At 37.0% G+C, this 144,179-nt stretch overlaps 3 protein-coding genes across 8 annotated transcripts; 1 reads left to right on the top strand and 2 right to left on the bottom strand.

The window, feature by feature from the left end:
• Positions 1–34,504: 34,504 nt before the first annotated feature.
• On the bottom strand, positions 34,505–35,038 carry LOC122011240 (uncharacterized mitochondrial protein AtMg00860-like). Its single transcript, XM_042567636.1, has one exon. It carries the CDS (start codon positions 35,036–35,038, stop codon positions 34,505–34,507), a length of 534 nt encoding a protein of 177 aa, XP_042423570.1.
• A 52-nt stretch (positions 35,039–35,090) lies between these two features.
• On the bottom strand, positions 35,091–40,039 carry LOC122010202. Of its 2 annotated transcripts, XM_042566656.1 has the most exons (3): positions 39,690–40,039; positions 37,396–37,760; positions 35,091–37,276 (listed from the first exon to the last, which is right to left on the bottom strand). In XM_042566656.1, the coding sequence occupies exon 3, from the start codon at positions 37,272–37,274 to the stop codon at positions 36,186–36,188; it is 1,089 nt and encodes a 362-aa protein (XP_042422590.1). In that variant the 5' UTR covers positions 37,275–37,276; positions 37,396–37,760; positions 39,690–40,039; the 3' UTR covers positions 35,091–36,185. The 2 variants fall into 2 exon arrangements, with proteins under 2 accessions (XP_042422590.1, XP_042422591.1); XM_042566657.1 differs by lacking the exon at positions 37,396–37,760.
• An 8,471-nt stretch (positions 40,040–48,510) lies between these two features.
• On the top strand, positions 48,511–112,818 carry LOC122010200 (insulin-degrading enzyme-like 1, peroxisomal). 5 transcript variants are annotated; one of them, XM_042566647.1, is made up of 26 exons: positions 48,511–48,832; positions 54,881–54,948; positions 56,651–56,742; positions 58,929–59,002; positions 59,089–59,132; positions 62,900–62,951; positions 70,184–70,306; positions 70,372–70,484; positions 70,618–70,780; positions 72,834–72,926; positions 73,070–73,155; positions 74,013–74,099; positions 75,969–76,072; positions 77,131–77,233; positions 77,344–77,439; positions 77,514–77,706; positions 82,562–82,623; positions 85,322–85,399; positions 91,206–91,310; positions 93,529–93,730; positions 93,811–94,019; positions 109,754–109,878; positions 109,955–110,006; positions 110,083–110,169; positions 111,877–111,999; positions 112,080–112,818. In XM_042566647.1, exons 1-26 carry the CDS (start codon positions 48,586–48,588, stop codon positions 112,329–112,331), a joined length of 3,033 nt encoding a protein of 1,010 aa, XP_042422581.1. In that variant the 5' UTR covers positions 48,511–48,585; the 3' UTR covers positions 112,332–112,818. The 5 variants fall into 5 exon arrangements, with proteins under 5 accessions (XP_042422581.1, XP_042422582.1, XP_042422583.1 ...); XM_042566648.1 differs by having other exon boundaries at positions 48,512–48,832; positions 77,517–77,706; XM_042566649.1 differs by lacking the exon at positions 85,322–85,399 and having other exon boundaries at positions 48,513–48,832.
• The last annotated feature ends 31,361 nt before the right edge of the window (positions 112,819–144,179 follow it).

Here is a 144,179-nt window from a genome sequence, read left to right as displayed (position 1 = left end):
GGCAGTTCACAGGGAAGATGTTAGAGGATTGGTGCAAAAGCTACGGCATTGAGCAACATTTCACGTCCGTGGCCTATCCTCAGAGCAACGGTCAAGCTGAAGTCGCCAACCGGGAAATTCTCCGTATTCTGCGCGCTCGGCTCGACCATTTGGGAGGGAGTTGGCCGAATGAAGTGCCGAGCGTCTTGTGGGCCATCCGAACGACGCCAAAAGAAGGGACGGGAGTCACACCGTTCCATTTGGTATATGGCGGTGAGGCTGTCATACCGGTCGAAGTCTGCGTTGAGTCAGCCAGGATCCAGAGCTATGATGATGACAACGCCGAACGAAGAAACATGGAGCTGGACTTGGTAGAAGAGGAGAGGGGCAAAGGCGTCCGTTCGGCTGATGGCATACCGTCAGCGGATGAAGCAAAACTACAACCGGCGCGTAATTCCCAGATCGTTCCAAGTCGGCGATCTTGTCTGGAAGAAAGTCAAGCCGGTCGGCGACGTCGGCAAGCTTGAAGCTCCATGGGCAGGCCCTTTCAAAATCATCAGCTCGCTCAGCGTATTATCCGGAGGATGAGGACGGACGGCTAGATAGGCCGTGGGCGCGAACCACCTCCGACCTTCAAGGCGGGGTGAAAGGTGTATCATTGTAAATCACCCGTGTATTTCATTTTTCGACTAAATACTTGAAATGCAGAGATGAAAAGTCAAAAGGCGAATATAAGGCATTATCATCATAACTTGAAGACCCGGGCCATTCGGAAATGCGTATAGAATATAGCGTTGAAATCGAAGACCCGGCGGTTCGGTAATGCATACTAGTGTGGCGGGAAGGAAACCAAAGTCTGCATTCGGGATGATAGAGGGAGGTTATTGCCTGGAGCGAAGGCCTGAGCCGGTCGGCCAGGTATATGGTTTTCCGAGCTAAGTGCTCGACAACGAAGGACCCGAACCGCTCGGCCGGAGGTATACGGATCCAATTGGCGCCAAACGCTCTAAAAACGGAAGCCCCGTACCATTCGGACGGATATAAATTATCCGAGCCAAAATGCTCGAAGCAGACCCTGAGCCGTTCGGCCAGGAGTACGTTCTTGGGTAAAAGGGGCATATGGATTATCCGAGCCAAGCACCCGAATAGTGAATGCCTCCCTGCCGATCAGGTTCGCAAGCGAATGACCCGTGCTGTTCGGTCGGGCATAAATATTGTTCAAGCGCGGGATATGAAGGCCAAGGTCGCTCGACCTGGTAAGGAGTCAGCCTCGAAGGCCGACGAGCACCGTCGTTAAAGATCGAGAGTCGCGCCGATCGGCTATAAATATCCGCGCCGTCTAGCCCAGACGTTAAACCGTAGAGACGAGCACCGTCGTTAAAGATCGAGAGACGAGCCGGCGTCTATAAACCCTCCGAGCGGAAGACCGACGAGCACCGTCGTTAAAGATCGAGAGCCGCGCCGATCGGCTATAAATATCCGCGCCGTCTAGCCCAGACGTTAAACCGTAGAGACGAGCCGGCGTCTATAAACCCTCCGAGCGGAAGACCGACGAGCACCGTCGTTAAAGATCGAGAGACAAGCCGGCGTCTATAAACCCTCCGAGCGGAAGACCGACGAGCACCGTCGTTAAAGATCAAGAGACGAGCCGGCGTCTATAAACCCTCCTAGCGGAAGACCGACGAGCACTGTCGTTAAAGATCGAGAGCCGCGCCGATCGGCTATAAATAACCGCGTCGTCGACCACCGACGATAAATATCAAGAGACGAGCAAAGGATGGTTGATCGGAATTAAAGAGGCAAACAAGTTTGCGCGCTGAGCGGCTGATCAAGCGCGTAATGAGACATTAAAGATAATTCGCTTGTCTGGCATAGCGAGGTGCCGAGCGGAATGGTTATAAAGAATACTTAGTAAGTTCTTGCCACAATAAAAGGTGAAAGGAACAGAAGATCATCTACTACGCAAGCTAAAAAAGTCATTACAGAGATTGTCCGGGCCGAACGGCTGGAATACAAAAAAGTTTATAAAAACGCTCCTCAGACATCAAAATCAAAGAGAGCGTCGGGGATGGTGTCCATCACGCTCGCTATATCTTCGGGGGGATGGTCAACTCGGCAGACAGGTGACCTTTGTTCTTCAGATATCCCACCGCCGCCTTGATCGCCTCCTCGAACGTGAGGGATATCTTGTCAGTGAACTTCTCTCCGAAGTCCTCCGAACAAAGGAACGCTTTCCTCACCTCGTCAGAGCGGGCCGACTCCCCCTCCTGGTATTCCTTGAGCGCGGCATGGGCGGCATCGCTGGTGGCTTGGAGCGCGGCCAAATCTCCGTCGAATCTTTGGAGATCCGCCGAGCGGCCCTCCTTCTCGGCGGCCAACAGGGCGTCCAAGTCTTTGATGCGTTGTTCCAACCCCCTGATCTCCACCTTCATACGGTCCATATCATTGATGGCCTGTTGCTTCCGAGTGGTCGCCGTTTTGAGCTCCTTCTCTCGTTGCTTGATCATCGTTTCGAGCCGAACGACTTTGCTCACCAAATCGTTAGCCCTTTTCTGTTCGGCGTCCAGCGATTTTTTGGCCTGCGCCAGAGCGGCAGCCGACTGCCCGTTACCCCCCAACGGTTTTTTGTTTTTTCAACTCGTCCTCCAGCTCGGCCAATCGATTGCTAATAGCGATCTGCTCCACCCAGTTCTACCAACAAATGTCCACAGGTCAGAAACCTAATTCGAATATGCAAATAAAGAAAAGGAGAGCATACCCCGGTGGCCTGTTGATGGTTGCTATCGCCGAGCTGCCCGGGAGTCATCGTGGCTATGCGACGCTGAGCATCTATCCAAGCTTGGGCAAGAGGGCCCGTCAGAGTAATCTGCTGCTCGAGGACCACTGGCCGATCAGCGGCAGCCATGTACGCCTCTGAGGGGAGGCGCAGAACGGTCTTTATCAAGTTTTGGCCGCTCGGCTCGCTCTGAGAAGCAGCGGCCTTATCGGACGGCCCACCGGCAGAAGAGGAGGGAAGCTCACCCATACGCCTGATACGGCGCAAAGTTCTGGAAGGGCTGGACGGCGGCACCTCCGAGCTGGCCCTCGGAGAGCCCTGAGGAGTTGGGGTACTCTCGAGCGAAACCGTCCCGGATATCACCGGTGCGCCCGCGCTCCGCTCGGGCAGTGGCTCATCAAGGTTAGCGCTCCGCTCGGGCAGTGGCTCATCAAGGTTAGAGGCAGGGGCAGATTCTGGTCTTCGGCGCTTCCGAGTGCGTAGCGGCACATCATCGGCCGAACGGCCCCCTACCTCAGCCTCGGTAGGAGGTTCCAGGTCACCCGCGGCCTCATTGTGAAAGGCAGGGACATCTGAGGCTTCGGGGACAGTTGGTGCCCCCTCACTTTCTCCACCGGTCGGATCGGATGGAGCAAGGCCCCGCTCGGCGGCCTCCTTGTTCGTCACCTCCTCAATCTGAGCAGCTTTCAGTTTGAGCTTCTCGGTAGCCTTGGCACGCCACATGACTTCCGCTGCAGAAACAAAAAATAAATCAGTTAGAACAAAACAAATGAGAAGACAAGGAAACTTACTCATGCTGTAGGGCAGATCGGCGGGGATAGAAGACAAGCCGAATATATGCATTACTCCCGGAAGGAGCATCTCGTCAATATGATAGCGCTGACCGACTAGCCGCTCGGCTGCATGGAGATAGTCCGCGTCACCTCTAAACTTGCCGAGCTCCGGTTGCGCGGGCATAGCCGTCTGCCACTTGGTGCGGAAAGTCGGCCGCTCGGGAAAACGTATATAGAAAAAATGCTCCTTCCAATGTTTGTTGGAGCTCGGCATATGATCAAAAAGCACGAAGCCTATCCTAGACTGGAAAACAAAGGTACCCCACTCGGCTTGCTTGGGATAGTAAAAGTAGTGGAATATTTTTGGGTCCAAGGGGATGTTGTTCAGCTTAAACAAAACTACCACTCCGCTCAGCAGCCTAATAGAGTTGGGAACTACCTGGCCGAGCGGAATGCGGAAATAGTTGCAGACTTCTAAGAAAAATTTGTGAGGTGGAAAACGCAATCCGGCCAAAAATTGGTCTCGGAAGAAAAGCACTGTGCCTGACGGCGGTTCATGAGGCCGAGTGGTTGGTGTGGCTAACACTATTTGGTGGTCGGTCGGCAGGTCATAAGTCCGGACGAGGCACAATGCGTCTTCCTCATCAAAACGGCTCTCCATGGTCGTGTACCACAGACCTGGAGCGCCGCCAGTCGACTGTGAAGTGCTTGGTTCATTTCTGAAGGTTCTTTTCTCTTATTAGAATTAGAAGATGAGTTATAAATTTCCATGTTTTGCTTTGTGGAAGAAATTGGATTTAAAATATACAAATTGCCAACTAATGCACCAGAACAGATAATCACTTTATTTCTTTTAATAACTACATCGTTACTAAAGGAAACTGAATATCCATCTAAAAACAGTTTAGAAACTGAAATTAAATTCTTTCTAAAACTGGGTACATAAAGACAATTTCTTAAAACCAAATTCCTATTTCTACTAAAAGATAAGTAGACGTCTCCCACTGCAACAGCTGCCACCTTAGTAGCATTGCCCATGTAGACGGTAATTTCTCCTTCAGATAGTCGTCGGGTTTCTTGGAACCCCTGCAAGGAATTGCAGATATGATCAGTGGCTCCCGTATCTACACACCAGGTGCTGGTAGATAACACCGCTAAACATGTTTCAACAACTAGAGTATGAGATATACCTTTGTTTTGGTTCCTACGAGAACAGTCCGCCATGTCCTGACTGCTTACAAATGAAGCACTTGCCCTTGGCTTCTTCATTCCACTTTAAATCCTGTACTCGAGATTTATTCACTTTCTTTCTTGAACCGACTTGTTTCTTCTTCTTCTTTCCTTCGGTTTAGAAGTAGAACCATTTTCAAAGATAATGAATTTGAGCATTGTGACGAAATAATCCTTCTGTTCAAAAGTTCCGCTAATGAATAAACCCTCTTATTCATATTATAGTTCGGGAAACCGCTCAAAACTTAGGTAGCGTTTGGAGGATCATATCGATCCGGGTTTCCCATCAATTTCTCCTCCAAGGATCAGTATCTCGTTCAGATAAGCCATCATCTTTAGGATATGATCCCTTACAGAGTACCCTCTTGCATGGTGGTGTCATTATCTTTCTCATGGCTTCTTGCCTAGAAGCCCTATCCCGATGACCAAAGAGTTCCTTGAGATTGTTCATGATATCATAGGTTGGTAAATCTTGATGTTGATGTTGCAATACATTTGACATTGAAGCCAAATGTAACACCGCACCTCTGCTCTTACCCATTTCCTATGATATTCAATCTCCTCTTGGGTAGATTCACCGATGGGTGCATCAGGACACCTTCAGTCAGTACATATTTATAGCTTTCAGCAGTAAGAACAATGTCTAGGTTTCTTTTCAATCTATGTAGTTTGGTTCAATTAGTCTATTCTTTTGAAGTATGATGGACAGTGGGTTGAAAGACATCCTAAGAATCACAAATAACTTATGGTCGAACTCTAAATTTAGAATAATATTGATTCCTCAAACAATACTATTTTAAATTAACCAACACCTCATCACACCGTGAATTTTGTATGCCACGTTAGTGTGGACGTATACAAATTCAACATTTGTAAAGGAGGGTTTTAACCCATTAATTTTATTATCTTGTCAACCTAACTTTTGACAAATAAAATTAATAGTTGGTATTATTTGGTCACACAAATAATAATAGTGACTCCGTTGGGAGGATACTATTAGATGTGTCTAAGTGTATACCATTACTTGACACTAAGTCCATTAATAAGATTATGCCCTTCCGTTGGGGAAGATCACACGCTCTTAATTAATTTCCTATAGTCATCCAAAATGGAAGTCCATTCTAGTGATCCACAAACAAGCTCATCCGTTATGGAGGAAGGCACTCAGAGCCAACGGCAAGCTTGTTTGCATCACTTAAAACCAATAATGGAGACCATGGGATTTATTTAAAATCCCTCTCCCACTTAGTTATTTATAAATGAGGAATTTTAACTATGCTAGCCTACTAAACTTGTAAACTAACATGCACACACGGCAATATAAAAGCAATAAATAGAAAATCTAATTTTCAACTATTATGGCTTTTATCTTTAATTATCCTCCGTGTGTTGTCATCCAAAGCTGCTGCCATATTTGGCCACCGCCACCGGGTCTAACTGTCGCATCCATCTTGCTCCAGTTGCGCCTCTGGTCCTTAGAAGGTTCCACGCTTTGCAAGATTCGATCCGCGACATAAATAGAATTTTACATTTTGATCCTATATTCCATAAAAGGAATGTACATGTATCTAGATCAAAAATAAAATCCTAATAAAACTAAATACATCTCCTGCTGTATTTTAATACAATCATGCACACACATATAAATTGCCCTTGACATGTCCAAGGGTCCAATCACACACATAATTAACTAAAAGCCATAATAGTTGGATCCTGCATCCACAAAGTTAGCACATCCTACTATTATCCTGCCTAAATTATATATGACATGTGCATAATTAAACTAAATACCAAATACACAGAGGCAAAACCCTAGCTCTGATACCAATTGTTGGTTGCTACTCGGAAAACCTATAGGTTCCACTGTACAAAAATTTTGTACAAAGGTCTGAACCTTTTCCTAGCTACCATGTGTTCTTTTAAATTAAATTTTGGATCGCCTGCGGAACTTAACACGTTTGATCCAAAACTTAATCTATCTCCTGCGGAACTTAACACGTTCGACCCAAGTCTCCTTAAGTTATTAATTCCATTAAATATTAATTTCCATAAAAGGTTCCCAGTACTGACGTGGCGAGGCACATGGCCTTCTTGGATATGGGAGCAACCACCACCGACTAGACAAAACCTTTAATAGAAAGCTAATATTTAATTTCCTAAAATAACTTTAGGTTAACCAAAGAGAACAATCAAATCACAATGAAAAGAAAGAAACAAAAGAACACAACTTCGAAAAAACATATTCGAAATACTAGAACGTAAGCCTCTTGTATTTGGTATTATTTCCATAAATAACTAGCATGATGCGGAAATAGAAATTACTAGTTATACCTTGTAGAAAAAACCTCTTGATCTTCTACCGTATTCCTCTTCTAACCTCGGACGTTGTGTGGGCAACGATCTTCCAAGATGAGAAACCACCAACCACCTTCTTCTCCTCCAAGCAAGGTTCGGCCACAAAAGAAAAGCTTCACCAAGGAGAAAAACCAAAATACTAACCAAGCTCCAAGAGATGCTAGCTTTCTCTCCTTCTTCTTCTTCTTCTCCGAGTAGTATCCGGCCACCACAAGAACTCCAAGGGAGAGGAAGAGGTTCGGCCACCACAAGAGGAAGAGAAGGAGATGATGGCCGGCCACACCAAGGAACAAAAGAGGGAGAGGAATAATAGATGTTGTATCTTGTGAAGGCACCCTCACCCCTTCTTTTATATTCCTTGGCCTAGGTAAATTAGGAAATTTAATTACAATAAATTTTCCTTAATTTCCTTGACATGATTTAATTGAGAAAAATAAAATAATATTTCCCCAATTAAACAATGATGGCGGCCAAATCAATAGGAAGCAAATTGGACAAGTTTCAATCAACAATTAAAACTTTCCTTATTTGTTTCCGGAAATTTTAAAAAATAAAATTTCTCTTTAAAATCTCTTCATGGTTAATAAAAGGAAATATCTATAATTTTAATTTTATTAACATGTGAATAATTTTAAAGAGAAAATAAAACATCTCTCCAATCTACAAATAAGGAAAGAGATCTAATCTCTTTCTTTAATCTTTGTAAATCTTTTACAAGAGAGATATTTTAATTTTAATTCTCTTTAAATTAAATCTTCCACATAATAATAAACATTAAAATTAAATTTTCTTTTAATTAATTATGGCGGCCCTACTAGCTTGGGTTCAAGCTAGGGCCGCCACCTTAACATGCTTAGGCCGGCCCTAGCTTGGTTCCCAAGCTAGCTTGGCCGGCCCCTTTAGGTGGGTATAGAAGGTGGGTATATGTGGGTATAGTACTCTATAAATAAGAGGCTACGATAGGGACCGAGAGGAGGAATTGGTTTTGGTCTCCGATAAAATTAAGCATCCCATGTTCGCCTAACACACAACTTAATTTTATCAATGATAATTCATTCCACTAGAGAACTATCATTGAACTACCGCACCAATCCCAAATTACATTTTGGGCTCCTTCTTATTATGAGTGTGTTAGTCTCCTGTGTTTAAAATATCGAATGTCCACTAATTAAGTGAGTTACCGACAACTCATTTAATTAATATCTAAGTCCAAGAGTAGTACCACTCAACCTTATTGTCATGTCGGACTAAGTCCACCGCAGGTTTAACATGACAATCTTTATGAGCTCCTCTTGAGGACATTATCAACCTAGTATCTCTAGGACACTGTTTCCTTCTATAATCAACAACACACACTATAAGTAATACCATTTCCCAACTTATCGGGTTTATTGATTCAACGAACTAAATCTCACCCATTGATAAATTAAAGAAATAAATATCAAATATATGTGCTTGTTATTATATTAGGATTAAGAGCACACACTTCCATAATAACTGAGGTCTTTGTTCCTTTATAAAGTCAGTATAAAAGAAACGACCTCAAATGGTCCTACTCAATACACTCTGAGTGTACTAGTGTAATTATATAGTCAAGATAAACTAATATCTAATTACACTACGACCTTCTAATGGTTTGTTCCTTTTCCATTTTGGTCGTGAGCTACTGTTTATAATTTATAAGGTACTGATAACATCATCTTCTGTATGTGACACCACATACTATGTTATCTACAATATAAATTAAATGAACAACTACAAACAAATGTAGAAAATTAGACCAAATGTGATTCTTTATTCATAATAAATGTTTACAAAGCTTAGGCTTTCAGTATACATTCCAACAGTAGTCCCAACCAGCGAGCTCCACGTGTCAACGCCACGTCCTGGATAATTTTTGCCTCCGGGTGCCCGGATCCCTTCCGGGCGCCTGGACCACCTTTCTCCAGAAAAAGTTCTTCTCCTACAAGACAAAGTTAGTCCGAGGCAAATATAATGAATTTCCTGCAAAACAAAGTGTTAGCACAGTTTATAAGTTTAACATAAAGAGTATGACTTAGATTCCGTCTTTCCGAGACCGGAATCTAGTCACGATCTCGACTTAGATATCCGAAATGGATCTAAGCCAGATCGACGCCTAATGTTCCCTTCCCGGGAACACGTCCTCACAGTCACTCCCTTACAGTGACTTACCTTTATTTACTCGCCAGACGTCCGGTCAGCCCTTCGACCCATCTGGACTTCTCGCCAGCTATCCGGTCAGCCCGTCAACCTAGCTGGACTTCATGCCAAACGTCCGGTCAGCCCGTCGACCCGCTTGGACTTCATGCCAAGCGTCTGGTCAGCCCGTCGACCCACTTGGACTTCGTGCCAAATGTCTGGTCAGCCCGTCGACCCATTTGGACTTCGTGCTAAGCGTCTGGTCAGTCCGTCGCCCCGCTTGGACTTCGTACCAGACATCCGGTCAGCCCGTCGACTTGTCTGAACTTCACCTGCACACTCGGTCAGAGTGTTAGATAACGACAAACCTAACTTAACCTAATTTGTTATTCATCAAAACCTGAGTTAGACCGTTAGTGCTAACCGCACCAACAATCTCTCCCTTTTTGATGGAATGACAACCTGGTTAAGTTAGTGAAAAGATATGCAAAAACCAAACATGATTTTTAAGGTTTAGGTTAGTTTTTAATTTTTTAAATTTGGCATTTTGTTGCTCTAACTTAACCACCTATCCCTCCCCCTTTGGCATTCATCAAATAAGGACATAAGCGACAATACAGAGTACAGACAAAGTAAAAATTGTAAGAAATGATGTCAAGTCAATATGGGGGAGTTTTAAATTTCACCATATAGTAACTTAACTTTTGTAACATAACTAAGTTTTGAAAAGTAACTAATTGTAGCAAAATAACTTAGTAATGAGTTAGTACATTTTGAGATAATTTTGACAAAATTAATTTTCAAAATGAATTTGCAAATTTAGAAAGAATTTTCCAATCAAAATTTTGAAAAGCTAATTTTCAAGTATTAGTTTAGGAACGTTAAGTTTAGATAGTCTAATTTTCAAACATAAGTGTATAAGTTCCAAATTTTAAGATCAAGTTTTAAATTTTCAAAATAAGTTTCAACTTTGAAACACTTTTCAAACATAAGTTTTCAAAATCAAAATTTCAAAGCTAAGTTTGAAAAATCTACTTTTCAAAACTGATTAAGATTTTTCAGCACTAAGTTTGTAAAAACTTCAAATTTCAAAACCTTAGTTTATGAAATTCAATCTCAAAATTGAAAAAAAAATTAGAAAAGACATTATTTTTAAGGTGGAGAAAATAATTCTGGTGCTAAGTGTGAAAGTAGGTTGATTTAATCCTCCCCCTAAATCTGACATTTAAAATAGTTGTCTAACCAATTAGGTACTTACTGACTATCAGAAGATAGCAGCTTTCACTTGGTTAGTCAAGTTAAGTGCATTGTAATCAGTTAGTGTTTGACTAAACTGAATAACTTAACTTGATTAATATATGTTTGGTATTTAACGCCCAGACTTATATCGATGCACTGACATAAGCATCTTAAGTCCAGGCAACTGACCTATGCATCTCACCCCTTTCTATGTTCGTCAATCACAAGCAATATAAAACTAGGGTGTTGATGAGATACTCAAGTACTAGTCCTAGGGGAACATGATTTCTAAGGGATTGACCTAGTCTAAGGCTAGAAATCTTTTTGAACTTCTAAAAAATAGGAAAGTTTTGAAAAATAAACAGTTTTAACTTAGGATTTAAAACACTCATTTTGAAAGCAGTTTAAATTTTAATGATCCTAATATATTAAATTAAAGCAGAACCAATCAAATCTAAAATGATATTTAATAGATCAAGATGTACTACAAGAGTTGTAATAGAGTCATAACAGAACTATATAACAAACACAACTATTGAGATGATGAAGGAGGTGGTCCAGAACCCAGAGAACGAAGTAGTGCCAACAGCTCAGTATGTCGGGTCTGGTCATCCTCTCGTAGATCTCGTCGCAGGTCGGAGATCTCCTGCCGCACATCTCGTCGTAGATCAGAGACCTCTTGTCGCACCTCTCGTCATAGGTCGGAGACCTCTCGCCGTATGTCTCGGTGAAACTCAGAGGACTCCTGCTGGAGGCTCGACATAGCTCTCTCTAGTCCGGATACTCGATCGGCTAGAGTGCGAGGAGCGGGACGTGGGACTCGAGCTGGTGCTGGGGCAGGAGCGGCCTCATCAGGAAACAGTGCGAGAAAAAACTCATCCTGCTCTGCCTCCTCCTGCTGAGCATCTGGGTCGGGCTGGTGCTGTGCCCCCCTCTGCCAAGACATGATTGTTAGGACCAAAATGTAGCTAGAGGGGGGGTGAATAGCTCGGTGTGATCTTCGTGCTTGACGTTGCTTGTTTCTTCAAAGATGTGCAGCGGAAATACAAGAAACACTACAACAATGCTAACAAATGGATTTTACTTGGTATCCACCTCACAAGAGGTGACTAATCCAAGGATCCACACACTCATGCACCCTCCACTATGAAAACACTCCTTCTCGGTAACTACCGAAGGCGGAGAAGCCTTACAAACTCACAATACAACAATGAGAAAAAAAAGAAGCAAAATACAAATGAATCTTACAAGATTACAATGAAAACCCTAGCTTCTTCTTCTTCTTGTTGCAAATCGCCTCTTGACTTGGATGAGCCTCCAAGAACCTTCAAGAACTGGCGGTGAGGAAGTAAAGATCGCTATGGAGAAGTTCTATGTTCGTCTGTTGAGAAGAGAGGGAGTCGTGTAGAAGAAAATGCTCGCCAACGTCTATATTTGCGTCAACGGTCGAATCCCAATCGATTGGATTGCTCCCAATCGATTGGGGAGGCTTTGGATCGATCGACCGATCGATCCAGAGCGCCTCTGTGCTCTCTAGAATCGCCTTGAATCGATTACCCGATCGATTCAAGGCTTCTCGAGCGATTTCCAGCGCTCCAATCGATCGCCCGATCGATTGGAGGCTTCAATCGATCAATTGATCGATTCAGAAGTTTACTGTTCGCTTAGAAACTCTCCCAATCGATCGACCGATCGATTGGGGAAGTTTCAATCGATTACCTAATCGATTCATCCCATTTCTGCATGAATTCGCGTCAACCAATCGATCCACTGATCGATTCAACCCCCCAATCGATTAGCCAATCGATTGGGAAGTAGAAATCTGTACAGAGCTTGAAATTAGCTTCGTTTCGCATCCGAGATCACCTCATTCCGATATCCGAGTCAAAAGTTATGGTCTTCGGAAGTTTACTACGTCCGAACTTCCTAGTTCCATGCCAACTCCCTATTGGACTTACGACTGTCAAGACTTCGGTCAACTTTTGACTCATCTGGACTTTCTCTTTGTGCCAAGTGTTCGGTCCTCCATTACCCACTTGGACTTTCCCAACACCAGATGTCCGATCAACCTTGATCCATATGGATTTCCTCGTGCCTGGTTTCACTCACCAGGACTTCTCTTCTGCCTAGCTTCACTCACTAGGTCTTTCACCTGGCTTCACTCACCAGGATTTTCCTTCTGCCTATCTTCACTCACTAGGTCTTTCACCTGGCTTCACTCACCAGGATTTCCTTCTGCCTGGCTTCACTCACCAGGACTTCCAGTCAAGTATCCAGTCAACCTTAACCTACTTGACTCTCCTTTACATCTCAACTGGTCAACCTTGACCAAACGGGAATTGTATCAATAATCTCCCCAAATGAACAACTGCACCTGCATTGTCCATATAATCTAAACCCAATATATTGTCAAACATCAAAACTCAAACCAAGACTCAAGCTTGGTCAACCAGGTCAACCTTGACCTAAAGGATATTGCACCAACAATGATACCCTCACCATCTATATGAACACCAGCTAGGGAAAAGTTCCTAGCTCCTATAACATCAAACTCGATCATATAGCGGATGTCACCTCTGGTGACATCAATGTCCAAAGAGGACATATATGCTGTCAGAATGTGACAGTAGGGCATATGAACTCGCCCACTAGTCACGTATCCGGCCGAGTAGATAATGGTGGAAAAGATATGTTGGTTGATGTCAATATCTAACCTATGACACAGGGCATAAAGAAGAAAAGAGTGGAATGGACGCATCACCGCGATGTCGCGAGTGCTCAATGGTAGAATGCAAAAGACTAAGACCCTATAAAGGGTGTAGTCCTGGACTCAAAGGGCAACTGACCTAAACTGGGTCACAGTGGGTACTCGCTCGCCCCCAAAAAAATACGAATAAATTGTATCAAGAGTAATATGCGAGTAGAGATCTCCAAATGGTAGATTCCTGGGAGGATAGCACTGAAAGGGACAGGTAGATGGCTGTAACTCCAAAAAGTCCCGGATGGTAGTAAGGGATAGCGTGATGTCAGTGCCAGCTGCCCTAGTAGTATAGGTAAGATCGTCTACTTTCACTAGGTTGTTATAAAATTTGGCACACAAATTTATGTTTACTGGACTAGTACATTTAACAAGGTTCCGCAAGTTATAGTGATTTATAGCCTCTAAAACTGGAACGCAAGAGCGTAAAAAGAACGCTCTATCTACACATTTAGTCCTAATGACCATATAAATGGTCGACTCAAACTTAATCCTAAGCTCGTCAGTGGGAAACCTAGGGTCAATGCTAGCAGTGAAGAGTCCAGCACCAAATTTAGAACGTTTCCTAAATTATGAAGCAACAGTATACTAATTAAAAGAACAAACATGCAACAACTTTAAAAAAATTTAAACAGAGAACAAGAATTTTACCGTGGAGCCATCGCAGAAAATATTTAGAACTGACGACCCCGGTTGATTCGCACAGCGTTTTAACAGCAGAACGAAGTAAAATTTAATTTTAATCACTCTCGTAATAAAGGTCGGAAGGAGCCTTGACGAAAGTGAGAGATTTGTGGTGCGAGAGTAGGGGGCGCACATGCCCTCCTATATATAGGGGGTTCCGGGCGCCCGGGGTCAAGTGGGACGGGGCACCCGGAGACCCTTCCGGGCGCCCCGGGTCAGTATACCAGGGGCGCCCACCCCTGGTTTTTGACTCCGATTTTTTTTTTAATAAGTTTAATTTTCAAAAAAAAAAAAATTAAGTCAAAAATTAGGTTTAATTTTAAAATAATTTCTGAGTAAAATAAATTCAATTTAATTTTGAAAATAAATTTTTAAAAAAATTAAGTTTAAAATAAATTTTTAAGTTAAAAAAAATTTAAGTTTAATTTTTAAGATAGTTTTTAAGCTAAAAATTTAAGTTTAATAATTTTTAAGTTAAAAAGAATTTAAATTTAATAATTTTTTATTTAAAAAAAAATTAAGTTTAATTTTTAAAATAAATTTTTAAGTTAAAAAAAAAATTAAGTTTAATTTTTAAAATAAATTTTTAAGTTTAAAAAAATTTAAATTTAATTTTTAGAATAAATTTTTAAGTTAAAAAAGTTTAAATTAAAATTTTAAGTTAAAAAAAAATTTAAGTTTAATTTTTAAATTTAAAAACAATTTTAATTTAATTTTTAGAATAAATTTTTAAGTTAAAGAAAGTTTAAGTTTAATTTTTAAAATAAAATTTTTAAGTTAAAAAAATTTAAGTTTAATTTTTAAAATAAATTTTTAAGTTAAAATAAATTTAATTTAATTTTTAAAATAAATTTTTAAGTTAAAAAAATTTAAGTTAATTTTTAAAATAAATTTTAAGTTAAAATAAATTTAATTTAATTTTTAAAATAAATTTTTAAGTTAACAAAGTTTAAGTTTAATTTTTTTAAAATAAAATTTTAAGTTAAAAAAAAATTAATTTTAATTTTAAAAATATATTTTTAAGTTAAAATAAATTAAATTTAATTTTTAAAATAAATTAAACTTAAAATTTAAGTTTAATTTTTAAAATATATTTTTAAGTTAAAACAAATTAAGTTTAATTTTTAAAATAAATTAAAGTTTAAATAAATTTTTAAGTTAATTTTACATGTTAATTTAATTAATTTAATTTAACTTAATTTAATTTATTTTAATTCAATTAATTTAATTTCATTTAGGTCCTTAGCTATCTCACCTGATCTATGTTTTCAATCAGGGAATCCTATAATTTTGTGAGATGAATTAGGTTCAATTTTAAAGGTTGTTTTTAACTTGTGTTAGATTCAAGTTTAGTTTTGGGTTCAACAAATAGGCGTTCTTTGGATAAACTTCTGGGCTATGGTGAGTCACTTGGACATCATTAGAGTAACCATACCTTCGAGGTTTTCCAAATAGTCCTATCCACTGAACTTAGTACAAAACCTTGGTCTAACTGGTTAGGATCGATAAAGGGTAGCTTCGGTTAGTTCCACTTAGCCAAATGCACCAGGTCGAAGTCATATCTTCCTAGACATGCATAGACTAAGCTTCCCTAACGTACTATTATCCAAAACTTCACCAGTACCATTTTTCAAGTTAAACTTGAACCCTTTTTAACTAGTCCTAATTACCCTGTCGGGTAGGTTGGTTAGGGTTATCCTGCCGGGTAGATTAGTTTTGGAGGTGTCGGGTAGATTAGTTTTGGAGGTGCCAGCTATTCTGGAGCCTCCCCCTGAATTAATGGCCGTTAATTTAATTTTTAGTTCTAGGTTTATGTCTATTTCTTTTATAATTATATTTTACTTGGTGATAGTTTAAATTTTGGTGAGTTCTAGTATATTTAGATTTTAAATTTTTTTGTTTAGGTTTGTATTCTGGTTTTTTATTTGGTTTATTTGACTTTACGAAATATATTTTATCTTTAGGGATATAATATTGGTTAGGTCCTATTTGCGTGGTCAAACACGCTTTCGGAACCCATACTTTATTTGTTGGTTTGTATTGGGTTATTAATGATTTAAACGTTTTATTTGAGTTTGACTTATATCCGAGTCCGGTTTTATTATAACATGGTTTTTGATTATTTAGGATTAAGTCTAAATTTTTTGATCTGATAGTAAATTTTTCTAACAAATTTTTTAAATTATTAATTTCTAATTTTAATGATGAATTCTCCTCCTCAAGTGTTAGATCTTGAGTTGGTTTATTATTTACAACTTGTTCCTTGAAGATTTGATTTTCCTTGATGAACAATTTGTTTTCATTTTCTAATTTAACTAACTTATTATTTAAGAAAGAAATAATTTTAAAAAACTTTCGGTTCAAGATTAGGAATACCTCTTCGGAACCTTCGGAAACGAGTACGGACTCGTGGCTCGATTCGGGTTCGGGCTCGTCTTCCGACTCAGCTTCGCGGGCCATCAGCGCGAGGTGGTTTTGGTGCTTCTGATCTTCTGCCTCCGATTCGTCCGAGGAGGAGTCGTCCCACGTCGCTTTGAGGGCCTTCTTTTTTGTCGGCTTCGGTTTGTCGATCTTCAGTCTTGGACACTCGTTCTTGTAGTGCCCCTTTTTGTTGCATCCGAAGCATGTCACGTTCCTTGTATCGGCTGGCGAACTGATCCTTTGTAGATCCTTCTTGCTGAAGCTTCTCTTCCTCCTAGTGAACATCTTCCTTACCAGGTTCACCAGGTGTTCTTCATCTTCAGAGCTCTGGTCAGAGTCTTCTTCAGGTTTAGGCTTGTTCTTCTTGGAGGAACCTGCATATAAAGTAATACCTTTCTCGGCTCCAGCGTTAATCTGCTCATGTAACTCCAATTCACAAAACAGTTCATCTAATTTAAGCTTAGTTAAATTCTTAGAAATTTTGTAGGCATCCACTATGGATGCCCACAAACTATTACGTGGAAATGCGTTTAACGCATACCTAATTAGGTCTCTATTGTCCATCTGGTGGCCTATTGCGTGGAGCCCGTTGAGGATTTCCTTGATCCTCGCATGCAGCTGACTCGCTGTTTCTCCTTCCTATATTTTTATATTAAATATTTTATTTAATAATAAATCCCTTTTTGTTACCTTAGCATCGCTAGTTCCTTCGTACAGCTCGATCAGTTTGTCTCACAGTTCTTTAGCGTTCTGGTGCGGTCCTACCTGGTTCAGTTCTTCTCTTGTTAGTCCGTATTTCAAAGTGTTGATTGTTTTGTTCTCCGTCGATGCCTTTTTCTTCATGTCCGGAGTCCACTGTTCCGGATCTAGTGGATTCCCGGAGTTGTCGACTAGAGGTCTGTAGGTTTTTGTGACGGTTAACCATTGGTCGAAGTCTGTCTTGAGGTATACCTCCATTCACTTCTTACAGTACGAGAAATCATCCCCGTTGAAAAGGGGAGGTCGCGCTGTGCTGAAGCCCTTGATCTGCGACATTTTAATCTGCACAAAAAAAATAAATAGAGAGGTTCCAAGACTTGGTCTTGGATTAATAGTGCGGGAAGAATTAAATAAAAATGACTAAATTGGTGTTGCACCAATTTAGATTTAATTACGACGGAAGGAGATTTCCAAAAAGGTAATAATACCAATTTGGAATTTTACGAAAAATCAAAATATGAAAATAGAAAAAAAAAATTTAAAAACAAATCACTCCCTTGTCTGATTGGTGGTTGCACCAAATCAGAGCGGTACCTGCTCTGATACCACTTGTTGGATTGTAATCGTTCGATAGAGGGGGTGAATATCGATTATAAAAATTTTGAGAAGAGTAAGTGCAGCAGAAAAGACAAAGTGAGAACAATGCTAACACAAGAACCAATTTTACTTGGTTCGGAGCCTTTGGCGACTCCTACTCCAAGGCCCGTACACAAGAGTGCTTTCGTTGGGCAATCCATTAGCAATTCGAATATTCGATTATAAACAGTTAAGTACAGGAATGCTAGAAAAATAAATACCGACAATGAAAGATATGGAGCAGAGAAAGAAAACTCATCGAAGATCGCGGCGTTGCAGGAGGACAAGAGAGCAGTTCTTCAGTTATGAGTTGTTGTCTTGAGCTCTGTCTTTGACCCTCCTTATATAGGAGGCTCGGGGCGCCCCGGATCCCTTCCGGGCGCCCTGGTGTAACGTGATAGTCCCAACCAGCGAGCTTCACGTGTTAACGTCGCATCCTGGATAATTTTTGCCTCCGGGCGCCCGGACCACCTTTCTCCAGAAAAAGTTCTTCTCCTGCAAAACAAGGTTAGTCCGAGGCAAATATAATGAATTTCCTGCAAAGCAAAGTTTTAGCACAGTTTATAAGTTTAACATAAAAAGTATGACTTAGATTTCGTCTTTCCGAGACCAGAATCTAGTCATGATCTCGACATAGATATCTGAAATGGATCTAAGCCGGATCGACGCTTAATGTTCCCTTCCCGGAAAAGCGTCCTCACAGTCACTCCCCTCCAGTGATTTACCTTTACTTACCCGCCAGACGTCTGATCAGCCCTTCGACCCATCTGAACTTCTCGCCAACTATCCGGTCAGCCCGTCGACCTAACTGGACTTCGTGCCAAGCGTCCGGTCAACCCGTCGACCCGCTTGGACTTCGTGCCAAGCGTCCGTCAGCCCGTCGACCCACTTGGACTTCGTGCCAAATGTCTGGTCAGCCCGTCGACCCATTTGAAATTCGTGCTAAGCGTCTGGTCAGCCCGTCGACCCGCTTGGACTTCGTGCCAGACATCCGGTCAGCCCGTCGACTTGTCTGGACTTCGCCTGCACACTCGGTCAGAGTGTTAGATAACGACAAACCTAACTTAACCTAATTTGTCATTCATCAAAACCTGAGTTAGACCGTTAGTGCTAACCACACCAACACAAAGCACACTCACAACACTAACGCTAGGATTTACTTGGTATCTACCTTAAGAAGAGGTGACTAATCCAAGGATTCGGCCCTCACACACACATCCACTAAGAAAACTCTCCTTTTCGGTAACTACCGGAGGTGGAGAAATTTCGTACAATCTCCTCACAACAAGATACACTCAAACAAGAAGAAAATACACAAGTATATAAATAAAACTCGTTTCTTACTTGCTCTTGTTGATGTAGAACACCTCGACTCTTGGAAGTGCACCAGCACTTATCCTCAAGAAGCTTAAAGAACTGGCGGAAAGATCGTCAGATAGAATCGTGTGTGTCGGGGAACAAGCACTGTGGAGAAGAAGTTCGCCAACGACTATATACTTCGCACTTCTATGGCTCCCAATCGATTGGGCATGCTCCCAATTGATTGTCACGTCAGATCCCCGTCATACCAGCCGTCCATCGCTCACTACCAGTGCAACGGTCGCATCCCAATCGATCAACTGATCGATTGGGGAAGCTTGAATCGATCAGCCGATCAATTCAGCCTCCCTTGCGTCCACGCGCGAGAAACAACCCCCAATCGATCGGCCGATCGATTGGTGGTGCCCAATTGATCGGCTGATCGATTGGGAAGCATTCTGTTTACGTGATATAAGCTCCCAATCAATCGACTGATCGATTGGGCCAGCCTTCATTCGCGCACAAAGCTAATCGATTGACTGATTGATTGGACTATAGTCCAATCGATTGGTTGATCGATTGACCTCCCTTTGACTTGCTTAAATCAAGTCTAGGATCCCCAATTCCAACATCTGGTCAATCGTGATATGTTGGAACTCCTCGTGCCTAGCATCCAGTCAACCTTGACCTGCTGAGACTTCTTCACCAAGTGTCCGATCAATTGACCCATTTGGACTGTTCCCTTCGTGTCAACTGTCCGGTCACCTTGACCCACTTGGACTTACCGTCTCATGCCAAGTGTCCGGTCCTCCATGACCCACTTGGACTTACACCAGATGTTCAGACACTCTTGACCCATCTAGATTTCCTTGTGTCAAGTATCTGTTGGATCAAAAGCGCTAGAAGGGGGGGTGAATAGCGTTCGTGGTTTTCACACGTTTCGTATTCAGAAATTCAAGAAACGCAGCGGAAAATAAAAACACACACAAGAAGACCAAGATTTACTTAGTTCAGAGCCTAAGGCGACTCCTACTCCAAGGCCCGCGATCGTAGATCGCTTTCGGTGGACAATCACTATCAATCCGTAAATCTTTTACAATTTAAGAGTACACGTGCTGAAGAAAGAAATATAATACCGATAATACAAAAGAATTGAAGAACGAAGTCGTCAGTTGTTGGAGTAGCAGAGCATAGTTGAAGCGTTCGGAGCAGTGTACAAGAGCACAAGTTGTTCTGTTCGAGATGTCTTTGAAGCTGCAGCCCAAGGCTCCTTTTATAGCCTTTACAGATCTGATCCAGATCCTCGAAACCTGGGATCAGGTTTGACCCGAGGCGGATCGGTCGACCGATCCCCGCGTTCGGTCGACCGATCAGACGATCACTTCCTTATCCGATCCGCTCTCTCCGCTTCGATCTGGTCAAGTCTTATTCCCGGTTCGGTCGACTGATAACCAAGTTCGGTCGACTGATAACCAAGTTCGGTCGATCGATCCCTTGTCGAGCCCAATCCACTCGCTGGAAATCTGATCTGCGGCTTGGGGGTTCGGTCGACCGATCCCGGTCAATTCTGACCCTGCACAGAAACTGTTAGAACTATTCTCCTGTAAAACAGAGTTAGAATATAGCAGATAATATATGAGTAAATAACTTGACAGTCTTCGGATTGTCCGGTTCTGACTTCGGATTTCCGATCCGAAACCCTAGGTCGAACCGACGCCTACTGTTCCATCTTCTGGGGAACGCGTCCTCACCTACTCTACTCAGGAGAAGTTACATTTTGCCAGTTCGGTCTTCCAGACCGACTGGACTTTTGTTCGGTGCTCGAATCTTCCGGTCTTCATGTTGGACGCCCTCTCCACGACTCGCTCAGACTTCCACCTGGTTCGCGACACCAGGATTTCCACCTAGGGTTACCGCCCCCTAGGATTTTTGCCAAAGACTTCGACCCGCCAAGACTTTCCGCCTAGGGCTACCATCCCCTAGGACCTAGGGTTACCGCCCCCCTAAGGTTTTCCACTTGCCTAACCGCAGCTAGGACTTTCCTGCAAACTTATTGAGTATATCAGATAACAAGTAACCTTAACTTTGTATTCTTTTATCATTATCAAAACTCGGGTTCGATCGTCGGATGCTTCCCGCACCAACAATCTCCCCTTGTTTTATTATAACAATAAAAGTTCAAAGTTAAGTAAAATAATGCTATAAAGAATTTTCAAAGAACAATACAAGCATGATAATATAAATTAAGTATAGTAAGTGAAAAACTCCCCCTCAATAAAAACTTTAAGTACAAAAAGAACTCCCCCTCGATAAAAGCTCCTCTTAAAATTCTTTTGAATTTTCTTAATTTCATTTGAATTTTCTTATACTCTCCCCCTTTGCCATATATCAAAATTTTTTTATACTCTCCCCCTAAGCTTAAGTGACCATTGGCCTTAGCTAATAAAGATATTTGGTTAACTTAGCCTTAGAAAATATTAAAACACCTAGCTTCTAGCTAAGTGAACAAACAAGAATGTTTATCAAAAATAAGAAAATGATTTTAAGATAATTTGATTTTGAGGAAAAATTTAGCTAAATTTCACTTAGCTTTTTAGAATAAATTTCCTTATAACACTTTTTAACTAAGTAAAAAAGTTTTATTATAAAAAAAAATTTGAAAAATACTTAGCCAAAGTTTGAAAAACTTTTGCAAGAATACTTAGCTTTTTAGAGGAAATTTTTGACCAAGTAAACTAAAATTTTCAAAACTTAATTTTAGAAATAAATTTGGCTAAAGGAAAGTTTTGATTTGAAAAAAAAAATAGATGAGAAAACTTTAAGATAAAAGATGTTTAACAGATCTTAAAAAAAATTGATTTTAAAACTCCTTGATTTAACTAATTTTAGCTAAGGCAACTCTCACAAAAAATATTCAAAGAGTCATATAGTCCAAGCATGAGTAACTTCAATTCCTTAGCCACATGTCTAACCATTAGCAACTAGCTGTTCATCTGGAGGACAACAATTTTCACTTGGTTAGTCAAATTAAGTTAGTGATCCAGTTAGATTTGACTAAGACAGGATTACTTAACTTGATTAATGTATTTTTGGTTTTTAACGCACAGACTTATGTCGATGCACTGACATAAGTATTCTTAAATCCAGGCAGTACCCTATGCATCTCACACCGTTCTAAGTATTTTCAAACACAAGCAAGTTAGTCCTAGTGTGCTTGTGTTCTAAGGGGTAAAATCCTAGGCTAAACCAGATTTTTGAAAAACTAACAAAATTTGGAACTTTGAAAAATATTTTTCCTAAGATTTGAAAGCCAATAAGTTGTGAAAAGTAAAAGATAAGTTCTATTCTACCAAGCACATCCCTATTTATCTTCTAAGTGAACTGAACTCAAGTTCAGGTAAGGGCTTTGTGAATATGTCAGCTAGGTTTGATTTTGACTCAATATAGTTAAGTACAATATCACCCTTAGCTACGTGATCCCTTACAAAGTGGTGCTTTACTTTTATATGTTTAGTCCTTGAGTGGTGAATTGGGTTTTTCATTAGATTAATTGAACTTATATTATCAATTGAAATTTTTATTTTCTGATATTCTAGTTGATAGTCTTTAAGGGTATGCATCATCCATAACAATTGAGATGTGCATTCACCTAGGGCTATATATTCAGCTTCAGTGGTAGATAAAGCAACATTATTTTCTGCTTGACCAACTTACTAGGCACTGACCTAGAAATTGATAGCTACCACTTGTGCTTTTTCTATCTAGCTTGCACCCGGCATAGTCTGAGTAGTCGGTTAGGTCAAGGGTGCAAGATCTAGGGTACCATAGTCCTACATTTAGGGTTCCCTTAATATACCTAAGGATTCTTTTGACAAAGGTTAAGTGAGACTCTTTTGTACAAGATTGGTATCTTGCACACATAGCTACTGCGAAAAGAATGTCTGGTAAGCTCACAGTTAGGTACAGTAGACTCCCTATCACACTTCGATAGTATTTCAAGTCTACTGGTTTACATTCTAAGTCTGAGTCAATTTTAATATTAGTAGTCATTGGTGTATTAATATTTTTTGAGTTTTCCATTCCAAATTTTCTAACTAATTCCTTAGCATATTTAGTTTGATAAATATAACTTCCATCTTTGGTTTGTTTGATTTGTAAACCTAAGAAAAAGTTAAGTTCACCTACCAGACTCATTTCAAATTCATTTTCCATTAGTTTAGTGAATTCTTTTAAAAATTTGAAGTTAGTTGGTCCAAAAATTATATCGTTTACATAAATTTAGGCTATAAAAATGTCTTTTTCTAAAGTTTTTACAAAAAAGGTTGGATCTATTTGACCTTAGTTGAACCCCATTTGATATTAGATAATTGGACAGACGTTCATACCAAGCCCTAGGTGCTTGTTTTAGTCCATATAGGGCCTTTTTTAGTCTAAAGACATGATTTGATTGTTCTAAGTCCTCAAATCCTGGGGGTTGACCTACATATACCTCTTCTTTAATAAATCCGTTTAAAAATTCGGATTTTACATCCATTTGATATAGTTTGAATCTCTTGTGTGCTGCATAGGCCAGCAGCATCCTAATGGATTTAAGTCTGGCTACAGGGGCATAGGTCTCATCATAGTCTAACTCTTCTACTTAATTGAACCCTTTAGCTACTAATCTAGCTTTGTTTCTAACTATTTCGCCTTGATCATTTAATTTGTTTCTAAAAACTCATTTAGTATCAATTATGGTCTTGTTAATGGGTTTCGGCACTAATTCCCATACCTGATTTCTTTCAAATTGGGCCAACTCTTCTTGCATTGCTAAGGTCCAGTCTGGGTCTGGTAGGGCTTGATCTATAGTTTTGGGGTCAATTTTGGAGATAAGGCCTATTTGGCTTAAGTTCCTGTAAAATGACCTAGTTCTGACTCCTAGAGTTGGATCATCCAAAATTTGGTCAAATGGGTGATTGGTGCTTGTTCTTGTTGGTCTTATACTTGGGTTAGTAATTGGTTCATCATATTCATTAAGTTCAGGTTGAATTTCGTCATCATCTTTGTATTTCTTAAGTTAACATTTTCTGTATTATTATTTTCATTTATTATCTTGGGTGGTTTATTTTCTTCATCAAATATTACATTTGTTATTTCTTCAACTTTTAGGGTATTTTTGTTGTAAACTCTATATGCCCTACAGGTTGTTGAGTACCCTAAAAATATTCCTGAGATTTTTTTTGACGAAAATTTCCCTAAGTAGTCTTTAGTGTTTAAAATAAATACTTTGCACCCAAATACTTTTAAATAGTTTAAGTTAGGAATTTTATTATAGTATATTTCGTAGGATGTTTTATTCTGAAATTTGTTAATTAAAATCCTATTTTGTATATAACAGGCTGTATTAATTGCTTCAGCCAGAATTGGTCAGATAATTTGGATTCGTTTAACATGGTCCTAGCGGCTTCTTGTAGGGTTCTGTTTTTACGTTCTAATCGACCATTTTGTTGGGGGGTCCTAGAGCAAGAATATTCATGCTTATACCCATTAAGTTCACAAAATTCAATAAAGTTATGATTTTTAAATTATCCCCCATGGTCACTTCTGATTCTTTTTATTTGAGTGTCTTTTTCATTTTCTATTAATTTACAAAGGATTTTAAATACTTCAAAAGTTTCATCCTTAGTTTTTATAAATTTTACCCAAATAAATCTTGAGTAGTCATCGATTATTATTAGACAATATTGATTTTTGCTTAGTGATTTGGCTCTATGTGAATCAAACAAGTCTAGATGAAAGAGCTCAAGTATTGAAGTTGTTCTGTTTAGGTTGGTTAACTTATGGTTTGACTTGGTTTGTTTACCTTGTTGACAAGCATCACAAATTAAATTTTCAATAAATTTTAATTAAGGGAGACTTCTAACTAGACCGTTTTGACTCATTTTTTAAATGAGTCTAGTATGAGTGTGCCCCAGTCTCCTGTGCCACAACTCAGTTTCCTCTTGTTGTGTTAATAAACACACTAGTGAGAAAGTTGGTAGGTCTATAGTATAAATGTTCTTTTTCCTAATTCCCTTAAGTGTGGTTTTAGGATTTTTAATATTCTTAATTATACATTCAGTTTTTGAAAATGTGACTAAATAATCTGAGTCGCATAATTGGCTAACACTAAGTAAATTGAAACTAAACTGTTCAACCAATAACACTTTTCAAATATAAAAATCAAAATTTAATTGGATATTACCTATTCTGATTACCTTAAGCGTTCCGTTGTTGCCGAATGCAATCAACCTTAGGTTCTTGAGTTTCAGCTTACTAAATTTCAATCTATCTCCAGTCATATGTCTGGAGCATCCACTATCTAATATCCATTGATCCAAATCTTTATGTTCCTACATAAGGTATTTGATTTGGGTCAATTGAATGGATTCAGAAGATAGTTTGATTGAAATCAACTTAATGTTTCATCTCACTCATTCTAAATGATCAAAAATATGGTATCCCTATGGGTGATTGTGAGATGGTATATTAGATTAATTGGGGTTAAGTTAATTAAATTAATTAAGCTGAATTAATTATTTGAATTAAGTTGAATTAATTATTGAGTTGAATTAATTATTAAATTCAATTAAGTTGAATTAATTATTAAGTTGAATTAATTCAATTAAGTTGATTAAGTTGAATTAATTATTTGAATTAAATTGAATTAATTATTGCGTTGAATTAATTATTAAGTTGAATTAAGTTGAATTAATTAGAATTAATTATTAAGTTGAATTAAGTTGAATTAATTACATTTGACTAAGTTCATCCTAGATCCATCTCACCCGATTCTAGGTTATCAAACAGGGAATCTTAGGTAGTTTTGTGAGATGGTTATCTTTAATTTAGATTATTTCTAAGGATTAATTTACATTTAAGCTAAACTTAGATTTTCCAATTGGTTAATTAAATATATATTTCGAAGATTACCTCCCAGGCTGTGGCGAGGTACTAGACCTTCTTGGTTATGGGATCATCCACCACTTCTAGACAAAGCCTTTCAAAGAAAATATATATTTAATCTTCCTTTTGAAACCCCTAGGTTTAACTAACCAAGTGTAAATTACGCCTTAGTCCTTACGCTATCCTAATCTAAACATGCATAATACAAAGAAAATAAATAAATAATCATCAATCAATTTTATCTATTTATTAAGATAGTTTTTCTATTGGCTCCCCCTGGATCATAGCCTCGATATGGTCTATCAAGGTAATGTACTTGATCCTTGGGGACTCAATATTGACCAAGTCCAACTTGATTGACCAAGTTGGACTTAGGTACCCATGCTTAGACTATCTTACTGTTTGGTCTATTCACTAACGTTAAATAGGATCGATATTTCTTTTTAGTTTTAAATCCTAATCCGGATCTGTTGTAAATGGCTCTTTGTTTTCCAAGAATTAGGTCAAGATTCTTAGAGCCCAAAGAAAACTGTTCCAACATTTTCTTCAAGTCCTTGACCTGAGTTTTTAGGCTGGAATTTTCTTCCTCAAGCTTTTGGACTTGAGTTAAGTTTCCAGTCTGAACTTGGTCAGGCAAGGATTCGAAGTTAGTCACTTCTTTAAGGGTTGTTACCTCCTTTAGAAGTGACTTGATCATAATATTTGATTTTGCTAATTTTTGCATTAAATAATTTACTAAATTGTGTAAACGCGGGATACTTACAACGGGGTCAGGCCCTTTGGAAACAGATACGGATTCGTGGCTTCTCTCGGACTCAACTTCCGATTCATCCTCGCTTCCGGATTCGTTGATGTAGTCCCGGGCTGTCATCGCGAGAAAACTCGTCTGTTCGAGTTCTTCGTCGTCAGATTCTTCCGAGGATGACTCGTCCCAGGTCGCCTTCATAGTCTTCTTTTTCCGTTGCTGCTTCTTTGCATCCTTTTGATTTGGGCAGTTGGCTTTGATGTGCCCCTTCTTATTGCAACCGTAGCATGTCACTTTGAATTTTACCTTTGACTTTGGTTGAACCTCCTTGGATTGAATTGCCTTTTTGAGATCCTTCTTGTTGAAGCCTTTCTTTTTCTTGTAGAGTTTTCTTACTAAGTTGACGAGTTCAGTCGTAAGTTCGTCGTCTTCATTGTCTGAGTCAGGTTCTTCTTCTGACTCCGGTTCGATTCTACGCTTCGTTCTCGGTTCGCGCGTTCTGCTACTACCTGCAACTAAAGTTATACCCTTCTCAATCGAGCATGCATTAATCTGCTCATGCAATTCAAATTCAGAGAAGAGTTATCTAATTTAATTGAAGATAAGTCCTTGGATATCTTGTACGCATCTACCATGAATGTCCACAAGGTATTCCTAGGGAAGGCGTTGAGTGCATACCATATTACATCCCTGTTCTCCACTTTCTGTCCTATTGTGTGGAGTCCATTCAGCAGGTCTTGAATTCTATCGTGAAGCTGGCTTGCTGTCTCTTCTTCCTGCATTTTGATATTATATAATTTATTGAAAAGCAGATCTCGCTTACTTACCTTGGTTTCTGATGTACCCTCATGTAGTTCGATTAACTTTTCCCATAACTCTTTTGTACTTAAGAACGACCCTACTCTGTTGCGTTCCTCCTTTGTCAGACCACACTGGAGTATGCAAGTTGCCTTTGCGTTTGCTTCTACTTTCTTTATTAGGGATGCGTCATAGTTCTCGTAAGGTATCGGCTTCCCGGCGCCGTCAATTGGAAGTTCGAGTCCTGTCTTGGTGATCATCCAGACGTCGAACTGGGTTTGCAGGTACGACTCCATTCGCCCTTTCCAATAGCCGAAGTCTTCACCGGAGAAGAGAGAGGGACGGACTGTGCTATAGCCTTCTTGTTGGGCCATTTGAAAACTTGCACACAAAAATAAAAAAAAAACAATCTGTTCCAAGACTGTGTCTTAGATTAGTAGTGCGGGATGTATAATAAAAGGAAAACGAACTCGACTGGTGTTGCACAAACTTCAAGCAAAAATTGATTCGAATGAGAAAATAGATTGGAATATAGCAACTATACTAAATTCCGATCGACTCCGAAAAATTGAAAATATCACGAAAAAGTGCTTGATTGGTGGTTGCACCAAATCGAAGCTATCCACTCTAATACCAATTGTTGGATCGAAAGCGCTAGAGGGGGGTGAATAGTGTTCGTGGCTTTCACACGTTTTGTATTCGAAAATTCAAGTAACGCAACGGAAAATAAAAACACACACAAGAATACCAAGATTTACTTGGTTCGAAGTCTAGGACGACTCCTACTCCAAGGCCCGCGATCGTAGATCGCTTTCGATGGGCAATCACTATCAATCCGTAAATCTTTTACAATTTAAGAGTACACGTGCTGAAGAAAGAAAAATAATACCGACAATACAAAAGAATTGAAGAACGAAGTCGTCAGTTGTCGGAGTAGCAGAGCGTAGTTGAAGCGTTCGGAGAGCGTACAAGAGCACAAGTTGTTCTGTTTGAGATGTCTTTGAAGCTGCAGCCAGAGGCTCCTTTTATAGCCTTTACATATCTGATCCAGATCCTCGAAACCTGGGATCAGGTTTGACCCAAGGCGGATCGGTCGACCGATCCTTACGTTCGGTCGACTGATCAGACGACCTCTTCCTCATTTGATCCGCCTATCCGCTTCGATCTGGTCAAGTCTTATCCCCGGTTCGGTCGACTGATCTCTTGGTCGAGCCCAATCCACTCGTTGAAAATCTGATCTGCGGCTTGGGGGTTCGGTCGACCGATCCAAACGTTCAGTCGTCCAATCCCGGTCAATTCTGACCCTGCACAGAAACTGTTAGAATTGTTCTCCTGCAAAACAGAGTTAGAATATAGCAAATAATATATGAGTAAATAACTTGACAGTCTTCGAACTGTCCGCTTCTAACTTCGGATTTCCGACCAGAAACCATAGGTCGAACCGGCGCCTACTGTTCCCTCTTTCGGGGAACGTGTCCTCACTTACTCCACTCAGGAGATTTACCTTTTGCCAGTTCGGTCCTCCAGACCAACTGGACTTTTGCTCTGCGTCCGATGCTTCCGGTCTTCATGCTGGATATCCGATCCTCGACCCACCCAGACTTCTACCTGGTTCGCGACACCAGGATTTTAACCTAGGGTTACCACCCCCAATGATTTTTACCCGAAGCTCCAACCCGCCAAGACTTTCCGCATAGGGTTACCACCCCCTATGACCAAGAGTTACCACCCCCTAGGGTTTTCCATTTGCCTAACCGCAACTAGGACTTTCCTGAAACACTCAAACGTACACATTAGATAAAAATTAAACTTAACTTTGGATTCCTTTGCCATTATGAAAACTTGGATTCGATCGTCGGATGCTTCCCGCACCAACAATCTCCCCCTTTTTGATTATGGCAATCGAAATTCAAAGTTAAGTAAAAAAAATGTAATAAAGATAAGCATAAATGAGCACATGCATAAATAAAACATAAGCACATTAAAGCTCCCCCTTAATAAAACCTCTCCCTTAACAAAAATTTCTTTAATTTCCTTAGAATTTTCTTATACTCTTCCCCTTTGTCATATATAAAAAAAAAAAAGAGAAAAATGAATATAGAAATAAACACTTAGCTTTTTTAAAATTTAGTTAAGTTAGAAAATTTTGCCATAAGTTTGGAATCACAATTTTTTTTAAAATAAATAAAGTTTGAGAAATAATTTTCAAAGTATTTTATTTTTTTATTTTTATTTTTCAACTGATTTCCAAAGTATTTTCAAATGCTTTTAAAAGATTTTTCAAAGCATATTGAAAGATTTAAATGAAATTTTCAAATAATTTTGAAATTGATTTTAAAATTAATTTTCAAAATATAATTTTTCAAATGATTTTGCAATAATTTTTCAAAGTATTTTGAAATGATTTTCAAATATTTTTTAAATAATTTTTCAAAGTATTGAAATAATTTTTAAAGGATTTTAAAAAGATTCTCAAAGAATTTTTAAAGGTTTTTAAAATGATTTTAAATAATTTTTAAAATATTTTTTTAAATGATTTTTTTAAAAAAATTAAAGTGATATTTTATAAGATTTTTAAAATAATTTTTAAAGGATTTTTAAAGTAACTTTTAAAAGAATTTTTAAAGTGATATTTTATAAAATTTTTAAAATAATTTTTAAAAAAAAATTAAAGTAATTTATAAAAGATTTTTTAAAATGATATTTTATAAGATTTTTATAATATTTTTTAAAAGATTTTTAAAGTAATTTTTCAAAAGATTTTTTTTAAAGTGATATTTTATAAGATTTTTAAAATAATTTTTAAAGGATTTTTAAAGTAATTTTTAAAATAATTTTTAAAAGAAGTTTTAAAGTGATATTTTATAAGATTTTTAAAATAATTTTTAAAAGATTTTTGAAGTAAGTTTTAAAATAATTTAAAAGGTTTTTAAAATGATTTTTAAAGGAGTTTTTTAAAAGACTTTTTTTTTTAAAAAACGATTTTTAAAAGATTTTTAAAAGGTTTTTAAAATAATTTTTAAAGGAGTTTTTTAAAAGATTTTTAAATGAATTTTTTTAAAAGATTTTTAAAAGGTTTTAAAATGAATTTTAAAGGAGTTTTTTTAAAAGATTTTTAAAAGGTTTTAAAATGATTTTTTAAAATAAATTTTAAAATATTTTTTAAGTGATTTTTTAAATAATTTTTAAAATAAGTTTTAGTATATTATTTTTTAAAGAATTTTTTAAATATTTTTTAAAAATATTAATTTTAATTAAGTAAGTTGATTCATTTGATTAAATTGAATTTATTTAATTAACTTAAATTTATTTGAAAATTAATACTATTGATTCAACCTAGATTCATCTCACCCAATTCTAAGTTATCAATCAAGTAATATTAAGTAATTTTGTGAGATGGTTATCTTTAATTTAGGTTATGTGTAAGGATTAATTTACATTTGAGTTAAACTTAGGTTTTTAAACTAATCAATTAAATATACATTTCAAAGATTGGTTCCCAGTCAGTGACGAGGCACTTGGTTTTCTTGGATATGGGAACATCCACCACTTTCTAGACAGAATCGCTCAAAGAAATTACATATTTAATTTTCTTTTTAAAACCCCTAGGTTTAGCTAACAAGTGTAAATTACACCTAGGTCCTTGAACTATCTAAACATGCATATAAAAAACAAATAAATAAACAAACATCAATCACTTCTATCTATTGATAAAGATGGTCTTTCTATTGGCTCCCCATGGATCATAACTTCGATATGGTCTATCAAGGTAATGGATCTGATCCTTGGGAACCCAATATTGTCCAAGTCCAACTTGATTAACCAAGTTTGACCTGGGGACTCATGCTTGAATTATGTTTCTATTATTTCTATTAACTAAGGATAGATATGATTGATATATATTTACTTTTGGTTTTGAATCCAAGTCTGGACTTGTTGTAAACGGCTCGCTGTTTTCCAAGAATCAGATCCAAATTCTTGGAACCCATGGTGAACCGTTCCAACGTGTCTTTGAGTTCTTCCTCAAGTTGTTCGACTTGAGTTGAGTTTCCAATTTGAACTGGTTCAGTTAAAGAACTCAAGTCAGACGCTTCCTTAAGGGTTGCTACCTCCTTTTGGAGTGACTTGACCCGAACGTTGGATTTAGCCAACTTTTTTAACAAGTAAGGTACTAATTCTTGCAATTCATCTAAATGAATTTCGACGAGTAGGGCATTTACAGTGGGGTTCGGTCCTTCGGAAACGGATGCGGATCCGTGGCTTCGCTTGGACTCGGTTTCTAACTCACTCTCAGTTTCTGAATCGATTTTGACAATGTTTGCTTGCACTGGTAACGCGAGGAAGCTCGTCGGTTCTTCTTCATCAGTCTCGGATTCATCTGATGACTCGGACCAAGTTGCCTTCAACACCTTCCTTTTTTTCTTCTTGTTTGGACAATCTGGCTTGTAGTGCCCCTTCTGGTTATAGCCGTAGCAGGTGACTCCAGTCTTGTCCTTCGTCTTCGTTTGAGTCACCTTTTTCAGCTTGCATATCTTCTGTACGAGCTTTACCAGTTTGGAAATAGCCTCGTCATCGTCTTCTGCGTCTGATTCGTCTTTGGACTCGGGTTTGGTTTTGCGATTTACTTTAGCTTCTTGGGTTCTGCTTGTACCTGCAATTAAGGCAATACCCTTCTCGACCGAGCGTGCATTAGTCTGCTCATGCAATTCCAATTCAGAAAAAAGTTGATCTAATTTTATTGACGAGAGATCCTTGGATACCTTGTACACATCTACCATGGGTGCCCACAAGGTATTCCTCGGAAAAGCGTTGAGTGCATACCTTATAACGTCCCTGTTCTCCACCCTTTGGTCGATCGCATGAAGCCCGTTGACTAGATCTTGTATCCGGGCGTGGAGTTGGGTAACCGTCTCACCTTCCTGCAATTTAATATTATACAATTTATTCAAAATTAAATCATGTTTACTTACTTTAGCGTCGGAAGTGCCCTCGTGCAGGTCTATCAGCTTCTCCCATAGCTCTTTGGCGCTTGAGAAGGGTCTAACTCTGTTGAGTTCTTCTTTTGTAAGTCCGCATTGTAGTGTGCAGGTTGCTTTGGCATCGGCTTCAACCTTCTTTTTTATACTAGCGTCCCAGTTGATGCATGAGACTAGTTCTCCCGCGCCGTCACGTGGAAGTTCGAGATCGGTCTGGATAATAATCCACATCTCGACTTGCGTCTTGAGGTGGTATTCCATCCGGTTCTTCCAATAGCCAAAGTCGTCTCCAGTGAAAAGCGAGGGTCGGGCTGTACTGAAGCCTTCTTAAAGAGCCATGAAAACAGAATCTTGCACACAAAGAAAAACAATGGAAAAGAATGTCCCAGGACTTAATCCAGAATTAGTAGTGCGGGAAAAGGATAGAAATGAAAATTCACGAATTTTGAGAAAAAATAATAAAATATTATTAAAATAATATTAAAAATATTACCACAAATTTTTGAAAACACAGTATTTTGCTAATACGGACCAGTAGTGAAAAGATAACAGTGAATTTTTCAAAATTAATTTTGGAGGGAAAAAAAATGAAAGGCGTAAGGTTTTATTTTTATCCTAAACGAACGAAAAGCGACGAAAAAATGCTCGAACGGTAGTTGTACCAATTCAGAACAACCCCGCTCTGATACCAATTGTTGGATCGAGAAGCGCTAGAGGAGAGGGTGAATAGCGCTCGTGACTTTCTTGAACGATTTAGAAACAGAGTCTGAATACGCAGCGGAATTAAGTAAAGACAAAGAACACACGCAAACACAGGTTGTTTACTTAGTTCGGAGCCTGTGGTGACTCCAACTCCAAAGCCCGCAATCGTTGATCACTTTCTGTGGGCAACACCTATAAGTTCGAACAATGGTTATAGAATTATTACAATCTATTTAAACTGAAAGAGTATATCGACAGCAAGAATGAGCAATTTCGAAGCTTCGGGTCGTCAGGATCTCGTTGCAGCACTTCGGGATCGTCTCGTTAGCAGCTTGTAGCAGAAAGATCACTTGGAAGAAGATATCTTTAGCTGTTGGTCGAGACTCTCTTATATAGGGTGTTCAAGGCGCCTTCATCAAGCTCCAAGGCGCCTCCAACCCAAAAATTTGATCCTGATTCAGCCATTGTCGATGAGGCCTGGTTGCTGTTCATTATCCATTTGAAGGCGCTTTCAATGCCGCTCCAAGGCGCCTTCATTGCCCATGAAGGCGCCTCCAACTCTCGCACGCAGCCAACTTCAGCCTTGCACCCGAGGCGCCTCCAAGCTCCATGGAGGTGCCTCGGACACTGTTCATCCGAGGTGTGAGTTGCTTCTTTGTTCCTGCGAAATGTGTTAGTCCCAAACACATACCCTGCAAAACAAAGTTAGCACAGAATAGGTATACTAAATGAAATATCGACAGTCAATGGACTGTCCGAGTCTGACTTCGGATCTTCAACCGGAAACCCTAGGCCGACTCGACGTCTACTGTTCCCTCTACGGGAAACGCGTCCTCACCTACTCCACTCAAGAGATTTACCTTTTGCCAGTTCGGTCCTTCAGACCGACTGGACTTTTACTCTGCGTCCGATGCTTCCGGTCTTCATGCTGGATGTCCGGTCCTCGACCCACCCAGACTTCTACCTGGTTTGCGACACCAGGATTTTAACCTAGGGTTACCGCCCCCAATGATTTTTACCCGAAGCTCCAACCCGCCAAGACTTTTCGCATAAGGTTACCATCCCCTATGACCTAGGGTTACCACCCCCTAGGGTTTTCCATTTGCCTAACCGCAGCTAGGACTTTCCTGAAACACTCAAACGTACACATTAGATAACAATTAAACTTAACTTTGGATCCCTTTACCATTATCAAAACTTGGGTTCGATCGTCAGATGCTTCCCGCACCAACAATCTCCCCCTTTTTGATTATGGCAACCGAAATTCAAAGTTAAGTAAAAATAATGCAATAAAGATAAACATAAGTGAGCACAAGCATAAATAAAACATAAGCACATTAAAGCTCCCCCTTAATAAGCACTTTTAATTGTCGTGATGCATATGCAATGACTCGATCGCGCTGCATAAGAACCACTCCCAAACCTAGCTTTTAGCTTTGAAGCATCCGTATATAACACATATTCTCCCTGTCCTGATGGCATGGCTAAAACTGGCAGCGTGGTAAGTGCTTGCTTCAACCGCTCAAAACTATCTTGACAATCAACTCCCCGTGTAAACTTGGCATTCTTCTTCGTCAGAGCAGTCAAGGGCACTGCAATGGAAGAAAAACCCTTAATGAATTTCCGATAGTAGCCCGCCAACCTAAGGAAACTACGTATCTCAGTTGTATTTTTAGGCACTGCTTTAACTGCCTCAACTTTAGCAGGATCTGCTTCCACCCCATCCTTTGAAATAACGTGACTCAGGAATGCCACCTTCTCTAACCAGAACTCGTACTTGCTAAACTTTGCAAATAATTTTCGGTCATGCAATATCTGCAAAGTTGTCCTCAAGTGTTGACTAAGCTCCTCCCTGCTCCTCGAATAGATCAAAATGTCATCCATGAATATAATAATGAACTAATCAAGATATGGTTGAAACACGCGATTCATGAGATCCATGAAGATTGCCGAGGCATTTGTCACTCCGAATGGCATCACCCTAAACTCATAATGTCCATATCGAGTCCTGAAAGCCATCTTATGCACGTCAATTTCTTTTACCCTCAACTGATGGTACCTTGATTGGAGATCTATCTTCGAGAATATCGACGCCCCTTGCAACTGATCAAATAAATCTTCGATCCTGGGCAAAGAATACTTGTTCTTCATTGTCACTCTATTCAATTCTCGATAATCGATACAGAGCCTCATATTTTTATCTTTTTTCTTCACGAATAGTACCGATGCGCCCCATGGCGAAAAGCTTGGGCGAATGAATCCTTTATCTAGTAGTTCTTGAATCTGCTCCTTTAGTTCTTTCATTTCTGCCGGAGCGAGACGATACAATGCCTTAAAGATTAGCACCGTAACCGACATCAGCTCGATGGAAAACTCCACCTCCCTTTCCAGAGGAATGCAGAGACATCCTCAGGAAATACGCTAGGAAATTCTCGCATGACTTCGACGTCCTCCATCTTCTGGTTGACTGCATCTGGCATCGAAACGACATTGGCTAGAAATCCTTGGCAGCCCCTCCTCATAAGCTACCTAAAAAATGAACGACTCGTCGTGGGATGGTCGAACGGATATCGACCTTTGTCGGAAATCGATCGAAGCTCCATTCTGTGATAACCAATCCATTCCCAGAATAATATCGAACTCAGGCATTGGCAACACTATGAGGTCCGCCTGAATCACATGCTCCTGTAGTCTATGCTCCGTGTCTTTTGCCATCTTGGTGGATAACATCTGCTCGCCAGAGGGTCCGGTGACTCTGAATCCATTCCCCATGTCCCTCGGTAAGATCCCTAGTCGCTTTACGAAGGTCTCCGATATTAATGAGTGTGTAGCTCCCGAATCTAGCAAGGCGTATGTAGTTACACCCGCGATAGATATCCTACCTGTGACAACCATACCATTATATCCATTTAAGCTTACAATTCCCGAAAACCCATTACCCCTTTTAAAAGTTTCGAATACTTCCATTTATGTTTGGTACCCTATATCTCTTGTCTTGAGACATGCAATTCTAATCACCCATGCTTAACATTTACACACTAGGCAATAAGTACATGAAATTAGTCGAGTTACCTGTAACAAGCGTAGTGTCTGACTCCGCTTCCTTGGCATGCATCACAAAGACCCGTCCTGCCATAGGTTCTTGCAGTTTTAGACATTCCTTAGCTTTGTGTCCATCCCCTCCGCATTTAAAGCACTTGTAGGTACCCCACAGACATTGACCGTAGTGTTGGCGATTACACTCCCAGCACAATGATTTTTCCTCTGTCTTTGAGGTAGTTGCTCCCTGTGATTGTTGCTTTGTGCTCCCTTGAGGCTTCAATCGTCCCTGTCCTTTCTGAGGTCCAGTGTATAACTTATTATGTTGTTGTTGTTGTTGTGGAGGGGGTCTCTTCCTCTGCACCTCCCATTCGATGCCCTTTAAAGATTGCTCAGCTCTATAAGCTCTAGTGACAACATCTTTATATTCAATTGAATCAGCCAACAGAACGCCCCGACGGATGGTAGGCCTGAGACCATCCAAAAAGTGCCTCAATTTTTCATTAGCATCATTTGCGATTAAGGGCACAAAATGACATCCTCTATCAAACTTCTTGACAAACTCATCAACAACATGCAGGTCTCCCTGCCAGAGACTCATAAACTCCCTCTTCAATCTCGATCTCACGTTAGCGGTGAAGTATTTTTCGTAGAAGATCCTCTTGAACTCCTCCCAGGTCAGGATATCCTGATTAACCCCCTTTTCAGCTCCCTCCCACCATAGAGAAGCATCATCCTTCAGCAGATATATAGCACATCGGACTCTGTCTTTGTCAGCCATATCCATGTATCGGAATATCACCTCTAAGGATCGGATCCACCCCTCAGCTACAAAGGGATCGGTAGTGCCAACGAAATCCTTAGGGTCCATCCTCCTGAATTGCACATACACATCTTCCTGTCGCCCCCTATGGGCATTACCGGTATGCTGCTCCAAGAGTCGAGTCATTCCTTCCAGTATACGAGTAGTAGCATCTGGTAGCGGAGATGGGGGATCGGGCGCCGCATGTCTCTCCTCCTCACGTTCTCCCCCATCACGACCATTCTCCCTACGCCTTTGATAGACTCGTCTTGGCGGCATACCTGTACATATCATCCTATTCATAACCATTGTGCACCTATTTAAAATATTTAACCGCCTAACTTTTATATCATGAAAGCATATAATCCAGCATATATATTTTAAAATGGTAATAACTCACAGACTTGAGGCTCGGCTCGTGAACCTCCCAGAACTGGCAGTACGCATCCCTTACAAGATCCTTACTCTGATACCAACTGAAACGACCCAATTTTTTTTTAAACATATCCAATAAAAATAAGAAATATTGTTTGCAATTAATAAACCATACTCCTACACTTAAATCCATTACAGGTACCATGAAAAAAAAAGTTCCTAAACTTAGACAACCATCTTAGAACAACTATACTCGATACTACTTTATTCTTTCTTCATCATAATCACTGTTTATTCATTCTTAATGCGGAATTATAAGGTCCTTGGGAATGTACTGTCCAGCCCAGTCCGATCAAGAGTCCGAGCCTCCAACATCGTCAGTTCTTTCACCTACCACAAAATCAAACCTCGTGAGTCTAACTCAGCACCTCAAAACCGCAATAGCGTAAATTCCATATACCATCGCATGCATCCCTAAATCTTCCCTTACTTGATATTTCTTGTCGAAGTGCAAGTAAATTAATCAAAGAGAAAGAAGAATAATAAATAAAGGCATCTACTATGGAGCATCAGCTTTTAATACAACAATTCACGTATACTTTAAAAAAAATCATCCTATTATGCAACATTATCTGTTTTTTCATTATATATCCTTCATCCTTTATTCGATTGATCAATCTGTATAATCATGATACCAAGTGGCGGAGCATCAGCAACTCTCGTCAGTGAGTCGTGGCCATATATGAAAATCTGGTATTGGGATCCCTCTGGGTCTTGTCCCGTAAACGAGATCCCTCTGGAGCCTTGGCCCTCACAGAATTACCATTAGTCCTCATCATTATTGTTGTTGTTTTTTTTTCATCATTAAACAAGCATACATACCATTCAATTAATTCAAGCTCACATAGGCATGTATATTGTAACTACATGAGCCCGTTAAGCATGACTATCATTAACTAGATAAAACTAAATGAACATGAATTATCATTTACTACCCAACTTAGCTAAACATTCATTCCATCACTTGCATGAGTTCGGTAAGCATGAATATCATTAATTAAATAAAGCTAAATAAACATGACTATCATTTACTACATAAAAGTAATTAAATATTCATACCAGAGCGTAATCCTAACATATGCATATAAAGATGTGCATATAACTACAATAGTGCAAACACGATCTTTGAATCCTAAGAAATCCCTGGAAGTACATCAACCCAAACCACCCTAAGTTCCATTTTCCTAAAACTCGTTCTCCAAATTCCAGCATCGCAAGGGAAACAAATCCATCACTAAATTAAATCCAAAACATCGTATCCAAAACTGTCCTTAATTCCAGCGTCACAAACAAACCATCACAACTTAAGAATGAACTCAACATTTCCAAAACTATCCTGAAATACCAGCAACACAAGAAACCCAACTCAACTTCGAAATCAGCTCGACATAGCCAAAACCATCCCGAAATTCCAGTAAACACAAGAAAACCAACACAGTCTCAAAATCAATTCGTCATACCCAAAATTGTTCCGAAATTCCAGCAACACAAGAAAACTAGCACAGCCTCAAAATCAATTCGACAAACCCAACACTGTTCCAAAATTCTAGCAACACAAGAAAACCAGCACAGCTTCAAAATCAATTCGACATACCCAACACTGTTCCGAAATTCCAGCAACACAAGAAAAACCATCACAGCTTCACTCACCCACAAAATAACCCAACTTCCAGGTTACATGAAGGAGCAAATAAGAACATCATCTATCCACAATCTGTCCAGGAATATTCGGCAGAAATAAAGAAAAAACACAAAACGCTTCATCAATCAAAACTTGGTCCACCAAAACTCAGTCCAAAATCTCGGAATCAATAATAAGGAGCACTACATCTTCATTTCATAGTCTAATTCCATTAACAATCTATCCATTAATCCAGAAGCAATATGATAGAGCGAAAGCATCTCCCAACAACCTTAATCTATCGACAATCTGTCCTAAACTTCCGGAAGTAGTAGGAAGATGCAAAACATCATAAATCCCTACCTAAATCATCAAATCTCGATCTCTCCAGTAAATAAAAAAACAATAGAAATTTCAATCGCATCAGGAAAATTCTCTTGAAGGACAATGCAAGAAACCCAAAGGAACCGGTTATTCCATGAATCAAAATCTAACAAGGAGGCATAATAAATCACAGAATCCGATCACCATCTCTCGGATCCAAAGCGAAACAAGGAAAACGAGCAGAAATCCCTTGCGCCGAACAGTCAACTTTCGGACCTTGCACCAGTCATCCAAAGGAAACCCTAACCCCATACCTATAAAGGAAGCAGTACTTGCTGCTCTTAACCTGCAAATTCCTCTCCAAAAACCTGCTGTGGATGACCTAGAAATCCCTCAAAATCTGCTGCATCTACAGGCTCCAAAGAGTCGAAAGAAATTCTGAGGAAAAAGAAAAAAAATTGCTGCGAAATAGACCAAAACGAGTGGAAAGGAAAGGGTTTTAAGAGGTGCATTGGTGCTCGGAGACTTGGTGTTGGCTTGTTCTTCCCTCCAAGGTCGAAGTCCCCTCTCCCTTCCTTGCTGCCGCCGAGACTCCTTCCTTCCCTTTCTTGCGACGTTTTTTTTTCCTGCCGCCCCACCTTCTTATAACAACTAAATCCTAAGGTTTTAATCCATGCATTAGGTTGAGTCCATGAGTCCATTAATTGCTAAATAACTATTTACCCTCCTTACTTTCATAATTTTTTCAAGAAAAGTTTATTATCATTCCCCCTTGAATTTCCCCTCTTTTCAAAAAAAAAAAAAAAAAAAAAAACAGACCTTACAAACACACTCCACTTGAGCTTCATAGTAGATACTCAATCCAATATATGAGGCTTTCATTTATGAAATGAGCAATCTCAGGCACTCATGCTTTAGTGAAGTGGTGTCATTTGCACTGAGCATTTACGAGGGAAATCATAGTGGAGTATTCAATCAAGTGGATTTTTTCTTATTTTGAAGTTTAAAGGTTTTTATCCATAGAAATTTATAATTACTTTTCTAATCTATTTTTCCATTTTTAAATTATACAAAATAATTTTATTTTAGATTTATATAATTTTTAAAATTTAAATTGTAGAACTGAGATCTAAAAGTTGAGTGTACAAAATATAAGGGTTATGCAATCCATTTGCTCAGAAAATCTGGAATTTATGGGCATTTAAATTACACAACAAATTTATGTTGCATGCTCAAGTCTTGGGTGTTCTTTTTGCCACCAAGATTTTTTTTTTTAAAGGAGCCTGGTGCAATGGTAAAGTTGCTACCGTGTGATCTGGAGGTCATGTGTTCGAGTCTCGAAAACAACTTTTGCAAGGTAGGATAAGGTTGTGTATAATAAACCCTTCCCCAGACCAGTATTGACGGGAGTTTCGTGTACCAAGCTGTCCTTTTTTAACTAAAATTTTTTTAAAAAATCTTATAAAATAATCTAAATAAACATTTTAACTTTCAAACTATCAAAATATATTTTAAAAAAAGCTTTCCCTTTTTTTGGTTCTATGTAATTTTTATATTCCTAGTTTTTTTAACGGTAAAGTTGCTGACATGCCACCTTGAGGTCATGGGTGCGAATCACGGAAATAACCTCTTGCAAAATGTAAGGTAAGACTACATACAATAGGTCCAATATAGTTCGACCTTTTCTTGGGACCTACATTAGTGGGAGTTTTGTACATCAGACTGTCTTTTTTTTTTTAGTTTTGTCAATATTGAAAATAAAGATTGGGCAGGTCAGGTGTTCCCCCAACTAAAGTCTATGCTCGAGCTGGGTTGTAGTCCTGACTTGCTGGCCAGTAGTACACAACATTGATAAGTTGGGTCAGACTTAATCTGGCATGGTGTTTGGAGTCCTGACTTCTGTTATTATTATTAAAAAACAAACTTCCCATATAAGAGTAACTTTGCTTGGATCCCTCTTCTCGTGTTTTTTTTTTTAAAAACATATGGCACCTAACATTCATTTCAAAATTTCAAAAATAAATAAATAAAAGTAACAATGATAATGCTTTCAGAAGAATAACAACAATAAAAGAAAACCCTAAAAACTTTCTAAGCAATTTTGGGGGCTTGTATTATCTTGTATGGATCAACCTAGTATGTTTTTCTTGCAAAAAGGATGTGTCTGGATATTTAAATTAGTTTCCTTGACTATTCCTTATTGGTCAATTTTTCCTTGATTTTTAAGTGAATGCTTGATGCTTCTCCTTACAGGTAGATAAGGGCATAAGTCCTGAAATTGTGCGTGCTGTGCTCTCAGAGCGTGCTAATTGGCCTTGTCTAGCTGCCAGGTCAGCTATTGAAGTAAGTGATACTTGGTAACCATTTTTTTCCTATTAACATTGTTTTTACATTTTCTTCTTCTTGTCATGCATATTCTTAAGAAATGCTTATGTCTGTTTTCTTTTGGATGTTCTAGAGTTATGATTCTAGGTATTATGCTTTATGAGGTACTTATTTAGGTGTATTTGTTAAAAAGTTGCATACCATAATTGTTATATATAGTCCAAACGATTTCATCTCTTATATAGTTAGTTCTGGATAACTTTCGTTTACCAAGTCCCTAGAGGCTTCGCATGAAAATGGATAGAATGATTTATATATTGAGTTAGTTTTGGATTAGTTTGCTTTACCAAGTTTCATCTCTTATATTTGTTAAATACAGGATGCCATGTGTATTTGGTGAAAGAAACTTTCTTCAGATAAAATTTTTGATTGCTTAAATTTTCACCATTCATAGTTACTACTATTTTAAGCTCTAACTTGTTTATCTTTCTTTATTCTTCTGTTTCAATGCATCATACTTATTTTTTTTCTTTGTTTCTTTTTTGTTGGTTCTATTCACATTTTATCTCCGCATATCACTTCATGAATTTGTTGAAACTGGTTTAAGTTTCATTGTTTTATTATTTTAACATTAAAAGTAATTTATTTTATTTGTATTTTGTAATGCTAAAAATTGTCATGACCTTGGTGCATGCTTCCACATATTAGGAGATAGCCTTCTCGGTGACAATTCTAGATAACCAATGTCCACATATTATCTCCACAAATGCATGTTGTTGACCGCTAATAGTTGATGCCTCTCTGTTTCTTGTTGGGCTATTTTGCTTTGCCCAAATTTTGAGTCTTTTTTTTTTGGGAATTCTTTTAACTTTTAGTGAACCATTCACTAGGCTAACTGTATCCTTAGAAACCAAATCCTACCTAGTTATTGCTTTGGTAAACCAAAGAGCGAACTTTGTCATGCACAAATCTTGATCAGGTAATCATGGTTTAATATATTGTTTCATTTTAGTTGTCATTGCTGAAATTTAGTACTTTCTTTGTACTGTTTATTGTTGTAAATAGTTGTTGTTATTATTATTCTATTTTCCATTATTCAACATAAATCGTATGTTTAGGTAGACCAACACTTCAGTACTTGAGATCATGGTTACAAATGTCATTTCGTGCCACCTGGTACGAATGATTTTTACCATTCCGTCGGGCGGTCGAAACTGACATGGGAGGCGTCCCCATCTCGGCGGTGCCGGAGGAGACGCGGGACGCCTCCGGCGACATCCCGCGACGCGTTCTGCAGCGCCGAAGGCGTCGCGCACGACGGCGTCTGCGGTGCCGGAAGCATCCGGCAGGGTCGTCGGACGCTTCCGGTGCCACCATAAGCCCCTCGCGGGATCGCCCGCGACCATCGTGGCGCGATCTCGCGTACTGCGCGTTTTTTCTGTTTTTAATAATTATTTATTTTATTTTATTAATTTAAAGAATTCCCAAGGAATATGTGTGATATTGAAGAGGCTTTTATAAACTCTAATTAAATTATCCTAATAAAATAAATAAAAAATATATTTAAAATTAAAATAAATTAAATAAATTTTATTAATTAATATTCATAAAAAATAATATTTTAATTTTCATTTAAAAATTTTAAAATATATATAATAATTCTTATTTATATTCTAATATATTTTTTATTATTTTAAATTTCATTTAAATTTTTTAAAAAAAATTTAAAAATTCTAAAATTTTTTTAAAAAAAATCTAATAAATTATATTTATAATCTGATATTTTTTTTTATTTTTTAAATTTTTTTTACTTGATAGTTTTTATTATTTAAAATATATATTATTTAATTAATAATTAATTAAATGAATAAATAGTTAATTTATATAATTATTATTAATATAAAGTAATATCTTGTATTATTATTATTAATATTATTATTATAATAGATACTTCCATTTTAATTTGAATTATTAATATATCAATTCTATTTAAATAAAATTATTTTTAATTATTTTTTCTAACTATATTAAATTATTTAATAATTGAGAACTTATAATAAATCAATATACAACTTATTTTTATATACACAATAAACATATTTATCTTATAATTACTATAGATAAATAAAAAATATCGAAACTGTATCGACACGGCACCGAAATCGTATCGTTACGATCTGAAACCGAAATCTCGACACGAATCAAAATTTTAAATCTTGAGATAGTCAGTACACTGATTCCATCATTCTACACACACTGATTCCATCATTCTTCACACGGGTCAAAATTTTCTTTACTTTTGTGTCTGGTTCCTTAATATGTATCTATTGCATACGGCTGATATTTTTTTAACTTCAATTTCATTGTACTACTACTCATTCCTGACAGGAGGATGAGAAAATAAAGAATAACAGATTAGCAATTCTCAAAAGAATTGCAGAACTACCAAACGGAATTGCAGATCTCTCGGTTTTGCCTGGGTTTTAAATGGCACCATATTTGACCATCGCATAACATGAGATTCCTAGCTCAGAAGAAGCGTTTATTATTTATCTCGGCGTGTTCTTGGTAACTGCCCTCAAATTTTGTCATGCATAGGTCTCAGCAATTAGTCACCATCTAATTGTCATTGTAATGAACATTTTATTAAGTAATGTATAAACTAATAAATGATACTTGTTTTGCTTTATTTTTTTCCCACTTCTCATCAAGATGAATGTTGATTTCAAATCTAGGATTTTTTTAAAGAGAATTTCAAAATTTTGAATATTTATTATATATTAAATATTGTTAAGCTATGAAACAAGATATAAACGCTTGGACGTCTAAAAGGCACACCAAAATGGTTTGTTAAATCAAGGTTTTTTAGTGCTAAAGTTCAAATAAAGTCACGTAAATTGCAAAATAAATTCTCATCCGAATTGGTCTAATTCAAATCGCTGTCATCTCGAGAGCCAATATCTATACTCCGAATTTTTTTAGTGCACGTTGATCATAAATCGTTGACACGGTTAATCTTTTTATCAAATCTGAAAGGTATGCGTTATAGTTGATCTATTATGAAATCCATACACTATTATAAGATTTGGCACCTCCAACAAAAATACACAATATATGTAAGCATATAATGATTAAATCAGATTTACGCAATGATATTAGATAAATGAAGTTATAGTATTCATTTCATTTTTTGGGGGGGATTGTACCAGTCCAAACGATCTAATACCATATGGATTAAATCATTACGAGTTTAAATTCATTTGGGTAATTGGAAGGAAAAAAAAAATCAAAAGGCCGTCTTTATGATTGGAATCGACAAAATGTGTTCCATTTTTTATTTAAAGGACACCCCACTTTTATATATAATTATTTAATTATCCTCAATTATATTATTCTCTCTCTCGTCTGTATTCCCTATTTAAATCTTGAACTTGGGACGCATTGTATTAGCTATGAACATGTAGTTGATACACAATTGTAATAGATATGATGTGTCATAATTTTTGACTCAGATTGAATCACAGGATGTACAAATAAATTAAATCAAAATTTGTTTAGAGATTTATATTTGTTATTAGGTGTAACTTGTAATAATTCAGTTTTAAATCCAAAAAAATCATTTAAAGTCTTTTTAGAGGCTCCCAATAATTTTTAATCTTTTTTATTAAGATTATTTCCTGTGTTGTATCAATCATAGTTACTATAACTACAAGCTATAACTGTTTTACCAGTTACGAAATCGTAATTGTTATAACTACAAGTTACAACTATTGTAGCTATAATAGCTACGAAATCGTAATTGCTACAATGCATCAGATTGATTCAGGATTTAAATTAAAAATATAGGCGGGATACTAATAGGAACAATATTAGATGATAATTATATCATTTTACATAGGATGATGTATCTTTTTTTATAAAAAAAATCAAAGTGACGATGAATTGGAAAAAAGAGAGCGTCTTCTTGATTTTTGTAAAAAAAAAAAATGATAATCAAGGATTAATCAGTTCCAAATGATGGATACATGAATTATCAAAATAAAAAAATAATGAGCTGGTCCATGTGTCAAATTATCTCATCCATTCGGTCATATTATGATATCTAAAACAAATTTAATAAGTAAGTTTTTTAATCCAGATATCTAATACTTCAAATTAGTTAATCATGAAGATGATTGATCCGATCTTATAAAATTTTTTCATCAACTATCAAAATACATTAAGAGTGCTTGCAAAAGACTCATCCACATAACAAATATTTTTAGAATTATTATTTTATTGGAAAAAAATCCCTACAACTACAGTTAAAATTTAACTCTTAAATATTTAATTAATGGCTTAAAAAGGTCTCACAGATACCGCTGCCCCCATTACCCTTATCAAAATATATCTCTACCTACCTTTTTAGATGCCCAATTATCTGGTGACAGAACATTATATATTTATTTATTTATTTTGAAAATGGAGGCCTATCGGAAAAGCCCCAAATGATTTCTTAGTTAAATTTACGAAAGATAATGTGATAAAATTATTTTATAAAATAATATGTCGCAGATGGTTAAACGCTTGCAAATACTCTGATAAACCTACAAATAAAAAAAAAATATGTAGGGTCAAAGTCATTCGTAGTCCTTCAGTTACATCAAAATTATTTCCACGTTGTTTCCTGACCTTTGTTGCTTATTTTATTTTTATTTTTTGTTGCCATAAATTGACGATCACACGTTGTTCTTTAGTAAAGGCGAAAGCACCTTCAGCGTCTGCTTTTTCTACTGTTGCATCAAAGTTACTTTTAGGATTAATCTTTGTTAATTATGTTTTATTATAATTATCGATTTGATATATACTTTAATACTTCTCGATTTAAATTAATTACTCAAGTCAAATATTTATTTTAATACGCTTAGAAATTAACATTCTATATCATGTGGCACTCATTATGAATAGGACATGTCTTTGTCTGGTTTTACAAACCCATCAGTCATGTGGCTCTAGTAGAGTCAAGGTCTCCTTAGATTTAATGCTTTCTTTAGTCAAAGTCTTGGTGCACCGTAATTCCAATCGAAGATTATTTTTAATGTGAATAAGAATATGAACTAAAATATTATAAAATAATAATAAATATAAATGTGAATATTATTTTTAAAAAATAATATTTAATTAGTTGAATATTTTCTATTATAATAAATTAATTTTTTTTATCTTTCGAGAAAAATAAAAGAAAAAAATTAGATGGGAAAGAAAGTTGAATGTGAGAGAAAAATATAATGAGAGAAAATGTGATGGGAATGAATGAAAAATAAAGTGTGATGAGAGAAAATAAGAAAAGAAAATGTGATATTAGAGTAAGGTGAGAGAGGATGAAGAGAGGGAAAGTGTGATGAGGGAGAATGAAGAAAGAGAAAGTGTGATGAAAAAAATGAGGAGAGAATGTGTGATGAGAGAGAAAGCATGATGAGAGATGATGAGGAGAGAAAAAATATAATAAGAGAGAGTGTGATGAGAGAGGTTGAAGAGAGAGAAAGTGCGATGAAAAAAAATTAAAAGAGAATATGTGTGATGGGAGAGATTGAGGAGAGATAAAATATGATGAGAGAGAAAGTATGATGAGAAAAAATTATGAAAAAGAGTAATGTGAGAAAAAGTATGATTGAGAGAGAGTATGATAAAGAGGATGAGGAGAGAAAAAATATAATGAGAAAAAAAAATGTTAATGGAAGAGAATGAAGAGAGAAATGTGATGAGAGAAAATGAAGAGAGAGTGCATGATTGGAGAGATTAAGGAGAGAGAAAATAGGATAATAAAATGTTAGGAGAAAAAATATAATGAAAGAGAACAATGATAGACACAGTGATATGAAAGAAAAATTAAACAAATATATTAAAAGGTATTTTCGTCCCAAACTTAATTCTAATTCTCATTCCCATCAAAATCTAAATTTTAATGGATTTCATCAATACTAGGGATGTAAACGAGTCGAACAGTATTAGGCTCGAGCTCGGCTCATTTAAGTTATATTCGGGCTCGAGCTCGGCTCGAGCTTGAATCGAGCTTTTATCACAAGGCTCGAGCTCGGTTTGTTTTAGAATTATCAAACTCGCAAACAGTTCAATCTCGGCTCGTTATTAGCTCGATTATCAAAGTTAACGAGCCTAATTCGTTAAGCGAACTTGAGCTCGTTTTCAGGCTCGGTTTAGAGCTCATTTTTTGACTTATTTTAAAGCTCATTTTAAGGCTCGTTTTATAGCTCGTTTTTTGGTTCATTTTAGAGCTCAGTTTAAGGCTCGTTTTTTTTGGCTCGCGAGCCTATAAACGAACATGTTCGCGAGCTCACGAGCCGAATATCCTTAAGCTCGAGCTCGGCTCGATAAAACTGTCGAACTCAAAATTAAGCTCGAGCTCGGCTCGATAAGATAAACGAATGAACTCGAACAAGCTTTTTACTGAATCGAGCTCCGAATAGCTCGCGAACCATTTAGTTCATTTACATCCCTAATCAATACCAAAATTTTTAATTTCATTCTAAAATTTTTAATTTCATTATATTAATCAAATATAAAATTTGAGAATGAAACTCTCTCAACTAAAACTACTTAGGGCTAGGTGCCCAATTATCCGATGATAGGATTATTATTATTATTATTATTATATATATATATATATATATATATATATAAAATAATTGCTAAGGCATGACTTAGTCCTTCAGTTACATCAAAGTTATTTACTCGTTGTTTTAACGTCTGCTGTTCAAAGTGACGATCACACAGCTGCGTGTGTCGTTGTTTCCTAACCTTTGCGAGCAGAAAAGGAAAGGCCGGGCGTTTTGATCTCTTCTTATACAACGGCGGAAGGCATGTCTAGTTCACCCAGGAGAGAGGGAGATGGCGAACGCGGGGAGGGAGGGAGGGGGAGCGAGAGAGAGAGCTCGGATGGCTGCAGGAGCATCGGAAGTAGAGATTTTGAAGCCCCGTTGCGACAAACGAGAGTACAGGAGGATCGTTCTCCCAAATTCTCTGGAGGCACTCATAATCAGCGATCCCGAAACTGATAAGGCGGCCGCTTCGATGAACGTCTCAGTTGGCTCGTTTAGCGATCCTGATGGCCTCGAGGGTTTGGCTCATTTTCTCGGTAAGGGTTTGATGAATTTATCTTTCTCTTTGAAAGTATCCTGAAATTTCTTCAGGCACATCAATATGTCGATGTCAAATCCGGCAGGCAGGTTTTGGTTGAAGTCTGCTGCGATTTTAATTTATCAAACTAGTGAAATACTGAATTCAGACTGAGAGACATATAAAATATAAATATAGGAGCCACAATTTACCCAAAAATCATGTGAAAGGTCTTATATACTATAAGTCTATCTAACCTCCATCCAGGTGATATATATGACGAATTATTTCCACCACAGGCTTTTCTTCTTTTGATGCTACTTTTTGAGATCTTATCTTTGTTCCTCTTCCGACAAAAAAATCTTAGTCAAACAAAGTAATTGCTGGGGTATTAGTAGATTCAAACATTGAAAAAGATGAACTAGTTCATTAGTTCTTTCAGATACAAATTAATTTAGAATTAGCATATTCCTCCTTGTATACTATAATGTAAATTGCAGGATTGGAGATCTCTCACAACAGAAGTATGGTGCCGGCCTGCTGGACCAAAAGAGTATTTTGCCGTAAACTTATGAGATTAATTAGGAAATCTTCTTAGGGATTTAGACAAACTTTAATGAAAAAATATTTTGTTGGAATTTATTATATTACCATGCTGTGTGCGTGACTTTACTGCAAAGCTCTAGAGCAGGAGATTTGCACCTAAGGGTTGGTGGGGCGTAGATCCCTGTACCCGTATAACTCACCCCATCCACTTTCCTCCTCAATCACCATGATTTATCTCCTCCGTGTTGGTCCTGTGATAGATTGGCGAGGGCACTAGGGCGAGCGCTTCGCCTTTTGCCACTTTAGAGCAGGAGATTTAGTATGTGATTTCTTTTATAAAAAGTCAACTGTCAGTAGAGTATTTAAGTAAAAAATATTTTATTGTATATGAGATCATTTATAACTTAGTGTAGTAGGCATGTATCATGACTATCTCTATTTGGAGAGTTGTGTTCGACTCAAATAGTCAGTTAAGTGAAACGACCCTAACTCTCACTTTACTTAAATTATATTAGATTTTTTTTATATAATATATATGGCTGAAACAGATACTTATAAAATCAATATTTAAAAACTATTTTACTAACATTTTTAAAATAAAATCTCAACTGCATTAAAACCCAAATTTGCTAGTCACACAAACATAAGTCTAAACAAACTATCTAAAACCATTCAAAACCCAATCTTCAAATAAAAATTCAACATTTTAACTTTCAAGAATATTCAACTCTATCAACTAAAAATCCTCTCATAAAAACTTATTTAACATAGTTTTGCGGAAATGCAAGGACCTCAGGAGTGTACTGCCATGCCCGGCCCAATCAAGAGTCAGAGCCTCCTGCATCCATATTTCCATCACTTGCAACCATTCAACCCTAGTGAGTCTAATGACTCAGTACATTCAAACCCTAATAGCAAATACATAAATATACAATCACATCCATTTAAAAATACTTTTGATAAAAATACTTTTGATAAAGATACATTTAACCTTTAAATCATTTGCATTTACATTCACATAAATATGTAAAATACTTTAAGCATCATATATTTTTTTACTCATCATTAATCCTAGACATTTTAGGTGAGGTTTAATTATTGAAAGTGACTCCTATATCCTCTAATCATTGATCAATCTATAAACCATGGTACCAAGCAACGAAGTTCAGTGACCCCTTCTCGTCGCATCCCTTTGGCCTATATATGAGAATTCGATATTGGGCTTCCTCTGTGACCTTTTCCCATAACCAGGCTCCCTCTGGGGTCTTTTCCCTCGCTGTATTCCCATTAATCATTTTGTAAGTTCACCGAAGTTTAACGACCACTTCTTCGTCGCATTCCTTTGGGCTATATATGAGAATTTGAATTGAGCTCCTTCTGGAGCCTTTTCCCCGTAACTAGGCTCCCTCTGGGGCTTTTTCCCTCGCAGTATTCTCATTAATCATTTTGTAAGTTCATTGGAGTTCAACGACCACTTCTTCATCGCAACCCTTTGGGCTATATATGAAAATCCGATATTGGGCTCCCTCTGGGGCCTTTTCTCGTAACTGGGCTCCCTCTTGGACCTTTTTCCTCGTGGTATTTCCATTAATCATTTTATATGAGAATTTGAAACTGGGCTCTTTCTGGGGCCTTTTCCTCGTAACTAGGCTCCCTCTGGGGCCTTTTCCCTCGCAGTATTCTCATTAATCATTTTGTAAATTCATCGGAGTTCAGCGACCACTTCTTCGTCGCAACCCTTTGGGCTATATATGAAAATCCGATATTGGGCTTCCTTTGGGGCCTTTTCTCGTAATTGGGCTCCCTCTTGGGCCTTTTTCCTCGCGGTATTTCCATTAATCATTTTATAAGTTCATCGCCTGCATTTTTGATGGATTCCTCACACATCTTCTTTGCCACGGTCAATCACATTCCTCAAAAACATTTTCCCTTTCCTTTCTAAAAAGAAATTAACTTTTTCATCATTTTCATAAAATAAGCATGCATCCGTACATTTCATACCGTTAACACATAGTTTCGAAACTTTTAAAACTTTTCATATAACCTTTCAAGCACTTATTATGGTTACTCGGGACATTACCATGACTTCTAACCTTTCCTCGAGACATAACTTTACTTAGTCACATCTAAACTTACCCGTTTTAGACTCTTACCGACTTAAACTTTAATAACTTTTTCCCTGACTCGAACTGAGACACAACCAGACCTTTACTAACATTCTAAGACATGATTCAGACCCTAGGAATCTAGCCCCAAGCTGCTGCAACCCACCTGGATCGAAACAAATCTTAGCCGAGCCCTAGTGTCCATAGCTCATCTTAGTCATGAACCCCTCTAATGGCAGCAATGTACCATGCAATCATAAACTTCATCAAACAATGCCCCCTTGGGACGGTCTAGTGGCTAACCATGAGGTGTTGCTACAATGAGGTTTGGGGTTCGAATCTCGGCAAAGCTGAGGTAAATACCTCCCTTATGTGCTAATCACTATTTCAAAGGCTAGTAGCCGCTCGTGATTTACTTCCTCCGTGTTGGTCCTAGAACTGGTTGGCAGAGGCGCTGGGGGCGGGCGTATTCGCCTTTTGCCACAATAAACTTCATCAAACAATCAAGAAAACTTAAGAACTTAAAGAAACATAATCTTTATTCAAAAAGTGTGATTCCACATATTTTCATGCATAAACACAATAAACATATATACTATGATTTGAATGGTGCAAAAATAAGGGTTTAGAATGTGCCTTTGTGTTTAAAACTCTCGAAATTCGAATATCAGCGCGAGGAGACGAAGTGGATGAACGAGGATCGACTTGGCTTTGCTTTCACCTCTCAAAACACATGATTTTTCCCTATGAAATCTGCAGCAAGGATCACGGTTGTTGTCTCCCTCCAAGAACCCTAGATTCTCTTTTCTATTTTTTTTCTTCCAAAAATATTGTCATCTAGGCTAGGGTTTAAGTCTTTTATGTTTAATGCAAGTCTAGGCCCACTAACCCATGTAAACTTAAGTTAATTAGGCCCTTTTTTAATTTGATATTATGTTTAATATATATAAATTTCGAAGTTATGGGTAATTAAAAAGTTAAAGTCCTCCATTTTATCAAAATTTGGATTCTCGAACTAAAAAACTCTTGGTTTGCAAATATATATAAAATCTATAAATTATATAAAGTTTTAACCTTAATTAAACATATTTCCGAGCTAAAAAATAAATATTTTAAAAATATACATTTTTATCTCAATCGTCCACGATCTTCTTTCCTCGGCCAAGCATCAAATATTCACCTGAAAATACTAAACTTTGAAATCATGCAGAGTTACACAATTAATCATATAATCATTTTCAAATATCATCCTATTGTGGTCCCGAGTGTAGGATCGAGTCACAGGTTGAGGTTCGGATCCGTACTTGGTCATGTAACACATAAGGGGGAAGGGAGGAGGAAAGACTCGTCCTAGACAGAGTCTAAATTATTCAATTTTTCTTCCTTCTTTATTAATAATAACACTCATTATATAAGGAGTCAAACATGACGCGATTCAAGAAGTCAACCCATAAAGGAAACAAGGAATCAAAAATAGAAAAGCTAATTAGGACATTATTTGTTTTTACTATAGCAGTAGTTAAATTAGGCTATTATTTATTTTCTATTAATTAGACAATAGCTAATTTATTTCTACTATAGCAGTAGCTAATTAGGTAATAACTAATTTGCTTCCAACTATAGGGGCGTCTAACAAAAGCGTCCAGCTTGGCGTCCACATCATCACTCCCCTCCTCGATGCTGAGCTTGCCCTCAAGCTTGAAAGTGGGGTATAACACCATTAATAGCATGGAGGGAAATTTCCGAATCCACTTCCCCCTCTTCCTCACCTTCCTTGATCACCAGGCACTTCAATCCAAAACGGACATTTACACTTATGACCCGTAGAGTAGGACTCATCACAGTTAAAACAGAGGCCCTTGGCTCTCCGTTCTGCCATCTTGGCGTGTGTCAGACGTTTGAAGAATGAAGCAGGTGGAGTCTCCTTACTGATGTCCCTCGTGGTCTTGGTCTTCGCCAAAGGAGGAGGGCCTCCACTGCGGGTGTTGAGCTTGGTTCTGGTCCCGCCCCAATTTATGCGCAGCAGCCCCCGCCTTGATGGAAGCACTGCTTCCGTTCTAATGCCTTGACCATATTCATTGCAATGCCTAGGTTTTCAGGCTTTTGTAGTTCGATGTCCGTACGGAAATCTTTGATTAGCCCTGCAGTGAACAAGTCAACTTGTTATTATGGTCGAAGGTCTGAGGTCCGAGCTGGAACTGTGGCTGGTAGTCTTCTACCGAGCTTATCTGCTTCAGATTTGCTAGCTCTCCCAGAGGGTTGTTGCTCATAGGCGGCCTAAAGCGAATATGATAATGGTTTTTGAATTGCTTCCAAGTATATCTAACTCTTCCTGTTCCATTTGATCAAACCTCTTTCTGTTCCATCTGATGAAACCAAAGTTGGGTTTCCTCTACCAAATGAAAGGCAGCAAGGCCAACCTTGTCAGTTTTTGTGGTCCTTTGGTTCACAAAGAATTTTTTTGCGCCTTTTAATCTAGCCCAATGGATCCCATTCTCCAGAATAGGTGAGGAACTCCATCTTCAAGTACAGCGGAACTAGGGTGCCATTAATTGGTAGTTCAGGTTTGACCTCCGAGGCTTTGGAAGGGTCACTCCATGCTAGTAGGGTTGTTTGTGGCGGGTACTGACTATCATCTTGTCTCTTGAACAACACGGGATAACTCGGCCATTTGCTCCTCTAGTCCTCGCTGGAACACTTGTTGCTGCGAAATCAATCTTTCCATGAAGGCATCAAGTTTGGATGTGATAGGATCTGTGTCACTCATGATCGGCTCTGATACCAAGTTGTTATGGTCCCAAGTGTAGGATTGAGTCACAAGTCGAGATCCGGATCCGTACTTGGTCATGCAACATGTAAGGGGAAAGGGAGGGGGAAAGACTCGCCCTAGACAGAGTCCAAATTACTCAAATTTTCTTCCTTTATTAATAATAACACTCCTCATATAAGGAGTCAAACATGACGCGATTCAGGAAAGACCAACCCATAAAGGAAACAAGGAATCAAAAATAGAAAAGCTAATTAAGCCATTATTTGTTTCTACTATAGCAGTAGTTAAATTAGGTCATTATTTATTTTCTGCTAATTAGACAATAGCTAATTTATTTCTAGTTTTCTACTATAGCAGTAGCTAATTAGGCAGTAACTAATTTGCTTCTAACTATAGCGACATCCAACAAAGGCGTCCACCTCAGCGTCCACATCACATCCTTTATTAAAATCATTTAATTAAATCAATTTAGTATATTTAATTTTTTTATGCATGTGGTTTATGGGGACTTTTAAATTTTGGGGTGTTACATTAAGAGTATTCAAGTATTCTTGTTTGTCATTTTTTAACTATAATTGTTCTATTTTTTATTACAATTTTCCCTTGGAGTTCAAAATCATCACTGATTTTGTGTTTTTTTTAATAGAGCACATGCTTTTTTATGCTAGCAAGAAGTATCCCATTGAAGATAGTTATTCAAAATTTATCACAGAGGTAATTGATATTGCCTTTGTTATTTATCATTTACTTCAATATGACTTTTTTATGCTTATATTTTCTCTACTACTCTCTTAGTAGGTTTTATTTTTATAACCCTTGAATATTTTGTTTCAAATTGCAAACTCAATAATTCTCTCTCCTTTTGACTTATAACTAACCTTTGTTTTTTATTTCCATAGTCCTTTGTTTTCTTAAAAGATTTATAAAAGTTTTGTCATTTTGATGAAAAGGATTCCAGCACTAAACTGATTAGAATTATAAATAATGCATGCTTCACGATTTAAGTCTATAGATTTTTGGTCCAATTCTTGCAAGCACATGAAACAAGCCACAAAATTGGAGAGAACTTAGTGAAGAAAGATCTTCTAATAGGATCTTCCTAATGTCTAGGAAGAGAAAATAGAAAACTTTGACTGGGGAAACAGAATACAATACAATTTCATTGTGTATTAGGACAAAACAAAATAAAATTTCTCATTTTATTCATGTTAATTCCATCTCAACATCAACTCCAACTGCCTCTTAGATATAAGATGGTTAACGGGTGTAGTAATCACTAGTGGGGAAATTTCATTTTAGCTGACATATTTTATAAGCTCCTTAGATAGAGGTAATAAAGGGCGAAATAGTTAAAATGTATCATTCCAGTAAATTATTAAAACTCGATATCACTTGGCAAAGACAATGTCTCCTTTCTATATTTCATCTCCTTCCTCCTTTAACCTTGCATCAATCACTGGCACCATGCTTCGAAATGTCATCACGATACCAGTTAAAGTCCAAAACTTCGGTACGGCTCGAGATTTTATACTTTGCATGGAATAAAATTGATAAGTAATAGGATAGATATTATTAAAGGAGCTAGAATAGAATAGGAGCAAGTGTTGCTAAGTTTGGTTCTTGGAATAACTATTCCAACTTATCATGATAAGTATTCCTGGGTTTAAAAGGAATAGCTAACAAGATTTGAGAGGGAGAACAATTCAGTGGGAATTGCTATTCTAGTCTCATTTTGCAACCAAATATAGGAATAATTATTCTGTTAGAATAATCTAGAATGGAATAGCTATTTGTACAAACCAAACATGCAGTTTATGAGGTCTCTGTATAGATGAACAAAATTTGATATATAATGCATTCTTTTACAACTGTGTAAACAAGTAAAATTACAAGCCAGCTTATGAATGGGCATTTAGTTTATAATGTAGCTTGTAAGTTATAACCGAACATATTCATGAGTTTAGGATCAGTCGATTCATTCTATTCATAAACTTTAAATATGCCAAGCTTACATGTCATCAAACTTGATTCACTGATGCTTTGTTTGCTTCATCAAATGGAATTGACATGCCACCTCTGCCTACGACTTTAATATCTCCCATTCTGCATGCTCTGATCGACATGGAACACAACTTTAAATAATGATAAGAATATATATTCCTGAGCTTTGGTACAATTCATTCTCATCTTTTCTGCTTGGGCACCACATTACTGTACTAACACTTTTTGAAAACATACTGAAATTTGTTCAAAGTTTCATGCTTCTAGGTACCCTGTTGCATATTATGTAAGAAACTATTACAGTATTATAAAATTTCTTATTTTGTTGTATGAAAACTTATTAGAGGCATTTCTTTAGTACATATTGTTATTTGTTAGGCCATGTTTGAACTACAAATTTATTGTGTCCATGCAGCATGGTGGTTCCAGAAATGCATATACAGCGTCTGAACACACAAATTACCATTTTGATGTAAATGTTGATTCCTTTGAGGAAGCCTTGGATAGGTAAGTTTATCTTCCGGCATTGGCTTGAATGAAGTCTATTATGGTCAAATGCATTACAGAAATAGATTTTTAAAATGAATTATCTCCATCTTATCAGGCTTTTCTAAAGAACAATAGTGCTAAAGTTATACTAACTTCTCCAAATGACCTTGACTTTCAATTTATAAGATAATTAGTTACACTAATGTTACATGACATATATGGCCAATCTACCAATCGATTGGTATTGCATAGATGTGTTAGTCAGTTAGTCTTAATGAAACAACTACAGACTTTTAGTGCAGCTAATTCCTGAAATTAGGAGGCAATGAACTAGCTCAAAAATAATAACTGACAATAAACCGAGCATCTGACCACAAATATAATCATGTCTATCAAAAATTGCATCAAAATATCAACGATGCACCACACACTACTGATTATTAGGAATGTAACAATAGAATTACCAACAATCAGAACATTATTAGAATTAATTGTCTATCCATTTATAGAGCTCAAGCTATTAGGCAAGAAACCAATTTATATATTTATTTTCTTAATACTCTTCTTTTACGTGTGAGTGAATATACTCATCTGTCTCAAATCCAACAAATAAATTGTTGAGATAATTATTTTTGACATAGGTAGGATTCAAAACTTTGGATATCCATCTGCTCTGTTACTATGTTATAAATGATTGACTAACCACTTACCCCAAAACTGAAGTTGTTAGTAAAGGAATCAATTTATGTATCTACATTCTCAATAAATATAACAAATGAAACCATGCAATTAGCAACTAATGTCAATGCAAGTTTTAAGTCGAATATTTGCATTATGGCCATGGTTGTCATCATTGAAATTTTACCTATATATGGTGTGAGGTTCATATCCTACAACTTAACTAGAATGCCTTTTTTTAGAAAAGTATATTTAATATTAGAGAAGATGAAAATCTTGGAGGAGGCAAGGGTTTGTTGAATGGTTATCCTCTCTGGTATCCCTCCTCTTCTTGCCCCTCAGTTCCTCCTAATTCGTGTGTGCCACCAACTGCCAACAAGTCTGCACAACACCATCTTGCTCCTACATTAGTCTGAAAATCTGGAAATGGATGAAACTTTAAACGTGTATGACCATCTGGGGACTTTGCCTAAGTTGATTCTTTTGGATTATCCAAAGTGCTGAGAAGCAGCACAAAATCAAAGGTCTATGATAGGAGAGGAAAGTCCTAGAGGAGGCAAGGGACTCCTAAGCAGATCATTTGATGGCGGTTCTAATTACAGTGCTTCTGTAAACTCTATGAAAATTTTCTGTTAGTATGTAGAGATGACTATGATGCAAGTAGAGAGGGTGAAGTAGTTGTTTTTTTTTTCAGGAATCTTACCCGTGAGATCTGACCAGATCAGATGGATCTGATTAAGGACCTAGATTTGAGAAAGAATTGTGTAGAGCCTAATTGTCTTCTATTGTTGCAAGGAACCCAATGGTGATTGAAAAAATTTGCCTGTTGAGACCGCCCGAAAGATTGAGACCGCATAACTTCTGGTGATGGATGATTTGCAAGTTCCCACGGCAACACCTACAGCAGGAGAGCACTTGGAAAGTGACACAGAAGCAGTGAGATCCTGGAGACAGCTGGTAATCTTCACCTTGCAGAGATCAGGACAGAGATCTACAGTTGCAAGTTGCAGGAGCTCTTCACCTGCAGAGATCAATTCCAAAGATCTGTAGATGTTTTGCTTGAAGGAGATGTATTTTGGGGTAGGAGTATCTGATGCAAGAGAAACACATGCTGGGTGAAGAAAGGGAGAAAGAGGTGCAGGAAGACGTCTGGCGATCTGATACCATGTTACAGGGAATTGGAGATCAACTCCTAATAGTCCCCTTCTACGCATATGTATATATAATAACAAATGATGCCACTCCTGTACCTCAAATCTTTGCTATTAGGTTGTCAACAAAAATAATTGGTGGTTCCCACTTTCGTACTGAACTATTGGTACAACTATGGACAAAATTCATGGTCATGAATCTGTTGGCATAATTTCATGATGACAGCTAGAGCATAATGGGATTCTCTATCTTTTATATCCGTGCTTGCAGTCCAACATCAACAGTGTTACTCAGTAGTGTTACTCCATTTCTTGATTAACCAGATATGTTAACCTTTTATTTTCTCTGCTTTTCCTCTGTTATGTATTTTGCAGATTTGCTCAATTTTTTATCAGTCCTTTGATGTCTCCTGATGCTACCCTTAGGGAAATAAAAGCTGTTCATTCTGGTAAGTGACTCTGAGCCAATGACATACTTTTTTGTGTTTGGCTATCTTATTGAATTGCCATTTTAAGACTATGTTCATTTCTTTAGAGAATCAGAAGAATCTACTCTCTGATGTTTGGCGAATGTCACAGGTGCTGGTTTTCTCTTTTATTTCTCCACATATCCCACCGCCTTATTTAGGAGTTGGAAACATTTGTATCGAATTTATTGCATGCTGCACTTTTTATAATAGAACAATTCTGTGATATCAGACGATTTTCTTGATTTTCGTTGATTATTTTATCCAACCAAACATTGATCAAGAATATTCTTTTCCATCCATAGACATGGTTCAGTTTTGCCTTGGAAATGCGAAATGCAAAAATACAATTTCTAGACTTGGGTGAAAAATTCTGATAAAGCAATTTTTTTTCTTAGAATTCCTAATAAATTGGAGTTAATTATCAAGGGCAAGTACAAATTCTGACAACTATATTTGTATGACATAATAAACCATCAACTCCACTAACTATAAGTTGAGGCCCATGTAGTTAGAGTCGGCTGATTATGTGCATGTGTTTAGGCATGGAAAGTTGAGATGCAAAAGCTCCATTTTGACACTTGAGTTTCATAGATAATACTCTATCAATGAACATTCAAGAAGATTATTAATTCATGCCATTTCAGTATGAGTCATTTCCTTTCCTTTATCTAAATTTTTTATTATTTTGTTAGAGGTTAACTTAGGATCAAAACCATTTTGCTAGAGTTAGTTTTACAAATAAGAAAAATCCCTTGGGGAAGGCTGATGATATGTCTCCCCTCAATTCCAACATCTCCTCTCAATCATATTTGTGGTACACATTTCATCCTTGTTTATTTCCAAGAAAACTCCCTATAAATGTTGCAGGATTCCTCAGTCTCAATCAATGTATAAAATGTCTAGCCGTTCCGGTCAGCTGGTGGAATTTACTGTTCTGCTCGCTGACTGGCACTGGCATGGGGTCAGAGCAACAAGGCTGCAGAGGTAGTTGCGAACTCGCGGGTCACGACAGCATCCCTCTATGATTGATCCCTTTTTCTCTCTTTTCCTTTCTTGTGTTTCCCTATGTCTATTTTTTATTTTTTATTTTCTACACAGTTAGTTTAATTCCTTTTTCTATTTCGTTCCCTCTGTTAATAATTTTTCCTTCATTCATTCGTTATTTTTTTCCCCTCCATTATTTTTTTTCCCTCCATCCGTCCATGAGGTTACAGAGAGGGAAAAAGTCATTAAACCTCTTTAAGGATGATTATTTTTTTCCTCTTTCTTTGACTTTTCCCTCCTCTTTTCATTTTTTTTACACAATTAATTTCAATTCCTTTCCTTCTGTTAAGTTTTTTTCCCTCCACACGTTAATTTTTTTCCTCCTTCGTTCATCCACGAGGGTAAAGAGAGAGGAAAAAATTCTCTTGATGTCTTTAAGAATGATTATTTCTTTCCCTCCTTCAAGAGAGGAAAAAACCTCGTAAAAGATGGTTAATTTTTTTCCTCATTCGTTTGTCCACTAGGTAAACAGAGAAAAAAACAAGATTGTTGGAAAAAATAGAAAATAAATATAATATAGTTTCTAACCTTATAAAATATACTACTGATGAATTAAATTGTTTTGTATATAAATTTGGTTTAATTTTAACTGCTCAAAATAAATCTAAATTAAATTCAATTTAAAATTACTTGATCTTGCCAACTAACCCTAAATTGACTTCGCTAACCCAAATTGACTTTTACTTAATAAATATCAAACATTTCACGAGATAATATTAAAACTTAAATTCAACATCTCAAATAGAAGAAAGTAAGCATCTATAACAATCAAATATTAATAAAAATATTTTAAAATTAATATATTTTATATTTAAAAAATACCAAAACCGCATCGGCATGCCATAATATGGTACCGAAATTGTATCATTTTGGTCCTAAATTGAAACTTCGGCTTGACTCAAAATTTTAAACCATGGTCTCAACCCTCTCAATTGTTGGAATTATAATCTTGCAAGTCACGGGTGCTTCGTGTGAGGCTAGAGCACTCAGCCAGTATGACTTTTCCATGCGGCCAAATCCAACAAACAACTTCCTTTGCTTGTAATCCTTCTATGTGACTAGATCCATTTAAAATTGTTGTTGTCAACTGCCACTCTCCTCTTTATTAGTTTTCAACTCAGGAAGAAAAGGCTTGAGTTATCCCTAACCACAATCTTTTTGATCCTTAGGCGAAGACCAATTGCTGCCAATGCTATTGTTTTATTGCCTTTCTTTTATAACCATTGTAATTCTACATCTCTTCTAGTGGATAGCACATTCTTTGTGAGGTGTGCTTTTACTTTAAATTTTGTTTTCCCTCCCCGAACCCAACCTGCATGAGAAGAGGGATGGGGAAGAATGATTCCTCTCATGACCCGCCCTGCTCCACCCACTTCATATATGTGGCTGGGATGGGAAGTCAAAACTTCGCACCACCCTATTGTTATCCCTACTCTAACAAGGCTATTAGAGCCTTCTCACCAACAACTAGCGCCTCGTTACCACTCATGTTGCCTCTTGTAGGAGCTCAACACTACCCAACATGAATTCAGTTCTTGTTTCATGTCTTTTTCTCCATCTTAAAACATAAGGATCTACACTTTGGAAGTTTTTTTTTTGATAAGTCCATGAAGTTGTTAGCATTGGAACTTCTGGAAATTGAAGCTATGAAAGAGGAGCTAATACAGTCTCACGGGGATATACAAAAGCTCACTGCTGTGGATCAGAAGCTGATAAATCACATCAGATGCTTTCTATACTTTTCTTTTTTCCATCTTTCCTGTCTCAGATTCTTCAAATCAGATTAAATAACTTAGGTTTGTGTCTCAGTCATTCTTCAGCTCCTTTCGGATTTATTACATTTCTGTTCCTCATCAAAATTTCATGGAGCAGTCCTTCTTCTGGTAGTTTTTATTCTCTTAGTTCTCTGCCAGATCTTGGCTTTCAGTTTTTTCTCTCTCTACACCCATCTTGTTAAGGTTGTGTCCTGTGGTGGTGTCTTAGTATCTGTTTTCCTTTTCCTTTCTCCAATTCCAGTCATTTTTTTTTCTTTTAACATATCCTTTTTTTCTGACGTGTTTTACATATGTGCCGCTGCCACAAAAATCCGGACAAAAAAATGTCCAACAATTCTGATTTTCTATTTCTAGCAAATGATGGACCTGCAGTTTCTCATGTTCTAATTTTTCTAAATCTAGAAACGGTCTTTCCTCGAGTACTTTCCTCTTTCTTGAGTCTTATGTGTTGTTGTACTTCAGGGTGAAGCACACTTGAAATTTCTGTTCCTGAGATCTGTCTCCATTCTCATTTCACTTCAATTTTTTTCTATTTATCTTCTCTCTTTGTTGATGTGCTAATCGTAGGTCAAAGACATTTTTAGCTGGTGTTGATCTAAGGGACTGTCATCTGTGTGTTCTGTTACATCCTCAAGTTTTGTTTTGCCTATATGCAATATTTTTTTCTTTTATTTGTATGTTCATGTCTTTGTTTACACTCTCTAGTCTGTCTTGTTTCTATTGCAGTATCCTGGCATACATAATAACTATGCTCTAGTTTTAGTTGAGTGTTGGAAAGATTAGGTGTTAATAGGGTTATTGGTGATAGTGAGATTATCCTCTACTGGTGTTTCTACATTTTCCTTTCTTCAAATTCTACATATTTTCGCTCATATTTTTAAATATTATGATCTCTTGGAAATATAGCTAAATTCTTTTTCTGAAAATAATGTGCTCACTACATGCATCCTATATAAACACGTGAATTTGTGTCATATCTGTACGAATATCTCGAATAATTAAGACCAGAAATTCATTGTGCTCAGTTTTGATTTCTATTTTCATTCTTGTGTCTCAGCTCCAGAAGCATTTATCTTCGAGAAACCATCCATATCATAAATTTGGTACAGGTGTGCAATTTGATGGTCTTGAGATTTTTTTTTCTTCTAACTTCATCTGGAGAAAAAAAATGAGAAGTTTTGTTTATTGATTGATATGAGAGGATTGTGTTTTACACGATTCTTTTAATGCAATTAAATTGCAATTAAGTCCATTCTATCCTTGTTTCAATGCAAGTAAACTGGTAATTATTGTGTTTATGTATTCTTTTAGCCAATTTATTTCTGCATAGTGATCTTGTAGTTGTAAGTTCTTAGGAAAGTTAAAAAAAAAATTATATGATTCTCATCATCAGTAATATAGCCCTTGACCTGCTCGGTGTACTAAACAAGAGAAAGTATTTGCAACAACAAATTAACAACTAGAAATTAGCAGATTGAACATGACTTGTCATTGTTTTCCAACAAGTGTTGAAATGCTAGCTGAAGTTTCTTAACAACATATTAATTGTAGCTGTCTGTCTAGCTATTCAGAAAGGTGAGCTTTCATTAAATAGTTGTAGGCAGTCATTGGTAAGAAAAAAAAAATGATTGATATTTTGGTTGATGTCATAGTAGTTGGTGTTGGGGATCGATGGTGTGGACTGGAGTGATAGAGTGGAGTTGAATAGCGCCTTGACATGGAAATTAGAAATTCACTTTCTCTTGCAAATAACTTATTATTGGTTTGTGCTGTGCTTGCATATTTATTTGAGTTACAATAAGCAGGATTAAATAATGATAATAACAAACATAAAAAGACAATGCTGACAAAAGGATATACATGGTTCAAACTTCTAACCTCAGATTCTACTCCATGGTCTAATGAATTTTTTGACGGATTAAACCAAAAAATCCCACTAATAGCAAACTCCTTTATTAGAGGTGGATACACCCTGTACAAAAAAGGGGAAATTAAAAAAGAAAGAAGATAGTTCCAAAATTGCCTTAGAAGCCTAAGGGTAATCTTACTTAGGGTGAATACTTGTTGTATATGAGTTTTCTATTTGAGGCTCCCTTGCACCCCTATTTACAAAAAATGGGAATACTTTTGCTCCAAAAGGATAAGGATGCTCGTTCAGAAGCTTTTTGCTAATTAAGGCAACTCATATGAGTTTAGTCAATTGAAATCCTGGTAAGGAGCCACATCTACTCTTCAATCAACTCAATTTTTATCTATTCGACTCAAATCTATTTCAATCGATTCAATTCATTTTAGAATAAGATCACAGGCTTATCCACCAATGGATGTCACCTTTAATCAATTATTAGTTGACTTAAATCCAAGTCAGTCAATTCAAACATTTTCATCTAACTAAATTGGTCGTTTTAGCGAACTTATCCATTGTTCTGTTTATAGCTTCACCATATTGTCTCTCCTTGAAAAAAAAAACTCTTTGTTGAAAATATGGGTATATAAGTTTGTTTCTTTCTTAATAGCTTGAGATTCTGAAATAAGTGGTTAGTCAATTAGCTTTAATATTGTATTAGTTTCTTTCTTAATAGCTTCAGAAAAAGGTCTGGGTTCATATCAACCTGTGTAAAAAAATCATCAATGTTTGGTTGGGCCAACCAAGTGAAGTATACCACCCACAAATGAAAGGGGAGTGTTAAGAATATAGAAATATTAATTGATCTCTTTCTTTATAACTAGCATCTTTTGGGATAAATGATTAGCGAATCAACTTTAACAGACTTTGAATACATTCGACGTCCTTGTTATTTCTAATTATTTACTTAATATGCATGCCTAATTGATTTTGGTTATACATATATATTACTATAGTTATTTGCCAAATCAAGAAATTTGTTCATGTTGTGAGAAGCAAGGGTAGATAAGTCTTTTTATCTTTTGTTAATAAGTTGATGCTTAGGGTTGTGTGGCTATATAAGCATATGTAATTCTCCTGAAATATGATGAATATTAAAAAACTCTTTATTCCAACATGGTATCAGAGCAAAGTTCCGATCCCTAACCCGAACCCTAGCTGTCGGCGCATCTTCTTCCTCTTTGCCCTAGCGCCGACCAAGCTTTCCTCTTCCTTTCTTCATCGCGATCTCCTGGCGCCGACCAAGCTTTCTTCCCTTCTCTCTACCACGTGCAGATCTCCTTCCCGAAGGTGCCCACAAGGTTGCCACCGCCCCAACTTCACCGGCAAAGTTGCAGTGATCTGCTGGTCACCGGAGAGCAGCAGCTTCTTCAAACTGCTGTGAATTCCTGCACTTCACCTTCTCTCGAATTTTTTTTTCTTCAGCCCAGTCTACTGCCGCCGCCCCTTCCAGAAAATTTTAATGGCGGACAACACTAGCGAAACCTCGGGGATTTCTGCAAACCCTATGTCTTCTTCAGGATAGGTACAACCTGTTTTCACAATGGCAGGCACTGGAGGGTCCGGTCTTCAGATAGTATCAGAAAAATTGTCTGAGACAAATTATGCATCTTGGGCAGTTGCTGTTGAACTTTATGTCGAAGGCCATGATAAACTTGATATTCTTCATGGCACTAAAGTGAAACCAGATGAAAAGGATCCTAGTTTTCGCACTTGGCGGCGTGACAATATTCAATTAATGACTTGGATGCTTAACTCTGTTAATTCTGGCATCAAACAAGTCATTCTTCATAACAAAACAGCGTACGACATGTGGAAGACACTGGAGCATATGTATGGACGTCGACATGATATGCTGCGTACTTATCAGATCAGCAGTCAAATTTTTAAACTTGAACAAGGTTCTATGTCAGTCACCAACTATTTTGCTACTCTGAAGGGACTGTGGATGAGTTTGACTACTACCGGATGGAAGATTGGAGTTCCACTGATGATCATCAGAGATATTTAAAGCTTCTGGAAAAAGACAGAATTATTAAATTTTTAGATGGACTTACTGCAGAGTTTGAGAGTTTAAAAGGGCAAATTCTTGGTCTTGATCCTACTCCTTCTCTAGAACAGGTTTACTACAAAATTCTAAGTAAAGAAGGTAGAAAAAGGACCATGAACAACAAGGGGATTTCCACTGGAGGTCCTCCGATTGGGGAGACCTCTGTCTTTATTGGTTCTGCAAACAAGTTTCGGCCTGGGGGAACTAAAAGACAAGGGGACAGATTTTGTCGGCACTGCAAGAGAACTAATCATGATTCAGATTTCTGTTGGGAAAAATATCCAGAAAAGAAACCTGAAAAATTTAAGCACAATGCTAAGAAGGCTCCTAATAGTAGTAATATTGCTATCTAAAAGTTAGAAAGTGAAGAGACTATTGGTTCCTCTGTGTCCTCTATCACGGGATTGTCTTCTACTGATATTGTTAACCTCCAGCATCTTCTCTCTCAGCTTCAGGCTTCATCTTCGGCCTCTACTCCTGCAGATTCTACTCCATTTCAAGCGCACATAGGTATCCGTGGCCTGGGATTAAGTGTTACTGTCCCAGTTTTTACAGCCCTTGGGTTATTGATTCAGGAGCTACGGATCACATGACAAATGCTGCTAACTCCTTTATTTCTTATTCTTTATCCTCTGGGCAGGAGAAAGTGATCATTGCAGATGGAACCAAAGCCACTGTTGCTGGCAAAGGTTCCATAAAACTTATTGATCATTTTTTCCTATCCTCTGCACTTCACGTTCCTTCCGTCTCTATTAATTTACTTTCTGTTAGTAGCATTACTAAACAACTACACTGCTCCGTAACCTTTTTCCCTGATCATTGTGTCTTCCAGGATCTCGAGACCAAGCAGACGATTGGGACTGGCCGTGAAGTAGGGGGTCTTTATTATTACCAGCTTGAAACAACATCTGCTCTGAAATCTGCAGCCAAGTGTTTGGGAACTAAGCATCAAGAAATTCTTTTATGGCATTCTCGGTTGGGACATTTGTCTTTTCAGTCTTTGAAAATTTTATTCCCTAGTCTGTTCCTTTCTGTTTCTCTTCAGTCATTTCAATGTGAAATCTGTCAGTTATTCAAACATTGTAGAACACATTTTTTTGAGTCTTTAAAGAAGAGTTTGTCTCCATTTGATCTTGTTCATTCGGATGTGTGGGGGCCCTCTCTTGTGACTTCTTTGGATGACTATCGATATTTTCTATCTTTTATTGATGATTACACCCACTGTACATGGCTTTATTTGATGAAAACCAGGGAAGAAGTTCCTCGTCTCATTCAAAATTTTTGTAGAATGGTTGAAATCCAATTTAACTCAAAGGTGAAGATTCTTCGTTCTGACAATGCCCGTGAGTACTTTGCACAGTCTCTAAATACTTTTCTTGAAGACTCAAGAATTCTTCATGAGTCATCTTGTCCCTACACACCACAACAAAATGGAGTGGCCGAGAGAAAGAATTGTCATATTCTTGAAACAGCCCGTGCACTTTTATTTCAACGTCACTTACCCAAATATTTCTGGGCTGATGCTGTTCTTGCCGCTGCTTATCTCATCAATCGATTGCCATCTAAAGGTCTCGGGAACCGGTGTCCTCTCACTATTCTTCATCCTAGCGTAGAGTTGTTCTCCCTTACACCTCGGGTTTTTGGTTCACTTTGTTTTATACATGTTCTTGGTCCCAAATCTTCTAAACTTGATCCTCGTTCTATACGAGGAGTTTTTATAGGGTATTCCACTTGTCAGAAAGGCTACAAGTGCTTTAATCCTATTACTAGGACGAGATATATCTTGAAGGATGTTACTTTCTTTGAGTTTGAGTCTTTTTATTCTCCTCAGTCTCATCCTCAGGGGGAGAATATTACCTCTTCCTTTGTGCCTCAAGTGGTCGTTCCTCAAGTTCCTCAAGTGGTTTCTTCTCCTATTCCACTGGATGTCATAGAAAATAGAAAAGATGTCCCATCACTAGGAAAAGATGCTCCATCACTGGGAGCACAGTCTTCACCAGATATTATTACTTATAAACGACGAAGACACAAGCAAGACCCTACTATTGATCAGCTAGTTGAATCGGATGCTCTGGCTCCTGATCCTGTGAAGCAGTTATCCTCATCAGTTGAGCCAACCGCACCTCTAAATATGAACGAGCTGGACCTTCCGGTTGCTATTAGAAAAGGTGTCAGGTCATGTACTCAACATCCTATCTCCAACCATGTTTCATACTCTCGTTTGTCTCCTTCATATCATGCATTTGTTTCACAATTATCAAACCATGCTATACCTTCTTCCTATTATTAAGCTGTAAGGGATTCAAGGTGGCAGGAAGCAATGAACGAAGAAATGGAGGCTCTTAACAGAAATGGTAATTGGGAATTAGTTGATCCCCCAAAGGGGAAGAACTTGGTTGGTTCTAAATGGGTCTATGCTATCAAGTATAACTCAGAGGGTAAAGTGATTAGATATAAAGCCAGACTTGTTGCCAAGGGATTCACCCAAACATATGGGGTAGATTACTTGGAAACTTTCGCACCAGTTGCAAAGCTGAACTCGGTTAGGGTAATTCTTTCTCTTGCTGCTCAATATGATTGACCTCTATTTCAGTTAGATGTTAAAAATGCCTTCTTGAATGGTGACCTTTATGAAGAAGTATACATGTTGCCACCGCCTGAAATTGAAACAAAAGGAAAGGTTTGCAAGCTAAGAAAAGCTTTGTATGGGCTTAAACAATCTCCCAGAGCATGGTTTGATAGGTTTTGCAAAGTCATGATATTGTTTGGTTTTAAACAAGGGAATGCTGATCATACACTCTTTATATAAAGGAAAAAGGACAGCACTACCATTCTTTTGGTTTATGTTGATGATATGATAGTTACAGGGGATGATGAGGTAGAAATTCAGGCTCTTAAGTCCAAGTTAACATCAAAATTTGAAATTAAAGACCTTGGATCATTGAAGTACTTCCTGGTATTGAAGTCGCTCGATCAAAGAAAGGAATCTATGTATGTCAGAGAAAATATGTGTTGGACTTACTCAAGGAGACAGGGAAGTTGGGTTCTCGGCCAGCGTCTACTCCTATAGAAGTAAATCATGATCTTACTAGTTCTAGTGGGGAAGATCTTACAAGTCTGGAAAAGGGAACGTATCAAAGGCTGGTTGGAAAATTACTCTATTTATCTATGACTAGGCCTGACATCACCTATGCTGTTAGTATGGTAAGCCAGTACATGCATGCTCCTAAAACTATCCACATGAAGGCTGTTGACAGGATTCTAAGGTACTTAAAATCATGTCCTGGAAAAGGCTTGCTGTTTAAAGGAGGTGGTGATCTGAAGGTGGAATGCTATTCTGATGCAGACTGGGCTGGTTCTCGAGATGATAGAAGGTCTACTTCTGGCTATTGCACTTTTTTGGGAGGAAACTTGGTAACTTGGAGGAGTAAGAAACAAAATGTTTGTGCACGGTCTAGTGCTAAAGCTGAATATCGAGCCATGGCACATGGTCTTGCAGAGATGTTGTGGCTGAGTTTTCTGTTGACAGACATAGGATTAAAGGTTGAATTACCTCTCAGGTTGTATTACGACAACAAGGCAGCAATCAATATTGCAAATAATCCAGTACAACATGACCGGACTAAACACATTGAGATTGACCGTCACTTTATTCAGGAGAGACTTGATTCTGGAGAGCTATGTCTGCCTTATGTTAAGTCTGAGGATCAACTTGCTGATATGTTTACAAAAGCTATACCCCAAGTTGTGTTTGACTCTTCTCTTAACAAGTTAAACATGTTTGATATATATGTTCAACTTGAGGGGGAGTGTTGTGAGAAGCAAGGGTAGATAAGTCTTTTTATCTTTTGTTAATAAGTTGATGCTTAGGGTTGTGTGGCTATATGCGCATATGTAATTCTCCTGAAATATGATGAATATTAAAAAACTCTTTATTCCAACAGTTCAAATTGTACGTGTTGCTAAATAAATATGTCGAAAAGTTGTCATCATAGATTACTTACTGGCTTTGGTATGCCCTACAGGATAAAGAATAAATCACAAGCGTTTAAAAGGTTATAGTTAGGGCACATAATAAAATAAAGTACCCTACAAGATATGCCAAAGTCAATGGGTAATACTTGATGGCTACATTTTGATATTTATTTAGAAACTAGTGAAATTTGGTTAGCTTAACTTTCTTGATTATGAATTTAATTGTTCTAGCAGCTGGAATGTAGGAAATTATACTTGAGTTGCAGGAAGAGTCATCGGATTAACAACAATAAATATATAAAATTTCCCAATAAATTTCCAATTACTTGCAATAGTGAACTAGTAATTTAGCCAAAAGCATGAAACTGCAATGATTTGTTATGTTTGCTCAAAGAGGAATAATGTAACAGGCAATTGGAACACGTTGGAGGTTCAACCAAAATTGAATGGCTTGGATACAAGGCTTGAACTTCTTAAATTTTACAAGAAGAATTATTCTGCAAATCTGATGCACCTTGTTGTTTATGCAAGAGGTTGGAATTACAATTTTGTTTCTGTATTTGTTTTTTATTTTATCTAATCAACTCAAGTATGTTAGAGGGTCTTGATGCCATCCAAAGCCTGGTTGAACAGAAGTTTTGTGATATTCAAAACAGTGGACAAAATTACTCCTATTTCCCTGGTCAGCCTTGCTCGTCTGAACATCTGCAGGTACACTAAAGTCAGCGTGCAACTCATCCAGGATGAATACTTTACATAAAGATGATGCTTGTTGCAATAATTTTAGAAATAATACTGAATTTCTAAATTGTTATCTTTGGTCTTCAATTGCTTTATTATGCAGATTCTTGTAAAGGCGGTTAGGATAAAGCAAGGACACAAACTTAGGGTCGTTTGGCCAATTGCACCTAGCATTCGGAACTATAAAGAAGGTCCTTGCAGGTACTTAAGTCATCTTATTGGACATGAAGGAGAAGGATCTGTCTTTTTCGTTCTGAAGCAATTAGGTAATTTTAACTTATGATTGTGCCATCCTATTCATTTACTTTCTTCATATGGTCTTTTCTATTGACTTTTCAAGCCCAGCCTTAATTAGTCATCATTCTCAAATATGACAGGAATAGTTGACTAATAGGTTGTAGGAAATAAAATCAAATATAATGAGTGTCGTAAAAATTATCCTAGTACAAAATTAGCTAGATCTAACCTCATTGGAAACTTGCTTTAATTGGGCACTCTAGAAGGAAAAATGAGAGACTGAGTGAAACAAGAAAGAATGATGAGAGGTTGGTTGCGTGGAGGAAGTCATTGAAGTTGCATTCTTCTCATGCCTTGTATTCCTCTTGTCCGTTGCTCCAGCTGGAGTACAAGTATTTGACACATATTTAGATTTAGCTCAAGGATATAAATATCAGTATGTTTAAATTTACAAGCATGAACTCTTGCAATGAGATTGAACAGTTAGCTGTCATATCACACATTTTGAGTGATACATGGATATTTAGTTGTCTTTATTGGGCTAGATTGGTGAGGAGGGTCATTAAAGGCAAGCAACAAGTAGCATGATCTCCAAGGGCAACTCTGAGCTCTTCCTCTTCCTCTAAGTCACCTCTTTCTGGAAAGGATTTCACTTTCCAATTGCCTCCTCAGTCCTCTCTCAATGTCATAGGTCATGAGCACAAAAGAGAAGTCATGATGAACATTGATTTGAGCACCTCTTTGTTGCCTTCTAGGGTCCAAATGAGATCCCTCCCTCATATATATCTTTGTGCTTGATGGATTTGTTAAGTTAACGAGTTATAGTTAACAAAACCTATTGGTATAAGTGGGCTTCTCTCGATGTCATAGGCCATGATCACAGAAGAGCAGACATGATCACCATTGATTTGAGCACCTCTTAGCTGCCTCTAGGATCCGAATGAGACCCCTCCCTCCTATGTCTTTATTCTTAATGGATTAGTTATGTTTACATGATGAAGTTAATAAATCCTAATGGTATAAATGAATTCTGGTTCTTGTTGATAGATGAATGGTTTCTGCAGGAGTGCTGATTCCTGTTGTTCAACAAGGAGCAATTCTTAGAGGAATTACATATTCCTCTTTTTCTTGCTTCATTGCCTCCTCCACACCACTCTAGCAGTTTGACATGGCGGATCTCTTGCAATCTGTTTTGTCTGTTGGCATAGGTTGACCTCTATACAGAGCTCTTCCTGTCAGAGATCAAAACTATTATGAAACTGATATTTTAAATTGTGATATGGGATTTAAACAATCACAATCATCAAGTGAGAGCATAGGGTACTTAATTGGATACTTAATATTTCTATTGATCACGTGTAAAAAATTCTAGAAATAGTTGCCAGACACTCGGATTCATATCCATTTTAGATACTTGTACACAAGTTTGAGGAATATAGGTATCCTCGATTGACCCATGGAGGGCGTCTATGCCACTTAAACCTTTGGGCCTGAGCTCAGGTGTGGCCAATTTGAGACACCTACCTCGTCACCCCACCCACTATGAAACTAGGCAATAGTTGGCTTGCAAATCCATTGCCACCAAGAAGCTTGTTCGTCAAGACAACCTCAGCGATCACGATCACACACCATCTTGCTGGCCACCATAACATTATGGAGCTTAAAGGGCTTATGAAGACCAACAATTGATCAAACTTGTGATAGAGCTCTATGAAAGTGAGGAGCTCTTTTACTGAGGTGGGTAGAGGAAGCCATGCAGTAGAGTGGGGAATAAAAAAGCCATCCGTGGGATGGCCGTCTGTCGCATATAATAGAAACCCAAGTGACTCTTCAACTTCTAGTAAAAATATATTGTGATTATATAAAATTATAAACATTTAATAGGTGAACCACATGGGTCATGATCGCCAATCATAAAAATTCTTGTTAAATTTTGAATTATCAGTATTGATGGAAGTACTAGCTGGTCTTATCTTACCACCAGACAACAAACATCTAAGAAGATTGTGCGCATTGCAGTATAATTTAGTTTCTTTTTCATGTTTCTTTGCATATGTAATTTTTCTTCTTATGACTCTGCAGGATGGGCATTAAGTTTGGAAGCTGGGGAAGGGGATTGGAGTTTAGAATTTTCCTTTTTCAGTGTTTCTATTGAACTCACTGATAAAGGTCATGGTTAGTTTAGATTGTCATACTTCATTTTCCTGTAAACACACTCCATTAGATTCCTATTTAACTATAGTATTTCCATTTTTTGTGGAACCCTATAATTATTCACTGCATATTGTGTTTACCATTTTCTCATTTTGTTTATTCAGAGCATATTGAAGATATTGTTGGGATATTATTCAGATATATTGATCTTCTGCAGAATTCTGGAGTAAATAAATGGATTTTTGATGAGGTAACTGGGTGATTTGATATTATAAAATGATCAAACCTCTGTTATTGTCTTGTCACTTCTTGACATAACTGTGACATATCTGTCGCATATATGCTCACAAATGTGGAATGGGGAAGGCAAAATTTCATTAAAAAAATGCTTTAGTTATTTATCTAGATTGAGAATGGAGGCCAACTCTTAAAAGCTATTGATTAGTCATTCTACAATTATTTCTGCTCTTCAACTGAATCACTAAAACAGAATGGAAAATTGTGGGCATAAAGGCCTTCATAACTGTTCCAGGGGCGGATCTAGGATTTTAAGTTTTAATAATGACCTCTCCGAACCTTAAAGATGCATAATGTATATTTAGTTGAAATGTGAAACATAAAGGAGAAAATAAATTAAAATTTAGTCCTCCAATTCTAACTCGAGAGGTGTTTTAATAGAAAAATAAAACTTTCCATCAGACCAACTATAGATATTTGTTTTTGAATGGGCCAATATTGCGCATTTCTTTTCTTTCTTATATTTGAATTGATATAATCTAACTTAAATATAAACATTCTTATAATTCACAGCTCTGTGCGAGTGAAGGGCCTTGTCTTATTAGTTTGAATTTGTTGTACAGCGTTCTTTATCGTTCCACCATTCTTTCAGATTCCACAATAATCAGGCAGGAAACAGATTAACTTTCTTGTCGTTATGTTAGTCTCCAGTTGTTCTAATTTGAATATCTTAAATGTCCATTTTGCTATTTGGCTAAAAAGATAATAAACCAGAAAGGAGTGATATGCTACTGAATATTGTTTTGCATATTAACATCTTTATTGTAGACCTTTTGTAATTAATTCTGACTTGTCCCCTTTATCTGAAAGCTTGTGGCAATCAGTGAAACACAGTTTCACTATCAAGACAAGATCTCCCCATGCCGTTATGTTGTGAATATCGCATCAAACATTCAGGTGAACTGAAAAAACTAATTTTCAAGACTATGCCACCTCTATAGTTTTCTGAATTTAAAATCTTTGGAATTGGAACATTTATATTCTGTTTTATAAATTCAAAGGTGTTGTCTATATAGAATTGTTCCCTTATGGTAACCAGACATACTTGTGTTTTATGTGGGACTCGGACTTGATCTATCTGGTCCTAGCAATCTGAAATGGTTCTTATGTGTTGCATGTGACAATCAATTTAGATGATTTAATACCTTGCTATTCTATGCATAACCTTGGTTTGTTAGGTATCACTCTTTTTGATTTGTTGGATTGCCACTGGATGACATCATAAGAAAGGCTATATAAAATTTTAGGTGACAGACCGTACTCACTGTCCTCTTCCAATATGCCTGCCAAACTTTTCAGGATCAATTGATTATGATCCAAACCAATCAAGTTGATGGCCTCACACCTCAGCGCAACTGGTTGCTGAAAAAATGGAAATGGATGGTCAACTTGCTCTATTCAACTTTAATATGCAGAAATTAGAATTGACAGACTCAAAATTGTTCATCATCATCAGTTTTCTATACTAGTGTTTAAAATACTGTGCTGAACTGGTCGAAACGGCCGAAACATCTTGTTCTGCCCTCCGACCGACACTGGCACGACCCCAGCACTAGGCCTCGAGACAGCTAGGAGGTGTCGTGCGACCCCGCAACAGCAGTAGAGGGGTCGCATTGCCCCTCCACGGTCGTCGCAGAGGCGTCGTGCGACCCTAAAGCCACCGCGGAGAGGTCCCGCAACCACGTGACCACTGCGGAATGGTCGCGTGACCCCACGGCACCCCGGAGGAGTCACGCAACCCTCTCGGCCGCCGTTGAGGGGTCGTGCAACCCGTGGCAGCGCCGAAGTCATGCGAGCTTGAGAGTGGTGTCGGATTTCGGATTTTTTTAATTAAAACTTAGGTTAATTATTTTAGTCAACTCTTAGCTATGATGGTGATAATCTAAAGAGGCTTTATTAAACTCTAATAAAATTATCTAATTAATTTTATATTTTATTTATTTTAATTTATCGTGCACCGGACTACCTTTTTTTTTAATTTAAAAATTATAATAGTTTTTTTATTTATTTATCTATTTTCATGTCTTTTCCTGCTTTAAAAGATTATTTTTATAGTGTTTTTTTAATATTTATGTTAAATATTTTATTTTTAAATTAATACATTTTATATTTTAAAAATACATAAACTATATTGGCACGGCATGATATGGTACCGAAACCGTACCGTTCTAGTCTAGAAACGAAATCTCGGCACGGATCGAAATTTTAAACCTTATTCTATACTTCAGTAACCTAATTGATTTGCAACTCATCACGGGTCAAAATCTTTCTGATACTAAAAATTAATTTTGAAGTCTCTTTCCTGTTTTCTAATCAGATGTGGCTGCTCCCTTCCATCTCTATAAGACAATAAATGGTAAATAAGAAACAATAATCGAGATTGAAAATAGAGATTGAAGAACTTGCATTTTGTATTCTTTTTGTTCTTATCTGTTTGAACATCCCTGGATCCAATCAGCAGTGGTAGAGAGTCCTCTTCACCCAAGCGTCTGAAGTCACTTCCACCCTTTGCTTCCTTGCTTTCAAAAAAGGAGAAGTTCTCGTCGGACTGCATTGTTTCACTGGCACCTTTAACCCCAATCAAAAGGGATGGAGTGGTATGGGTTCGGGACGGGAAATGAAAGGGCAGAAATGATTTTTTTTTGTTTGCTTCCCTTTGTATTGTCGAAAATCGAAATAATCCTAAACTATCTGTTTCGATCTTGTGAAAGTATAGATAAAGAATCTGATCTCTCTCTCTCTCTCTCTTTTTTATGTTCACTTTAGAATTTTCCACCTGAAGATTGGCTTGTCAGATGGTCATTGCCTTCAAATTTTGTTCCAAGTACAATTCAGACGATATTGGATGAACTGACCCCAGAAAATATCAGGTGAACTTTTAACATATGAGTTCAATAGTTTTTCATCATTCCAATGCTGCTATAAGTTTTTTTGGCTTACATCATTCTTGTTAGATGTCTCACTTAAAATTTTGCAGATTAAATTTACATGTCATCTGTTGCTATCGAATTATTTTATACTTCTCATTTAGCCAAAAAAAATTGTAGTTTGATTAATGCCATATACTTTATAATTTAATTTAGCCAAAAAGTTTGTATTTTAGAATTTACAAGTAGTACAACAATTTTTCTCTACTCTTGTAGAAATATTAGTTTTATATAATTGCTGCTTGTTCTTTCACTAAATTTCACAAACTATTTCTTTGACAGTGATTGCTGGGTGGACACATATATTTGATCAATAGAATAATTTTTGTAAGCTTTTAGTTATTAGGTTTTGGCAATGTATTCTATGTAAGCTTTTTGGCTAATGTCACTCCCCAAGTTCAGATGAAAATAAATTGAGTATTGCATTAGAACTTGATGGTTGTCGTAAAAAGTGTCTACACCGTATGAGCATCAGCATAGTTTTTAATCATATTTAGACGGCGAAAGGAAAGCATTTATAGCGTATAGGATTATGGTATAACCTGTCATATTTTATATTTTATAGATTATAATGTTAGTCATGAAACATCATTTAAAATAATAATGTAGTAAAGTCTATGATGAATTTGCTGAGATACTAGACAAGCCAAAATTAATACTTTTACTATCCAGAAGCAACTGAGTATACCAAAGAGAAGCTAGATGATATCGTATGCACATTTTCAAAGATGATCACATGTTATGTTCTATAGTTAGACAAGTTACAATGGTAGAGGAAGACCGAAGGAAACTCTAATTCACATACTGTGATATGATTTAAGAAATTTGAGCGGTATAGCTATTCATAGAGAGCAATGGTGGGATAAGATTCACATGGCCAACTTAGATAATTTGGACTAATACGGTTGTTGAACTATGATTATAAGTTATTCTGTTGCTTAAATGTGTGATGTCAAAATTAGAATAATTAGCATTCAGCTAATGCTAGGTATTCATTTCAGAATGTTCTGGGAGTCTAAAAACTTTGAAGGATGTACAGACTTAGTTGAGCCTTGGTATGGCACTTCTTACAGTGTTGAAAAAGTCCCAGTTTCTATAATCAAGGTTCAATTCAGTGACTAATTTGACAACTTTTCCATTGTTTGCACCTTTCTTTTTCTTTCCATTTATTGGACTGTAAATATGAGCTAATTCAATTTAAGACATTTTCTTAGCAATGGATAGCAAAAGCTCCTGAAGTTGATTTGCATCTTCCAAAACAAAATGTATTCATTCCATCAGATTTGACAATAAAAAATGCTCAGGAGAAGGTACAGCACCATAACCTCAATAACCTTTTAGTAAATCATTTGTCAGTTTAGCAATAACATATTATGTTCCTTAGCAGGTTAAGTACCCCATTCTCTTAAGGACATCAAGTTTCTCAAGATTGTGGTATAAACCTGATACGATGTTCTCAATGCCTAAAGCTTACATCAAAGTTGAATTTAATTGCCCACAGTCGATCGTTTCTCCAGAAGCTGAAGTTCTTACTTATATTTTTACAAAATTACTAATTGATTATCTAAATGAGTACGGTAAGCACCTATTCGACACATAATTCTGTATACACGTGTACACAAAAATATTTGGCTCTTACAATTATTATTCACCATATATCTTGCTTGATGTTGCATTTTTCGTGTTTCTTTATCCCGTGAAGGCATTGCTATTCTAGCAAAGTACCAAGAAAATTGACACTAGGAGCTTGTGGACCATTATATGCATCCATGATTTGACATGTACTTTTGCTTTGATGTTTACAAGGTTATTGACTGTTTATTGCTTTGTACGCATTTCACTTTTGATGAAGTTTAAGGGTTGTGGTTATTTAGTGTTGTACGTTTTACGTTTTAAGTCTTTGGTACTGGGCAACTAATTATCTTCTTCTGGGCTGTGCAAAATAACCGACAAACCGAAAACCGGACCGAAACCGGTAATTTACTGGTTCCGGTTAACCGGTTAACCGGTTTTAATCGGTTAACCGGTTAACCGATTAACCGGTTAACCGGTTAACCGGTTCGATTTCCGGTTTAAGATTTTTCAAACCGGTTTAACCGGTAAACCGGTTAATCTAAGCTAGTAAAACCAGCTTTGTTGCAGGCCTCCTCAAGAAGTTGAACATGAGCAGGTCCCTCTGGGCAGAAAGCAACTGCAGCTCCTCCACTGTCTGTAAATTTACAAGCTGCCCCAACACTCCAAGCCACCTCGATCATCTTAATGTTGAGAGAACCGAGTGCATCATCTCCAAACATTTGCCTGTTACAAAGAACAGAAAGAAAAGGAGATAAGATAAAGTCAAATGATGTAGCAACATTCTCAAGTCTTCTTCTACTAACTCATGAGGAAGGCAAGAGGGTTACTAAGGATGATAAGTCACATTTGAAATTATTTCACAATGAAAAATGCAGAGTTCAACAGCCAGTAATGCCTTGTGTTACTAGGCTTACCGGTTTTTGATTGGAACCGGTTAACCAACCGGAACCGGTTCAACCGAAACCGGTAGAACCGGTAATAATACCGGTCGGTTAACCGGTTGTCAATAAAATGCGGTTAACCGGAATTAACCGGAACCGATAAACCGGTAAACCGATAAACCGACCGGTTGAACAGGCCTGCTTCTTGATAAGGTTTTGACTATGATTAAAAACTGAAAAATTAAAGATTAGGATGCCTTCAAATGTTTAGTTAAGGTTGTAGCTCATATGTATCAATCTAACTGATTGCGAGAAAATTTGCCACATGTCTAAAGTTGGAATAGGTAAGAATCATAAGATACATATCATTATTGTAGAAAAATTGAATTTTGATAGTCAACTTTGCATTAGCCAAATTCAGATACCAAAAGTTAAAAGATTCTTTTAGGTAACCATTTTAACTAAAAATTGTTTGCATACTGCACCAGGTAATTTGGATGGTATTTGGTTTCTTTCACTTGTAGCTTGTTTTCTCTGTTAAAATTATAATTTCAATTCATATATTCCCAAAATTTTGGTATGACATTGTTTCCATGATATTAGGAGTGTTATATGCAACTCTTCTCCAGAGTTCTATAAGATAAACAAGATAGATAAATGAATCCTATGGGAAATAACGAGTAATCTCATAAAGTTTTTGTTTAAGTGATCCAATATTTCTTCTTTTTGAATGGAGAAAAATCTAGCACCTACTTGTTTCTCAATGCTTTTTTAGCAAGAAATTAGAGTTAATTAATTAATAATTTTTATGGAGTCAAATCTTTTCCCTCTGCTTGTATTCATGAAGTAATAGAGCAGCCCAATTAGTGAATTTTTACTAATCAACCTATTGAATTGTATATGTTGAACATTAATGCGTAAGTAGATAGGTATCCAGGGCCTTATGTGGACAACTATCTGAAGGTTTGATTGAGTATTGGAAGATTCTGTATCATAGTAGTTATAGTATCTAAATTATGTACTCTAGTGATTGCATTGAATTGTTGCAACTTGCAAAAATGCATTCTGCATATTTCAACTTCTTCCATGGGATACAATAGTAGGCCTGTCATGGGCCTCATGGCTTTACCAATATAGAGTGGTCAAGCTTAGGAGTTAGCTGGACATTTAATAAGGTTTTACTATTGTTATTGGAGACTGTTGATGTATTACATGTGGCAAAAGGCGATTCGCTTGCCCCCAGCCCTCCCGCCAACCCTTCCCTAGGCCAACTCGGAGAAGGTAAATTACGGGTGACTACTAGCCATTAGTGCAAGTGGTCAAGGCACGGGGGAGGACATGCTCGAACGTGCCGAGTTTCGACCCCAAGACCTCATGTGGCAACACCCCATCCTCAACCACCGCACCGCCCCAGGGGGACGTTGTTGATGTATTACAGAACATATACTTAATAGATAAATGGATCTGAACTTTTTAAAATTGAATAGACAAGGTTTTGAAGTACCAATTTAACTGGAATTCTAATTTATAAACTATTGTAAATTTGTTCTTTGACAAACTACTCAAGTAAAATGGCAACTTCTTATTTTTGAATATTCAGCACTCCATGTCAATTCATCACTATGTTAGATGATTTTGTTCTAACAAGATAAACTTGCATTATATTTTGAACTTCTTGAATGTATAATTGTCTGTTCTTTATACACTGCAGAATTTTTTGTATAGTAGTAATCATGTCAATATATTGTGGAATGAAAGATGAACATGGATTACGTATCGAGATTTCCATTCCTTCCTCTGGTGAAGTTGGTGTCAAAAATATGAATGTGACACTCTCAGAGAACAGTTGTGGAGGCTCTAGATAAAATGATAGGTCTCAAGACTTTTCGTATGGGTCACATATGAGATTTTGAGTTAACATAAAAAAAATTTGGGAAGTATGGATCCCATTAACTTGGACTAAAGTATTTTTATATCTTTTTAGCGAGTTGTCTAGGCCTTTCAAGTGAACAAGTCAGTAGTTTTACTTTGGATGACATGTGACATATGGTATCCTAGCAGTCCTAGTCTTGAGCTTAGCAAGGTGATCCATGTTGAAAGGTTGTTTGGGATGGCAGAGCCATCATGGAGTCCCTTAGACCACTGATTAGGAATTTGGCCTTGAGGATATCAAGCTTCATTGGGGAGATTTTGACATCCAAATTTATTCCTGCATCGGAGGTTGTGGGGTGATGGAGTTTATAAGACCAAGATGAATTTTCTATCATTATCTTTAGTGTGAGGTTAAGCTTTGGCAAATAGCTCAGATCTATCAACTTAGTGGGACTTTTCCTGTCTATCTGTGACATATCTGATAGTAAGAAATTTGTAATGATCATTCCATTTTCTCATCTATTTGTGAAGAAATTGTGAAAGTTGGATCTGCTACATTGGATATTGCATTGTGAAGTATTACTCAATTGCATTGGCCAGGAGTTATCCATTAATATTGAGTTCACTATTAAAATTGCTTTTCTTTGGCACACTTTGTTATGAAATCTTTTCTCTAGTATAAGTTGGTTCCAGAGGAGTGTTAACTGAGTAATAGTAACAGTTTATGTACGGTTTTGTAGCACATTGATGACACTTCAAGTTCAACCTAGCTCCTCCACTAATCATTAATCATTCTTTGATTGCCATTTTTTGGAAGCTTTAACTGCTAATATGTAATGGCATATGTTAGGCACTTATCACAAAAAGGGGGTTTGTCTCATATTGAGGGTAGTGTATGATACTATAAGTTCTTTATAAATTTAGGAACAATTAGGTGTAGCTCCAATAGATTATAAATGAGAGAAAATAGGTTGAAATGGTATACATATGTTCAAAGATAACCAATGGATTCTATTGTTAGATGAGTTGAAGCTTTTAGAGTGGAATATCTAAGGGAGTAGGAAACTAAAAAATATACAATAAAAAAAGATGATTTAATTGATTTGAATATCAGTAGATAGTGCCTATAGTTTGAAATCTTATACCGTGCTAGGCGAAATGGTTGAAATGCCTCCTGTGTTGTTGTATTAATCGTGTTGATGAGTATCATTTTATGTTAGCAGTCAACATCCCTTAGCATGCTAAAATAAGGGATGCTAAAATTGAATGTTATTTTTCTTTTTATAATGTCTTCATTCAGGATAATGTCAAAATCGTAACATTCTAGATGGAAAACAAATATTAAAGTTAACTATATACTTGTCTTATCTTTTTCTTATCTCTTTTCTCCTTGCACGCCAATTTGTTACTAGCACTATACATCGAAATATTGACACCATACCAAAATAGTGTCGTTTTAATCAAAGGCTGAAATGTTGGCTTGGCTCGAGATTTTGCTAGTATCTAATATGGCATAGTCTGTCTTGACCCCAAAAATTAATGTGCCTCAACAGTGATCAATGGACTGATAAAATTAATGTGCCCAGCACCAAATAGTTGGGGCAAACATGGATTCATGATAATGTATGAGTTCTTTCTAAATTGAGGTAATACTGGGAATGGATATTGAACCCAAGCCAAATTGAGATCCCACAACATCTGCTACAGGAATTGCTGGGTTTTCCATGTTTGGGTAAAGGTTGTGCAAAACAGCTCAAGTCTATTTGATGTTATCTGGGATTTTAAACTCAATTTTGACTTATTTAATTCTTTTGATTTTTGGTAGTTTGATGTTTTTTATGGTTTTAGAAACTAATGCATTATATATTTGCTTATTGTAGGTCTTAACTTTTCCATTTGGCAGAATTTCTAGTTCATAATTTCACTTCAATGCACCTTAGCATATATAGTTCTTTCTAAAGTTATTTTTCTGTATATTTTTTTCTGTATATTTTTTTAGCATAGATAGTTCTCTCTAAAGTTATCTTTCTATATATTTTTGCTCGTTTGGATGAGCTCTATTAACTGTCTTCTTGCAATGCTATCTCTAATATGATGCTTTCAGCATACTATGCCAAAGTTGCTGGTCTTTACTATGCCATATACAACACTAGAATGGGATTTGAGGTAATTTATTCAACATTTGTTCTTAGTTATCTATGCTGTTTTATAATATTCTCTTATTTGCCACTTATTGAAGATGTATTTATTGTGCTCAGATAGTAGTACTTTTTATCTTAGCATTCTCATGAATGTGATATTAACTTTTTGGTACGTAATTTCTCATTGTCCAACACCTGTCAATAAACTACGGTCACACCATGGCCATAAAATTCCCTTTAGTTGTTCGGTACTCAATGATAACACAAGTTTCTAGTTCTTGTCCATTTGAAAAATTACTTTATTCTAATTCTAATAATTTCTTCGTCTCCTTGATAAATAATATAATCAATATATTTCTATATCTCTACTCATAGGAGTTTTATTTTCTTATTTTGTTTTATTTATATAAATGTTTGATTTTTTGTTGTTCATCTTAAATATGATTGGTAAGTTCATCTAGTGCTAATATTAATATGAAATTAAGAATTAGAACAAGCTCTTGATGTACAGTTCAGAGTGATATCTACTTTTGATTTCTACTTTATGTTTAGTTGTCAATTAGCTTAATTATAGTTTCCTAAGATAGATTCCTAGTTTTGTATATAAATATGCCTCACTCTTCAATAAAGGTTATGAATTCTTTTTATCTCAAATAACATGGTATCAGAGCATTAGAGATTCGAAATTAGGGTTCCATCTCTGTCGTAACCTTCATCAATTCGCCGTCCATCGGCTGCTGCGTCTTGGTCGATCTTCCTCATTCATAGTCGATTCTCTAATCATGGGGTTCACAACTTCTAGGAGGGGCGTGCCCGTACGCGCCGGTATCTTGTTGGTTTGAATCTTCCTTCGATTTCTTTTCTTCTTTGATTTCCTTTGGGATAAAGTCTTATGGTTGAGAATGTTGGGACCTTGACGTCCGTTAGAGGGGGGAGGGGGTGAATAGCGTCTCACCCAAAACGTCGCTTCCTACAATGGTTAGTGTGCACAACAGAAATACAAGATAAACACTAACAAAAGAAAGCAAACCTAACACGTTGTTTAACGTGGTTCGGAGATGAAGCTCCCACTCCACGGCTACAATCTCTATCCGTCGGTGGATGACTCCCCAGAAAACCTCCAACTAGCTCGAGTAGCTCCTTGAGGGTGGAGAAACCTCGCCACAAATTCGCACAAGCTCTTGATCACTCAAGAAGACTTTGGAGACTCTAATAGGGGTTAACCATCTCTATTTTCGTCAGCCTTGGTTAAGCACCCCGAACTCTATTAAATAGAGCTCGGGAGGAAAACACCTAGTGTTTTTCCCGCCACCAGTCGACTGGTACAACCATCAGTCGACTTTTCCTAAGTGAAATTCGACCGTTACAAGCCAACGGTCGGCTACTAGTCGATTGATGAAAACACCAGTCGACTGCTACAGTACTGATATAGTAATGCTACTACAGTATGCTACAGTAAAATCCTAATCCTAGGATTTAACTCCCGAGTACATTCACTCAGCACTCGTCCTTGCCCGACCAACCTAGACCTAGCCTTCTAGCCTCCTCCATCAGCCTTGCGTCCCTCGGATGTCTCCCCATCCTTCACGTCTTGCCTTCTGGAGATTCCATCGGCCTTGTCATTGTTGTCGGGTCTTCCTTTGCCTAGAGGTCGCGCCTCCGGGACTTCATCCATTGCCAAGTCACACTTGGACTTACGTTGTCAAGACTACATGCTTGGACTTACACTGCCAAGACTCATCCTTGGACTTTCCTCCTTTGCCAAGATCACACTTGGACTTTTCTTGTTGTACCTGTATCCTACACACTTACAATGCATATTAAATACAACAATAAACCTAACTTAAACCTTTGCCCAAACATCAAAACCTAGGGCACCTAGATTGCTCCAACAAAGAATAAGTCATATATTGACAGATGTAGTGCCTCTGATGTCTAAAATCACAGACTATAAGCTAAATGATTCGAACTATTTGGATTGGAGTAAGATTGTTCGTCTTTATCTATGAAGTGTTGATAATGATGGTCATTTGACTGATAATTCTCCTAAAGATGATTCGAAGCCGACATGGCTTAGAGAGGATGCTCGTTTGTTCCTTCAAGTTCGGAATTGTATTGATAGTGAGGTAATTGGTTTGATTGAATTTGTTAAAGAATTGATGGAGTATTTAGAGTTTTTATACTCTGGAAAAGGGAATCTCTCCTGCGAAGTCTTTTACCATGTGGAAAAACAAGATCAGCCTCTAATCAATTATTTTATGGCGTTCAAGAAGACATATGAGGAGCTTAACATGCTGCTACCCTCTAGCTCTAATGTGAAGGTTCAACGCTACCAACGAGAACAGATACTATTATGAGCTTCCTTGCTAGCCTATCTCCTAACTTTGAATCTTCTAAATCACAAGTTCTCTCTGGTTTTGAGGTCTTCTATTTACAAGATGTATTTAGTCGCGTTCTCCGTATAGAAAGTACCACACCCATTCTTCTTAGTGGTGCTTTGGTAAATCACAATACTAATTATGTACTTGGAAGATCAACTAGTCATAGTGGAAACAAAGAAACTCAAATGTCGAATTTTGGTGGTATTGTGTGCAACTATTGTTGTAAGCTAGGTCGTACAAAGTTTGAGTATAGAAAGCTTCAATACAAAAATAAGCAAAAGCACTTGGCCCATATTGCATGCACTAATGATGCCTCTTATAAATCAGTTTTTATCTTTGCAGATGAATTTGCCAAGTTCTCACAATATCAAGAATCACTCGAGTCTTCATCTTCCTTTATTATTGCTATTGTTGATTCAGGTAAACACAGCGCGTGCCTTGTTTCCTTATCCACTAAATGGGTCATTGATTCTAGTGTCATGGATCATATGACAGTAATTCTAGTCTCTTTTCTACTTTTCTGTCTAAAGCTAACACTCCTACCGTTACTTTAGCTGATGGGTCTCCATTTTGTTTTCGTGTGTCTGACACTTCTACCGTTACCTTTGCTTCCTTTGTCTGTTAGGATGTATACTAAAAGCCTAGCTTTTTGTATGAACATTTATTTTGAAATGAGAATCATATTGTTCAAATGTCTGCATTTAGTTAAATACAGTTGTCCATTTAATTTATATTGTAGATAACATGGTGTGTGGTGTCACACAGAAGATAATATTATCAGTTTCTTATAAATTATAAATAGTAGCTCACAACCAAGATGGATTGAGACAAACTATTGGAATGGTTGTAGTGTGATTTTGTATTAATTTATCTTGACTATAAAATTACACTAGTACACTATGTGTGTATTGAGTAGGATCATCTGAGGTTGTTCCTTTTATACTGACTACATAAAAGAACAAAACCTCTGTTATTATGGATGTGCGTACTCTTAATCCCGATATAATAACAAACACATATACTTAGTATTTATTTCTTTAATTTATCAAAGGGTGAGATTTATCCAGTTAAATCAATAGGCCTGATAAGTTGGGAAATAATATTATTTATATGGTGTGTTGTTGATTATAAAAGGAAACTGTGTCCTAGTGATCTAGGTTGATGATGTCCCCTTGAGGAGCTCATAAGGATTATCATGTAAACCCTGCAGGTGGACTTAGTCCGACATGATAATAAGGTTGAGTGGTACTACTCTTGGAGCTAGATGTTAATTAAGTGAGTTGTCAGTAACTCATTTAATTAACGGACATACGATATCTTAAACACAGGGAGACTAACGCACTCATGATAAGAAAGAAACCATATTGCAATATGAGATTGGTGTGGTAGTTCAATAATAACTCTTTAGTGGTATGAGTTATTATTGATGAACTTGAGTTGGTTGTTCGGGTCGAACACAGGAAGCTCAAGTCATCATGAGGCCAAAACCAATTCCTCCTCTCGATCCCTGTTGTAGCCTCTATAAAGCCTCGTATTCACCCGTTTTGATTTTGCTTCCTACCCAAGAAAGGGGCCGACCACATCCTTGCTTGGTGCCCAAGCAAGGGGCCGGCCAAGCCTTGCTTCCGACCCAAGCAAGGGGCTGGCCAAACCAAAAGGAAAAGAAAAGAAAAAAAAAAAAGAAAAAAAGGGAGATTTTTTCTCAACAGAATTAGAGATTTTTCTAAAAAGAATTACGTTGATTCTTTCTTAGAAATTTTCTAAAAAGAATTATATTAATTTTTTCTTAAGAAATTTTTCTAAAAAGAATTATGTTAATTCTTTTTTAGAGATTTTTCTAAAAAGAATTATGTTAATTCTTTCTTAGAAATTTTCTAAAAAGAATTATACTAATTCTTTCTTAAGAATTTTTTCAAAAAAGAATTATGTTAATTCTTTTCTAGAGATTTTTTCTAAACAAAAATCTATTACTTTTTCTCCTTTTTTATCTAAGGCAATGGGTTATAAAAGGAGAGGAGGATGTGCCACAACAATCAACAATTCAATTAAGAATTGATAAGTTTCTCTCCACAACTAAAAACCCTCTCCTTTCCTTTAAGGTCGGCACCCTATTCTTTCTTTTCTTGCCTCTAGGGTCGGCGCCCCACTTCTTTTCTTCTTCCCTTTTCTTCCCTCTAGGGTCGGCGCCCCATCTTCTCTTGGTGGCCGGAGCTTGGAGGAAAAGAAAACGAAGAGACGAAGCACCTTGGTGGCCAGCGGTTTGGAGGAGAAGAAGAAGGAGGCGGCGTTCTTTTCTTTGCATCCTTTGGTGGTAGGCGGCTTGGAAACAAAAAGGGTTCGGGTGTTTTTGTCTTGGTAGATCGTCGCCCACACGACGTCTAAGAAGAGGAGAGGAATACGGCAGAAGATCAAGAGGTCTCTGTCTACGAAGAAATGTACAACTAGTTATTTATTCCGCAGTACAACTAGTTTTGTTTTCGTTGTATGGATCCTGAAATACCAATACAAGAGGCTAGCGATTTCGTGTTTTCGTTTTTGTGCGTCGATTTGTATTTCGATCTTGTGCTTTGATTGAGGTCTCTGTAGTTAAATCTAAGGTTAATGTGAGAAGTTTAAATATTCAATTTCTTTGAAAGGTTTTGTGTAGGAAGTGGTGGATGATCCCATAACCAAGAAGGTCTTGTGCCTCGCCTACGACCTGGAAGTCGATCCTTGAAATAAATATTTAATCAACTTCTGTAATATGGTTTAACTTCAGAAGAACACAAGGGTTGAACTTGTAGCAAAAATGTTAAGTTTCGTTTCCAATCCAGGTTTAACTTTGAAGAACGAATTTGGAGTAAAAATATTAAGTTTCGTTTCCAATCCAAGTTTAACTTCTGAAGAGCACATGGGTTGCTAGGAAAAGTTCTGTGCTTGTATAAATTTTTATTGTACAGGGAATAGAACGGTATTCTAAGTAGCACCCAACACTGTCTTCTATCTTATATTTACCTAATTTGTCAAAATCATTGTTTATTTCATGATCTTTTAACGAAGAAGATTATTGGTAAAGGACATGAGTCTAGAGGTTTCTACATTCTTGACACAACGCTCCTAAAATCTTTTACTTGCTCGAGTGTTACTTCTCCTTTCGATGCTCATTGTAGGTTGGATCATCCATCTCTTCCTTTGCTCAAGAAGCTTTGTCTATAATATAGTAAGGTGTCTTCATTAGATTGTGAGTCATGTTAGTTTGCAAAATATCACCATCTTAGTTCGAGTCTTAGAGTAAATAATGTGTTACTATTCCTTTTGAATTATTTCATTATGATATTTAGGGTCCTTGTCCTATTTTGTCTAAACGTGGATTTAGGTATTTTATTATTTTTGTGAATAATTATTCTCTTGTGACGTAGTTATATTTAATGAAACATCGTTTTGAGTTATTCTCTGTTTGTGCATATTGTGCTGAGATTAAAAACTCAATTCAATGTGTCTATCTGTATTTTGCAAAGTGATAATGCCAAAGAATATACGTCCGGTTTATTCCAATCTTATATGGGTCAGGATGACATATTTTATCAAACCTCTTGTGTTGATACTTCACCCCAAAATGATGTGGCAGAATGTAAAAACAGAAATCTTCTTGAAACTGCACGAGTCCTTTTATTTCAAATAAATGTTTCCAAACCTTTTTTTGGCTGATGTAGTTTCTATTGCATGTTTTCTCATTAATCACATGACATTCTTTGTTTTCAAGGTGAGATCCCTTATAAAATCCTTTTTCCCAATAAGTTGTTGTTTCTTGTTAACCTTAGGATATTTGGTAGCACTTGTTTTATTCGGAATGTTCGTTTGCATGTCACTAAATTAGATCCTAAGTCTTTGAAGTGTATCTTCCTTAGTTATTCTCATCTTCAGAAAGGTTATAGGTGTTCTTGTCCCAGTATTAATAAATATCTTGTCTCAATTGATGTTACCTTCATGAAAGACACATCTTATTTTCCGTCCTCATCTACTCTGATTCGTCAAAGGGAGGATGATGATTTGTTGATGTATTCTATCACATCCTCTGCACCCATCTTGGAACCAGCTCCAACCTCTTATTATTCAAGTCTACTCCAGATGTCAACCTCTTGATTCATGTCCTGCACCTATTCCTTCATCATCAGATCCAGTCCCGAGCGATGATCTTCCTATTGTGTTATGCAAAGGTAAACACTGGTATACTTATCCTACTTCTTCTTTTGTTTCTTATAACGTCTTGTCATCTTTCTTTTATTATTTTATTACTTCACTTGACTTTATCTTTGTTCCTAAAACTGTCCGTAGAGTCATTTCTCATCCCGGTAGGAAAGATGCAATGAAAGAGGAGATGAATGCTTTAGATGAACATGACACTTGGGACTTGGTCGATCTACCTTCAGGGAAAAATGGGCTAGGATGCAAATGAGTATTCGCAGTTAAAGTCAATCCGGATGGGTCAGTTGCCGATTGAAAGCTTGTCTTGTCGCTAAGAGCTATGCTCAGACCTATGGTGTGGACTATTCTAATATTTTTTCTCCTATTGCAAAATTGACATATGTTCAATTATTTATTTTAATGGCCGCTACTTCATGGTGATAACAAGAATGCTTTTCTTCAACTTGAGATCAACTCACGGTGATCTTGCTTAGGGGGAGTCAGGGTGGGTTTCTCGTCTTTGAAAATCTTTGTATGATTTAAAACAGAGTCCTCGTGTTTAGTTTGGAAAATTTAGTTAGGTTGTTGGAAAATTTGGTATGATAAAAAGCAAGTCTGACCATTTTGTTTTCTACACGAAGTTAGGAGCTGGTATCATTCCGTTAGTTAGTTGTGTATGTGGATGATATTGTTATCATTAGAAGTGATACTATGAGAATCTCATCTGTTAAATCTCTCATTTATACTTAGTTTCACATGAAGAACTTCGAGTGTTAAAGTATTTCTTGCGTGGTGAAATTATGAGTAAAAAAGTATATTTCTATCTCAGAGAAAATATGTCATCGACCTATTAACTGAGATAGAAAAATTGGGGGCAAAGTCTTATAGTGCTCCAATGACTCAAAACATACCTCACAAGAGATGGGGAATTATTTGAACATTCTGAGAGATATTGAAGGTTGGTTGAGAAGTTGAATTATTTTACCGTGACTCATCCAAATATTGCATATTCGGTTAGTGTTGTTAGTCAATGTCATCTCCAATAGTTCATCATTAGGCAACGTTAGAGCAAATTTTGTGTTACTTAAAAGGAGCACCCGGACGTATATGAAAATCACGGGTACACTCATATTGAATGTTTTTCAGATGTAAATCGAGCAAGTTCCAAAATGGATAGAAGATTGTTTCTTTGTTGGAGAAAATTTAGTCTTACGAAAGAGTAAGAAGCAAAATATTGTGTCACGATCTAGTGTAGAGTCAGTTTATAAAGCTATGGTCGTGCGAGATAATGTGGATATATCAACTCTTTATTGAAGTAAGACTTAAAATTTCAATACTAACAAAATTGTGGTGTGATAACCAAGTTGCTCTTCATATTGCATCGAATCTTGTGTTTCATGAGCAAACTAAGCACATTGAAATTGATTGTCATTTTGTTCATGAGAAAATTCAACAAAGTTTGATTTCTACAGGATATATGAGAACTGGAGAACAACTAGAGGACATATTTACAAAAGCTTTAAATTGGGTTCGGGTATTAACTTTGTAACAAGTCGGGCATGATTAATATCTATGCTCTAGTTTGAGAGGGAGTATTTGCTGTATATATCTGTATATATTAGCTAATATAGTTGTCGATTAGCTAGCTGTCAATTACTTTAATTATAGTTTCGTAAGATAGATTCCTAGTGTAGTATATAAATGCGCCTCACTCTTCAATAAAGGTTATGAATTCTTTTTATCTCAAATAACATTTACCTTTGTGTTGTATTTTCAATACTAAGACTTGGCCATGATATCTACGCAATCTGCATAATAAGACATATTAATATGTTGACTAAATTGCTAGATCCTTTTGTCTGTCATATCTAGTCCAGAATCAACTTTTAGCAATTATACTTTAGGCTCTGTTTGCTTTGATGGAAACTCGGGAGAGAGGGATAACTTTAATCAAGAAAATATTTTGGTTATCATTTGGTAGACCCAAAGCTAGGCATGCATTTTATAGACATCCTTCCTAGCTAGATGTTGATATGAACTAACATACTGATTGATGCTTTAGGTGATTGTGGTGGGTTATAATGACAAGATGCGAATCCTCTTAGAAACTATAGTTGGTAGAATTGAGCAATTCGAAGTGAAGCCTGACAGATTTTTTGTGATCAAGGTAATGCATTCAAAATTCTCTTTTCACTCATCTATCACTACAGATAAGTTACTTTTTAATCACAATATTGGTTTTTGATCTTTAACTATTACTTCTGTCCAGAAATCCTTGCTTTGAACTCTTGAGTTTTGAGATATGTTTAAATAACAGACATCATGGTGTGACTTGAGTATTGTACAATAGCAAATAGAAAGTTGTGCTGCAAATCTGAATTTATTGTGGTACTGATATAGATGACAGATGTAACGTTAACAATAAGTTGGTTAAGAATATTGTTATTGTTGATACCCAACCTGTTCAAGTCCAGGTACTCTTTTGTGCTAATCTGAACATGCGTATTCTGGTTTTATATATTTGATTATTTTCAGATAATATGCAGGTTCAGGTTTATGCTAATTGGAATTCGGAAACCTGAATATTATAATATCTAAATCTATTTTTTAAAAATATTTTTTTTAGTTATTGTTGTTTAGATGATTTTAATAGTTAATCATGATTATAGTTTTAAAATGACTGATTTTATTAATGTTTTAGTTGTGTGTTGCAAAATTTATCTTCAGTACATATTTTTAGCAAATATTTATATGTTTAGGTGTCAGGGAAACCTGTTTGTTTTGGTAATCTTGTTTCCTACCTTACCTATTTTATGTCGATTTCTAGTACCCAACGTGTACCCTAATTAAAGAGGTATGGGCAAACTTTAGTCAGGTTTTAATCGGTTGGGCATCTGTATAGTAAATGGGTGTGGGTTCAAATGGAGGATAAAATTGCGACTATGTATCCATTATGTCTCTGGTTAGGAATGTGAGACATCTCACTACTTAGTTGTTGCTAAATAAAAGCTCAGGATTGGAACTCTTGGAATGACTCGTGACATTGTGATTTTAATGGGAAAGAAAAAAATGGTTTTTCTCAGATGTTTCCTATGGATGATAGGATGAGACCTTCTACCACAAGAGAAATACACAAGTACATTAATTGATCAGGAGAATTTAATAGTTTGCTTCATTAGAAGCTAATGGATAGGATAGAAAACTGAGGCATTAGGAGAACTTGTATAATTTTTTTGTTGCCAACTAGTGGATTATGGAGAAATCTTCAACTGGGTGCATTTAGTACCTACAATATACATCAAATAGCTATATTTCTGGATAAGACTTCAAGAATTATCTTCTAGAGGCATGGAGAATTAGTCAAATTCCAACAATGTAGTAGCTTTTAGGAGAAGTGATAGCATGTGAGTCTCTAGTCGGACCAACATGTAGAATGTGAATGTACTGAATGTAGTACAGTATGAGTCATTTTTTGTGTAATAATATTTGAACCTAGCCACATGTAGGCTGTACCTCCATGGTATATGTTGCTTATAGAATCTTGTTTTGACTGATGAGAGAGGAGAAATACCTGTGAGATTAGTAAGTCAATCTGTGAAAACTTTATTGATAGATAGATGGACTGATTGCACAAAAGAAGTTGGTTTCTTGAGTGGTAATATTCAACAAGAACAAAACATAGGCTATGTCCAGACTTCACAGAACTAAAATATGGCTTTGAAAGTTGAGATTGTGATTTCAACATTATATGTTCCTTAGATGGGAAAAAGAACTTTAAAGACAATTTTAACAGCAAATATGCTTTATGGAACTGAGTGTTGGTGTACAAAAAATATTCTTGCAAAAGGTTAATGAATGTCTAATTTGATTCACAAGTTTATCAGGAAAATTATAACAAAAAATGTTGTTTGATAAACTATAAGAAAAATTGCCCACCTTTTGTAGGAGGCTTGTTATTCATGTTCCATCTTATCTATCCACTTTGACATTTCCATCTTCCCTAGTTAGAGTCATGTGGATTACCAAAGGTATAGTTCTATAACATGAGAAAGTTTGAAAGATAAGGAAATATGTGGCTGCTAGTTGATTGGTTGAAAGTATTATCAAACAAAAAAGAAAGAGGTCATCTTGTGCTCATAAAAAATTTACTAATATATCGTGTATGATCATTGAATATTTTTTAAAAAGGATAAAATATATATGACTTTTTTTTATTTACCTATTTTGTTGAATGTTCTGATTCATTGACAGACAATTAGTTCATTTTTCTACGTCTTTGTGAGTATTACACTTCCTACCTTTATTGTTCTTTGATGATGATGATCATTTATTCATTTGGCTGTTCTTCACCAAAACTTCCATCTTATTTGCTTCATATTAATTAGGAGTCTATTACCAAAAAGTATGAGAACTTCAAATTTCAAAAGCCATTTGAGCAAGCACGGCACTATTCTTCATTGTTGCTGGAGGACAACAAGTGGCCTTGGAATGAAAAACTTGAAGTTCTCCCACATCTAGAAGCAGACCATCTTTCTAAATTCTCAAATATTTTATTGGAAAAGGCATTTTTAGAATTCTATATTGCAGGTAAGCATTAGTCACGAAGGTAAAAATATCAATCTTCCTACTAATTTTCACGTATCATGTTATTTATCATTTTATTGTAGGAAACATCGAACCAAGGGAAGCAGATTCAATTGCTCAGCATATTGAGGATATATTGTTTAAATCTACTCATTCTAAGTGCAAACCTCTTTTCCCATCCCAGCATCTTGCAAGCAGAATTATAAAGCTTGAGGAAGGTTTACGTTACTACTACCCTACTGAAGTCTTCAATATTAAAGATGAAAATTCTGCCCTGATCCATTATACTCAGGTATCTTTCTTCACTCCTTTTGTCAGGTTTTAGGCTGTTGTTAGTTCATGCAGTTATGCTGACTTCTCTTCATGCATTATGACATTTAAGGAAAAACTGTTTGTTTTCTTAGTGTAATTATTAATATCAAATATGTCAATGGTAGTGAATAATTTTTCTTAATATCCTAGAAATATAACATCAGTTATGTCAGTGGCAGTGAGTAATTTTTCTCGATATCCATGAACAAGAATTAGTTTGCTTAGACATAAGGGAACTCTTCATTCTAGATTAATATGGTGCGGGATGCTTTTCCCTAGTTCTGCAGATAAAGTCCTACAAAATTCACCTTATCAGCAGCTGAGCGATCAAAACTTATCTAATTTTTTTCCCCAATTATCATCCTTAACATAAAAGTTGCAATTTGATTGACTATTGGACAGTCCCACAGTAAGAAACTGTCACTATGATAGATAGGATGAATAATAGATAACTAGAAAAATGAGAACTTGAGATATAGGAGCCAACATAGAAATCATCACTATGGTTAATTGCAAACTAGATGAGAGATTGCTGATTTTGTCAATGAGCCATGTTTCCACTTATTTCTTGACCATGTTCTCAAGCATGCAAATTACGTTTTATCAGATCATAAAGGATGAGCATTCCATCATGTGCCAAAAGTCCAACAATCTACTTGTCTACATTCCTTGCTTCTTACATAACACAATAATCTGTTCATTCACGGAATATACCACCTCAATATATGCGGTTGAGGCTAGATTAAGGTTTAAAATCTCGACCCATGCCGAGGTTTCAGTCCAGACCGGAACGATACGGTTTCGGTATCATATCGTGTCGTGACGACACGGTTTCGATATTTTTTCATTTATATATAGTAATTATTAGATAAATATATTTATTGTTTATAATTTAAAAATAAGTTGTATATTGATTTTATATAAGTTCTCTATTATTAAACAACTTAATATTGTTAGAAAAAATAATTAAATATAATTTTTTTAAGAAAATTCATCTATCAATAATTCAAATTAAATAATCATAATTATATAAATTAATATAAAATACTATTTTATATATAATAATTATATAAATTGAATATTTATTTATTTAATAATTTAAATAATCTATTTAAAATAGTAAGAAAAAATTAGAATATCAATTAAATATTAAAATAGTAAAAAAAAAGATATAAAATAATTTTTTAAAAAAAATCAGAATATAAATTTAATTTATTAGAATTTTTATAATTTTTTTTAAAAAATTTTTAGACTTTTTTTTATTTTTTTTAGAATTTTAAATAACATTTAAAACATTATAAACAATTTCAGAATATTATTTAATAAAATTTATTAATTTTTTTTTAAAAAAAATAAATATTTTTTTAATATTTTATTGGGATAATTTAATTAGGGTTAATGAAAGTCTCTTTCAAATATCACACTTCCTTAGGGATTGTTTAATTTATTTAAATTAGAATATGAATTTTGTACAGAAAACCAGTAAACCCAGCGACGCTCGCCTTTAACACTCGCGCCCGCCTCTGACGCGACGCTGCTAACGGCGCCGGAGGCGTTCTGCGACGCTTTCAGCTCCGCTAGAAACGACGCGGGCGTGCCCGTGATGCCTCCGACGACTCCGGAGACGTCTGGCGGTTCCAGAGGCGTCACGCGACGCTTCCGGCTCTGCCAGAAACGTTGAGGAGGCTTCGCCAAAAACGTCAAGACGCGCGTGTGTCGGTTTCGCCTCTGCGGTGGAACGGTAAAAACCGTCCGTGTCGGGCGGCACGAAACGACATTTCATTCACTGGGCTAGATAAAGTGTACCTAAAACATAACATTGCTAATGCGGCTAGTAACTTATTAATGTAAAAAAAAACTATCCAATTATCTCTTAAGTTGGAGTATGAATATCTATATTGCTTAGCCAGTCACATGGCTTGAAGCAAGAAGTTACCCAAAGCTTAGTGCAAATTGCTCCATTAGAGGTATAGAGTCACAATCATCCTTAACATAGTCACATCAAGAATGAAGTGACAAGCTGCCTTTGTATGCTTGGTGTGCTCATGAAAAACATGATTAATAAATGTCTCATGTTGCTTTATTGTAAAACATGATTAATGGATATATCATGTTACTTTATTGTTGCAATGCATAAACATTGGTAATTCTTCCTTCAGAATTCCATATACTCTCACTAGCAAATAAATTATAGCTCAATAGTCAGTACTCATTTACTCAACCTCACCCCTATAAGGAGAAACAGCATTTTGTTCTTCCATCCAAGTGAAGAAAATTTTGTCCAGAAGTGTGCAAAATGCAGGTGTAGATTGTTGCAAACCCAACATGATCAACATCAGCAAAAGCTTAAACTTGTAGTTGTCTTTTCCTTTTCTCTAGGGACCCTTTTTTATAGTTACAAGTCCTTGACAAAATTTTCATTGACTTTGGATTTGTAGATCATGGTTTAAAATTTCAAACAATGCCGGAGTTTAGGTCCCGAGTACGGTTTGAGTATTGTATCGTGTCGTGCTAATATAGTTTCGGTACTTTTTTTTTTATTTTAAAATATCACTATATATTAATTTTATTAATATTTGATTATTAAATATGCAGCAAAAGGTGATAACACTCACCCCAAGCGGCTCAGTATAATACAGGCAGGTAAATCACGGGGACATTTTGTCTTAAAATAGCAGCCCTTTCCATGGTGGAGGTCACACCCAATGGGGCATTTTGCACTCATTGAGAATTGACTCCAAGACCTATTGAAGTAACCACCCATGTAGTTACCAGCTGTGCCAACCCATAGGGGCAATAAAATATGCATATTATTGATATTATATTTTGATGTGTTGAGTTCATATTTCAATATTTTCTCATAAGATAAGATAATGCTATTAAATTTTGTAAAAATTATTTTAAAAAATAAATAATTCTCAAAATTCAAAATGAAATTTAAAATTATTTGAAAGACTCAAAGATAATTATAAAATTATTTGAAGGTTTAAATTATTTTTTGAATGTATTTGTAAATTTTTAATTTTTAAAATTTTATTTGAAATGTCTAAGAGTTATATTTTAAAAAAATTTTAAGTCACATTCAATTTTCAATATATATCAAAAAATTTAAATAGTATTTTATAATTATTATTAATAATATATTATATTTATAACTATTATATATAATTAACAATTATATAATAATTAATAATGTATTTATAATAAAAATATTTATTTAAAAATAAAAAAATAATTTAAAAAAATATCATGCCACCCTCCGCTCCTCCGTGCCCCCGCGGACGGTCGCTTTACCCTCCGCGACCTTGTGAGGCAGCGACATCCTCGCAGTCATAGTGTCGGTAGGGTATGTGCTAGGCTTGCGCTGAAACAATAAATACTATCCATTTCAGACGGCATGGTACGGAATTTCAAATCATATTATAGATTGATAATCACTAAGTTCAGTTTAATCAATATTAGCATAAATTTGGATTAGTAGTTGCCTTTTCTTATATAGATTACCTTTTGTAGGCCTTTTTTTTATATAGTGAAGAATCTTCAACACAATTTTCTGCTAACTTCTCAAGAACTTTACTTGACTAAGTACCCTAACTTCAAATGATATCCCAATTAGATATGCATCATCACCATCATCAATTATATTTAAATAGACAATCACTAAAAAAAAAAAAAACTCAACATAGTAAGCATAACATGAGTTTGATGTCCTTTCTTCTTAAATAACAATCCTTCAATAGGGCCTTTTTAAAATAGCAAAATAATTATCAACACAAAACCCAGTGATTATTTAAGATTGCTATAGTGACCATAAAGTAATTATTCACCTGCTATGATATGTGTGATCATGCATAAAGTCATTGCTCAGAGGTGTAATTTCACTTACCAAAAATACCCCACTTGATGACAATATAATAAAAGGTAATTCAGAATTATAAGAGCAGTAAATAACTGGACATGAACGAGAGGTGCCCATATATACTCTGTTTTAATGATATATATATATATATATATATATATATATATATATATATATATATATATATATAAAAGAGATATACGTGAAATAAACCAATGAAAATTAAAAGTAAAGTTAAACCTGATTTAAGGATCTCTGAACAACTCTATAAATCAACTGCCAACTAAGACTTCAAAGCATCCCTTGCATGCAAAACTAGAGGGAGAAGAAAACAAAAAAGGAACACAAATTGGTAAGTGGGTAAATTGGAAAGATATGCAAGAAAGTTTAAGAAAAAGTTTAAGTCATCATTCTATGTACAACCCTGAAGTTTCAAGTTAAGGTTTTTATTTTATATAAAAATTAACTCATGTTTTTATGCCACTTAAGTATGGACATTGTTTTTCATAAGATATTGCACTTAATAAATCCACTAAGTGAATTGATGTATCTAGATAGTGTCATGTAACATATGGGCTAAAGGCTTTACTGGTGATAAACAATGATTTAGCACTCTTGCATATATAAATACTTAATCGTGGGTGACTCATGCTATCATGCCTTTATGCACGGTCAGGTATTGTGGTAGAAGGCTAGGATAAGAGATTCACTTTTTACTATTTTTTTTTTGTCATTTATAATACCTTTTGTTAATTATAAATCTTTATTATTCAATAGTTATTCCACTTTGGGTTTACATATTATTTAATTATGCCATTCTCAAATGATGGTCAGTTCAAAAAACTAACCTAAGTCAATGTTTGACAAATGTTGCACTAATTTAACCATATATTAAAAGATGCTATCTAGGTAACAAGAGGGACAAGGATGATGGTAAGAAAGAATGGGAGGGTGTTTCAAATTATGCACGAATAGGGTGAGAGAATATGATGAGAGGTTGTTCCTAGTTGTATATGAACATGAATGAGGGCAAAATCAGGAATGTGTTCGGTAGCTTTTGTTTGTTAACATGGTGTTCTCTTCCCATGAAGGGGGCAACAAGAGATAAGTGGTGGAGGAGTGGGAAGATAGGATTTCATTAATGGAGGAGGAAGATAACACTCGAGATATGAGCATGGTTTTTTTTTTTGTTTGATAAGTAAATTTTATAGCTTGAACCAAGAGTACAAGAATTGGCTATTAGGAGTGACTTATGTCTGACAAAGAGTCAGATCAGAGTACACTCCCAAGGACCGATATATATGAATTTGCAAGTTCTTGAAAATCTTCTCACAATCAAACTGACCCTCACCAAAGAAACTTTTATATCTAGCCCTCCATACTTGGTGTACCATAGAAGACAAGGCAAGATGACGAGCCTTTGTCAATATTCTACTCCCACGATAATATCTCCCAAAGACCCTCATCATCTGCCAGTATGTGGACATCTCCTGTCCCATTTGCAACCTATCTTTCATCTTCCTTCATAACTCCGCTATAGGAGCACTCAAAGAATATATGTTCCTGTGACTCCAACACCTGTCGACGGAAGGTGCATTGCCGATCCTTCTTGTCTATCTCTCATGGGTAGCCGCCTTAGTGCCAACCTCCAGAGGGTAACTACATGACTTGGTTGTACATGTCTTCCACACTGTCCGGGCCCATGGCTTCTTAGGACTAGGTTGCCTAATGAAATCATATTCCTGAGCCATCCTACCATCCTGAGAAAACCATTTTGCTAGCTTATGTATAACAACCTTTAGTGACCCAGCATCCAATATTATGAGATCACATATCTATAGAGGGGAATCTGTGTTAGCTGCCTCCCAAGTCCATAAATCTGCACGCCTTAGGTAAGTGTGATGGACCCACTTTATCCAAAGCGCATCTTTCTTAGCCGGTATCCTTAAAAGTACTTTAGCCAAGAGGGCTAAAGTCCAAGCTCGCAAGCCTCTGAATCCCAAGCCTCCTTCGTCCTTCGATCTACACATATCTTTCCATGATATTGGAGGATGCTTAGATGTCTACATAAAAGACCTGTATATGTTGTAGATGCGATCAACAATGCCAAGGGGCAAAGGAAGGATGGATAGCCATAAGCATTTAACCCACTATAAGATTGACGTGATTAGTTGCGTCTTGCCAGCATATGATAGCCTTTTTCGGCCAAACATTTATTCGGTAGACCAAAGAGTCAAGTAGGCGGCTATAATCAGAAAGTCGGAGGTGCACCGCCGCTAGTAAGATTCCCATATATCGGAAAGACATGGTCCCTTCCTAGAAACCAGTGATGGTATGAATCTACTGGCGTGTCGAGTCTGCAACTCCAGCCAAGAAAATATTTGACTTCAGCCTATTAACCTGAAGTTCAGCCATTGCACCAAAATCTAATAAACAAGTAGTCAACGCACCTACAGAAGCCACATCACCTTGGCTGAAAAGACTGCATAGGCCAAGTGTGCTAAATGGAGATGGCCACATTGAGTGTGAAAACTAAAGTCCGCTCTGTGGTGCATCTTGGTAGTTGTCTCCCAAAATCTCGACACATATGCTGAAAAGATAAGGCGATAATGGGTCTCTACCTCAGGCCTCTCTGAAGTGTCCAAAAATTCCTCCATTGATAGCCAAAGAAAAGGATGTGGTGGTCACGCATTCCATGATTCATGATATAAACTACATAGGAAAGTTCAGTCTCAACATAGTTTCTTGCAGAAAGTCCCAATTGACTGAATCAAAGGCCTTCTAGAGGTCAACATAGTTTCTTGCAGAAAGTCCCAATTGACTGAATCAAAGGCCTTCAGAGGTCAATCTTCATGATGCATCGGAGTGATATCCTCTTTCTATTATACCTCCTAACAAGCTCTTGTGCTAAATGGATGTTTTCAGTGATTGAGTCCGCCCTACACAAAAGCTGCCTAAGACTGATGAAGAATTTGACCCACAATTTTTGATATCTTGGCTGCCAATACCTTAGAAATAACCTTATAGAATACCGTACAATAGGAGATAGGTCAATAATCTGATACTCTGCTAGCATGAGCTGATTTGGGAACAAGTGAAATCAAGGTGTGGTTTCATCAATGCAATAATTTCCCACTACGAAAGAACTCCTGTACAGCAGCAACAAAACCCGGCCCTATAGTGTCCCATGACTGCTTGAAAAACTTGGACCCATATTCATTCGATCCCGTGCTCTATGATCACCGATGTCAAACGACGCCCCCTTAATTTCATCCATGGTTGGCATACGGACAAGTTCATCATGCTGATCAGAACTCACCAACTGGCCAAACTGCAAACTATTTTGTGGAAATTCAGTCTGGTCCACTTCCATGCCGAGCTGTGTTTGGAAATGGTTAGAAAAGGCTTTCACAACTTCCTCAAATGATGTGGTTAGTTGCCCATCCAGTTTCTCCACAACCATGATCTTATTTGGTCGGTTGTTCCTCTTCACTAGAGCATGAAAGAATGAGTAGTGATCCACCTGCTTGAAATATCCCACCTTCGCATGTTGCATACAAAAGCTGTGTTCAGCGGCACTTAAATATGTCGCGTCTTGTTGTATGGTCTTGTAATTATCTGTCATTGTGCCATTTGCAAGCCCCTCAATCTGAGTGTCTTCCAAACGTTGACGTGCCGCTGCTGCCTGTGAGTTATGTGCTGAAAATGGTCAATGTTCAGCTGTTTTAGATTAATCTTCAGTTGGTTTGGAAGTTGTAGAAGCCGAAATTGTGCTGTGCCATTCCATGTTTGCTGGGAGAGTATGGGCTTTTAGTGGTAAAGTGTGATGTTGCTTCAGATGAGCAACACTTAAGATGGGTCGGTTGCAACTATAGAAGAATCCCAACAAGGTGAGGGGGTGCGAAGGACGTGTGACTCTGGCTTTGGATCTATATGTAGCGAGCCTACCTCTAATATCAAGTGTGCACGAGTTGTGTGCCTCATTCTACAGCCATGCCATAAGAGAATAAAAAAAATGAGAATATGAAAATTGTTTTATTTCTTTAATAACTAATATGGCATTACAGCATCTTGTACAGGAGTTTACAACGATCTGATCTTGTTAGACTCAAACAAAATAGATTATGAGTTGAAAATAAAAAAAGGAAAAGGAAGTTATATTTTACTTTTATTTGATTTATTTAAAATTTTCTATTTTGTTTGCATCATAAGATCAATAATGTATGGCTTTGTGGAACAGGAACAATTCATTTGTAATTTTTATGTGATAAGATGATCAATACAGGAAAAGGAAAAGAGACATTCATAATCGTAAACTTAACCAAGTGTATGGAAAATTCACAAGAAGGGAGGATGAGAACGAGACCGATGAAATTTTAGGAAGAAAGCCCATTCAGTCTTCTTAGCATCTTACCTCCTCACTTTGAAATGCTATGTAATTAAAGCAGAAAAGGTTATATTATATACTACAAAGCATAAAGTGCTTTCTTTTTAATTAGTTTTTACCAAACGAAACAAAACAAAACTTCCTCTTCCCTTTTATATATGCTCTAATGAATGTTGAGTTATTAATTGGTTCAATTCCTAAATATAAGGTTTCAATCCACTGCATATTGTAGTTAAAAAACTGGCAGATGCTTGGAATTTTAATTAGGCATGGAATCAAAGTTCAAAATCTTGAACCATGTCAGTATTTTAATCTTTAACTACAATGGTACTGGTACTATGTATGATGCTGATAGTAAATGGAAGGTGAAAAGAGGAAAGAGATGAAGAAAAATAAAAAGATAAACAACTACATAGTTCAATGTTTATTTTCCATCTAAAACATTATGATTTTGACATTATGTTGTATGGAGACAAGCTACAAAATAAAAAAAAAATAACAACATTATCTCAATGTTAGCATACTAAGGATGTCGAGTGTTGACATTAACTAATACTCGTCAACATGATTGATACAACGACATCACATTGTCTCGGTGCAAAGTAGTATCAAATTTTGGTAATCTATCATAACCACACATTTCGATCGTTTCGCATAGCACGGAACATGACTTCAAACCATGCATTGAATTCATATGAAATATTTGTGTTAAATAATACTTCATTATTAGTTTCATCACTGCACATCCTAGCATTAAGAAATTATATTTTAGATAGGCATGGTTCTCATTAGGTGCATAAGGGTTATAAGTTTGGAACAAGAAATGAAGAAAGAAAAACTATATTAGATTTTGTGGTAGTATATGACCTTATACTAGCTAATACGTTTTTAAGAAAAAAGAACACTTAATTACGTTCAAAAGTGGGAATAATAAATCGCAAATTAACTTTATTATATTTAGGAAGAGGGATAGAAAGATTTGTAAAGATTGCAAGATCATCCCTCAAAAAAACTTAATTACCCAACATAAGTTAGTAGTGTTGGATATACACCTCAATCATAGTATCAATAGAAGGAAAATGTACATGACTCTTGTAATTAAGTGGTGGAAGTTAAAGGATGGGAAATAAAACATAGTTAAGGAGAAAGTAGGAGTATAAGCATTAGATGATATATACGGTGATTCTAATATGACATGAGATAAGATTGTATCAAAGTTGAAAATAATAGCCAAGAGTGTACTCGGTGAGTCAAAGGGGCATGCATGAAAGTAAGAAATCTTGGTGGTGGAATAAGAAAATACAGGAGAAAGTGAGTGAAAAATGAATAGCCTATAAGGAATTATATGTTTGTAAGACTGGGGACAAACTTAAAAAAATATACAATAGCCAAGAAAGAGACTAACAAAGCAGTGAATGAAGCAAAAAATGAAGCTTTTGAACAGTTATATTGAAAATTGGATTTAAAATTGTTAGACCCCGTGGTTGTTTTGATATGATCAACCAAGTTGGTTAGGTCTTGCTTTGTGTTTGATTCCTGTGTTTGAGTGTGCAGGAGCTTAGGAGCGCAGGAAGTCGAGCGAAAGACGCAGCTAGTGAGAAGGACGGCACGGGAAGGGAGCCGACGGGCTCGGTGCGTCCGAAGAACGAGAGAGCTGCGGAAGAGTACACGGTGGGCGAGAAGAACGTGTGCTGCGTTCGAGGGACGTTAAGCCGGGGAGGAAGGCTGCTCGAGGAGAAGGTCGGAAATTGGGTTTGGATGAGTTCTATTTCGGTTGGCCGGAATCACCCAAAAGAATGGAGCTTCGGAAGTTGAAGAAAAGAAGTAACTGAGTTGGTCAAGACTGCTCAAGGCGCCTTCATCATGGCTTGAAGGCGCCTTCAAGGCTTGATGAAGGCGCCTTCATCTGGTCAAAAGTAACCGTTTGCGCTTCGGATAAAGTTTTATCCGCCTACTCGATGGAGGCGCCTTTGACCTCTGTTGGAGGCGCCTTAGACATCCGAGATAGAATTTCCAGAGGCTATATAAAGGCCCCTGGAGCTGGGAATTATCTATCAATTGTTCAATCAACTCTGTAATCATTTCCTAGCAATAGTTCTGAGCTGTTAGAGTGTAAAAGGCTTCTCCGCCTTCAATAAAGAAGACTTTTTCTAGTGCGCTTTTCATCACCCTGGATTAACAACCTTCTTGGTTGTAACCAGGTTAACTCTCGAGTCTCTGGTTTATTTCTATTTCGTTGTTTTAGTTATTTTATTATTGCTATTGCATTTTTGAGTTGAAAATTCCGAGGAGGGTATAGTTTTTATTTTTTAGAAGCAATTCATCCCCCTCTTGCCGGCCTTCGCTGCACCTACAATTGGTATCAGAGTCAGACCGCCTCAGAAGGACTAATCGCCGACTGAAGCACGAAGATCAAGAAGAAGGTCGGAACAAGCATTCATCCTCCGAAGTTCGACGGAGACTTCGCGATGTGGAAACGCCGGATGGAGGTATTTTTCAAAACAGAATTTGATATTTGTTTAATCATGAAATATGGCTATGCAGTTCCAAAAGATAAGGAAGAAAACACCTGGACGAAAAAGGAGCAAGCCGATTTCGTCGCCAACAGAAAAGCAGAGTTCCATCTGCTCAGCGTGCTGCCGTCCCAAGAGGTAAGTCAGATCGGAAGCTACGACTCCGCTAAAGACCTCTGGGAAAAATTCTTGGAGCTCCACGAAGGCACATCAGAAGCAAAACTGGCAAGGCGGGACATACTCCGGACTCAACTTACGAACCTCCGCAACTCCAAGCAAGGATTAAGGAGCTAATAATTCAACTAAGCAACCTTGGAGAAGAAGTAACGAACCGGGACTCGATCCGGTACGCGCTTAACGCCTTCCCCAAAACTCCAGAATGGGCGTCCTTAGTAGATGCATACTACATCTCTAAGGACTTCGAGGTAAGTACTTTAGAAAATTTATTTTCAACTTTTGAACTTCACGAATCTCGGATTGCAGAGCCCAATGAAGTGGAGAAAACAAGTCAGAATATTGCCTTAAAGGCAAGAACAAACGATTCTGACTCCGAAGCCTCGATCGACCAATCGGAAGCGGCACTACTGGTAAAGCGTTTCAATGAGTTTTTTAATTCTAATAAATTTAGATCGCAAACAAAGAGGCATGAGCAAAAGAGAAGAACGGTTCGTTGCTACAATTGCAACGAAGAAGGGCACATCAAAGATGACTGCCTAAAATTGAAGAAAAAGGGTAGAGTAAAGGAAAAGAGACAATCTTCTTCCAAATAGAAGAACCTGAAGGCCACTTGGTCAGATTCGTCTTCTTTCGAATTAGACGTCGAAGCCTTCTCGGGGTTAGCGCTAATGGCTAATCATCAGCTGGAAGAAGAGTCAAGCTCAGAGATGAGCATAGATGAAGGGGGAGGAACATCAGAGGAAGAAAGCTGCAGTGAAGGGGGAGCATCACCAAGTCTGGTAAGTAAGGTACTTAATCTAACCCGACTCAGTCTTTTCAATTTATTAAGTCTCTTTCTAAAGATTTATTCAAATTAAAAAAAGAGAATGCTGACTTAAATAGAATTTTAGATAAATTAAAATTAGAAAATAATAATTTAAAATTAGAAATTAAAAATTTGAAAACTGATGCATGTTTTAAAACAAATGTTTTTCAAAAGTCAAAACTTAGGATTTAAGGAAAATTAAATTGGTATGTTAAATATCATCAAGATCAATTTAGGAAAATTCCCAAGAATTATATACCCCCTAAGTTTCTGATTAATCCAGTAGGAAGGAACCTCTATTGGGTTCCAAAAACTTTATTAGACTAAATTTTTTTTATTATTAAAGCTTCCAGCAAGAAAATTAAACGTTATAATTTCTCTATGAGGCTTTATTTAAGGAAGTGGTTGTTGCTCCAATAACCAAGAAGGTTTAATGTCTCGCCATAACCTGGAAGCTGAAATATTGAAATAAATCGTTTAATTAACTTTCTGAAAAAGCATTAAACTAGAATTAAATAATGCTTTGAAAGTTTTTTCAAATATTGTCTTTTAAAATCTTTAAAATTTTTATTTAGAATTTTTTTTAAAAAAAGTCATTTTACTTAGAATTAATTTTTTAAAAAAATTCTAAAAATTCATTTTGCTTAGGCATTTTTTCTGGTAAATTCTAAAAAGTCATTTAACTTAGAAATTTTTTTTGAAAATTCAAAAAATTCATTTTAGTTAGAAATCTTTTTGGAAAATTCGAAAAATTCATTTTGCTCAGAAATTTTTTAACTTAAGAATTTGCTAAATATTTTTTAATAAATATCATATTCTCTTATTATTACCCCGTTTTTGCTGTGATCAAAGAGAGAGAGAAAAGTACAAGTTTAGGGGGAGAGAATTTTTCAAAACTCTGAGTTTTAAAAATATTTTTGAAAAATTCTGTTTAAACTCTTAATTAAATAGTTGCAATTTATTTTAATTGCAAATTTATGTTTAAAAAAGTTAGTTTAGTAATTTCTTTAAAATTACTATTTGTCTTTTTTTATCCTAACTTGAACTTGGGTTGATGCACATCAAAAATGGGGAGATTGTTAGACCCCGTGGTTGTTTTGGTGTGATCAATCAAGTTGGTTAGGTCCTGCTTTGTGTTTGATCCCTGTGTTTGAGTGTGCAGGAGCTTAGGAGCGCAAGAAGTCAAGCGGAAGACGTAGCTGGCGAGAAGGACGGCACGGGAAGGGAGTCGACGGGCTCGGTGCGTCCGAAGGACGAGAGAGCTGCGGAAGGGTACACCGGTGGGCGAGAAGAACGTGCGCGGCGTTCAAGGGACGTTAAGCCAGGGAGGAAGGCTGCTCGAGGAGAATGCCGGAAATTGGGTTCGGGTGAGCCCTATTTCGGTTGGCCGGAATCATCCAAAAGAACGGAGCTTCGGAAGTTGAAGCAAAGAAGTAACTAAGCTGGTCAAGACTACTCAAGGCGCCTTCATCATGGCTTGAAGGCGCCTTTAAGGCTTGATGAAGGCGCCTTCATCTAGTAAAAAGTGACCGTTTGCGTTTCGGATAAAGTTTTATCCGCCTACTCGATGGAGGCGCCTTGGACATTCGAGATAGAATTTCCAGAGGCTATATAAAGGCCCCTAGATCTAGGAATTATCTATCAATTGTTCAATCAACTCTGTAATCATTTCCTAGCAATAGTTCTGAGCTGTTAGAGTGTAAAAGGCTTCTCCGCCTTCAGTAAAAGAGACTTTTTCTAGTGCGCTTTTCATTGCCCTGGATTAACAACCTTCTTGGTTGTAACCAGGTTAACTCCCAAGTCTCTGGTTTATTTCTGTTTCCTTGTTTTAGTTATTTTATTATTGCTATTGCATTTTTGAGTTGAAAATTCCGAGGAGGGTATAGTTTTTATTTTTCAGAAGCAATTCACCCCCCTTTTGCCGGCCTCCGCTGCACCTACAAAAAGAAGAGGAAAAAGATTTTTATAGAATATCTAAAGTGGGAGAGAGGAAGACAAGAGATCTTACCCAAATAAGATGTATTAAAGATGAATGCAATAGGATACTTGTAAATGATTAAGAAATAAAAGAGTGGTGGAATTGGTATTTTCATCAACTTTATAATGAAAGTTTACGTGACCAACTTAACTTAGGTAATTTAAAATGATCAAATGAGTATAGAAATTTAAATTTTCATCATAGAATTTAAACTTCAGAAGTAGAACAAATTTTAAATTGCATGCAAAATGGAAAAACCGTTGAAGCAAATGATATTCCAATAGAGGTATGGAAGTGCCTAGGGAAATAAGGTATTAAATGACTTATAAAATTATTTAACATGATATTGAAAACGAAAAAAATATCTGATCAATGAAGGATAAGTATTCTAGTTCCCTTATATAAGAACCAAGGAGATGTACAAAATTGTACAAACTATATGAGTTTAATACCATGAAATTTTGGGAAAGAGTAATAGAAAATATATTAAGGAAGGAGATCACGGTAACAAACAATCAATTTGGGTTCATGCTTGAAAGGTCGACAATAGAAGCTATACATTTCCTCAGACAACTAATTTCAAAGTATCGGGAGCAAAAACAAGATCTACACATGATATTCACTTAGAAAAAACTTATGATAGTATATGGAGATTCTAGAAAACAGAGGTGTTAGCGTATAGCATATATTGAATTATTTAAAGATATGTATGAGGATATAACGACGAGCAAAGACTTCAGAGGGATTAACTGAAATATTTTCAATAAAGATAGGGTTACATCAAGAATCAGCTCTAAGTCTCTATCTTTTTACATTAATCATGGACGGGACACATTCAAAATACAGTACCGTAGTACATATTGTTTGCAAATGATATTGTTTTGGTAGATGAGACACGTGAAGAAGTAAATGCTAAAGTAGAATTTTGACGAGAAACACTAGAAGTGAAAGGTTTTAGGCTTAGTAGAGTAAAGACAAAATATATGAAATTTAAGTTTAGCAATATTAGATGCAATCAGATAATTGTTAAGATAAGAGATGACGAGTTATCTAGAATTGAGAGCTTTAAGTATCTAGGATCATTTATGCAAAACTATAAAGGAATTGAGAGAGATGTCTTACATAAAATACAAACAGAATGATTGAAATGAAGGAGGGTGTCGAGTGTTTTATGTGATCATATAGTACTTTTAAAATTTAAAAGGATGTTCTACAAAATGGCGGTTAGACCTTCTATATTATATGACGTTGAACGATGAGCTATGACTTGAGCACATGAGCAGAAGATGAGAGTTGCAGAGATGAGGATGTTAAGGTGGATGTACAGATATACGAGAATGGACAAAATAAAAAATGAGAGCATTAGAGAGAAAGTCGGAGTTGTATCTATTGAGGGAAAACTGTGAGAGATACGTTTAAAATGGTACAAATATGTACTTAGACAGCCAATAAATACTTCGGTTAGACGATGTGAAACTACGATAAATACACACATCAAACAAAGAATGGAAAGGCAAAAAAAAAGACTTGGTTAGTAACAATAAAATAAAATAAAATCTATTTAAGTATAGATGATGATATAGTAGAGGATACAACCGACCCCACCTAGTGAGATAAGATTTGGTTGTTATTGTTGTATAGGCATGTTCTCCAATAATCGTGGTTATTGAATTTTAGATAACCTTTTTGTCACTCTCTGAGCGAAATATGTTTGATGCAATGAATGTGAAGTCAACTTGATGTAAAGTTTGTGTCATATCTGTTAGAACACAAAAAATTCCTTCAAGGAAGGTATTTTAAAGTCAAGCCTCTGGCTTTGGTTGTAGTTTGAATCATAATCAAAATGTTTCTGCTCTTGTTCAGAAAGCTTATTTTGTCTTCTTTACCATCAGGAGTGATTTGAGATGCAAAATATGAAACTGATTGTGCTATCATATTGTATTTTTTATTGTGATTTGGAGGATTATGGTTCACATGAGGTCATGTCTTGTGCAGATACATCAAGATGAGATCAAGCTTAATGTTAGACTTCAATTGTTTGCTCTAATAGCGAAGCAAGCAGCATTCCATCAGCTTCGAACAGTTGAGCAACTTGGTTATATAACCATGCTTACGCAAAGGTATGAAAATTACGTTTTTTACTGGTGCTGTGTAGATTCACTCTTTCATGACTAATAATGGATAATGAACGCTCAGGAATGATTCAGGCACAAGAGGAGTGCAAATTATAATTCAATCTTCAGTAAAAGTAATTCTCAACTTACTTTCTTTGACTGTTACATTTGTTTTCCTTTTTTTTCAGTGAACTTATTTTCAACTTTCAGGATCCACTATACCTTGAGGCTAGAGTTGATGCTTTTCTAGAAAAGTTCGGCAGTAAACTTCATGAAATGACAAACGAAGAATACAAGGTTCACACATGTTTTCTGACATTTCTTGCTGCTTGGTTTACTTTTCATAGGAACAGAGTAGTAGTTGTAGAATTTACACTGTTATTCATCATTACATGTGTAAATTTGAATGATTAGATGTATGTGAATACTGGTGCTTAGGACTGCAAATCTTTTAGTCAGGATATAGGGAAATTTCTTTTAGCATTTTGGAAACTACTGGTCTATTTGATATTAACTACATGGACATACTGAAGAAGTTTAAGCTTACTAGTTTTCACATTGCATATTCTTGAACAATATTTATATCAATGAAGTTGATTAAATTATGTATTAAGTTTACTGGATTTCACATTGCAAATTCTTATGGTTGATTAGATTATGTAGTATGTAGTTACTTTACTCTCTTAAGGCTAAACAGCATTTTATCATTATTTACTGTTTGTGTATAGTCAAATTTATAAATTAGCAATCCACCTATCCATGCCGAGACTTGTTGCTTCTTTTTTTTGGCCCCTTCTGGGATAAATTATCACTAGCATTTGCAAGTGAAATAGAAGAGTACTCTTGAAAATCGTCTCGTTGTAACCACATAACATCAAACTTGTACTTTGTAAATCAGGGAGTGGTATAATACTAAGCCATGACACCCGAGTATTTAGGGTTGATTACATCGATTATCCCTCCCTAAGTTATTCCTATTAGTATAAGCACATGCTCTTAGATCTAAACGTCATTGCATCTTCCACCTATTCACGTCGAGACTACAGAAAATCTGGTTGCTTCATTTTTTTTTTTTTTTTTTTTTATTTATTTATTTTTGCCTTCTGGGAGTAATTATTACTAGCATTTGCAAATGAAGTAAAAGAACACTCTTGAAAATGTTCTCACTGTAACCACAGAACTTTGTAAATTAGGGAGTACTATAATACTACGCCATGACATCCAAGTATTTAGGGTTGATTACATTGATCATATCCTTCCATAAGAATTATTCCTATTAATATAAGCACATGCTTATAAGAATTTGTTGTAGTTGGAACAAAGGGCTTGGTAGCATTTGAATATAGAGGTTTGAGCTCATCAATCTAGCCAACTATTATAAGTAATTGAAAATCATCTTGTGACAAATCAGAAAATAGTAGCTCTGGATTCCGTCTATCACTTCTCTGAGAACAATGCATAAGATAAAGGATTAGACACCAAGGTATGGGAGAACCAAACAGCACATTGGTGTATAAAGTGTCAGGGGGATTGTCCAGCTTCGCTATCTGGACTGACAATTGCCAGCTTTACTTGCTTATCAATCTTGTAGTTAAATAATGTGAAGGGACACCTGCTTCAATGTGCCAGGTCTCATCACAAGGAATTGATGAATGTGAGGCACACTCCCTGATCACAACAAGAAGTAGATAACTAAATTGACCGGTTGATTGACCTTATTATATTCATGTAGCTGAGATTTGGAGAGCAGAGCCCCTTTAGTTGCAGTTAAAAGTTTCCATCAGGCTGAGGCCGTAGATCCTATGAAACCTTATTCTTTGATGAATCTGATGTAGATGAGTAATTTCACCAAATGCTTTTACATTTTTAGATCTTAACCAAATTTTAGGTTAAATTTTTGATCATATCTTACACTCCCTGATGTTGCCTGATAGATTTCTTGGAATTCTGATTAGCAATTTTTATATCGCCATTGCTTTACTATTTTAATGGCTGAATTTCCAGAACTACGTTAATGCCCTGATTGATATGAAACTTGAGAAATTCAAGAACTTGTGGGAGGAGTCTGCATTTTATTGGAGAGAAATTGTTGATGGGACTCTCAAGTTTGATAGGGTAGACTCAGAGGTATGATGGGCCTTGGAGATTGCATTGTGCATCGTTTGTTGACTACTATTGCAGCTCTATGTTCTATGTACGTGTCACAGGTTGCAGCATTAAAGGAACTTGACAAGGATGAACTGATAGATTATTTCAACAAGTTCATCAAAATCGATTCACCGCAAAGAAAAACACTGTGTGTCCTAGTCTACGGCGGCCCCCAGACTGCTGAATACAAGAAGGTGATCCAACAGGAAGATACGCCCAAACTTCATCGGATCAAAGATATATTTGCCTTCAGAAGGTCAAGGCCCTTGTTTGGTTCCTTTAAGGGGGGCCTCGGCCTCACGAAACTATGAGCTCTTTTAAGATGAACAGCAACCACAAAGCCTCCCCATTCGAACCTCATGTTCTCGTTTCTTAATCCATTTTCTTGTGATAATCTTATAAACAAGTCAATACCGACTACCATCTCATTTCCCATTCAGATCCCCGCAGGGAATGTAATATACAATGACACCAACAAAACACCTTTCCACTCTGTTTGATTGTTTAGGATGCAGTTAAGGGATTTCCCACAATGTTCGTAGGTGTGGATCTTGCTAAGTGGTAATATATTTTGGGTTTCCGTACGTGTATATTCTAGTGTGATACATTGTAGTGCCTGCTAGACCAAGACTTCTGGAAAAATAGAACAATGTGCTCCTATCACAAGGAAACTTAACAAATGAGAGAACAGTATAGAACACCCTATGGTTGGCCTCGGACCAGGAATGTAAGGAATATAATGGAATTGTTTTATTTATTTATTTGTTTAGTGGAATAAGATGAGACAATTCATGCTTATTTCTATGCTTGATTTATCACAGTATTGCGGATACTAAACAAAGAATGATTTACAAAACTAAAACATTCGTAGAAATAACCATTTTGTTCAGCCTGGTTGTTCTGTCAGGTTATCTAAGACCACTAAACCGACTCGATTTATGCAGTACACTTAGATCGAACCATTTCGCTTGCATGGTTCGTCTTGCTCTGTTCGTTTGGATGAATATACTTGGCTTCTTGGTAACTGCCCTAAAATTTTGTCATGCATGGGTCTCAGCAATTAGTTCCCATCTAATTTTCATTGTAATTAACATGTTTATTAAGTATGTTTAATTGCCAATATATAAACTAATGAATGTTACTTTGTTTCGCTCTATTTTTTTTTCCCACCTCTCATCCAGACCTATGAATGTTGATATTTCTAATCTAGGATTTTTTTATATATATAGATAAGTCCAAAATTTTAAATATTTATTATCTATTAAATATGGTTAAGCTATGAAACAAGATATTATTTAGGCGTCTTAATAAGAAACAGTCAACATGATTCATGGTGGCAAAAGATGAATATATTCGTCCCCAGCATCTTCGTCAACCCGTCCCAAGGTTAACATGGAGGAAGTAAATCATAGGCGGCTACTAGTCTTTGGAATAGTGACTAGCATATAAGGGAGGCATTTACTTCAGCTTTGTTAAGATTCGAACCTCATATCTCATGGTGGCAACACCTCATGCGCTAGCCACTAGATCCATTCGAAGGGACACGATTCATGTTCCATATAATTCGAACAATCTTCTCACTCCATTGTACTAGATTTCTTAGTAAATTAATTGCACGGCCTACAGGACTAGCTGGACAGCTCAAATCCTTTGGTCAGAGGATGGATCATTCTTTATCATTAGTAGAGAGTGATGATCTTACGTATAAAATAAGTGGAGTTATCATTCTTCACTAATAGTAGCTCATCTTCTGATCCGTATTTTACGGATCAGAGGATCCGTGCTCCTAGTTGGATGACCACCTGCATGATTCTGCCGTACAGTGTTCTTCATGACAAAACTCTATTCAGATTGAGGTTGCTTCGTAACCGATTTAGTAATCATACGATAAATTCATAGAATTAATTAAAGATCGAATACCGGTCTAGCTGTGAAAATACTTCCCAATAGGATCTGTTCGGGCCGCCAAACAGATTTCATTTATTTATTTATTATTATTATTATTATTTATTAAGTCTATTTCAGATTGACTTTAATAGTGGCCTTTTTCTAATGTTAAAATCAAGTACTACTGTAGCAGTTTTAATCTTAATAAGATAAGTGGCGTGTTAAACGCTTGGACTCTAAAAGGGACACAGCAGTGTCTAATTTTCGATGGATATATATTTTCAGAGAAAAAAATTCTTTTCATCTTTTAGTTAATTTGATAATAATTATAAATTAATTTTATAATTTATTTTTCTTTATATAATTTAAGAATAAATTATAAAGAATACTTCCTACTTAATACCATTTGGACTGAATGATGTATGAGGATTAAATCATTACACGAGTTTAAAGTTATTTGGGTAATCGGTCGGCAAAAAATATATACCTACGAGTATGGTTCAAATGAGCTCAGCCATGTGTCAAATGAGCTCATCCATTTGACCAAATTATGATATGAAAACAAATTTAATGTGTAAGTTTGATGCGACACAAAATATATTCTCTACCTTTTTAGGTCCCTAATTGTACACGATAATTCATTTCCCATATATCTGGCTACAAAATGATTATGATTGTTTTGAAATTGGAGGCTTATAGTAAAAGCCCCAAAATGATTTCGTAGTTGAATTTATAAAAGATAACAATTATTACAATTAAGTTATGGATTCTTCTACGCCATTAAATTTATTTTCTACTATATTATTTATATTTAAATATATTTTATTATTATTAATCAAATCTTTTTAGTCTTACTTTTCCTCGTTTGATGTGTGTATTTAACATAATTTTACATCGTTTAACTGGAATATTTATTGGTCATCTAAGTACATATCTATATCATCTTAAACGTGTCTTTCAGAGTTTTTTCTCAATAGATGTAACTTTAACTTTATCTCTAATACTCACATTTTTTATTATGTTCATTCTCGTATGTCCACATATCCACCTTAACATCCTAATCTCTACAACTCTCATCTCTACTCATATGCTTGAGTCATAGTCTAACATTCAGCTTCATATACCATAGCAAATCTAACTTCATAAAACACCTTATGTTCTCCTCTATTTCAATCATTCTATTTGTATTCTATATAAGACATCTCTCTCAATCTCTTCATCATTTTATAAAAATAATCCTAAATATTTAAAGCTCTTAGTTTCAGATAACTTATCATCTCCTATCTTAATAATTATCTCATTATGTCTTATATTGCTACACTTAAATTTTATATATTATGTCTTTATTCTATTAAACCTAAAACTTTTTACTTCTAGTATTTTCAGCCAAGATTCTAGTTTAACATTTACTTTTCATGTGTCTCATCTAATAAAATAATATCATCTGCAAATAACATGCATCACGGTACTTACTGTATCTTGAATATACACAATGAATGTTTGTCCATGCTTAATGTAAAAAGATAGAGACTTACAGTTAATCTTTGATTTAATCATATCTTTATTAGAAATGTGTTTAGTTAATCCGTCTAAAGTTTCACTTTAGTCGTTACATCCTCATGTATATCCTTAATTAGTTCAATATATATTACGTTAATATCTCTCTTTTCTAAAATTCTCTATTTAATTTTTCTTGAACTTTGTCATAAGTTTTTTCTAAATCAAAGAATATCATATGTATATCTTATTTTTACTCTTGATACTTTTCAATTGGTTACGTGATAAGATGTAATCTTCCAGACATAAATTTAAATTGATTTTCGGTCACCATGGTCTCCTTCCTTAATATTTTTTTCTATTACTATTTCCTAATGTTTAATGGTATGACTCATTAGTCTAATACTCCTATAGTTTGTATAATTTTGTAAGTCTCCCTTATTCTTGTATTACGGAACTAGAGTACTTATCCTCTATTCCTGCCTAAGATTGTCGACGAATGAACCACTAGTGAGTCGACATTGATATTGACTTTGTCATCGTCCACCTTGGCACGACAAGGATTGGTGGGGTTCTCCACCGATGCCTGAGGAGAGAGCATTTGAAGGAGAATGTTAGAATAACAACCGGGGGTTCCCTAGTGCAGCCACTCCGACGCTCAAGTAAATCTCCGATGGAGGAAGAGAGGAGAATAAAGAATGATAGTTTAGGATTTTGGATGTATGTGCACATACTTATGCTCCTAGGAGCAGGAGACGTTTTATAGAGTGGCGATTATACTCTTAACGTTCTCCACGTGTCTCGAGATGTGCACGTGTGTTACCCACGTTTGTCGAACTAAACAACTACATTTTCCCACGCCCTTCAAGAAGTAACGACTATATTGTCCATATCTTCAGCGGACAACTGCTTATCACCTTAATGATCGTATATCAGCTGGAGTCGAGAACGACCTTGAATTGGGGATCACTCAGAGTCAGACACGGAGTCGAAGATCCCTTGGATTCAGGGGCGTCATGGAGTCAGGGTGGTTTCGATTCGGGGCTACGTAGAGTCAGGGCTGCATGGAACCGGGGATGGTTCTAGTCTGGGAACAATGTGGAGTCGGGGCGGTAGAGCATCACCGGTCTCCCCTTCAAGTCTCTTTGTGGACCTTGACCGCCACCTCGGCAAGACTATTGACTTTCTTAGCCACTACCACATTACCAGTCTTTCCTTCAAATCTAGTCAAAGGATGTAGAAGTTCGACTGATTGGACTATTGTTTAGTTGAATATATCAACTATCTCTAATCCGACTGTAATGGTCACGTAGTCAATCTCAGGCATGTTTCAAGTGACATGTTGCATTAAATGTTGCCATGCATAATCTACCTCAGTCATCAGGCTTGGAATATGCCAACATGTCTCTGAGGTTACATCTCATTAAGGTGATGTGACCATTTACAAAGAAGGTGTGTGTCATCTGAATCATAATGTTGCTCGATCGAATGATTCAAGGCTCATCCTACTCTTATGATTGCAGAGATCTGTCAGTCAAAATTGAACAAGTGAGGATATATTAGGTTAAAGAAGGATGTCGTTGTCCTTATCGATGAACTATTACTTCTATGTCCGCCGTTTGCAACTTCTTCGTCTTTGAGCACTCCGGCTTCTCTGTCACCTTCTTCTCTGATCAACTATTAATCATCTATCCTCCAGGTAGAGCGTCTATAGTCTGGTATCGTGAATCTCAATGGTTACGGAGTCATCTTCTACTCCCGAGTATAGGTCTATCAGTCCAGTGATACCAACGATGCCTTAGATCAAATAAGGACCACTTACAAGATCTAAGCTGATCATCAGATAATGCTACTGAATGGTAATGACCACCCAAACCATCCACCTCCCGGTTTTGTGAATTCTTTCTAAAGTCACTTATTGAATAGGCTACGCTTCCCCGGCCTTCTTTACCAAAGTATTATGATATTTTCACATTCCTTTATCTCAACTGGTCCAAATTCCTTCTTAATCTTGACTGATGTAGTCATCCTCTTCTTACTGTATCACATTCTTTTATCCCCTGAATCTTCTATCTCAACTAGAGGAATTTTATGATCTAACTGACACTCATCTCATCCGAATGGTATGATATCGAATGGATGGTGTCATTAAGGAACTGCTGGAAAATTGGAGTCTGCCCGTCGATGTGCCTTCACCCCCTATTAGTCTATCAAAGATCATCGACAATATCTCGAAATATAACATAGTAAACTTAACTTATGATGTGCGTAGATCTTATGATCATTTATACATGTTTTGACGCATATTCACTTATTTTATTCACGTATATTCTATGCATGTTCATCTCTCTTAGCATATATTCTGCATAAATTTTCTTTTGTTCGGAGATTTGCTCTTAGTATGTTTTCTTGTTGACAGGACGCGATTTGGAGCAAAAATGAAGCTTAAGTGAAGTCTAGAGCTTCCAAGGTGTCCGGGCCGTGTGGAATTTCCAACACTGCAGACCAAAGGTTAAATGACCATAACTTTCTGATTAGTTGGAGTTATGAGTCATTCCAGATATTAAAATGTAGATAACTTCAAGATCTACAACTCTTATGAAGACTTCAACTAGAGAAAACTAAGTCTTGAAGGTCTAAAGTTCATTTCTATGAGACACGGCCTTGGCACACGACCGTGTCAAATCCTGCACTGCACACCAAGAGTAAAACAGGCATAACTCTGTGGTATGTTGGAATTTTGGACTGTTCTTTATACCAAATTGTAGCTAACTTCAATATATACAACTTTTATGAAGATGCCAACTCAAGAATACCACGTTAAGAGGCACTAAAACGGCTTACAAGTAGAGGCATGACCTTGATGCACGGCCGTGTCAATTCTGCGCGGCCGTGCCACTTAACCAGTGCAGAAGATAGGCATGACCGTGTCAACTCACACAGCCGTGCCACTTAACCAGTGCAGAAGATAGGTATGGCCGTGTTAACTCGCACGGTCGTGCCACTTAACCAGTGCAGAAGATAGGCATGGTCGTGTCAACTCGCACGGTCGTGCGTGCCACTTAACCGGTGCAGAAGATAGGCATGGTCGTGCGGATCTCACACGACCGTGACACAGGCCGTGCGGCACCCGTACCTTACCCTATAAAAGGGTCAAGAACCTTATTCATTGGGAGATCTTTGGTTCGGGACTTCGTCCCTCTCATTGGGAAAGGGTTCTCCCCTTCAGGGGAAATCCTAGAGCTTCATCCACCGCCATCTCTTGACGTTCCGTCCATCTCCATAGCAAGGAGGCATCACCAAGACATCGAAAACCTCGGCAAACATCTCTTCTTCCCCTTCTTCCCACATCAAGGGTTGTAAGTGTGCTTTACTTTATATTTTGGGGTTGTTCCTCTCTCTCAATGGAGTAAATCTCCTTTTCTATGGATGTAGGGAGTAGTTTTGGATAGGGTTTGATGTAAGACTCATGTTTGTGCCTTTACTCGTTGGATGATTTCTTTTGCTTCGTTTCTATTTGATATGCATGAGACTTGTTGTCTTGTCATGTTAATTGATTGTATAGGAATTGCTAATTTCGTAAAGAGAGGATCTTAGATCGCATACCCGAGGGGCCCTAGTGACAGGGGTAACCCGTTCACGGACGTCTAGGATATTCCCTTGAAAGGAGAGGCAACTTCTCCACAAGGAAGTAAGAGACTAAACCAAACCTCTATCTCTATCCCTAATGATACCGATTAGATTTGTATTCTTGTGATCTACCGAGGCGCCCTAGTGACAAGGGTTAATCGTAACAGGATTTCACAGGGATCTCCTCTGATTAGTACTTAAGGATAGTAGTTTTAACTTCTAGCGAGGGTATGTTGATTGACAATGAGTAAAAGATAGAACACGATGCATCAGGTTCCACCACAACGAAACTGAAATCCTAGAATCCACTTCCTAAAGCTCAATTCCCTTCAAGATCGATTCTCTCCTCCTTTTTTTTCTCTTCAATCACTCTTGTTAGTTTGCAAGCGCCAAAGTCAACTTTCGACCATCTAGATAACTTACTTTGCGACATCTCTACTGCTTAATCAACAACCCCTGTGGTTCGACAATCTTATATATTATTGACGACGAATCCGTGCACTTGCGAAATCGTAACAACTTAATATTGTTGCATGTTGATGTAGCATTCTTCCATTTGTAATTAACTTTTTGAATATAATGAAAAGTCTTTTGGGAGTCTTTGTTGTCTCTCTTTTGACATCATAGCAACTTAGCATCTTGATGAAAGATTTATTCATTATAGATGAAATCGAATGAAGTTCTCACCCAACACATCACAAGGCAGAGTCGAGAGGTGTGACTACTACTGCCAAGAGAGGGAATTGAGAGATTAATCTTTGAGGATACAAATGCACAACCAGGCAAGAAGGGATGTTGAATCCCGTCCTATCCCACCATTGATTTCGACCCCAACTATGTCCGTATAGGAAGAGTGTGAGGCTTGCAAAGGACAAGCGATATGATATGCGCTAAACCCTTGTGGAGGGGAGGTTGATATCACAAATAGAATTTCTATCCCAATTGTATCCAAGTCGGGGGAGTTTAGGCCCTGAAAGCATAAGGGTGATACGATATGTGCTCAACTGTTATGTGAAAGGGAGCTTGATATTGCATTCGGGATCTTGACCCAAACTATATCTGAGTTGAAAGAGTTTGATCCCTGAAAAAAATAAGGGTGATACAATATATACTCGACATTTGTGTGAAGGGGAGGTTGACATCGCATTTATCATCTCAACCCTGACTATATCTGAGTCAGGAGAGTTTGGACTCTAAAAGGGACAAGGGTGATACAATATGTGCTCAACCCTTATATGAATGGGAGATTGATATCATAGCGAGGATCTTGACCCCAACTATGTTTGAATCGGGAGAGTTTGATCCCTGAAAAGGGCAAGAACGATACGATATATGTTCAACCCTTGTACGAAGGGGAGGTTGATATCGCATCTGGGATTTTAACCTCGAACATGTCTGATTTAGGGGAGTTTGGACCCTAAAAAGGACAAGGTCAATACGATATATGTTTGACCATTGTGCAAAGGGAAGGTTGATATCGTAGCCAGGATCTCGACTCCGACTATGTTCGAGTTGGGGGAGTTTGAACCCTGAAAAAGTTAAAGGTGATATGATATGTGCTTAACCCTTGTGTGGAAGGGAGGTTAATATCGCAGTCGGGATCTTGACCTTAACTATGTTCGAGTCAGAAAAATTTGGACCTTAAAAAGGACAAGAACGATATGATATGTGCTCAACCCTTGTATGAATGAGAGGTTGATCTCGTAGTCAAGATCTCGACCTCGACTATATTCTAGTTAAAGGAGTTTAAGCCATGAAAAGGACAAGAGTGATACGATATGTGTTTGATTCTTGCGCGAAGGAGAGGTTTATATCACAACTGGGATGATCCTGTCCGAACGCTGAATCAACGGACGCTGGGCACGTGGCGCTCTCCGAACTGTTGACGTAGATCTTCGACCGGTCACGTGGACCTCCGGCGAACCTGCAAGGAAGTCGGGCCAGGAGGGGGTTCCCGGCGACGACCCTCCGACGCTCAAGTCAGACAAGTGGACAACAAAGAAGTGGCTTCGAATATCAAAGAACGCGTACCTCCGGCGAAGTGTGAGGCTCCTTATATAGAGCTAGGAAGGGGCTCACGCACACATACCGAGGTGAATACGTGTCCTCAGCCCATACCTCCGTATGGGCTTGTCAGAAAAGCTTACCTGACACAATACTGCTACAGTCCGAGCACATCTCTGATGGGATAATGGAACCCTCTGTCATAAGATCCTGCGTATGGCCTGGTCGTTGAACATATCCGCTGTCAGAAGTTGTTCCCTTGTCCTTTTGTCTCTTCTTACCCCATGTCGAGCGTCCTGCCGGTCGGCCATCCCCTCACGTCCGGCCGGTCGCATGCGCTGGTCCGCTCGGGAGATTCCTGGTCGTGTGCTCTGCCGACTGTTCACAGTAATGCTACTTTATGCCTTCGGCCGAGTGGGCTCCCCGATCGGCCCAGCGACCCTGTTCCCCATGAGCATCGGAGACCCGACTCCCCGTCGGGTTGTTTGTGCTTCCGCTGGGACCCCGTTCGTCCGACCGGTCTCCCCTTCTCCGGTCGGCCGTTTGACCCTTTGACTTCTACGCGGCTTTGACTTCCCTCAAAAAGGGGGGTCCCTGTTCTTACCACCGGATCATGGGATATTGACCCCGTCTATATCCAAGTCGTGAGAGTTTGACTACTGCAATTTTGCAAAAAACAATAATGATATGATATTTTCAACCTTTGTGTGAAGGGAGGTTGATATCCTAGTCGGGATCTCGACCTCGACTATGTTCATGTCAGGAGAGTTTGGGCAAAATGGTCCAAATCTAATAGAAATGTTTTTTCATTGATTAAAAAGATAATACAAACTTTGATAATACGTAAAATATAAACGAAGGATATGAGCATAATTTAGGAATGGTAGGGATTTAAGTGATTGACGCTCCATGGGCGATCCAACTTTTTGTTGCTCGCATCTTCCAAGCAATAAGCCCTTGAGCTCCTCTTGTAGATGACCCAAAATAGTCCTTCCTATTGTAGCTTCAACTTGTTGATGTCACTAACCAGCTTAATCTTCTTCTAGACCTAGTCGTTGACTTAAAAATTGTGAAGGATGACTTGCTGTTGGATCGAGATGCGCTAGAGAGGGGGGGTGAATAGCGCTCGCGGCTATTTCGTACGATTCGTAAAACTATCAGAGTTAAAACACGCAGCGGAATAAAGAACAACAACACAAAGACACAGGGGAATTTACTTCGTTCGGAGCCTAGATCAACTCCTACTCGAAGGCCCGCGATCATTGATCGCTTTCCGTGGGCAACAACTATAAGCTCGTAAAAATGTACAATAAGATAATACAATTGAAAGCACTAAAATAAATTATACCGACAACAATAAAGTAGCAGAATCTGAAGCTCCGGGTTGTCGGGGGCTTGTAACAGTACTTCTGGACGTTTCTTGAGCAACTTGTAGCGTAAGGGTTGCTTGGAGTTCGTTCTTTGAAGCTACTATTCGAAGTGCCCTTTTATAGTGTGCTGGAGGCACCTCCAAGGCTGTCCGAGGCGCCTCCAGGCACCGAGTCTGCCGCGGTGATAAGTGCAGAACAAGTCGCGCTTTATCCTGCTTGAGGCGCCTCCAGGCTGCTCCAAGGCGCCTCCAACGTCTGGTCCAAGGCACCTCCAGCCACGTCTGAGGTGCCTCCAAGTCTTCTGCGTAGACATGTGCTGGCTCGCACCCGAGGCGCCTCCAAGCCCCATGGAGGCGCCTCGGACACTGTTCATCCGAGGCTAAACTCTGAATTTTGGCTCTGCAAAACATGTTAGTCCACAACTACAAAACACGTCCTGCAAAACCAAGTTAGCACAGAGATAATATTAGATATGATAATAGAATATTATGACTTCGAATTTCCAACCGGAAACCCTAAGTCGACCCGACGCCTACTGTTCCCTCTACGGGGAACGCGTCCTCACCTACTCCACTCAGGAGATTTACCTGATGCCAGTGCGATCCTCCAGATCGACTGGACTTTTGCTCAGTGCTCGATGCTTCCGGACTTTTTGCTGGACTTCTGTTTCCCGGCTGGTCCAGTCTTTCACCTAGTTCGCGACACCAGGACTTTCCACCTAGGGTTACCCCCCCTAGGACTTTTGCCTGAAGCACTCGACCCACCAAGACTTTCCGCATAGGGTTACCACCCCCTATGACCTAGGGTTACCACCCTCTAGGGTTTTCACCTTGCCTAACCACAGTTAGGACTTTTGCCTAAGTATACTTAGGACTTTCCTGCAATCTCATTCAGACCGTTAGATCATCACACATCTTAACTTTGAATCCTTTGTCATTATCAAAACTTAGTTTCGATCGTCGGATGCTTCCCGCACCAACAATCTCCCCCTTTTTGATTATGACAACCCAAATTCAAAGTTAAGTAAAACAAATGCATGAATATATTAAAAGGTTTTAAGTGAGCAAGCTTAAGTATATAAATTCAAATAAAAGCATAACTTAAGCTAACACTTAAACTTTGTGACACTCCCCCTTAATACAGGGCTTCCCTTTTGAATATTTACATTTGAATTTCCTACTCTCCCCCTTTTCCATATATCAAAAATAAACCAGTTTTAAGCAATTTTTAATTTTTCTTATTGAAAAAAAGATTAGGCTTGAAAGACTAGATAAAAGCTAAATTGACTTTGGAAAAATTTTCACCTAAGTTTAAAAGGCTAATATATAGTAGACTGTGATGAACAATTTTAGCCACTTTTGAAACTTAGTTTTTTTTAAAAATTTACTTAGCTAAATTTTGAAAATCTTAGAGAAAATTGAAGTCTCTTTTTCCTTAGCAAAAAATATTTTGAAAGCAATGATCTTTAATACTTTTAGGTATGTAAAAATAGATTATCAAGAATTTATAAAAAGTTAGATTTGAAGGTTTGCTAAGTTTGAAAAAGTTTGAAGGTTTCTGTATGAACTTAGTCTTTTGCAAACATTGAATTTTGAAAATAGAGCTTAAGTTAAAAAGACACTTAGCTTAATTTGAATAAAACAATATTTATTGTTGAAAACATGGGAGTAAGAGCTTTTTAATTTTTAGGAAGAAGAGAGAGAAACTAAATATTTAATTTAGTTTATTTAATCAAATTGGTTGGTCCTTAAGTCCAAGCATGGGTCAAAATTTGTTTTGAACAGGTATCAGAACCGTAAAGTACAAGCATTCTTAATCTTAATATTTCCTTCACCAACTGTCTAACCTTTAGCTACTTGTTGTTTGCCTAAAGGGCAACAACTTTCACTTGGTTAGTCGAGTTAAGTCATTTAGTCCAGTTAGATTTGACTAGAGCTAGAAGACTTGACTTGATTACTGTTAATAAAGTATTTAACGCCCAGACTCATATTGATGCACAGAAATAAGCATTCTTGAGTCCAGGCTGTACCCTATGCATCTCACTCCATTCTATGTTTTTCAAGCACAAGAAAGGTATACCTAGGTGTTTGTGAGATGCTCTGGTTTAAATCTAGGTGAACATGATTTCTAGGGTAAAGCCTAAATTAAGTCCAATTTTTTGAAAATTCTAAGAAAAGGGGATTTTAAAATCATTATTTTTCCTAGAATTTTTAAAAACAATTTAAAAGTGGTTTTAAAATTATACTCACAGTTTTGAAAAAGTGACACATAAGTACTGAATTAAATATAAGTCAGCTAAACATCAGATAACCAACTCCAAGATACAATCCAAAAGATGAGTAAGATATCCAGATCTAAGAAGTGAGTAACATATCCAGACAGTCTAAAAAGATAGAGTCAGGCAGGCGGATCATCAGCTGGAGGATCAGCTAGAGGCTGCTCGGGTGTCGGCTGAGGCTGTCCCTGACGCCGTATCTCGCCTCGGAGAGACGCGAAACCTGCAGCCATCTCGGATCGCATAGATCGAATGAAGTAATGGCTATCTAGCACAGCTCGTCGCATCTGAGAGGACTGGATCTCGAGCCGAGTGAGTCTGTCCTCGACAGAGAGTGGTGCCGAAGATGAAGGCCCGACTGATGTGGAGGGTTCTGCAGAGGTGGAAGGATCTGTGAAAAAGTCCTCTACCAGGAAATCGGGCCACTCCTCATCCTCACCTGGTACATCCTCGGCCTCTGGAGCACCAGGAGCAGCAACTGGTGGTGGTCGGCCCTTCCAGGACAGAATCCCCTCGGCAGTGACCTCTGCTCCCGCTAATCTAAGACTACGCTGACCTAACTCATCATAAATGGTAAGTGGGATGAGTACCCCTCTAGTAATGTCTATCCTAGAGCTGGAGAATATCTGGGTCAGGATATGGCAGTAGGGCATATGAATCACTCCAGATGTAACTGTACTAGATGCAAGAATGATGTTATGAAACATATGAAGAGCTATGTCTATATCTAGGTGTTGGCTGAGGGCGTACAGAAAGAACGAGTGGGACGGTCGCATCTTCGAGACGTCTCGAGATGAGATGGGTAGAATGCATGCTGTCAGGACTCTATACATAGCATAGTCCTGAACGCGAAGAAGAGTAGATCTGAACTCGGTCAAGCCCAAGGGTCTCTCCTCCCCAAAAAAATGCATGTAGATGTCATCTAAGGTAATGTGGGAATAGGGATCACCAAAAGGTAGCTCTCTACTCGGGTAACACAAGAATGTACACTTGGACTCCCTAAGCTCTAAGCTGGTGCGAAGTAGGGAGGGAGTAAACTGAAAGTCAGTACCACCAACTCTGGTGGAATAGGTACTATCATCAACCTTTTCAAGGTTGTGATAGAACTGGGCACACAGGTCTTGGTTGACTGTAGTGGTACAGTCAACCAGTTTATCTAGATGATAGTAGTTTATCATCTGGATTGCGGGTTGATAGAATTAGGATAAAAATTCCCTACCAATATATCTAGATTTAATAGACTCAAAGGTAAACCTAGTGAAATCTATCCTATGTTGTTCCGAGGGGAATCTAGGGTCTGTGGAAGGGGCCCTAGCCGGTGTGGGATCCACAATACGACGCTTCCTTTTGTTGACATTATACAAAAAAAATAGCAAAACTAGCATGAAATTTATGTAATAGATGATTGAGAAGAGTTTAGATTATACCTAGGAGTCATTGCTAGGATTAAAGGAGGAAGAGATGGGTTGAAGGCGCCTTGGTTGGGAAAAATCACACTTGGGTTGTGTTTCGGCAGAAAACGAACAGAAGGAGGAGCTTCTGTTCGTGGTAAAAACGCTGAGTGAAGGCACCTTAAACAGGTCGGCGGGAAATTTCCTGCCGCTGTTGAGGGCGCCTCCCTTGTGTGGGAGGCGCCTTCGTTCAGGCGCCACGTGTGTTTTTTTTTATTTGGAATTGAATTTAATTTAACTTTGGGTTAATTAAATTAATTGTTTGAAAAATAATTTGAAAAATAATTTTTAATTTGAAAAATAATTTTTATGTTAATAAATTTGGAAAATAATTTTAAAGACTTTTTCAGATTAAGTTTTAAAAGTTTTAAAATATTTTTAAAATATTTTTAAAAATATTTTTCAAAATAATTTAGTTTTAAATGATTTTGAAATTGTTTTTTAAAAGAATTTTGAAATTAAGTTTTAATAGAAATTAAGTTTTAAAAGATTTTTAAAATAATTTTTAAAAGATTTTTCAAATAATTTAGTTTTGAAATTAAGTTTTAAAGGATTTTTAAAAAAATTTTAAAAGATTTTACAAATAATTTTGAAATTAAGTTTTAAAAGATTTTTAAAATGATTTTTAAAGATTTTACAAATAATTTTAAAATTAAGTTTTAAAAGATTTAAAAGATTTTTAAAATAATTTTTAAATAATTTTGAAAGGATTTTTAAAGGAATTTTTTGAAATGAATATCAAAATAATTTTGAGAGGATTTTTTAAAAGATTTTTAAAGTAATTTTGAAATTGTTTTTTAAAAGATTTTGAAATTGATTTTTAAAAGATTTTTAAATTTAGTTTTTTAAAAAAATTTAAAATAATTTTAAAAGATTTTGAAAAGATTTTTAAAGGAATTTTGAAATTAAGTTTTTAAAAGATTTTTAAAATAATTTTGAAATATTTTGAAAAGATCTTTAAAGGAGTTTTGAAATTAAGTTTTAAAAGATTTTTAAAATAATTTTAAAATATTTTGAAAAGATTTTTAAAGGAATTTTGAAATTAAGTTTTTAAAAGATTTTTTAAATGATTTTTAAAGATTTTTCAATAAATTTTTAGTTAATTAATTTATGTAAAATAATTTTGAGTTAATTTCATTCGAAAAATAATATTAATTACAGAATTTGAATTAATTGTAGTTACGAATTTAATTTTGAAAATTTTAAATTCCTCAGTCATCTCACCCGATCTAATTTTCAATCAGGGACTCCTATAATTTTTGTGAGATGAATTGAGGTTGAATTTTAGGATTATGTTTATCTTTGTGTTAGATTCAGTTTTAGCTTTGGGTTCAACAAGTAAGCGTTCTTTGGATAAACTTCTGGGGTATGGTGAGTCACAAGGACCTCATTAAAGTAACCATGCCTTCGAGGTTTCCCAAATAGTCCTACCCATTGAACTTAATACTAAATCTTGGTCTAACTAGTTAGGATGCATTTAAGGATAGTTTCGGTCAGTTCCACTTGGCCAAATGCACCAGGTCGAAGTCATATCTTCCTAGACATGCGATGGCCAAGCTTCCCTAACGTACTATCATCCAAAAACTTCACCAGTACTGTGGGTCAAGTTAAACCTAGCTCCTTTTAATCTAACCTTAATTACCTTGCCGGGTAGTCTACTCTTGTTTACCCATTTCGGATAGATTAAGTTCGATTACCCAGTCGGGTAGTTTAGTTGGGGGTGCCTGCTATTCTGGATCCTCCTTCTATTTTTTATTTGACTTAAATTGAATTTTGAATTTTAATTTAATTTAATTTTTTAATTGAATTTTGAATTTTGAATTTTAATTGTATTTTGAATTTTAATTTAATTTAATTTTCTAATTTATTTTTGAATTTTGAATTTTAATTTAATTTTGAATTTTTAATTTAATTTTGAATTTTAATTGTATTTTAAATTTTGAATTTTAAATTTTGATTTAACTAAGTTCGCTTTATTAATATCGTTTTTCTTTTTGCTCCCCCTGGATCATAGCCTCGATATGGTCTATCGAGGTAGTGTATTTGATCCTTCGGGAACCAATATTGACCAAGTCCAACTTGATTAATCAATTTGGACTTAGGGACCCATGCTTGGACTATTTTTCTATCTGGTCTTTCTACAAGAGATAAGTAGGATTTATATTTTCTTTTTTGTTTAAATCCTAGACCAGTTCTATTGTAAACGGCTCTTTGTGTCCCAAAAATTAGGTCAAGATTCTTGGAACCTAAAGAAAACCGTTCTAGTGTTTTCTCCAGATCCTTGACTTGAGTTTTCAGACTGGAGTTCTCTTCTTCAAGTTTTTGAACTTGTGTTGAGTTTTCAGTCTGAACTGGTTCAGCCAAAGACTTGGAGTCAGTCACTTCTTTAAGGACAGCTACTTCCTTTAGAAGTGACTTAATTCTAAGATTCGACTTAGCTAGTTTTCGTAATAAATAATTGACTAAGTTATTGAGTCGAGGGATACTTACAGAGGGATCGGGCCCTTCGGAAACGGATACGGATCCGTGGCTTCACTCGGACTCGGCCTCCGACTCGATCTCGCTTTCGGATTCGTCGATCTGGTCCCGGGCCATCAGCGCAAGTAAACTCGTCTGATCAAGTTCGTCGTCGTCGTCTTCTGAGGAAGATTCGTCCCATGTTGCCTTTAAGACCTTCTTCCTTCTCTGCTTCTTTGCATCCATTTGATTCAGACAGTTGGCCTTGATGTGCCCCTTCTGGTTGCACCCGTAGCAGATCACTTCGAACCTTACCTTAGAACTTGGTTGGGCCTCCTTGGATTGGACTGCCTTCTTTAGGTCCTTCTTGTTGAAGCCTTTCTTCTTCTTGTAGAGTCTCTTCACAAGGTTCATGAGCTCGGTTGTTAGTTCTTCATCTTTATCATCTGAGTCGGGTTCTTCTTCTGACTCTAGTTCAGTTCTTCATCGTGATCTCGGTTCGCGCGTTCGACTGGTACCTGCAACCAAAGCAACCCCCTTCTCGGTTGGTTGTGCATTAGTATGCTCATGTAATTCAAACTCACAGAATAATTCATCTAACTTTATTGAAGATAAATCCTTGGAGACTTTGTAGGCATCTACCATTGATGCCCACAATGTGCTCCTCGGAAACGAATTTAGTGCGTACCTTATGACGTCCCGATTATCTACCTTTTGACCTATTCCGTGGAGAGAGTTGAGGATGTCTTGAATTCTTGCGTGTAGAGAACTTGCCGTCTCACCTTCCTGCATTTCAGATTATATAATTTATTAAGTAAAAGATCTCTTTTACTTACCTTGGTGTCGGAGGTGCCCTCGTGGAGTTCTATCAGTTTCTCCCACAGCTCCTTTGCGGTTGAAAATGGACCGACTCTTTTGAGCTCCTCCTTGGTAAGACCATACTGGAGGGTGCAGGTAGCTTTGGCGTCGGCTTCCACCTTCTTGATTAGGGATGACTCCCAGTTCTCGCAGGGTGTAGGCTTGCCATCATCGTCGGTTGGTAGTTGTATCCCAGTCTTGATTATCATCCAGGTTTCGAATTGGATTTTCAGGTAGGTTTCCATTCGTCCCTTCCAGTACTCGAAATCTTCTCCGGAGAAGAGGGGGGCGAATGGTGCTGAAACCCTCTTGTTGGGCCATTGAGAGAATATGCAAAAGAAATAAGGGAAAAAAAATATGTCCCAAGACTAAGTCTTGGATTAGTAGTGCGGGAGTAAAGAATTGAAAAGAACTAACTCGAGTGGTGTTGCACCAACCTCGAGCGAGATCGATACGAACGAAAAAAAACTGGAATATAGTAATAATACTAATTTCAGTTGACTCCGAAAAAATTTAAAACACTGCGAAAAATTGTGTGATTGGTGGTTGCACCAGATCAACGCGACCCCACTCTGATACCAATTGTTGGATCGAGATGCGCTAGAGGGGGGGTGAATAGCGCTCGCGGCTATTTCGTATGATTCGTAAAACTATCGGAGTTAAAACACGCAGCGGAATAAAGAACAAAAACACAGAGACACAGGGGAATTTACTTCGTTCGGAGCCTAGATCGACTCCTACTCAAAGGCCCGCGATCCTTGATCGCTTTCCGTGGGCAACAACTATAAGCTCGTAAAAATGTACAATAAGATAATACAATTGAAAGCACTAAAACAAATTATACCAACAACAATAAAGTAGCAGAATCTGAAGCTCCGGGTTGTCGGGGGCTTGTAACAGCACTTCTAGATGTTTCTTGAGTAGCTTGTAGCGTAAGGGTTGCTTGGAGTTCGTTGTTTGAAGCTGTTGTTCGAAGTGCCCTTTTATAGTGTGCTGGAGGCGCCTCCAAGGCTGTCCGAGGCACCTCCAGGCACAGAGTCTGCTGTAGTGATAAGTGCAGAACAAGTCGCGCTTTATCCTGCTTGAGGCGCCTCCAGGCTGCTCCAAGGTGCCTCCAACGTCTGGTCCAAGGCGCCTCCAGCCACGTCTGAGGCGCCTCCAAGTCTTCTGCGTAGACATGTGCTGGCTCGCACCCGAGGCGCCTCCAAGCCCCATGGAGGCGCCTCGGACACTGTTCATCCGAGGCTAAACTCTGAATTTTAGCCCTGCAAAACATGTTAGTCCACAACTACAAAACACGTCCTGCAAAACCAAGTTAGCACAGAGATAATATTAGATATGATAATAGAATATTATGACAGTCTCCGGACTGTCCGGGTCTGACTTCAGATTTCCAACCGGAAACCCTAGGTCGACCCGACGCCTACTGTTCCCTCTACGGGGAACGCGTCCTCACCTACTCCACTCAGGAGATTTACCTGATGCCAGTACGATCCTCCAGATCGACTGGACTTTTGCTCGGTGCTCGATGCTTCCGGACTTTTTGCTGGACTTCTGCTTCCCGGCTGGTCCAGTCTTTCATCTGGTTCACGACACCAGGACTTTCCACCTAGGGTTACCCCCCCCCCCCCAGGACTTTTGCCTGAAGCACTCGACCCACCAAGACTTTCCGCATAGGGTTACCACCCCCTATGACCTAGGGTTACCACCCCTAGGGTTTTCACCTTGCCTAACCACAGTTAGGGTTTTTGCCTAAGTACACTTAGGACTTTCCTGCAATCTCATTCAAACCGTTAGATCACCACACATCTTAACTTTGAATCCTTTATCATTATCAAAACTTAGGTTTGATTGTTGGATGCTTCCCGCACCAACACTTGCTATAGTACTTTTGACACATCCTCTGCCGGTGGGCGACGAGCCGAGTAGTTACTTTTTGCCTAGTTCCCATGATCAAGTCGTGATCGAGGACTTTGATCAGAGTTATCCTGCCCATAGGTGCTCCTTCGAATAGACTCTTTCCCAACTTCCACTAGAACAACCTCTTTCCCCCTATATACAAGGTGGAAAGGAGTCATTCCCATACTTTCTCGAAGGGTGGTTCCATAGGCCGAAAGAATGCTCGGTAACTCATCCAAGCAGCTGCCTTTAACGTGGTCCAATTTAATTTTGAATCTGTGGACTATTTTTCAGTTGATCACTTCCGTATGTCCATTATGTTGGATCAGAAAGACGCTAGAGGAGGAGGAGGAGAGAGGGGTGGTGGGCGGTAAATAGCGTTTGTCACTTTTTTTAAAAAAAACAAGAATCGAGAATACGTAGCGGAAAAATAACACGAAAGTTCAAATACTAACACAAGCAATTTTTTACTTAGTTCAGAGCATTCGACGACTCCTACTCCAAGGCCCACACTCATGGAGTACTTTCGTTAGGCATTACCATCAGTTTAAAAATGAGTTACAAAGATTTTTTAGTACAAGAACTGAAATGAAAATGTTACCGATAAACAGAAAGGAAATTTGAAGAAGTCTTCGTTCTTTCAACTTCAGAATAGCCTTTCGGTGTCGTTAGAGATTTTCGGAGTAGCCTGCGAATATAAAAGTCGTAGCAAATGATTGTTTGAAGCTACTGATCAAAGATCTTTATATAGACCCATTCCGGGCACTTGGAACTCCTCCGGGTACCTGGACTATTGCTGATGTGGTGATCTTTCGTCGAAACTTGATCCGTTAAGTTTATCCATCTCCAGACACCCAAACCCCCTCCGGGCACCTGGGCCATTGATGTGGGTTCGACTAGTCGTTATGCTGTAACTCAGCTTTTGGATGATTTTTATTGTCTGGACGCTTGGACCAACTTCGGGTGCTCGGACTACCCAGGTACCTGCCCAATCACTGGTTGTGAAGCTTGCCCGAGCACCCAGAGCAACTCCTGTTAGGATGTATACTAAAAGCCTAACTTTTTGTATGAACATTTATTTTAAATAAGAATCACATTGGTCAAATGTCCGCATTTATGTTAAATATAGTTGTCTATTTAATTTATATTGTAGATAACATAGTTTGTGGTGTCACACAAAAGATCATGTTATCAGTTCCTTATAAATTATAAATAGTAGCTCACAACCAAGATAGATTGAGACAAACCATTGAATGGTTGCAGTGTAATTTGGTATTATTTTATCTTGACTATAAAATTACACTAGTACACTATAAGTGTATTGAGCAGGACCATTTGAGATTGTTCTTTTATACTGACTGCATAAAAGAATAGGACCTCTGTTATTATGGAAGTGTGTGCTCTTAATCCTGATATAATAACAAGCATATATACTTAGTATTTATTTCTTTAATTTATCAATGGGTGAGATTTATTCAGTTGGATCAATAGACCCGATAAGTTGAGAAATAATATTATTTATATGGTATGTTGTTAATTATAGAAGGAAACGGTGTCCTAGTAATCTAAGTTGATGATGTCCCCTTGAGGAGCTCATAAGGATTGTCATGTAAACACTGCAGGTAGATCTAGTCTGACATGACAATAAAGTCGAGTGGTACTACTCTTGGAGCTAGATGTTAATTAAGTAAGTGTCAGTAACTCATTTGATTAATGAACATTCGATATCTTAAACACAGGGAGATTAACGCACTCATAATAAGAAGGAGCCCATAATGTAATATGAGATTGGTGCGGTAGTTCAATAATAACTCTTTAGTGGTATGAGTTATTATTGATGAACTTGAGTTAGGTGTTCGGGGCGAACACAGGAAGCTCAAACTCATCGGAGATTAAAACCAATTTCTCCTCTTGGTCCATGTTATAACCTCTATAAATCCTTGTATCCACCAAATCCATTTCTTACCCAAGTAATGGGTAGGACACATCCTTGCTTGGAGCAAGGGGACCGACCAAGCATCAACTTGGAGTCCAAGAGGTGGCCGGCCAAACCATGCTTGGTGTCCAAGCATGGGGTCGGGCACACCACTAAGATTAAAGGGAGATTTTATTTTGTTAAAATCTTTCCTTTTATAGTCATTCATGAAGGGATTTAAAAAAGAAATTTTAATTTTAAAATTTCCTTTTATAGTCATTCTCATGGTTTTAAAAAGAGTTTTAAAATTTTAAAATCTTTCATTTTATAGCTATCTACAAAAGATTAAAGAGAGATTTTAATTTTGTTAAAATCCTTCCTTATTTGTAGATATCTATAATGTTTAAAAGAGAGATTTTAATTTTTGACAAAACTTTCCTTTTTTGTAACCATGATTTAAAAGGAGAAGTTTTAATTAATCTTTCCTTTTCTGTAGTTGTCTACATGTTTTAAAAGAGAGAGATTAATTTTAAAACTTTCCTTTTGTTGTCGTGTACAATAATAAATTTAGAAAAGAGATATTTTAATTGTTGTTAAAATTTCCTTTTTAAGGAGAGGCCATAAATAAGGAAGTTTTAATTATGTTTAAAACTTTCCTTTTTTGACATGAGCAAAGATTATAAAATAAGAGGAGGTGATGCCTTATGGTGTAACACATAATTCTATTCCTCTCTTCTATTATCCTTTTGTGGGCGGCTTCCCCTCTCCTTTCTCTCTTCCTAAGGCTGGCGGCACACATCCTTGCTTCCTCTTTCCCTTTCTTCCCTCTAGGGCCGACACTCCATATCATCTTGGTGGCCGGAGGTTGGAGAAGAAGAAGAAGATAAGAAAGAGCATAGAGGTGGTCGGTTGCTTGGAGAGGAAGAAGAAGAGAAGGAGGTTTCCTATTTTGGCATCCCTTGGTGGCTCGAGAGTCTTGGAGGAGAAGAAGTGATTCGGGTGGAGTTATTTTGGTAGATCGTCATCCACACAACGTCCAAAAGGAGGAGAGGAATACAACAGAAAATCAAGAGGTCTTTAGCTACAAAGAAAGGTATAACTAATTAATGGTTTCCACTTCGAATTAATTAGTTAGTTTTCTTTGCATGGATTTTGAAACACCAACACAAGAGACTAGCGATTTTATGTTTCGATTTTGTATTTTGATTTTACGTTTCAATCTTGTGTTTCTATTGTGGTCTCTATAGTTAAATCTAGGATTACTGTAAGAAGTTAAATATCCAATTTCTTTGAAAGGCTTTGTCTAGGAAGTGGTGGATGATCCTAACCAAGAAGACTTAGTGCCTCGCCATGTTTAACCTGGAAGCTAATCCTTGAAATAGATATTTAATTAACTTCTGTAATATTATTTAACTTAAGAAGATCACATCGGTTAAACATTGAGTAAAAGTGTTAAGTATCGTTTCCAATCCAAATTTAACTTATAAAGAGCAATTTGGATTAATAATGTTAAGCATCGTTTGCAATCCAAGTTTAACTTCAGTAGAGCACATAGGTAGCTAGGTTAAGTTCTGTGCTTGTACAAATTTTTGTACAGGGGAAACAGAACGGAATCCAGGTCTAGCAACCAACAATTGGTATCAGAGCTAGGTTTTTGCCTTTGTGTGTTTGGTTTTCAGTTAATTATGCATTTTTCATACATAAGTTTAGGCAGGATAATAGTAGGATGTGCAAATAGATTAACTCTGTGGTTGCAGGCTCCAACTATTATGGCCTATTGTGATTGGACCCTCGGACATGTCGAGGGTATTTTATATATGTGCATGATTGTAATTATTAAATATAGTAGGAGTTGTATTTGTTATTAGGATTTTACATTCTGTTCGATCTAGATTACATGTACATTCCTTCATGGAATATAGGATCGATAAATGTAAAATTTTATTTTTATTGCGGATCGTATCCTTGCGAGGTGTGGTACTGATTGAGCACCGGAGGAGCAACGGAAAAGGAAGTATGATGGACGCGATGACGTAAACCCACTCAAATTTGGAAGCTTTCTTCAACACCTTAAAAAAAATAAACTTATGAGTGGTTGAGTGGGAGATGAATTAGGAGAGTGCTATAATGCAACTAATCAACCACTATGCTTCTCTGAGATTACGTGGAAGTGATATATTTTGGAGTGTTTGGATCTTCTCGGGGTTGGCTTTAATGCCCCACTTGGTTACGATGTACTTGAGAAAATTTATGCTCCTGACCCCAAAGAGACACTTATTGGGATTAAGCTTGAGCTTGTATTTACCTCAGCATATAATATGTCTCCTCAATGTCTAAGATCAAAGTCTTAGGTTAGAGAGTCTTGATTAAGATTTCGTCCATATACACCTTGATATTTCTCCTGATTTAGTGCTTGAAGACCCCATCCATAAGTCATTGATAAGTTACCCCTATATTCTTTAGGCTAAACGGCATGATCATATAACGAAGGGTCCTATTAGTAGTGATGAAATTAACTTTTTCTTAATCCTTGAAAGTCAGGGGAGTTTGATGGTAGTCTTGATAGGCCTCTAGCATACATATGAGTTTATAGTCGGAAGTTGTGTTTACCAGCTAATCGATGCAAGGGAGAGGATAGCAATCCTTCAGGCATGTCTTGCTAGGTCTCAAAAGTCAATGCAGGCCCTCTACTTATCCCTGGCTTACACACCAACTCCACGTTGATGAGCAAATTTGGGAATTAAACCTCCCATACATGTCGACTTCCATTGACTTGTCAATTTCTGTTTGAATCACTTACTTCCATTAACTTTCTCAATTTCTATCTGAGTCACTTGGTTCTACTCTAGTGAGAAATTCCACTTCTTCTGTCGAACGGGTCGAACATCAGAAAGCATGTTTAGCCAATGAATCATCACGATTAGGGAAACGCGTGCTTGTAACATCTTTCGACGACCAAGTGAAGACGTCGTGGTTGCATGAGAAACATGTAATTAATTCCTGTTTAACCTTTGAGGGAAGATCTTGTTAGTATTAGCCCTAGTACCAATTATGATATGATTGTAAAGGGCTCATTTTATATCATATTTCAATATTAATAAAAGGTAAAGTTGGTTATTATATTTATTTTAGTTCAGTGTCGATTGAATAAGTATAATAATGTCCTTGGATAGTAGATTATTATCTACATCATATCAATTGATTAAATTGATAGTGATATATTGTAGATTTACATGGAACACTACTCTTAACTATTCCTAGTCAAACATTAATATACAAGAACAATATTAATGTATTGAGACTAGCATGTAGGTCAATGGATGACTTGATCTCACAAGTCATGGATATGAGATATCAGGTTAACACATGAGTATATATTAGAGAAATATACTAAATGACCCATTATGAGAATATTTCATGGATCATTATATGAGTGTCATAAACATTCTCATATGATTATTGGTATGAATAGTCCTTAGACCTGAAGTCACTACGGTTCCCTATATAAGGAGTTGTGTATTTGGTATCGGTAAACGTCACCTGTAACAAGGTGGACAATAAAGTCGATCACTGGGTATGCAATGAATTATGCGGAGGGATATGAGTGATGTAGATGAGATCTATCCCTTCCATATGATGGAAGTGATATATGTGGACCTTTTGATTAGTAGGACACAAGAAAACATGACCATGCGCAAATGAGTCAATATGAAATATTGAGTTTATTTGATTGAGTGTGTCTACTTAGAGATCAAGAAACACAAAAGGTTGATAAGAGGATGACACAGTCTATGCCTCATTGATCAATCTAGATATCAAGGATAGAGGGACCAAATCATACAAGATAATAGTCACGGGCATGTTAGGTCGGATCTCGACTTTCTCGTCACTTGGGTAACAATGATGCCTTGCTAGATGCCACTCATTGCTTATGTATCTAAATGTTGATTTGGATACATTATTAACGTTACGAGAACCTTTTGATCACGCATAAAGAACAAGTAGATTTGGAAATGGGTTCATATGATGAATCATTGGATTAAGTCTAATCCGATTAGACTTATTGAGTTATACTCAATTGGATCTAATTATTGGATTGAGTCCAATTCAAACTAGATTTAAGGAGTCAATATGAATTAATGAAATAGTGATTCATTATATTTGAAATTGCATGAGATCAATTGAGTAAGACTCGATTGAATTGAACTTGAATTAGACTCAAGTGGATTAGACTTGAGTTAAACTCAAGTGAATTCATTCACTAAGAGGATTAATGGAGATTAATTTATTGAATTTTGAAATTCAATGAATCATTCAATTTTCAAAATTGAATTCAAAATGAAGAGCTTCAAATGTGGTCCTTAATGGAGTGTAAATATTCATTAATGCTCATTAATTAAATTAATGCTCATTAAGTATTTTCATTGGATGAAAATACTTAAGTATTTTTTTCTCCCATTTTGGTGTACTTCTTCATTCTCCTTCCTCTTCTCTTCTCCTCTAGTCTGAGACCTCCTATTAAGGTTGCTAGCACAACCATAGGTGGTTGCCTTTTCCACTTTACGAGTTTATGAGACAAACGAACACTTGTTCGTGTGGATACCATAGAGGCGCGAACGTGTGATCGTGCTGAGATCCAAGCTGTCTGGAGTTCATGTGCACACATCAAAGGTATACTATTATGATATAAACTTAGTATAAATTGTAACATGTCTTTCCCTTCACATGGATCTTCGGGAGGAACTAGAAGTTTTCCGCTGCGCTTAAGCGTGTTTAGCGCCTTAGTTCCTTACAGATCTGTGGCTACTCAGGTGACTATGTCTGGCCGGTCAGGATGAACTTGCACGTTTTCATGGTCCTCCATCAGTCTTGATATTGGCACCTCCTGGATGACTTAGACTATGACATCTTGAGTTTGGCGAACCTTACGCAAATTGATCTAGATTATATCAATGTAGCATTTTCTTGCCACTGATGGATTGCCTTTCACCTCCTCGACTTGACTTCCCATTGGCAACTTGATTTTATGATAGAAATTAGAGGTTGTCACATGAAAGGCACTTAACACCGGCCTCCCCAGTATGACATTATAAGTGAAAGTTGTGTTCACGATGATGAAGGGTGTACATCGAGTCTGCATCAGTGGCTCCTCCCCTAAGGAAAGGGAGAGGTTAATCTAGATTAGCGGCTACACCTCATGTCCTGTGAACTCGTACAGGGGTATGTATAGGATATAGTTCTTCTCTATCAAACTGCATTTGGTTGAAAGTCATTTTGAAGATGATGTTGACAGAATTGCCCGAATCTATGAAAACTCTTTTCACTTGATAGTTGACGATGAAAACCTCAATCATTAAAGTGTTATCATGTGGAGCTTCTAGCCTTGCCAAATCCTGGGGCCGAAGCTAATTGAAGGGTTTTTTTCTCCTTTTTAACTAATACTAATTGTATAACTCTCCGGCCTTCTACCATGGACCTTTCAGGTGCAAGTGGAATCTTTATATGTCGAGTCTCTTGAAATCATGTTTACAATCCATCGAGGATCTCTCTTTCCTTTGCCCCTTTTATCTTTGTCCTTTCCCTCATCCACCTCCTGAGATCAGGAGGAGCCCTAGGTCTCCATGGGGGAGAGTGAGATTGTCGATCTAGCTGGCGATCAGCATTGCAGTCGAGACAAGAATGTTAGGACCAAAAGAAATTTAGATATATCCACAATGATATAATATTATCCACTTTAGGCCTAAACCCTCATGATTTTATTTTTAGGCTCTACCCAAAAGGCCTCATACCAATGGAGACAATGGAGATATTTTTTTCTTATAAACCTATGATTTTTCCCATGTATTTTCAATGTGGGACTATGTTTGTAACCTTGCAACCCCAACAATCCCCTCTCAAACAAAAGACCACAGGTCTCCCCTCAAGTATCAGGTAACTCTTGACCTACTCAGAGTCTCCCCTTAAGTATCAGGTCACTCTTGACCTGCTCAGGGCCTCCTCTAAAGCATCAGGTCACTGACCTACTCAGGGTCTCCCCTACTTCGTTCAAGGTTTCACCCACATGGTTCAATCTTGGATCATGACTTTAGCTCGTGCTTCTTTCGGCGATTAGTCCGGTGAAGAGTGACCTCATTCTGATACCAATTGTTAGAACCAAAAAGAATTTAGATATCTTCACAATGACATGATATTATTCACTTTGGTCGTAAACCCTTATGATTTTATTTTGTGCTTACCTAAAAGGCCTCATACCAATAGAGATATCTTTTTCTTATAAACTCATGATATTTTTCATGTATTTTCAATGTGGAACTATGTTTGTAACCTTGCAACCCCAACAGGTAACAACGCTTGTACGACTCAGGAGATCTTCTCTTGCTAGGTCGACTTTGATTGACTTTTTGTTGATTAGCCACTCGTCTTAACTCCCTTGCATACTACTGATATTCTCGAGTGGAGTGAGTGTTTGATTGATGGTAGACACAATAATGCCCCCCCTTGGGAAAACCCTTGACCAAATTCTAAAGTAGGAATCGAGGCCACTTCCACGGTTTGCACTATATTTCCCCCCTCTGGTTCATGAATTCTCGATTCGGCAATGGAGGAGGGGGAGTTTTACAGTTTGGCTGAGTACAGGTGGAAACTTGGATCGACGCTTCCGTTTTTTATTTTGCAAATTAGGCTTCCTTCACCTGAACATATTTAAGCGTCTGAGCTTGCAACCTGTCAAAATCAATTGGAGTCTTCTTCACCAGAGATCTAAAGAAGTCTCTATCGATCAAGCTTTGCGAGAAAAACACTGACCTGCACCTCATGGTAACTAGGGAGCGTCCATGACCACTTGATTGAACATTTATATATATTCATTCAAATGGTCTTTGGGCTTTTATTTAAGGGCAAACAGATCATGCAGGATTTTTTGATACCTCCAACTGGTGGCGAACTGTTGCATGAATACACATTAAATTCCTAAAAAATCCAAATGGAGGAGGCAGGAATATGGTTGAACCACCTTTGTGTCGAGCTCGAGAGGGTTGTCAAGAAGACTATACATTTGATGTCATATGCATACTGATGTATAGAGAGATATTTTTAAACTTACAGATGTTTTCCTCAGTGTCAACCGTGTCGAGGATCGGTGGCCGGCTAGAAGGTTATTGAATAACTTCGTCACCCTAAATTGATCTTTTTTCTACAATGTTAGTTACGCAAGCATAAATGAAACTAAACTAATAAAAATAACAAAGAATGAGCATAAACTCTAACACGTTGTTTAACATGGTTCGGAGATTGCTTGCTCCTACTCCAAGACTTGTCCTTGAGGTGGACAATCTCTTAATCTGTTGGTGGATTAGTCCTCGACAATCTCTGGCTAAAGCATACTCCTTCTCGGTGGAGTGAAACCTCTCACAAATCTCTCTTACTTTTTATGAGATGGAAACTTAGATTAGGAGGAAGAGAATTAGCTTAGAACTTAAGGGAATAACTTAGGAATATTCTAGCAAGAATCAGTAATCTCCTTCATCCCTCAAACATTCTTTAAATAGAAAGAAAAGAGTTGATCCTGAATCAATTCATTTCTTGCACCAGTCAAGTGGTCCATACATTAGTCGACTGATGTAGCCGTTAGACACAACCAACGGTACTCCACAAAATCCAGGATTCTGCCAACAGCTACCAACGACTTTCTACTAGTCGACTGGTGCATTACTAGTCGACTGATATTCACAACTGTCGGACACACAATCATTCTATGCTCTCGTGAATTTAGACAAGTCGACTAATCTCTTACATTCACTCATACTCATCCTCTCTAAAGTCATCCTTGAAGCCCTATTCCTTAGCCTTCATCCCTCATATGCACTTGAGTCTGCGACTCCTCTCCGTGTCATCCTTCACGTTGCCTTGAAGTCTGTTTACTTCGACCCACTCCTTTGCTCTTTGTCTGGCAGTCCCTCGGATGCACCATCCTTCACTAATCTCAAGGACCCGAGCCATAGGATGAGATTTTCCCAAACTTGGCCGCACTAAGTTCCTCATGTGTTTCACCAAGTCCTGCTTGACTTAAACACATATCAAGACAATATGAAGGCTTAATTTAAACTCTTTGACACACACATCAAAATCATAATCGTATCCGATTAAACCTAGTTCGATGGCCCTTATAGGTCGTGCCATTATATTCCTCTTTTTGCAATGCCCATAAATGTCTTGGTAACTAGTCCTGGAGGATGCTTCTTGAGAATAGAGGGTCTCGGGGAACCTTTGCTCCACCAGATATAAGGGCTTTTCCCTTTAGAGGGTCCCGATAGGGGATCTCTCCCAAAGATTCTAAGGAAGATTCCCTTATAGTTGGCATACCAATCTTGGTAGAGAATGTAGCCTATGTCGTTCTTGTAGGTTGGGATATCATATGGTCCAACGACTTTTCCATTTTATATCCCATTTAAAGCTTGTTCTACTTTTGATATTTGAATTCTATAATAAAAATTTAAATTTTTATACTTATTTGACCTACTTAAATTACCTAAGTTAAGTTGGTCGCCTAAACCTTTATTAAAAAGTTGATGAAAATACTTTTTTCCATCGTTTTTTATTTCTCCATCATTTACTAGTACCCTATTGTATTCATCTTAATACATCTTATTTGAATAAAATCTCTTGTTTTCCTCTCTTTAACTTTAGTTATTCTATAAATTTCTCTTTCCCTTTATTTTGTATCCAATTTTTAATATAATCATTCAAAAGTTTCATTCTTTGCTTTCTTAACTGTATTCTTAGTTTTTTTCTTGGCTATTGTATATATTTTTTAAAGTTTTTCTTATTGTTACAAATATATAATTCATTATAGGCTATTCATTTCTTTCTTCACTTTCTCCTATACTTTCTCATTTCACCACCAAAATTATTTTTTTGGTGGTACATATCTCTTTGACTCACTGAGTACACTCTTGGCTACTATTTTAACTTTGATACTATTTTATCTCATGTCGTATTAGAGTTACCGTATAAAATCACTTAATATTTGTACTCTTACATTCTCCTTAAATATGTTTTGTTTCTCATATTTTAACTTCCATCACTTAAATCTAAGTCATGTATATTTTTCTTTTATTGTTACTATGATTGAGGTGTATATCCAATATTACTAATTTATGCTGGGTAGTTAAACTTTCTATAGGGATGACCTTGCAATCTTTATAAATTTTTTTAATCTTTCTTCCGAATCATAAGAAAATTAATTTGTGATTTATTATTTCTACTTTTGAACATGGGCAAATGTTCTTTTATTTTCTTAAAAAAATATATTAGCTATTATCAGGTTATATGCTATCACAATCTAATATAGTTTTTCTTTCTTCATTTCTTGTTCCAAACTCACAATCCTCATACACTCTCTCATATTCTTCATTTTTTATTTAGACATACTAATTTAGATCACCTCATATTAAAATCATTTTATTTGGTCAAATTTTATCTAATCTAACTTGAGATGCATGATTCATAGTTTCTTTCGTCACTACTATATTGAGAGCTATAATTCTATCTCCCTTTCTAACTACTCCTACAACTTCATTTTTTAACGAACTATTTATAAAAATACTCACTTCATTTCTTATTTTACTATTTCCTGTGTACCATAACTTAAAACTTGAGTTCTCTATCATCTTTATCTTATCGTCTACCTATTTTATTTTTTGTATATACAAAATACTAACTCTTTTTCTAATCATCATATCTACTATCTCTATTGCTTTATTAGTGACAGTTTTTATGTTCCATGTTTTAAATCTTACTCTATTAGTTTTCTTATAATATTTATTCTTATCCAACGTATGGCGTGAGAATTGTTGTCTATTTAATATTACATCTAAGTTCTCATGTAGATGTATCGGTCATTGTTAATACATTATAGTCAAACTATGTAACATAAACGCTTGCATATTTAATATTATATTCGAATTCTAGAAATGTAGCTATAGTGATTCTTAACAAGATATTACAGTGGGACCTTGTAACATATTCATTTCAAAAAATAACCTAATATTAATATAATAATTTAATAAATTTATTCATTGAATATTTACCTTAATTTAATCTCAACGAATAATCTAACATAACTCTTATTCTTTATCGTTTATCTATTATCCGAGTTTGGGATCGACTACTATGAGTAATTCATCCGGGGCGGAATTTAAATTTACTGTAATTTACCAAAAGGCGTACTAGGTTTAATGTATTTACCAAAAGGCGTATCACCGTTTGGTATTTACCAAAAGGCGCAGGTAAATGATGTGTAATACCGAATATAGCCCTCCCGCCAATCTCCTCTGATCAGTCATCAATTCCCAGGCATCCAAACCACATTTTTGAATTACTTTGATTTAAAAAAAATAAATTCGATCATTACTGTACTGTTCTTGAGATATTTCATATTGTTCAATCTGCATATCATCAGCAAAGAATTCTTGTACATCTGTATTGCATTGCATTTCCTCTCCATTTCGATTATAATACCCTTCCTCCTCACTCCAAGTAGGCTCATAGTAATCAACAAGTGTTGCACACGGGTTCAGAACCTCATCTTCTTGAATACTAGCTTCTTCATTTAGATCAAATGTGAAATTACTGCTTGTATTTCTATTTGTGTTAGGCGCACAACTATACTACGAAAATGATGGAATATTTGTTCTGGATACTTCTCCTACATTAGCTGCATGTCCAATGCTAGAATTTGCATCAAGAGTATTCCATATCTCAGAGAGAATTTCTTCAGTTATATGATCATCCCTGATAAATAAATTACAAACTATTTTAGTAAATTTGCAACTACATAATTTATTGCTGTAGTTAAATTGTAATTTTGCTCAAACTAGGAAGGGTCTGATGTAAAAGCAAAGTTTTAATCACATAAC

Source organism: Zingiber officinale, chromosome 8A (assembly GCF_018446385.1).
Source record: "Zingiber officinale cultivar Zhangliang chromosome 8A, Zo_v1.1, whole genome shotgun sequence".
NCBI lineage: Eukaryota > Viridiplantae > Streptophyta > Magnoliopsida > Zingiberales > Zingiberaceae > Zingiber > Zingiber officinale.
Note: the sequence above shows the minus strand (reverse complement) of the source record. Positions and strands in the feature narration are given on the sequence as shown.

Bases quoted from the DNA above. Each gene is read 5' to 3' on its own strand.
- LOC122011240 (XM_042567636.1), bottom strand. From the start codon at position 35,038: ATGGATGACATTTTGATCTATTCGAGGAGCAGGGAGGAGCTTAGTCAA.
- LOC122010202 (XM_042566656.1), bottom strand. From the start codon at position 37,274: ATGCCGCCAAGACGAGTCTATCAAAGGCGTAGGGAGAATGGTCGTGAT.
- LOC122010200 (XM_042566647.1), top strand. From the start codon at position 48,586: ATGGCGAACGCGGGGAGGGAGGGAGGGGGAGCGAGAGAGAGAGCTCGG. The intron at 59,133-62,899 runs GTGCTGGTTTTC...CTTGTGTCTCAG, and splicing joins ATGTTTGGCGAATGTCACAG to CTCCAGAAGCATTTATCTTC. The intron at 77,440-77,513 runs GTACAGCACCAT...TATGTTCCTTAG, and splicing joins TAAAAAATGCTCAGGAGAAG to CAGGTTAAGTACCCCATTCT.